General features: G+C 38.4%; 2 protein-coding genes and 1 pseudogene across 3 annotated transcripts; 2 read left to right on the forward strand and 1 right to left on the reverse strand.

The window, feature by feature from the left end:
- Positions 1–13,499: 13,499 nt before the first annotated feature.
- Positions 13,500–16,573, reverse strand: LOC149157950 (cinnamoyl-CoA reductase-like SNL6; annotated as a pseudogene).
- A 7,081-nt stretch (positions 16,574–23,654) lies between these two features.
- Positions 23,655–24,128, forward strand: LOC149157951 (uncharacterized). The gene has a single exon (XM_089433833.1). It carries the CDS (start codon positions 23,655–23,657, stop codon positions 24,126–24,128), a length of 474 nt encoding a protein of 157 aa, XP_089289959.1.
- Positions 24,129–52,758: 28,630 nt separating this feature from the next.
- Positions 52,759–117,260, forward strand: LOC149157952 (mitochondrial carrier protein MTM1-like). 2 transcript variants are annotated; one of them, XR_016261651.1, is made up of 11 exons: positions 52,759–53,487; positions 53,577–53,669; positions 81,905–82,033; positions 82,169–82,228; positions 82,814–82,984; positions 85,132–85,231; positions 88,433–88,524; positions 116,210–116,359; positions 116,515–116,573; positions 116,680–116,974; positions 117,162–117,260. XR_016261651.1 is itself a non-coding variant. In XM_089436057.1 (10 exons), exons 1-10 carry the CDS (start codon positions 53,179–53,181, stop codon positions 116,810–116,812), a joined length of 1,296 nt encoding a protein of 431 aa, XP_089292183.1. In that variant the 5' UTR covers positions 52,759–53,178; the 3' UTR covers positions 116,813–117,260. The 2 variants fall into 2 exon arrangements, 1 of the variants encoding a protein (XP_089292183.1); XM_089436057.1 differs by having other exon boundaries at positions 116,680–117,260.
- The last annotated feature ends 26,919 nt before the right edge of the window (positions 117,261–144,179 follow it).

Raw genomic sequence — 144,179 nt, forward strand, 5'->3', positions numbered from 1 at the left:
TTCCATGAACACTTCAACATTGGGGCATAACAAAACCTAGAATAAACAAACCTAGTAGTGGCAAACGGAAACCTTCATGAACTCTACATAAGGCCCAAAAAATAATGAAGTGGACATAGGGAGGAAACCTCTACAGTAGAGGATGACGAACCTCTACAATATCTATAAGAAGAACCTCATAATAAAAAGCCTATCGGCGTAATGAAAACAATCATAAAACTAACTCAATTATAACTTCTTCTTTTTTCAAGTTTATTGTGATCCTCCAAGCATGACCTGTGGCTTGAGGAGCCACGACCCTAGGGCATCTAATCTGTCAAAGTCACCTAGGGATCGCACCCAGCCTCGACCACACCAGCCCTAAGTTGACCGAATTTTTTAGCACATCCCCTCCCCTAGCACAGAGCACAACCACCACCCGATGAGACTTGATCTGGGGTCGTCTTACTAACAAGGCACATCCTCAACCGGTTGTGCTAGCGGGACTTGAGTATTTAAATTGTTATTATTATTATATTAATTATAAAAAGAGTTAATATTTTTTTTTTCTAAAGAAAAAAACAAACTTTTTATAATTATGATAAAAATTTACATATCATATGCCGAAGCATTCCTTTGACTGTATGATGGATCATCATAAATATCTGTATGAAGACTATTCTGCCTTCCTTTAGCAAAAGAGAGGTGGAGCATACTGAGCATAACAAGAGCCTCCTCTACAGAGGAAAACAGCTCCCTTCCTCAGCACCATCAAAAAGTATCAACAGTTTTCCATATATTTAGCATCCATGGTAATAAAAAACAGCAGCAAGCATCTTTCCCCCGGGTCTCCTCTATCGAGGAAAACAACCCAAGTTGAGAAAGGATGTCCAAGTCTAGATTTTCAAAAAAGAAACTCTCAGTTGTATACAAAAAGAAACTATATAAACCAGTCTGCTAAGTCTTCAGAAGCATGCATCTATACATAAGGAGGCTGGTCTGAGAGATGGATTTCTCCATTGTTTTCCTCCACTATTCTCCAACTGCCCATAGCTTGTTGTAGACCTTCTTTAGAAAGCCTGTCTGCTGAATCGTTGTGCTCCCTGTTAATGTGATGAATAGAGAAAACATTAAAAGATAATTTTAAATGCTGAATTTCTTCTAATAAAGGATACAAGATATAATTTTGACATCTGCTTTGATCATTTGCCCATTTGATAACATTTAATGAATCCCCAAAAATCTGAACTGTGAAGATGTTCCTGTGTATAAGCCAACATAGGAGCAGCTTTAGAGCAGATAATTCTGCAAAATTATTTGAGCCACTGCCTAAGCCCACGGAAGCTTTTAGAGACTGTCTTTCGTTTATATGGATGATTAATCCTGCTCCAGCTTTGTTATTTTGAGATGCTCCATCAAAATAAGCCCATGGCACTCCTTCCTTGATTTGTTCTTCTCTAACCTGTCTAGGCATCCTTTCTTCCTCTAAATCAGGTATGTTTGAGTAAATAGATGTACATTGAATGGCAATTGATTCAACAGGGGTTTCCTTGTCTAGAAAGATGGTTCTGTTTCTTGCAATCTAGATACCCCAAGAGATAATAGGAGGCAGATTCTGCAATTTCCCATTTGAATATAAGCGCCACCATTTATGCCATGCTTCAGGGATATTTCCCCCTTCCCAAGCTTTCGGTAATTGAATAAGCTTCTCAACCTCCACCCATACTTTTTTAACTATAGGGCAGCCAATAAAAAGGTGTGATATAGTTTCAAAGTCATTTTTGCACATAGGGCATCTTCCCGGCCCTGACCTAAACCTGGATTGGAGAATGTCCCATGTAGGGACTTTTCCTTTTAGAATACACCAGAAGAAAAGCTTGGCTTTAGCAGGGCACTTTAGCTTTCATAATGACTTTGCCCACCATTCCGAATCTCCCCAACCTTTCTTAGTCATGAGGAACTTGTATCCAAATTTTGGGGAGTAGGATCTAGGATCAGCGTGAGCCCACACCAGTTGATCCGGTTTGTCTTTTAACCTTACATTAGATCTGGAAAGTTCTTGAATGTAGACCTTCCAATCGTTCCACCAATGGGGATGAAGGTCCAATTCCTCTCCTGATTTCCATGCTTGTCCCCATATGGATGAATGACCAATTTTCTCTACCCGATTAAGGAAAAGAAATCCTTTTGACTCTAGATGCCTAATCAGGCTTGGGAGCAGAGCAAAATTTTCGTTACACCCCACCCAGGGATCCCTACCAATTCGAACATTTTCACCATTTCTAATCTGCCAGGACAAGCCTTGTTCAATAATCTTGAAGGCATCTATAGTCGCCCTCCAGACTACCGACACATTTCCTCCTTTCTTTTCTAGGTTCCTTATCCAATCTTCAAGAGGGGTGGGGTCAATGTATTTCTGTTTCACGACTTTCGTCAAGAGATTTTCCATATTGATGATTCTCCACCCTGATTTTGCCCCAGGGAGGTTCCGAAAGCAGTGAGGTCTTTTATACCCCACCCTCCCCATTCTTTCGGTCTTGCCATTTTCTCCCAGGCAACCCAAGGAAGCACTGAATCCTCCTTTGATCCAGCCCATAGAAATCTACTACAGATTCTTCTTATCTTTTCCAAAATACCTTTAGGAAACCAGGTCAACGCAACCCAGTAAACTGGAATTGCTAGAAGGACCGATTTAATTAAAGTTAGCCTTCCTGCTCCGGAAAGCCACCTGAAGCTCCAATGAGAGATTCTGGTTTCAATCTTCGCTACCAACCAATTCCAGTCCTGTTTCCTGTAATTATCCAGTTTCAGCCAAAACCCCAGATATTTGAAAGGATCTTCGAGCTTATAAACATCAAAAGAAAGAACTGAGGTAATTTGGCTTGTCTCCTATCTGTTAAAGCCTTCCAGAATGAACTGAGATTTCCTATGATTCACTTGCATCCCGGTAGCTTTCATAAAAAGCTCAAGAATCTTCTTAATCTCCTTTATTTCAGACTGGTTCCCATTGCTGAAGAGTAAAATATCATCGACAAAGAAAAGGTGCAAAATGAATAAGTTGATTGCAACCGCCAACCCTTTTAAAGTTCCTTCCCTTTTGGCTTTTAGAATTAGTTGACTCAGCCCTTCTGCTACCAGAAGGAAGAGCAGTGGGGACAAAGGGCATCCTTGTCTTAACCCTCTTTGTCCTTTGAAGAAGGGAGAGGCTGCTCCATTAATAAGGACCGCATAACTGACACTGGTGATACATCCCATAATCCAATTGATAAAGTCAACTTTAAATCCCAGATGTGTTAACAACATCCAGAGGTAGGTCCAGCTGATTCTGTCGTAAGCTTTTGACAAATCAATTTTCACCACTGCTCCTTTCCTTTTCATCTGTTTAACACTATGAATTGTCTCTTGAGCCACCCCAATGGCTTCATGTATTTGGCGACCATCCAGAAAACCAAATTGTTCGTTTGAAATGCATCTAGACAGAATTGGCTTTAAACGGACAACAATCACCTTAGCTATAATTTTATAAATGCTGTTGCACAGCGATATAGGTCTGAAATCTTCAAACGATACTGGATCTTCTTTCTTAGGAATAAGGGCTATAAAGGTTGAGTTGAAAGGTGCATAGACCATACCTTTTCTTCTGGATTCCTCAACCACCTCTGTTAATTCTGAGCCAATCTGATCAAAGAAATGCTGGAAGAGTTCAATAGGCCACCCATCCGGCCCAGGGCTTTTGTCTTTGGCCATAGATTTTATAATACTCTCCACTTCTTCTGTTGTGACTTCTCCCTGCAAACCCTCGGCTTCTTCCTCCTCCACATATCGGGGAAAACATTGGGCTGTTCTGATAACCTCTGCTAAAGTTGGCTCCCCTTGATCAGAGAATAATTTTTGGAAATGGTTCCTCCCCATGAGCGAGAGAGATTCAAAGGTATTGGCCTCTCTACCTTCCTCGTCCTTCAACTTCCAGATGGTATTTGTTATCTTCCTACCTTTTGCATAATTGTGAAAAAAAATTGTATTTTCATCTCTAGCCATCAGCCAGATTGCCCTACTTTTCAACCTCCATTCCTCTTCTCTGTCGAGAAGAATTTGACTTCTCTACTTTTCTAACAACAAGATCCTATCCTTCGACTCCTGAGATTCATAGCCATTCGATTCAGGATTTTCCAATTCCCCAAGCTCCAAGTTAATATTGATTAAGTCTTCATTTTGTTTCTGCTTCCTCTTCTTTGCCCACTCTATAGTGGCCTTCTTCAGTCTTTTCAAATTTTCCATGAGAAGAAAGCTCTTGTCCTCCATGGCATTCCTACACGGGTGTTGCCAAGTTTCATTAAAAAGCTTTTTGAATGATTCCTCCTGCATCCAGGATGCATTGAATTTGAAGGGTGCTGCCGGCTTAAGGGGAGGCTTGGATAACTCAAGAAGGACTGGAAAATGGTCTGAATTTCCCCCCTCACCTACCCACTGTCTGAAAACCAGAATTCTGGAAGCTAGATCTTCACATAGAAGAAAATGGTCTAATCTTTTTGCAATTCTAGCTTCACCTATTCTGCGATTCCTCCATGAAGGTTTCAGTTTTAGCAGGTTTACATCTATCAGATTATGCGTAGCAAGGGCATTCAAGAAGAAATCTGATAGAGGGTCTTCTCTGGCAGAAGGACCCCAAGTCTCGGCATTCCCAATAGAGAAATTTAGATCTCCTCCTATCACCAGATTTTGACTTCTCATCACTGATTTAGACAGGAGATTGTTCCAAAAAGAGACTCTCTCCTGACATGGCCCGTAGATATTTAAGATCATCAGAGGGAAGTCAAAATCAGGGGACATAGCTTCCATTCCCAACACATGATCCATCCCCCACATATTTAATAGTTTCAGTCTTCCTTCCCTGAAGCCTATAGCCAGGCCTCCCGAGTGGCCAATGGAATCCAAAGCTTGAAATTGCCACCCCGGGAGAGTAGAACAAAGAGATGACAGAACTTCTGAACTCAAGCCTAAAGTCTCCTGCAACATGAGTACGTCTGGGTTACAACGCTGTACCAACTCCTTCAGGGCCAGTTTTTTGGGTTTACTGGCTAAACCCCTGCAGTTCCATGAAAGAAAAATCATTTTGACACATCCATACAGGGTTTCGCCACTCTAAGCACCCCAGGAATCGACAGTTGTTTACCATCCGCCACGTCAAATTTTTCTTTCACCTGAGCCTTAGACAGGTAAGACTTTCGGCCCCTAGATTTCTTCATAGAGGTCAGGGGTATATCCATGCCTAAACCTCCGATTGGATCTCCAGAAGCCGGTCTTTTGTCAAGGGAATGCAGGTTATAATGACATGCCGGTTTGGAAGGAGAGATTTTTACTTCACAGATTTCATTTGGAGCCTCTTCACAGTTCAGGTTAATCTTGGGGATGGATGAAGTAATGCTTTCAACACGAGAGTGTTCAACAGATGAATGACTATGAGAATTTGAATTTAGGCATGCATCTTTTACTTCATAAGGAGGAGGCATAGAGGGAAAACAAGAGTCCAGACGCGTACCCATCGTTTCTTCAAGGGGGCCTGCATTTGCTTCTTTTGTGACTTCCGGGGCAGCGTTCCCGGATCCGATAGGAGTTCCTTCTTCAATTTCCGAGCGCGGGATCTTTTGCGCCTGCATCGGAGACTTCTCCTTCTCGCTCCTATCCACCTCCATGGCGTCCTCCTCTTGGCCTGCTTCATGCCTGAAGTCTATATTCTTTTCTGATGTTACCACCTCCGCTTCGGCCTTCTTTTGTTTCCTTCTGCAACGAAAACCCAATGGACAGTCCCTTGCTAGATGTCCATACACATGGCATCTATGACATCTGAATGGTAGGTGTTCGTAATCCAATGGCTGATCGAAGATGAGATCTCTATATTGAATTTTTATATTTTCTGCTAAGCCTACTCTGGGGTTAAGGTTGACCAATATCTGAGCCATGGCTTTATTCCTTGTTTCAATGAAGGACATATCCGTTTCCAAATATGTGCCAAGCATATTTCCAATGGATCTGAAAACTGAATCCACCCAAAGAAAAGGAGGCAGACCAGGAACTCGAACCCATACCGGGAATGATTCGACCTTTTCTCGCTGCGCATCAAACAGTGGAGTCCATCGCCTGAAGAGAACGGGATGGTTTCCGAAAGCCCAATTTTTTTCCATAACCCAGTCCGCCATTTCCTTCTTTTCGAATTGCATCATGAACCATCCTTTTGCCAGAACTGATACTTTGAAGGATTTATCTGGGGCCGCTTGCCATTGCTGATCTGCCCAATTTTGGATAAATTGGGCTGAATATTTTTTTCCTCTCGCTCGTCCTACCAAAGTGCATTCGGCCACCTCCATAGCTTCCTCTATTTGGACGTCCATCCCCAGCACTAGATTTGGTTTTGTCTCCTTTTTCTTGATAAGCTTCTGTTTCTTCCTTTTCTCCCCAATCTGCCTATCGCCAGAGATCTCTCCCCTACCTTGAGCGACAGCAACACCATTTACCGCTTCTGTTTGCTGCGAAAAATCCTTCTTTTCTACTGGCTGATTTCCTGAGGGGGTCTCTGAATTAGTAATTTCCACAATACCCCTGTTTCTAGCTCCTTTGTCATCTCCTTTTCCTAAGCCCACCTCTGCTAACTGTTTATCTGTTTTGCACACCGGGCCCTCCTCTCTTAGACCCGATTCCTCTCCAGTTCCTGTCGCCGCTGACTCAAGTATCACACTAGGGTTTACCAAAACCCTTGCAATAGAAGATTTGGTTACGACCGACGATCTTCCTTCTTTAACTAGCCCTAGATCAGATTTTAGCCCTCCTACCGAGCTATGCCAAGACCAGTTTTTTGGGCCATGGCCAAAAACCACATCTTCAAGACCTCCAGTATAAGAACGAGCAGGAAGGAGGGATTTGGTATTACTTACTTGTAAAGAGCTGAGTACATTCGCCTGGGGGAAACCCTCCTTCAGAGAACTCGTTTTCTGGGGTTCGAATTGGTCAAGAGCCTCCTGATTGCTCTGCACTACCAGCCCCAAACTTTCTTCCAATAATCCGAGCGAGGTCCTGTTCCTCCATGACTCTTGCAGGTCTGGACTCGGCTTCGAAAACCCATGGTGACTGCTTGACCCAAAGAACTGCTCAATATTCTGTGTTGTTAGATCCTTCCCCCACACCGATAGTATGTCTTCTGGCTCAGGGTCGAGCTCGACGGCCTCATTAGGGTTAACCATGATTAATGCAACAGCTTAAACGCTAAAACCGCCTAACGGACCGTTCCAGTCTTCAGTAACAGGGTGAAACCTCGGGTAAGACGGTGAGAGCGACAACTATGGCGACCGGAAGACAATGTCTCAAGCGTTTTTCTGATGCCGAGGTCGAAAAACCTCCAGATGCGTCCACATTCCACAACTATTCGTCCACGTACCAATACGCTCCTTTTGATCCCTGCCAGGTGTCTTCAACTGAAGCCTTGATCCACCACCTGTCCTCTGGATCCAACCGTTGACTTTCTCTGCTTTCGACCGCCAAAACCAATCCATTGCTGATGAGCCCTAGGCCCTCGGCCCTATTGGCCGCGGCCCCCGCTTCAGCACCTGCAACCATGACCTATGTACTGCGGCCATTTTCCGCTTATCAAAATCAAAATCATTTTTTTTATGATTATTTGTCCAAAAAAAAAAGAGTTAATATATAAGTTACATATATACATTTAAAAAAAAAACACTTAAAATTGATCTAGGTTAGTATTATATAAATTTCACATCTCTATATATAAAAGTGTTCTCATTTTTAATTTTATTAAAACTTTGATTTAATCTCTATGGGATATCCACTAAATACTTTTGGTAGTAGTGAGGGTAGAGCGTTTAGATATATCTCAAAAGTATTGATTTTTTATTTTAAGTTTAATTAAACAAATGTTATAAAATTAAAATTAAAATTAAATATTTTGTTGTGAAATGAGTTATGGTTTTTGGGCACGTGGTATTGATAAGCCATGGTATTGTAACAAAGTCTATTTACAAATTACTAATATCCATGGTAAAGTGCCATGAATATACATGGTTAAGAATCTTGTTATATTGTAAGTTTATTATCAGTATTAAGTTTTTATGTGCTTATTAATTAAATTTAAATATGGTTACAAAATCATTATTAGTCCACTCTAGCAATCTATTTCCATTAACCATTATTTGTTTAGCACTAACCAATAAAACTTATAATGTTTAACTTTGAAAAATAAATAAATTTTTCAATATTTTTAAAAACTATTTTTCAAACCTTGGATTGGACCATAACTTGAAGGTCCTATTGTAGCCTTTGCGTGATATAATGTCAAGTGGATAACTACACATATTTTATGTCGTAATTTATGGATATGGTTCCAATATGCATGCATGAACTTTAGATATTTGTGTAGCCATAGTTACTTCCCACCATAATTTAAGCAAGCCGTTGCATAAAAAATGAATAGTAACAAGTGTTGCCATAGTCCCCACTTAAGTGGATGTTATGTTTTTAGAAAAATTGCAAATTGATATATGAAGTAGAAAAGTTAATTTCCTACTAAGGGATAAGGACTTGCATAAATTTTTGGTGGGTAGTAACCACTACTAAGTTTGCACATTTACACTTTTACTCCTACATGTTAAAGCATTGAAGAAAAAATAATTAATTGTAGGCAGTAACTCTGATAGGTATATTTATTTCCATCTTGTTCGTGTTCATTATTTATGCAAATACTTGCTTAAATTATGGGGAAACAACTGATGGTAAATATATTATTTACTTGAGTATTAGCTATTTTCAAGGATCTTAATTTTAGGTGGTTTTCCTGGGAAGCTTAACAATGAAAAATCATTGCAAAAATATTTAAAAATCATGGTAGCAAACCAATGATACCAATTAGGGATGACCGTGAGGGCCTAGATATGAGAAGGTAATGACGGTGAGGGCCTAGATATGAGAAGGTAATGACCATGAGGGCTTGGAGATGAGAAGGTAAATATAAATATGAGAAATTATAATCTAGTTAACCTAGTCTTATGAAGAGCAAGCTATGATCATTCTGATGAATAGCGCCAATCATCTCCATGTTGCAATTCGACAAAAGACCAGAACCACTGTCTGCCCTACTATTTCACATGGTTGGATAAGAAGGCTGTGATACAAAAGTTAATGCCCTGTGGGCACTAAAATAGGAAAAAAAATATTTAGGGTAAAATTTTTCCCTTGCTCTATTGTAGCTTTTTCAAAATGTCCATACAAAAATGAATAGTAGTCGTGGTTTTTACTAATTTATGTTTTATTTTGATTCAAGAATATTTTTGTAGATCATGCTTTTTTAACTGGATGGTTATTGTCCTTAAATCCAATTGCCTTGTTTATTTCAGGAATATATATCTCCCAAGGATGTTTAGATTGACTTCATGGTTGTGCAGCTTGAGCTTTCATGCAAAACATACTGCTTTCATGTTCTAGTATTATTCGCTTTGCCAGTTCTCTATTTTAAAAGAAAAAGTTGTTCCAACTAGGGATTTCAATTTGGTCTTGTATTATTCTGTAAAAAGCATATTACATTAGTTTTGAACCAATGTTGAGACAGGTGAAGTGTAATAGTGGTGTATATGGAAAAAAACTCAGTAGCCATACTCATTTGTATTCAACTCTGCACCGCGTAAATAGAAAGACTCAAATTTTAATATGCACCATGTAAACATAAAGATTGAAACCCATTGTAATCATATTGTAACAATATTTACTCTTATGAAAGCTCAAGTATCCATCACATCAAACAATTTGGAATGTAATACTTTGAGATGGAGAAAATTCTTATAAATAGCCATGGCATCAAACCATTTGGAACCTAATATTTAATAGTTGTGTTCAATGTTTGTAAAATTGTTAATAAATTTATTTTAAAAACTATCAAAGATGTCACAAATGTAACAGATGAAAAAGTGTGGGTACCAATTCACCGGGACAACATTGTTCTTTCCATAGACATTGCAACCGAAGAAAATGAAAATTATTTGTCTTCTAATAAAAGTTATCTTCATATTGTCCATAGGAGCATGTTATGATATATGCATACAAGGCAATATCAAACCCTAAATTCTTCTATCTTCTACCTTCTATCAGGTTAACTAAAGCATCTATTTCAACAACCTAAGCAATTATCAAAATTCTTTTATAAAGCATGATAAAATTACAAGATCTATAATTGTTGCAATATTCTAGATCTCTTGAAGTCACAAACACCATAAGACTGCAATTCACAAAGTACCCAGATGCTTATAGAAAGCAAAATTGTGATAAAATTTTGCTTACTGTTGAAAATATCAAACATATTACAGAACCAAAACAACCCTAAACCATAAATGAAGGAATAGAAAATATGAAACTTGTTGCGATACAAAGAAATATTGACAAATTAAAACAACACAAGAAACGCTATAAAACATTCTATACATATATTTCATGATGAATGAAAGAACCCAAGATGTTTATAAGAAATTTTCAGAAGAAAACTCAAAAACCCATAATGGCATACTCATATCAATACTTGCTATTGAAGAAGAATTTGATGTTAGTTTGGAATAGAAGGACCAAAGCAAAAGCAAAATCTACAACCAATAGGTTAGGACAACCATTTAGATTCTAAAATTGTAAGGCAGGGGTTGTTGGACATAACTGCCTCAAAGAGCCATGTAGTATTTGAATTTATTTGTTTGGGAAAAAAAAATTGTTTGTTAGGTTGTTTTAAATATATGGACAAAATATTGTTATTTTTATATCCTTAAAAATATTGTGCTTTGAATCTCCTCTAGGGTAACTACAACAAGAAATTCATCAATCCTGCAATCAACATATGTTAAACCTTGGAGAAGTTTCCTAGCACTCGTTTTCTCCCCTTGGTCTTTAAAAGATTGTCCATGGTAATCATGGAATTACTGGCCCAGCATGCAAGCTGGGGAGTTTCAGATCCACCTCAATGATACATTTAGCATTACGAGCTAAACCAAATACATTGTTGATTATACTAGAATAAATTGTTTATTCTGAACAGTTTGGAGAGCCCTCGAAAGTTAGTGTCTTTGATGAGATTAGAATGACAAGAAAAGGAGTGACCTTGATATTACATCTTGGCAATAGTCTTGTCTTGCTAACATGCTGTTTGGTGGACTTAGAAGTCTCCCTATTTGGATGAGTGAGGAATGAAATGTAACTTTCAAAGAAATTGCCATTTCAGCAATAACCAGATTCAATGATTGGTTGCATTGTTGAATATAATTGGCAAATCTTGAAATATCATCAATGATGTTTATCGTCCTGCTAATATTGTTGTCCATGTCTGACTCCCAAGTATCGTCCTGCTAATATTGTTGTCCATGTCTGACTCCCAAGTTCTCCAAGTCATCTTTTTTTTCTTTATTGCTTTGTTCCTGTTATCCTTTGACTTGCCGGGGTAGCTAGAGAATCAATTCACTTGTGTTTTGTATCAGAACCAACAGTTCCATAAATGAGATCTATGGAATTTCCATGGACATTTGCCAGAGATGTTTTTAACATACTTAGCTGACCCTTGTGATGTCAGGTGTTTGGGAGAGAGAGATTATACCAAACTGTGATGCACTCTATGTTCGTCCTCTCACACATGATGATGTTGCTTTTTGGATGTGGGTTGTGATATATGGTAATCATTGGTATATTCTATACTGGCTCATAACACTTTAAATTCTTGTCTTTTACCATGTTGTACCATGGTTTGTTCATAATTTACCTCTAGATAATGTATCACCTTATGAATCAAGTTGAACTACTAGAAACCAAGGTAGGTGTTTTACATCATTTTCCCTACTCATTTTGCACACCCCATCACTTCATCAACATTTTCATGCATTATCATCACTTCTCCTTCCATGCTTGAGTTATCATATGTATTGTAGCAAGGTTCAAAATAAAAAGGAAAATTATTAGGTATAAGAATGTCTAAATAAAAATCAAAGAGCTAAAAAAAATGCTCGAGGTAGAAGCAACTAAAGTCACATCATGCACATGAGACATGCTGCCTTGCTATAAAACCCAGGTTCTCCCAGCCCCATTCTCAGATTAAAAAGAAGGAAAGAAAGAACTAAGCATATAAAAAGAGAAAAAGAAAAATAATCTCTAGCTCTTGAAACATCATTTCCCTTGTACCACATTCACCATCATCACTTGCACCCTATTTAGAATCCTAAGAAATACATCTTGTCTTAAGGGTTTTCACATGTAATTAAGGTTAACGATGTCCACACGATGGTCAAGTTAGGAAAGAGTTAAAGATTAAATTAGTCATCGAGTATTAAGAGATTTCACTTGATTGTAATGATTCGAATTTATGAAGGGAACGATACATATTTATAACCAAAACACAGAGATATAGTGAAATTAAACTTCTATTAATAAATGGAAAATGTTGAAATTGTATCAATGGTATCTCTATCTTTGAATGGAAATTGATGCAAGTAAAAGGAAGTAAGAGTTATGGCCCTGTTGTGGCCAGCAACAACCCCCCTTTTTATTTAGTTTTAGAAATAAAGCTAAATAAATGGGGACCCTTCTAAAAAATAAAAACTAGTGCTTATCTTTCCCTTAGTTTATTTTCAAGATATATGTGAAAAAATTAATCAATCCTATAAAAAAATTAACAAAGTAATATTTTCTTATATAGTTGAGATGTGAAATGTGAATTAGTTACTTTATGTAAATTTAATATTCTTGAAATTTAAAAGTTCAAATTTATGGAGAAATATTTGAAAGTAAAAACTACTTACAGAAAGCAAGTAGACTCAATTAGTTTTTAAAAAAGTGAATTTATTTATATATTTAAAAATATATTTTTAATAATAATAAATTATTTAAAATATTGACAAATATAAAATAAAAATTAATAACTTTAAAATTATAAAAAAAAAGTGAGAATGTTTGTAGAGTTTGTTTTAATCCCAACAAAAATTATTCATAAGATATATAAATAGTTTGTTTTTTATTTAATTAAGAAGCTTTTCTTTCATGTTATAAAATATATTAATGAACCAAAACCCAAATATATTAGAAAAAGAAATGGAAATTTACCTTCCATTAGCTCCAAAAACCGAATCCATTCCATACTTTAAATAATAAAAAATTAAAAATAAAAGTTCGATCTTCCAAGGCAGAGCAGTATTCTATTTTTTATCTTGTAATTGAAGAATTTACCATCCCAATATATAAAGATGCTATCAATTTATAAGAAAATATAGAGACAGACAAAAAAAACAGCCCTTCTGTAACAAAATTGCCACATATAAGCGAACATTACACACTCCATAAAACAGAAAAAGTGTAACTTCCCATTCCATTCATAACACAGCTGATGCTTAAAAAGTGTAACTTCCCATAATGGTAAAACAAACAGGAGGAACTTTCATAATGATAAAACAATTCCAGAGTGTGAGGTATCCACTTTTTATTCACACACAAAACAGCCCATCAACAAAGCTTGCTTTCACTTTTCCTTGCAAGGAATCATGAATTTGATTTTACTTCAGAAATTAACCAAAAAAAAAATGCATATGGTAGAGAGCCTTAGTCACATCCTTAAACTTCAATGCTGGTCGTTATGGAAATCGACTTAGGGCTATTGCCAACTATCAAATGAAGGCTGGTGCTCGTAGTGAAGGAAATCGACTTATTGCCAACTATCCAACAAACCTTGAAGTGAAAATTACATTACATTATGTACAAAAATGGATATAGTTTGAACATGTAAACTCCCCAAGTTTTCTTGTGCCCCTCATTGATGGCTGCTGTTAAGCTATAACATGGGGAAAAGCTCCCCCCTTCCCTTACAGTTCGCTGCTTAGGGTTGCACGGTTTCCATATCCAACCATTAATCCAGTCAGCTTCTTATTACTCAGACGCTCTTGGCAAACCGTCGAGTCTTCAAATCTGTTACCAAATTATGAAAAAAATCAAATAAATAATGAATTCATGACTATCTTTGGACAGTATCTATGTATGATTAATTTCATTGTGACATAATAGCTAAGATAAAATATCATTAGGTAAGCAACCCAATTTAAATCTTGAAGATACAGAATCTTCAGTGATTTTAATATCTGAAGAATAATTAATTGCTCTGTACCTATCAGGGAACGGTATCAGGTGTTGCAAACTCTGTGCTAAATTGACAGCATCTTCTGCATTACTGACTATTTGATTGAAACATATATATCTCCCATAGGCAGATGGATCTTCATAAGCACATATATGTGCATCCACTAGAAACCTTATGTCTACACTAGCTAAAGTGCCCTTCTCGTACATTTGTGCAGCCCCTGCAATCACAAAGACTAGCCACTGTAAATAAACTAGCTAATATTTTGCACTTCCATAGATTAGATCCTCTCCAAGGGATTACTATACCATATTTGTACGTTCTAGAGCAGAGTCTATTTGATATGCAGATCTCTCACCCTCACCTTTAAGATATGCAATGGTAGATCCTGAGCTTTTGTATGTGATACCAGGTCCCACAATCAGAGATGAGTTGATTGTCACCATATTCAACCCCCTGTCCATGGCCATCGCCCATGCAGCCTTCTCTGATAGTGTCTTGGCTAATGCGTACCACAACTGTGAACAGGAAATATTGTGTAATTAGAACATAATACCACAGATCACTGCAAGGTTCGGAATATTGTTATTAAACTGTACAGCTTTGAACTCCACAATCTTTGAGAAACACCCAAATTTTATACATATACCCCTTCAAAAAAATGATGAATACCGCACCACAATGTATTTAGGTTCTCTCTGTAAAAATATATATACTTAGCACAAAGCCATTTTAGCCCTGATTCAGTATGCACCAAAGATTTAGACAAAGGTTACATATCTAGACTTTCTCATTATTTGATGAATTTATAACCTGGGCAACTTCAAAGACAAAAATGAATTGGATATGGATTGTTGCATATAGAGAAGATATATGCACTCTGTTGTCTATGATGTGGTATCACTTCAGCAATCTTAAGAGGCAAAAGATCAATTGGATATGGATTATTGCAGGGTTATCTGCAATATGTAGCATGTATTATCATTTGAGCAATTTTAAAAAGCCAAAAGCTAATTGGATATGGATTCATGGACTGAAAGAAGCAAGATGAATATGTAGCATGTATTATCATTTGAGCAATTTCAAAAAGCCAAAATCTAATTGGATATGGATTCATGGACTGAGAGAACGCTGAAGCAAGATGCATTGTATAGCTCAGTAAAATGATGGTGGACAAACTAAAATATGAAAGAGTCAATTGGATTTATTTCTTTAGATTGGAAGGAGAAATTATGCTTTTCCCCACCCAGATACAATTGTTACAAATGTCATGTTTAGCTCATATTAAATATACTACTGTCATGGATTCCATCGCCTTGGAAAACTACTATTGTAGCTGGCCTTGAAAAACTGTAGATGCAAACGTTGAAGTTATTTATTAGATTAACTAATCTGATCAAAGCAGCTTTAGATGCAAACTTCTGAGTTACTTACTAGATTAAGCAACTAATCAGACCAACGCTATCGAACATACCATTCAGTTAGATATCATTAACAAGTTAAAAGGAAAAAGTGATAAATCAGTCCACTTTACTTAGATTGTATACTAAACTTAACATTTTGTCATTTAAAAATTATATATACAGACCTTCAATTTCCTGCAAAGATTTGCATCACTCCAATGCCTCTCATCAAGGGCATTAACCTTGTAGTCTCCATCTTCTCTCCAAATTGTTGCAGCCACAGAAGAAGTGAACACAACTTTCTCAATGGTCTAGGTCTGAGCACATGCTTCCAGTGCATTGTGGGCTGCTTGTACTTCAAGTTCTGCCATCACTTCCTGTATTACACAAGTCCACATCTATCAATATTCAACCCTTCCAATACATATACCAAAATGCCCACATCTTTAATTCAAAGGTTCACTAACTTACATCATAACCTGCAGCACTCTGAGGGTGTTCAAAGCTATAGAACAGACCAGAACAGCCCTTGAGCGCATCAGTAATGCTGTGATAATCCAAGACGTCTGCATAGAAGATCTACAATCGATCCCCATGCAATTTTCTGAGAGACTCAACTTCGCCTGCCACCATTTAAAATCATCAATGAAGAATGCCAACATACTATAAGTTCAATCAAAAAGAAATGTGAAAACCTTCATCTCAATTTCAAGGTGACTGGGAATTCAAAATAGGGATGGGATGGCGCAATTTTCCTATATTTATTCTTAGGGGTTTGAAAAAAAAGGTAATGCATCAAACTTGGGTTAAAATCTTAAATTCATAGATTCATCTTAACGTGAAATTTATCAAGAAACTACAAAATCTTGTTCTCTTTTCAATAAATAAACATACCAGCGTCTCTCTGCACAGTGGCATGCACTGAATAGCCTCGTTGCAGAAGGCCCTGAACAATCCACAAGCCTACATAACTGGACGCATCCATGACACAGACGACCTTGCCATTGCCCTCAGAGGGGTTCAGACCAGAGGTAAACACCAGCATGGCTGCTCTCTCCACAAATCGTTTTTCCGAATGCAAGCGTTCACTGGATTCATGGGATTGGCTTCTGTGTGAAGTTGAATGGCAGGGAGTAGTCTACCCAGGCAGAGGAATTGGTGAGGGAGCAGCCTGCGGGTTATTTCCGAATTCAAATTCCATGGTGAATTAACTTCCCGGCGGCAAGACACGATGGAAATCGGAATGTCTGTCAGGAACCTGTCAGTCGTCGACATTAATGCGGAGGGTGGTGGAGGGCGGAGGAATTGCCGGCGGCCGGAGCCAGAGGTTTTTCGGGCGGCGACGGAAACCGGGCAATTCCTCCGCCTGGGTAGAGTACTCCCATCTAATTTGTTGAACTTCAACCTTGGGAACTAAGACGGATGCTGACTCTTTTTGCTGTGTCGTTTGTTTCTTCTTTCTAAATGATGATGTGCCCAACCACATACTAGCACTTACAGTAATATATTCATCTAAATTTGTCATACGTTTGCTTAATATTTTGTGCACTGTATGGGTTGCGATAGCTTTTTAATTTTTGTACTCCTTAGACATTCTTGCAAGGGGAATGTGATGGCCTTTTTATTTTTGTACTCTTAGACACTCTTGGTAGTGCCAAATGGTACTTTGAAATATTGTTGTTATAAAATAATAGCTACATTGCACAAGCATCTAGAATGCCGGAACATTGGGAAGGTGGATATGATTGTTTATAACATCAAAGTTTCTTCACATTGCACAAGTATCTAGAATACAAGTATCTAGAATGCAGGACATTGGGAATGTGGATATGAGGGTTTAGAACAGTGAAGTTCCTTCCAAATTTACAAGAAACGTCAGGTTGGGAGTGGCAATACTATAAATTAAATAATTATGAAAAAATATTCTAAATCACAATACATCTTATAGTGAGTAGTGCATTGATATATATCATATTTCAATTTATAAAATGTTTGAAGGTATTACTTACCAATGTTCAGATTACATTCATACTCTGTTTGAAGGTATTACTTACCAATGTTCAGATTACATTCATACGTTGTTTGAAGGTATTACTTACCAATGTTCAGATACATTCATGATAGATGAATATAATCCACGTATATTTGGTTAAATTCAAAACTGACTGAAATATAATGCCAATATTGGAATGTTATGCTTCTTATAAATGTGTATATTCTACTATTTATGTCAATCAAAATGTGGGCTATTTCTGAACTATTTTGTCTCCTAGGAATGCTTCAGATTTTAGTATTTAAATTTTATTTCAATCAAATGCCTCCTATCTGTTGGAAATGCAATATGGTATATACTATAGTATATCAGACTTTACTATGTTAGTATACTCAACTATTCAACAAGTTACAAGTAACAAAACTCAGCTACTGTTTTCTATAACTAAAGCCTGGAAAGTAAACTTCACATGTTAGTATACCCAACTATTCAACAGTTAACAAGTAACAAAACTCAGCTACTATTTTCTATATCTAAAGCCTGGAAAGTAAACTTCACACGTCATGTCATAAGCTATAATATTTTGGCTTTAGCAGACCATATAGGGAATTAGTAAAACCACAACAGAATTTAAGAAACCATGCAGTGTAACTTACAACACTACAGTGAATCACATAACAAACTTTAGTGGACAAGCATACCTGGGAAATGCTAGTTTCAGAAAGTAACAAATATGTTGAGATGACCAAATGGTGGCAAAATGCCTCACACAGTTTCTCATGATGTACTACCAAAATGCTCTTCAATGCATCTCTCTTATCTATGACTCTTCAATGTGCCTCATCCCTCAATCAATTGTGACTACTAAATACACCTTGGTCCTCCTCACACTAGATTCACAATGTTGCTTTACTTACACAATGACTCATAATACAACATGATGTGAAATGCCAAATAATACCTAACAAATGTGTATTCTCCATGATGAAGTAGCTAATTTATAGATAAAAACTAACACTTTAAAATTGTTTTATAGTTTTTTGGAAGCATCATGAAATTGACATTGAAACAGTGAGAAAACATCATCAAGAATGCAAAAATTTAGGGCCCACGAACTTGAAAGCTTGTAGGTGATTCTGTCAGATTGAGAAAGCTTGTATTGGAAACATGATTTAAAATGTTACCAAATTCCATTCTTGGGTCTCGAAGCTCGCAAGTTCCGTATTCTTCATGATGGAGTAGCAATAATCTCTGTTCTTCACGATGGAGTAGCTATTTTATAGATAGAAATTAAAACTTATAAAATTGTTTTGTAAATTTTTTTGGAAGCATCATGAAATTGACATTGAAACAATGAGAAAACATTATCAAGAATGCAAAAATTTAGGGGCCATGAACTTGAAAGCTTGTGGGTGATTCCCGTCAGTTTGTATTGGAAACTCCATTTAAAAATGTTACCAAATTCCATTCCTGGGTCTTGAAGCTCCCAAGTTCTGTGCTGTAGTTTTTAAGGACATCTAATATCCTTATGGCTTATATTACTATTCCATGAAGAAGGAATCTTCCATAATAATCCTCTATGCGTGTACGCATTTGTTTGAAACTTTGATGTTCAATCATGTTTCCCTTGTAAAATGTTACCAAATACCAAATTCCATTCCTGGGTCTTGAAGCTCCCAAGTTCTGTGCTTTAGTTTTTAAGGACATTTAATATCCTCATGGCTTATATTATGATTCCCTGAAGAAGGAATCTTCCATAATAATCCTCTATGCGTGTACGCATTCATTTTGTCTGGATGGAAAATTCCGAAATTTGACTGTGGGAGTGTTTAAATTGTTTTTGGATGGCGGAAATGGATTTAGCATCCGTCATGAATGCCTGGGTACCCAAAACACTGAAGCTTGACCGTTGTAATTGACATTTTCAAAAAAATTAGCTGGATTTTTTCAAAATCATGCTGTAATTTCTATCATTTTCTGTGCAAAATTAAGGCACTCAAAATTCTAAAACGTGACAACTATAATCCACATTTTCAAAAAATTTAGCTAAATTTTTTCAAAATCATGCTGGAATTTTTATTATTATCATGATGGCTCCAACAATTTTTCATGCATTTTCAAATATGGAACGACGACCATGATGTTGTTCACAATGTCGTATCACATAACTAATCATTTCAAGTATAACTCATTATCATCCACCCTAGCTTTCAACAATGTCCATTCACATGTTGCTATTTTTCCACACACTACTATTATTTACAAAATATCCATATTCAAAATACACATAACTAATACTTTCAACTCTAACTCATTATCATCCACCCTTTCTTTCAACAATCTCCATTCACATGTCGCTATTCTTCCACAAACTATTATTATTTACAAAATATCCATTTTCAGAATACACATAACTAACTATTGCAATTGTAACTCATTATCATCCACCCTTGCTTTCAACAATGTCCATTCACATGTCCCTTTTCTTCCCCACTCTATACATGTCCCTATTCTTCCCCACTCTATGCCTTACGATGTTTCCTTTGCAACATAAGGTGCAAATGCTAGTTATACCCTTAAAAATATTGTGTAGAATAAACAAAATAGTTTATGTTCAAACAAGAAAAGCATTAATCCTTTATTGCCTACTAAAGGATACATACTTAGATAATTTTTTTGTGGGTAGTAACCATTATTAAGTTTGCACAGTTACACTTTAGCTCCTACATATTAAAGCGTTGGAGAAAACATAAATAATGGTAGGAAGTAACTCCCGATAGGTATATTTATTTCCATCTTGTTCCTATTCACTTTTTATACAAATACTTTGCTTAAATTGTAGTGGGCAATAATTCATGGTAAATAGGTTATTTACGTGAGTAAGAGCTATTTTCAAGGATTTTGATTTTAGGCGGTTTTCTTATGAAGCTTAACAATAAATAAAAAACATAGCACAAATCTTTAAAATTGATAACATAAATATTGCAACTCCATCAATAAGTTATGGCAAAAAAATCTAGGGCAGCGACCCACATGGCACAAAGGTTGCAATAAGGCCTTCAAAGTTATGGTCCAATCAAATGTTTGAAAAATAAATATTTGTTTTTCAAAGTTAAATATTATAACTTGCATTGGTGAATGTTAAACTAATAGTGGTCAACAACAAATCGGGTCCTCCCTAGGGACTAATAAGATGTAAATAAATATAGGAGTCACTTCCCACCATTATTTATTTTTTCCTCAAAATTTTGGAGTAAAACTGTAAATGTGTAGACTTACTATTGGTTACTACCCATCAAAATTTATGAAGCTCTTGTGCCTCAACAATCAATTAATTTATCCACTTCACGTTTCACTTTATTGGCTCCTAAACAAGATTATAGGATTGCAACACTTGTTTTATATAGTAAAATGGTTCTTAATATATATATATATATATATGCTTGGTAGATCCTCCTTTTTAATTCATTTATAAAGCAAATTTACACCACATAGATTGGCTAGGTGGCCTCAACTTGCCCAGTGGGAAACCAAGTCTGTTGGCCACCTATCTGCATTGTATGCCATCTAGTAACAAAAGAGTTTCAGTCTTTCTATCCAAGCTATATAAGTCTTTGTTTCATGTCCATACTCTAGATATTTACCTATACATATTTTTGCATATAAGAAAATGTAAAAGCTATCCGCATATAAACCAAAACATAACAAGGGAAATTATCTAATCATTATGTTCTGCCGAGGCTAAATCCACTGGTGCAGGGTCTTTGTCGTTCGAACCAGGCATCTATGACAGTTCCAGGATATATGAGATGTACCTCTCAGTTATTCCAAGCTTGATATCTTGCTTATGTAGTTGAAACTGCACTTTCTTAAATTCTTGTTTGTAAGTTGGCATGCCTTGGACAGTGACAGCCATGCCCAAGGAAATCTGCTCCATAGCCTTGCACAACAGGCTTTTCATCAGCCAGTATAGGTATAAGGTCTGTTTGAACTGGGTGATCTTTCCTCTAGTGTTGCCATGGTCCGGGACAGGGGTCCTCCAATCCTCCATTTTCGTGTTTGTCTCGTTGTCCTGCTTAACTTCCTCTTCCCATTCCTCTAAAATTTTATGAATACCTTCATTTGTACCCTCACGGTATGCCTCTGTCACCTCGCTAATAAGCCTTTCCACAGATTTTCTACCCCTGCGTGCCTTGGGTGTGCTCGGTTTCGTTTCCTTTCTAGGCACTTGGGCCCGTCTTCCACGACCACGACCACGACTTTTCACAGGACAAGCCATGGTGGAGATGCCCGAGTCTTGTTCATTGCAACAATTCATTAACTAAAACATATGTTATATATTTTAATGTGATATGTATATTATGATTTTCTTTTATCTAAAAAATTGTTCGTAATTTTATTAATAAAAACACATTACAATATAAAAAATTGAAGTTTATTAATTTGATTACTTTTAACTTTTTTATTATTAATTGAGCCAAGATTGAAATATTTACATTCATTTACTAACACAACGACATTTGTCCTATATTGAGTAATGTATTACTTTTAACTCCTTCTTTTTTAATTGAGTCATCATATAAATGTTAAATGTTTCCAAACATTTACACACTACAACATTGCCCTATATTGGGCCCACATTTTTCCTATATATATATATATTTCCCGGCATTTAAAAAATGTTGACATACTTACTTGCATTGTGCCTACACACCTCTCCTATATTGGGTTGTAGAGCACCTCTCGGCACAATCAATTTAATTAAAAGAGGAAAAAGACATAACTAAGTTAAAGATAAATATCAATCTTAGATTTGTGTATATTACTAAGAATATTCTAAAATATTTCATGGAAGTCAAATCCCTGCCATCCGCCTAATAATAATTGATAATTAAATTAAAATTCTAGGATTTCTATTTCAAAATAAGCATGCCTATCAGCGTAATTAAGCGTTGAGAGGGGTCAAATCTCTTAATGTGCAATTTTTTTTAGACTGCAAAACTTGAACAAAGGTTTGCACCTCGAGATATTTCATCTCTCTTAGCACTTGATAGGTCTGTATAAAACGGATCCATGCTAGAGAGAGAGAGAGAGAAAGAGGGACCATATGTCAACTCTATGCCGAGCATGGAAGGGATTACACCTCCTTCATATTGAGAAACACATTCATGAAATGTTTTAAGAACAATAAATTTTATATTTCATTTGCTTTATATAATAATACATACATAGTTTATATTGAAATAATTTATTGAACATGGCAATTGAAATATTTTATTTATGACCCACATTGTCCACATTAAACATTGAATGAAGTATAAATCTCCCTCACACCTTGAACTAGAAAGCATCTATCAATGAATAAGAAATCTCTCTCTCTCTCTCTCTCTCTCTCTCTCTCTCTCTCTCGGGATATCTTTTTATTGGAATCCACATTGAACATTTTTAATTAAAATTTTTTAAATGGCATATATTAGCTCCATATTAAAAATTAAATAAATTACACATCTCCCTCACAATGAAAAGTGAAAATATAAATTGCGCAGAGACCTGAAGCGATGGTGCAGCCCTAGCCTGCGCTTCGGCGCCTCATTTCTGGGCCCTACGCCCCCCTGCCCTGCGGCCTCGCGGCCCTGGGTCCTCTGCCTACTGCGTTTGTCCTAAGCTCTTTAGCTGAGAGCCTGCGCTCCTGTGTGGCTCACTTGATGCTGGGAGGGGCTTGAAAGCCAGGGATCGCTCCAATGGAGGTCCTGGGCTCTCCCCATGCAGACCCCCTCCCCCCCCCCCTACGCCCTCATCTGCCGAAGCCTTCTCTCGGCTCTTGGCCGATTTGCCGCAGAAGAAAAAGAGCGAAGCAGCCAAGTTCGTCAAGAGACTTGAAGATATTCCTGAAATCTCCTTGCCGCCAGAGATCCCAATCCAAGTCGCCCTGTCCTTCGCTGAGCGGGCTCTCGTTGGTCAATTCACCGGACTATGGCCTTCTCTTAAGGCCACTGAGACCTGGGTCAACAAGAACTGGGCTCCATTGATCAAGAATAGTGACACATCTTACATCTTAGGACGAGGGTTTTTCCTCTTTGAATTCACCTCTAAGGATGACAAAGATCTGATCTTCCAGAATGGACCCTATTTCATGGGTCCCCAGGGTCTTTATCTCAACAAATGGACGTCGGACTTTGACCCTGCAGTCGATGTTCCCATGGCTATCCCGGTGTGGGTCAGGCTTCCAAACCTCCCAGTGCATTGCTGGAACTGGGACTCATTGAAGTACATCGGCAACACTCTTGGGAAATTCATAGATCGGGCAAACAACAAAGACCAATATGACTGCGCCCGAATCTATGTGGAAGTAGACCTAGAGGTGGGTCTTCAGGAAGCCATCAAAATCAAAGTAGGAAGCTGGACTCATTTGCAAAAGCTAGATTATGAGCAATTGCCTTTCAAATGCCGAAAATGCCATGTCTACGGTCACTTCGCCAGAGGATGTCCATCTAATGTTGAAACAGATAAGGGTAAGGAAGAAGGATGGAACCAAGTCAAGCATGCCAAGAAAACCCAAAAGCAGGTTGGTCCAAATGGAAGAGGCCCCCAGCAGGCCCCTCCCTAGCAACCCCCTCCCAGAAAGGAGCAAGAAAATAAATTCGCCCCTCTAAGCTCGCAAATAGAGGAAACACAGGAAGAAGACATCCAAAAATCATCCCCCTTCGCACAAGGTACCCCCTCTTCTCCCAAGGGGGTAAGCCTTGCTGAGAGCTCAAAAGGGAATATTGTAGAAGTCGAGGAAGTTGAGCAAGAATCTGACGGCTCGGAGGAAGAAGGCAAAATAAGAGAATCCCAAGCCTCGATAAGGAGATCCACAAGAGGCCACAAAATAGATCAGGAAAAGAGAGAGCAGGAAACTTTCAAAGATAAGCTTCAAGGCAGCCAGCCAACTCTTGAGAAGCTATTAGCGTCAAAACCAAAGATGGTGAGAAATCAGCCCCAAGGCTCCAAGGGAGCCAACCAGAAATACAAATGATGAAGATTGTCTCCTGGAATGGTAGAGGTATGGGGAGCAGAATCAAAGAAGAAGCCATCAAAAGTTTAATAAGGACAGAAGCTCCTGACATACTCCTCATCCAGGAGACCAAACTGGAGGACTCTGTCTTCCTTCAGGTAAGTAAGAAATTCTGGAATAAATGCGAGGCTAAAGCAATCTCAGCCCGAGGGGCTTCCGGTGGGCTGGGCACTCTCTGGAACGCTAGCAAATTCTCAGTAATTTCTGAGACACTCAACACTCACTGACTGTTCTTAAAATTGCAGCACTTAGACTCAAAAGAGATTTTTAGTCTTTTCAATGTGTATGTCCCTATGAATGCTGGAGAAAAAAAGGCCTGTTGGGAATCCATAAGCCAAGCAGACCTCATTAATCTTGAGAATACCATCATTTCCGGAGATCTAAATCTCACCCTCTTGTTAGTAGAAAAGAGAGGAGGCAGCATTGTTCGTGACTCGGCAAGGGAATGGGCAGAGGATCTTATGCAAGACTGGGACCTGCTGGACATCGAGCCAATCTCTGGAAAGTACACTTAGACTAATAAAAGAGTTGGCCCTGGTCACATCGCTGCCAGGTTGGACAGATTCTTTCTTCAAAGTTCTTTTCTTCTGCTTGGATTAGAGGCTAGAGTCCACATTCTCCCATGCAACACTTCTGATCACAAACCCATCAAGCTGGAACTCGTGTCTCAGCTTGATCTCGAACCTATTCCCTTTAGATTTAGCCCACTCTGGGCTAAGGAATCTGACTTCACGCAAATAGTAAAGGACATTTGGTTGCAGCATGTCAAGGGCTCCCCCTTTTTTGTCTGGGAGGAGAAGCTCAGAAGAGTGAAAAGGGCTTTGAAGAGTTGGGCCAAATCACTGCCCAATCTAGCCAACAAAAGGAAAAAAACTCATCGCACTCTGGAAACCCATTAACTCTAGGCTGAAAAAGCTGACATAACAAAAGAGATTCTAGATAAAGAAGCATTGCTCCAGCAAAACTATCACAAGGCTTGTCTAGCTGAGGAAGAATACTGGAGGCTGAAGTCACGTAGTCTTTGGCTTAAAGCAGGGGACAGGAACACTTCCTTCTTCCCCAAACAAGCTCAGGTAAGGAAATGTACCAACTCCATTTCCGAAATCAAAGAAGGCTCTGATATTCACAAGGATAATGCAAACATCAAAAAAGCAGCCTCCCTTCACTTTAAATCCCTGTATAGCGAAGATACAAATCTGGATCAAAACTCTGATATGATGGACGTGGTCCCCCCCTTGATTACTGCTGAAATGAACCATCTCCTTGAAGCTAAAGTCACCAAGAACGAAGTCAAGGATGCCCTCTTTGCCATGGACCCAAACAAAGCCCCTGGGCCGAATGGATTCTCAGCCAGATTCCTCCAAATTTGCTGGTCGATTGTGGAAAAATATCTTTTCAAAATGGTTCTAAAGTCCCAAGTTTGTCAAAAAATTGGAGGTAGCGCGAATTCCGCTTTTCTTGCCTTCATCCCCAAAGAGAAAGGAGCCAACTCCTTCAACAAGTTTCACTCGATTTCGCTATGTAATATTGGTTACAAATTGATTACCAAAGTAATCACTAATAGATTGAAGCTCATCCTCCCCAAAATCATTCTAGAAAGCCAAGTAGGCTTCATTCAAGGCAAACATATTGTGGACAACTTCATTCTGGTCCAAGAGGCAATCCACTCAAGTCTGAGTTGAAATGAAAAAGGTATGGTTGTCAAAATTGGTTTAGCAAATGCATTTGATCGAGTTATGCATAGTTTTTTGCTAAAAGTCTTACATAAGCTTGGATTTGGTGCGAATTTTATAAATTGGATTCGGGCTTGCATTTCAGAGCCTTGGATCGCCCCGTTAGTAAATGGCAGTGCCTCCCTTCACTTTAAATCCCTGTATAGCGAAGATACAAATCTGGATCAAAACTCTGATATGATGGACGTGGTCCCCCCCCCCCCCCCCCTTGATTACTGCTAAAATGAACCATCTCCTTGAAGCTAAAGTCACCAAGAACGAAGTCAAGTATGCCCTCTTTGCCATGGACCCAGACAAAGCCCCTGGGCCAGATGGATTCTCAGCCAGATTCCTCCAAATTTGCTGGTCGATTGTGGAAAAATATCTTTTCAAAATGGTTCTAAAGTCCCAAGTTTGTCAGAAAATCGGAGGTAGCGTGAATTCCGCTTTTCTTGCCTTCATCCCCAAATAGAAAGGAGCCAACTCCTTCAACAGGTTTCGCCTGATTTCGCTACGTAATATTGGTTACAAATTGATTACCAAAGTAATCGCTAATAGATTGAAGCTCATCCTCCCCAAAATCATTCTGGAAAGCCAAGGAGGCTTCATTCAAGGCAAACAGATTGTGGACAACTTCATTCTGGTCCAAGAGGCAATCCACTCAAGTCTAAGTCGAAATTAAAAGGTATGGTTGTCAAACTTGATTTAGCAAATGCATTTGATCAAGTTATGCATAGTTTTTTGCTAAAAGTCTTACATAAGCTTGGATTTTGTGTGAATTTTAAAAATTGGATTCGGGCTTGCATTTTGGAGCCTTGGATCGCCCCGTTAGTAAATGGCAGAGCTGCTGATTTTTTCAAAGCCACGAGAGGACTCAGGCAAGGGTGCCCTCTCTCCCCACTTCTTTTTGTTCTTCAAGCCTCAGTTCTCAGTTTTTATTTAGACAAAAAAATGACAGATCAGGAAATCGCAAGGCTCTACATAGCAAGAAGCATTAAAAACATAAATCATGCCCTCTTTGCGGATGATACCTTTCTATTGGGATCTGCTTCTGTACTCATTGCCTCCAAATTTAAAGAAGCTATGGATGAGTTTTGTATGATCTCGGGAAGCAGTCTAAACAATGGCAAATGCCATATCTATTGCTGGAACACCACTCACAGCTTGCTCAATGCCATTTCCAGATCCTTTGGTTTCGCCACCTCCTCAAATTGGACTTCCTTCAACTACTTGGGTCTCCTTGTATTTCTCAAAAGAGCCTACAGCAGATATTGGCTCCCCCAATTGGAGAAATTCAAGAACAAGTTGCTTGCCTGGGGCTTTTCCTGGCTTAACATTGCTGGCAAGTCTGTTCTCATCAAATCAGTCCTTAACAACCTTCCCTTATTTCAGTTTTCTGTCCTTCTTGCTCCCACTAGTATTCTCAGAAAATGGAGGAGTTTATTCGAAATTTTTTTTGGAAGGGGGGCAAGCAGAATGAGAAAAAGATTATGCTTGTCAACTGGGAATCCATCTCCAGACCGCTTTTGGAAGGAGGCTTGAATTTTAAAAATCTTGGCTATCATAATATTGCAATGGGAGCTAAGCTAATCTGGAGAATTATTGCACCTAACCCTAGTTGTGCGCAATTATCTCTTTGGAAAAAATATTTCAAAGGCCAACGTTCCCGCTGTCTAAATCACCCTCTGACGCATCCAAATACGCCCTTTTTGAAGCTCTGTATCAAAGCATGTCCTCTCATCAATGCTCATGCCTAATGGGTTCCTAGAAATGGAAAAAGGATCAACCTTTGGACAGATAGAATAATGAATAATGAGTCGTTGGGACACTGTCGCTCTCTTCAAGCGCTGCGCAGATGGATGAATGAGGCTGGAATGTGTTCCCTGTGGGACATTTCCGTCTGGCAGGATTCACGCTGGGCTGGCTGGAATCTTCAAATGCCCCCAGAATTGTCTATGGAGCGCGAGGTCTTGCTTTCTAAGCTCCACGGATTGGCTCCATCGTTGGCTCGAAATCGAGACTCAAGAGGCTGGGGTGCACAGGCTAGTGGATACATCGTAGCTCAAGGATATGCTAAGCTGTGTGAGTGCCCTCATGTGGCCATGAACCCAGAGCCGTGGAAAGGGATATGGCAGTATCCCTCCTTGCCAAAAATCGATTTCTTCAACTGGCTGCTATGCCACTCCAAAATCTTGACAGATGATAATCTTCAAAAGCGAGGTTTCCATGGCCCTTCAAGGTGCAGCCTTTGTAAGGTAACCCAGGAAAGCATAACTCATCTAATGCTTGAATGCATCTTCACATTGTAGATTTGGACCGAGTTGCTGTGAACTTTGAGTTCCAGCTTCGCTGTGCCTTCCTCCATTCCTGATTTTTTTTTCTAAATGGCTGCAAAGGTATCCTGGTCCTCCTCCAAAAAACAAAATTATCAGAACTGCTTGGTCTACTCTCCCTAAAATAATCTGTTGGCAGGTTTGGCTTGAGCGAAATAAAAGGATCTTCAGAAACTACGAACAGGATGTCAAGCTTGTGGTAGTTAAGATTAAATGTCAGTTAAAAGAGTGTTTGAGAGATCATAAAGGCGATTTAAATCTCAGCCAGCAAGATATAAATTGGGGCTCTTCTCTTGATCTTAAGTTCCAAAAAATTGCAAAGAGTATCTCCTCCCCAGAGAATGGCAAATAAGGACTACAGCTAAAGAATTCTAGGGATGGATCACAAATCATCAGAGATACTCTCTATTTTTTGATGGGGCTGCAAAGGGAAATCCTGGAAGAGCTAGCACTGGAGGCGTCATATTGAATCTAGATGGCATAACGATCCACAGTTTCGCTTGGGGTTTGGGCACCACTTCTAGCTTTCAAGCTGAGGCTTTGGCTCTTTTCCAAGATCTCAAGATTTTGAAAGTGTTGAACATCAAGGAGGCTAATGTAACTGGGGACTCTCAAGTTATCATTAACACTATGGTGACACATTCTAAGCCAACAGACCTAAGGCTTGCAAGGCTGATCTTCAAAATAACAGATCTTGGAGAATCATTCCAAAAATTGAATTTCTACCATGTGTTGAGAGCTAAAAATAAGGAGGCGAATATTGAAGCCAACAAAGCAGCCCTTCTTACTGCTGGAGCCTTGCTCAGAGGCAGAAAGGAAACATGGGAACCAATTCCTTAATTTAGAAAGCTGTCATGTTTTACTGCATTTTGTTAAATCGGTTTGTATGTATTCACAAACTTGGGAAAATCTCTAAAATTGATCACTTAGTAGCAGCTAAAAAGAGATGTGAGTTAAGCATAAATGCCACGACCTTGCAAGGTTGTGAGGTACCCGTGGAATTAGACTCACCTTTTGTAATCCGCTTTTTGGCATTAAGGCCAAGTATCTAATATACCCACTATACGTTTCTGTTAAAAAAAAAGAAGAAAGAAAGAGTGAAAAGATAAGAAATTGTGTAATTTCAATTACTTATCTTTCTCTATATAAAGTTGATATAAAATTAATTTATTTAATGTGAACATTGAAATATTTTGTTTATGTCTCACATTAAATTATTCTTTTGTTATTATAATATATGTACACCGCATGTCGATTGAATAAATTACCTATCTTGTTCACATTAGTCTGTAATATTAATATTATTTTTAAATGTCACATGTCAACTCCCTCAAAAGTAGTGAAAGATTTACACATTTCCCTAGTACTAAAAAGTAGAAAATAATTATATAAGAAATTACAAATTTTTAGTTTCAATTACTTTCTCTTTATAAAAAATTGATATAAAATTAAAGTAATTTATTTATGATTTTATAAATTATTTTCAATGTAAATATTATTTATTATTTTTAAATATAATATTAATAGCAACAACTTCTTTATAAAAAGTTGATATAAAATTAAAGTAATTTATTTATGATTTTATAAGTTATTTTTAATGTAAATATTATTTATTATTTTTAAATATAATATTAATAACAACAACTACTTCTTATGTATTACTTTTTTATTATTACATTTTTAATTCAATTCACATTATGATTCTTTTTTATTAATCAAAGTGTCCAACCAAAAATTTGTTTCATTTTAATTAATTAATTATTTTATTATTATTATTATTTAATTTTTCCATTCTTTTGATTTTTAATTATTCTTTGTTTAATATTTATCTTTATCTTTATCCTTTACTCCTAGTTTTAATGATATTCTTTCTAATTTTGTAGGATGCACTTCACTCTCTCCTCATTTTTAGCTATATTGTTTGTTCTTAATAACAACTTCTTCCTATGTATTACTTTTTCATTATTACATTTTTAATTCAACTCACATTATGATTTTTTTTTTTATTAATCAAAGTGTCCAACCAAAAATTTGTTTCATTTTAATTAATTAATTATTTTATTATTATTATTATTATTATTTAATTTTTCCATTCTTTTGATTTTTAATTATTCTTTGTTTAATCTTTACCTTTATCCTTTACTCCTAGTTTTAATGATATTCTTTCTAATTTTGTAGGATCCACTTCACTCTCTCCTCATTTTTAGCTATATTGTTTGTTCTTTGAAATACAAAATAATTTCATTTTTATTTATTTATTTTATTTTTTTGTATTTCCTTACGAAAACATAATGTCAAGATACATCATTAACAGACCTTATAACAAATATAGCTCAATGTAGGCAACTTCAATTTTCCTTGAAGCAAACTATAAACTATTATCCGCCTACAATATAAGAAAAGTATCCACAATAAAAAAGACTCTTAAAACATATTTTTCTACTAGAAGGTAGCATAACAAAAGGCTTTTGACCAACACAATAATCGATTAAGAGTCTAAAGAAGTGATTGATGCAGGGACTTTACCTCTAGATCCTGGTGGAGTTATGGGTTTCAACTCACACTGAAAATGATTTTCAATATGAGCAATCATGGCTTCCAACCTTTCCATGCAGAGCCAGTGATTTCACTGGCCACGTTTAATGTCCTGCAAAGCAACAATAATATTGTATCTTTCTTCTTATTTATCCTTTAAGTTCCATCCCAAGAGTGTCTTCATTTGCTATTGTAAGGAGATGATATTGAGGCATTGCTTCCTTCTTCACCTGGTATGACCAAGGTTGGGAAACCATTGTGAAACCTCATCCAATAATTCAAAATCAGATAAAAATTGTCTCTCTACAGCAACTCGAGCTTCAAGATGAGAAATTTCACTATAGGTGGCAGGAGGAACAACGAAGTGAAAGGTCTTAGCAGCTTCCTGAGCTTGTTGTTGGGCACGGTTGCACCCTTCCGAGGCACGACCACTACCTCCACGACGACTTCTCATTCATTTTCTCGGCATTGCAGCTAGATGACAAGGGAGAATAAACTCGGGACAAAGATTAACTAAGATTAAATAGTAACTAAACAAGAGGGTGAGGTGTAACCAGAGACATCTGAAGAAAGAACTAAGCCAAATACAATCGTTCTCGACGAGGGAATTAAATCGCAAGGTATTACAAGGTAAATATAACTTAAACACATAGTAGATGCATTGTCGTCAAGCAAGATATAACGCCCCAACATAAACAAGATTGTGGGAAACCTGTTATCCACCATCTCACCCATTAATTCCTTCTCCCCGCCACCCCCTCCCCCCTGCCTCCCTTGGTCACCTTCTCCTCCTCCCTTGGTGTCGTCTCCCCCCTCTAAACCTTCCTTTATTTTAATTAGGGATGTTCCAACTTTAATTTATGTTAAATCTTTTATTGATTATTTCAAGGTCATCTTTACAAATTTCTTATTTAGTATCTAATTATTAATTTATATTTTTTACTAATTTTTAACAAATATTTAAATCTACCAATTCTTAATTATTCCCCCTTTTTTATGTTAGCTCTTTAATTCTTAAATCCTTTTTTCAACTCTTTCTTTAACTCCCATTCTCATTATTTTATCATTAATCCTTATAATTTCTTTCTTCTAACTATTACATAAAAATAAAATATTTTAATTCTGATTTCAAATTATTAATTCTTATTTCAATTTAAATAGTTTACTTTATTTGAAACTCGATCATGTGGCTAATTCTTACAATTATATAATTACTATTGTTGATTTTCAAGTAACCCCTTTTTATTAATTAAATTGCTTATTTGAAAATCTGAATTTCTTTTCTTATTTAATTTTTAACTATTTCATATTTTAACTCGTAATTCTTTATTCCCCTTTTTCAAACATTTTTAATATTTTAAATTTGTTATTATTAATTGGTACCTAATTCTTATTTTTCAAATTATGAATTCGGTCAAATAATAATTATAATAACTATTTCTAATTTAACTTATCATTTTTTACCATTAACCCAATGGATACCTAAACTATTTTCTCCTATAAATTAGCTCTTCAACCCAACGGATACTTAAATTCCCTTCTCCTATAAATTGGCTCTTCAACACTCTTTTACTCACTAAGGTCTTTGGTCCCTCATGATGGATGGATGAACGATCCGAAACGTTGGACGGATCACAAATTCTACATAGTTCTAATCCGGAAATCCCCAACAACAATAAGACAATATTATCTATTATGTGCCTCTAGCCAATGAGTCCCCCCTGATTCTCAAAGATGAAATTAGGAAGGAGAGGCTATATGTGTTGTGCTAAACTTTTGGAAATTATCTTATATGAAACATCACATAAAGAGATCAGCCTATCACTGGTGATGGAGGATGGATTGACTTCTTTGGGAATCAAGGCAAATGAAGGATTAGTTAATCCTTCCCCCCATTCAGTCATGCTTGAAGATGTAATCCACTAGATGAATGAGATCAAACTTAATGACATCTCAATAAGCCTCATAGAAGTTTGTTGAAAAGCCATCTGGACTTTGAGCTTTGTCTGGGCTCAAATAAAATATAGTTTTTCACATATTCTCTTATATAATGCTTCACAATAGGTCTAAATTGTCATCTTTAGACACCAATTTTGGGATATTATCTAACATATATTGGACAATCTCCAAATTTGGTACAAGTTAGGTAGAGTATAATGATTGAATTACTCAACAACCGCCTTTTGGATCCTCTTGAAGTCCTCGATCTGCACTCCATCCATGCTAACAAATTTAATATTATTCCTCCAAACCCGATGTTGTCTAGGTAAATCCTCTTTGCGGAAAGAGACAATCCATCTAGTCCAATGAGTGGGACTAACAACCTACATGACAATCTACAAAGACGCTTTCATAAATTACAATCGAAATGAGAGAAGAGGAAGATGGCTTACCTTGTTTTGATGCTATAACGCGCCCCTTTGTTGAAGATCTCGAATCGCTTGCTCCTCAGGTTTAGCTCTACAACTCACAACGTTTGGATACCTGCACAAGAGATCAAAGACACAACAAAGCATACAAGTACAACATGCATAATTGAAAGTAATCCACTTAACAGATCAAAGAGCATTAAGATAAATGATGCATTAACACAAACATTTATGGAAAGTGAACCAACAGTTGTATATATTAATTAAATAAAGGAGGAAGCATACAACAAAGCCTTTATGTCAATAAGTTGTCCTTGAGTGAATGTCCAAGTCCAAGCTCAAGCTCTCCAAGCACTCCTTCTCCAAGCCAAATGAGTAGCATGTAGGCACTATCTTAGCATAAGGGTGCAAATAACCAAAGACCAACCATTTGGGAATAGGCAGGGAAAGGGAGTTAGGATCTCTCCAAAGATAGGATAAGGCTCTCATCTCAAGGAGGTAGATCATAGGGATAAGATCAAAGGGCAATATTGAGATAATTCGACCACATCCACATTGAACAACCTCCAGCTCGTTGTTCTTGAAGCCTCTAGATCACGAAGCTTCTTGTCCTCTTTGGGAAACTTGCCTTTTAGGGATCAGTGCGAGTATCCAAGTAAAGAGCGCGTTGGCAGCGCGAGGCTAGTATATTACAACTTGTCATCAACACTAGTTGCTAATGTCACAATCGCGCTGATCTTGAAATTTTGGTTTTTAGAGCTTGCTTCTTCGGGGAAAGCTCAAGGCATGTTTTCATCTGTGTTTCAGGGAGGATCTGAACTGTATATCAGGATGGGTACATTGCATGATTGCCAATTTTTGGGCTCTCCAGGGTATGACACAGGGAAGTGTAGGAGACGTGACAAAATATTGTGTAACAAATGCCACATAAAGCGTGAAGGCAGAACGGGGAGTGATGGTTGAGATGCTCTACGAGCTTTTGCAAGGATGAGAACAAACATTGTCAGGAGACCTACAAATCAAGGATGCATATACACATACATATCTGAAATCAAAACATGAATCCACAGTATGGACACAGCCGTACAGATAGAAAGGACTATGTGAAAGGATCCACAACACGGGTGCAGCCATCCGAATGAAGAGGATCATCTGTAAATCTAAGATCCAAGGTATGGACGCAACCACCCGATATAGAAGGATCATCATCATCATAAATATAAAGTCACAAGGTATGGTCACAACCATCCGTATAGAAAAAACATGTGTACAATCATGAAAAATACATAACTCCATGCAACTTGAGTTATATCAGACGAAACTATGGTTCTTGTGCTCCATCCCAACCCGATCAAAGTACGTTCTAACATGCGACTAAATGTGTCGAAGTCGAACATGCTAGAAAACCACCCGATTACCGGTCAATGATGCGAACCGTTAACAGGCACGAGGGAAACCACCAATAATGACAATGGTCCTCAAGGTACAACAGTAAAATCCGTGAATGTGAAAATGAATTTGAAGTCGAACACTCGTGGAATCATCTGATCGAAGGCCAATGATGAAAGCCTGTCATCAGATGTGAAGAACTTGCCATTAAGGCAAGATTTAAGGTACTGAAAGGGAGTTTCTAAGTCATCTTCTTGGATAATGAGCTGAATTTGACAGGAAGTGACACATCGAAGTAGGGCCATAGGGATTCCCTCATCATCGACACGAAACAAGGAATAAAGTGGAATGAATGAGTATGATCCAAGACTATAGCAAAAGGTCAGACAATGTATAGGTAATAAATTGTAGATAGGACTTCTCTTGAACATATCGGCGACACGACTCTAGAGTGTGGCAGCATTTGACTCAACATAAAACCAAGGGTCATGATGACGAAATGGAATAGTCAGATGAGAGGTAAAATGGATCACCCAAACCTGGAAAGACAAGTGACTGAGCAAGGATATCCCAAACCTGACACAAGAAACATATGAGTGTCATGTTCAAGAGTGACATGTTGCCTATACAAAAGATGTTTCACTTTCATTTTTCCTCACTATTTCTAGCGAGTACCCGAATTATTTTTTGTCACAAGCTTGAAGGGGATATCATATGCTTGTCGTTTAAGTTCATTCTTCGAATGAATCCATCCTAGTAAGTTTTACGAGCCCTAGGAAGGAGAAACTCGGTCTCGTCATGGTGACAAGTCTTTCGCCATTTAATTTTTAATGAGTCTGACGAAAGAATAACTAGGTATCTTTTTCATATTTAGAGAGTTTGAAAAAGAAACAAAAAGTAAAATTCCATCATGTCCCTTTTCGTAATTTGTCTCTCGAATATGAAAAGGTAGAAAACAATATTCGAGATAACCTCTTGACCATGTCGACCAAGGTGTACCTTTTTCGTAAATAGTCAATATCAGCCTTAAAAATGAGTAAACATATACCGAGACGACGTCAATATATTTATTTTAACAAGTTTGAAAGACAAGTCCTCAACGATCTTTTCATATTTTGAGAGTTAGAAAAGAGCTTAAATATGACTCTAGGGGGGTTCTTTTTTCGTTTGTTTTTAACGAGTCCGAAAAAGAGATAAAACAAAAACTCATTGAATCAGTAAAAAAGTGATCACTGTAACCTCCGAAAAGAACCTGTAACCGCACAAAGACAACTACATATAACTGATATCAAGGAAACTAATAAAATATTGGCAAAAATGTGTTTAAAAACTTATAAATAGACTAAAAGTAAACACATTTTTACCATTTCACTTGGAGTAAATTGAAGAGTGCATTTTACCCTATTTTCCTTGATTCTTCAGGCAAGTAGTGTGAGAGACCCAAGGCACCATTTCACGAATCATCAACTGCAGGTAAGAGCTATTCCTTTTTCCTTGATTTTCGTTCTACTTTCAAGCCATTTCATAGGATTTTTTCTTGTAAAAAGGGAGGATTTCAAATTTTAAAATCGGGGGCGTTCAGAGCAAGTCTGCTCATCGAATTTGTGTTGATCGCCCATGAGCCCAAAAGGCTCACGCGCTACCAATGTGGAATCAATTAAAATAGACGCACTGGCTGCAGGGCGGAAAAAATAAAGAGAAATCTTCTCTCTCAATTGAAATTTTTGAGTTTTGATCCTTGAAAATGCATTTAATTAATGTAAATGGTTGTTTTGCAGAGGTTTTCGACAACATGGTCATCGAATGGAAGGAAAGGGGCCATGAGGCAGAAGATCACCAGGCTGCCCAAAATGTTGAATGTGTCAATGCTTTGAGGGGCCGCAGGTTATTGAAATTCCTCTGAATCCCAAGACTCAGAGCTCAAAATGAGTTGCTACACTATCTAATCAATCTATGGATGTTGATCGACAGATCTTCATCATTGGAGACCAAGAACTAGAGCTGGAAGTAGCTGATATGTACTTCATTGTTGGATTGTCTAGAAGGTGGGAAAGAGTCCAACTCTTTGGATCCCGTGGTGGAGGTGAGAGCACCAATGCCTTAATCAGAAGGCATTGCCCGGGTGCAGAGACAACTGTGAGCAGGAAGGTGAAGATACTGACCATCGACAATCTTCCATTGAGGAAAATTATACACACCATGGCCGGTATAGCTGGGGCGCAGGCTTTGCACGAGGTCTCAAAATCACAATTCCAATATGCAGTGGATTGCCTTACTCCAACAGTGTTCAATTGGTGTGAGGGACTGTTGGTCAACATGAAGAGGCAATTGACCAAAGGCAAGTTGGAAAACTTGAAGCAGTTCAGCTTTGGTTCAATTTTGGTCACTTTCTTTTTGGAGCATGTGCCCCTATTTTAATACCAATGGACAGAGGTGGCAGAACCTACTCCACAAGATCTGAGGCTGCTCATATGGAGTGAGATCATGCCTTGTGGAGGAGGGGGCCACTAGATGCACTTCCCTCCACTATTCTTTGGTTGGTTGCGCCGACAACTGATTGTTATGGATGACTATGCCTATGCAAGCACAAACTTAAGAGGGGATCCAGATCTAACTCTACCATCGGGTGAACAATGGAATGATGTAGGTAAAACTTGTTTTTGAAATTTGCAAGTTTTATGAGTTATTTTGTTAGAGTGTATTCGAGAGTTTACTTGTGATAGATGTGCAGATTTAGGAATAGAAAGGTCTCCTGGCATGTTGCCAATAGCATGGTGGGTAGCACATCAGATAGAAGATGCTCCATACGAAGAAGGAGCAGATCATATGGTAGAGATGGAACGAAATCTGGAAGTGATCACCCGAGGGATTCCAGAATATGCGACTATAGATGACGTGCCACTGCGATACCAGAGGCACACAGTAGGAGTGTCTGCGAGACTGCGTCGGTTGTTGGGTTGAGTGATCAAAGCGGTCTCATGCTATCACGAGCATCATGTGGGCGAATAGCCTTTTCTAGTCGTGTTTTTTGCACTATTGTAGGCTTTGAAAGCCATGTGTCCCAGAACACTTATTTTTTGAAATTTTGATGAACAAACTTTGACAGACGTGATATATATATATATATATGTGTGTGTGTGTTTCTATCTTCTACTTATGTGTTCATGTATCATGATGATGTGATCAGTTTTATAAGTTACGCAAATGTCTATCAAGAACATAATTTGCTAATGCATCTGTTAGTGTATTCAAATTCCGTGGAATGTGTTGATATGTGATATAATCAAAATTTCTTTCCAGTAATCGAACACATAGATACATACACAAAATTTATGGATTTATTACTCAATAATGACTATTCAGTTGTAACACAACAAGTTGTGAATCTAACTTAACAACTAAATTTCTAATGCCAAGAGCAACTACTTCTGATAACAGTTCAATAACTGCACTGTACTCGGCAATATTATTAGTTGTTCGTCCTAGGAAAATACCTTGTAAATCGATCAACTCGCCAATAGGGGCAAAGAGTGCCCAAGTTGTGGAAGATTAGTTCCATGTGCTACAACAAGCACCATCAGCAAAACCAACATAATGGTTTGACGACATCTAAAAACCAAGTGGAGCACAAGGTAAGCAGAAGGAACATATCTGCAAAGAAAACAATCACACCAAAAAATCAAACTTCACACCAATGAATTCACACACTAATGTACAAATGTAATTAGACAGAATTCACACGTAATACTTTTTTAGATAAAGCCTGTTGTGGGGTTGTGATAATGCATTACCTTCATAGTCAACCAACTCATAGGCATCTTTTTGCAAGACACGCTTAACAATATATGGCCCATGCCACATAGGTTCGAACTTCCCAGCTCCCAACTTATTGTTGGCTTGATCATACAACAAGACCAAGTCACCTTTAGCGAAAATGCGTGGAGAAACAGTTTGATCAAAATGAGCTTTAACTAGTTTTTTTTTTGTGCTTTGATCACCATCGTAGCAATACGATGGGTCTTGTAAAGTCTCTTGAGATAAAGTAATCGCTTCTCTTCAGGTGAGGTATTGGGGAGTAGATCGATAGCTAATTTTAACGAAGGAATTTCACACTCGATCGGGAGTGTCACCTCTAAACCATAAACCAGCTGGAATGGAGTGAAACCAATGGTTGTCTTAGCCGATGTTTGGTAAGACCAAAGAGCCGAGAATGACATGAGATGCCAATCCTTTTTATGCTTCACAGTGGTTCGTTGAAGCATAGTAATCAAGATTTTGTTAATTTCTTCAACTTGGCCATTGACCTAAGGGTAGTAAGGAGTTGAGCTATCATGGCGAAGACCCAACTGAGCAATCAACTCTGTCACCATGTACTGACGAAAATGTGATCCGTGATTAGTGACAATGGCTTGAGGGACGCCAAAACGGGCTATGACATGGTTAAATAGGAACTGAGCAACAATGAACTGTCAGCATTATATGTGGTCATTGCCTCTGCTCATTTATTAAAATAGTCAACAACGACAATGATATAGTCATGCCCCCCTGGCCGAGTGAGGGTTATATGTCATGAAATCTATTCCCCATTTAGAAAATGGGCCAACGGTAACGACTGGGTGTAAGGGTGTTGGCGGGGCGCGTTGTTTACGATTATGAATCTGACATTCATGGCACTTTTGAACGACCATAATACAATCTTTGAAGATAGAAGGCCATAAATAACCGATGCGAAGGATTTTCTTAGTAGTGGCATAGCATGACATGTGGCCACCACATGCCCTGGAGTGGCAGTCATTCAATACTCGTTTAGCCTCTTCAAGTGTTAGACATCCGCGGAGAACAGAATCAACACCGAATCAGTACAATGTATCACCAATAATCTGATAAGGTTGAGACTGATGCCGGATACGGCGTCGGTCGGATTGAGACAACTCGGATTAGAAAGTTTGGGTTTGAAGATAAACAATGATATCTCCATACCATAGGTTGAGAGTGCTGATGAGAAACAAAGTTTCATCAGGAATCTGCTTAGTAAAATCAGTGGAGGTGTTTGCGGAAGGAAGGGAGAAAACCAATTTGGCAAAAACGAGTGATTTCTTTGATTTGGTGGCAGTGAACTCCAAATCAAACTCTTACAGGATAGAAATCCATTTAGAGTATTCACCCCCAAGAAATTGACAAGTCAAAATATAAGTCATGGGGTTACAATTATAAATCATTGTGGTCTTCCGTAGAAGAATGTAATGGCGAAATCATTGAACAACATGGACTGCTGCCAAGGCAAGTTTCTTGACATGAGCATATCGAGTTTTGGTGTCAATAATATTTTGACTCAAATAATAAACCACATGTTCATTGCCATCGTCATCATCCTGGACCAGCACCATAGCAATGGTATTGTCAGCCGCGACCAAGTATAGGAAATAATCGCGGTGATAGTTAGGGGGATGCAATAAAGGAGCACTGATGAGTGTTTGCTTTAGAGTATTGAAAGATTTTTCGGCAATTTCATCCCAAACGAATGGGATCCCCTTTTTGAGCAAGCGAGTAAATCCCTTGGCAAGCTCAGCGTAATTAAGGACAAAGCGATGAAGAAAATTGGCCTTTCCTTGCAAACTCTGCAATTGGTGGAGCAACGAAGGAGGGGGTAGATTTACAATAACCTCAACTTTCAGAGGATCTATTCGGATACCTTCTTTGGACACAATAAAACCCAAGAACTGACCAGATTCTACACAGAAGACACATTTATGCGGATTGAGACAGACATTATAGCATTGACAACGCAAAATATTGCTTGAAGGTGGTCTAGATGGTCACGACGTTTAGCAGAATGAGCTGATAAGTCGTTTAGATAAGGTTGAACAATGTGTTTAATATCATGAAAGGCATATGGCATTACTCTCTGAAATGTAGCACCAGTGTTTTTAAGACCAAAAGGTAACTTATTATAAGCAAAAGTCCCCTACAGACAGATGAAAGTCGTCTTGTGTTGTTCAACGGGTAATATGTTAATCTCGTTGTAACAAGAAAAACCATCCATAAAGGAGAAGATCTCACTCCAAGCGCATTCATCAATGATTTGACCAATAATGGGAGTAGGATAGTTATCTTTAGGTCATGCGCGGTTGATGGCGCGGTAATCAACACAAACTCAGATTGTTCCTTGCTTTTTAGTAACATGTACAATATTAAAGACCTAATCTGTCAATGGGATAAGGTAAATAAAACTAGCCTTTATAAGTTTTTCAACTTCTCCCTTAATAGCAGTGGCCTTCCAGGGATGCACGGGACGGAACCATTGGTGAACGGGCTTCGCATTAGGATATGTGGGTAGTTCATGCACCACAATAACTAGATCAATATCAGGCATTTCCTTATACAATCAAGTGAAGACATCACAAAATTCTTTGAAAAAGTCAGTGTAAACCCCGATCTCATCAAGAGAATAGAAAACCCCAATGTGAATGTTCTCAACAATTCTAGGTATAAAGGAAATGTTGATTGGCATGGTTGCAGTAATATTTCCCATATTACCTTCGAACAAAACTTCATGCACCAGAACAAGTGTTTGAAGTGGGTGTGTCGGGTTATGAGAAACAAAAGCTTCAAGACACGAAGGAATCTCACTTAGACTTGGAAGAAATGAGGAACGATGATGGGCATCATTCCAAGGAGTTTCATCAAGAGACATAGCCTCAAAAATACTCTCGTTGGTGGGGAATATCTTGTTCAAGGGATCTAGAGAGTCCCGAGAACCAAGCCAATGAGATTGTGAATAGGTATCCAGGTACATACTAAGAACAACATGACTTCCTGAAGCAGCCGCTAAAGCCAAAACAATTTCATGATAAGCTTGTTCTAAGGGACTTAGCATCATAGCATCACCAATGAATCAACCTGGTCTGGAGAAGGAATGATCCATAGGTCAGTAGAGATAAAGATCATGTTGATCGAGGTGACATGCAGAGGTGGGAGAGAAAATGTTCCCATTAAAGAAGAACCTTTGAAAAGACCTGACCCCCCCCCTCTCATATGGAATATTGGTATTTCCCACATATGGGACATTGCCATTTGAGGCACTAGAAGAGAAAAAGGACAATTGATCGATGGTGATAATTCTTCCTTCATGACTAAAACAGAGCACCCAGAACAAAGAGGAAACCACACAAGACATGGCATGGGTCCAACTTCACCTAAGTAGAAGGTTGTAATTCAGATTCACATCTACAACTTCCACTTTTAACTCGACAATCTTCCCTTCCAAAGTGAGAGGAAAACTTGTGAAAATACCATAAGGACGGGAGCCTCTGCCATCAAAGGCCTCCAAAGTGTTCAGGAACTCGTTGAGAGGTGGAGAGCCAATATATTTCCAACATGAAATAGACATGATGCAGGTGGAAGCACCTTCATCAATGATAATCTGATGGATTGCCTTTCCTTTTATAATGACTTGAATAAAAAATGCAATATGATGAGGAAGACGAGGAACATGGTTTTCAAGATTGAAAGTAATCAAGCTCAAACCAGCAGGGTCAATGCCTCCAATAGCGGACAATAATTATTTCTGCTGCGTTGGACAAGTTTGGAGAACTTCCAAAGCAGACATCGCCAAAGGCACTTGAGCTAAATCTTCGATAATATTGTAATGTTGAGCAGCTCTAGTGTTCGGGTTATATGATGACTTCTGAAGCACATCTTTGGGAGGCGGTCGGATAACAAATTCATTATTAGGTATCTCAATATGGAGAGGACTAAAACTGGGTGGAGCAGAAATAGAAGGTATATATGTGGCTTCTTTTTCCATCGTTTGCTTTTGAGAGGTTTGATAATCTTTCGATCGAGTGGCTACAACGATAGGAAATGAACCCATCATCATGTAAACTTGGGAACCATATGAGGCAGAGGATTGTGGTTGGTCTATTAATTGAGTCTGCTGAGATGGGAATGGCTCTTTTAATACAGCTGGGGTCCCTTTCAATAAACGACTAACTTTTGCATGCCGAGGACAATCCTTGGTGTAATGATCTTCCTCACAAATGAGGCAATAATATTTTGGCTTTCGTTTGGAGGCATCATCAACAGATGACTTAGGAGGATCCTATTTTGGGGTATCAGATTTTACTTTCCCATTACCCTTGTTCTTACCTTTCGAGGCTTTATCCACTGCGGTAGACTGGACGGTGTTGACCTTAGAGGTTTTACTATGATTTGATGGGTTTTTCGGAGGATGAATGGAACCAATATTCGAAACAGATTTTTTCTTCGAAGAAGCTTTAGTGGAAGTTTGAGATACTGATCCATTTACACCATCAACAGATGGCACATCGAGAGACTTCAAAGATGCTGGGTCTAAAGATGGCCTTGGAGCATCAGGCAACATTTCATACAACGTGTTAGATTGGGAATAAACCAAATCCAAATATTGGGCACGGGCAATAGCCTAATCCTCAGTAACACAACCACCCATTGCTATATCTGCAGTGATTTTTTTTACGAATGACTTGGTAAACCATTCGGTCAACAACTCATCAGGGATTTCAAATTTGATGAGGTGACATTGACGTCTCCATTCATGGATGCGATCAAAGATATGGGTCGCGGTATCCTGCTTCAGAGATGTAAGCAAGTGAGTACTAGTTTCATAATGAACTGGTAATTGGAAGTGGGTGAGGAAGGCCATAGCCAAAGAGTTGAAGTCTGCATAGGTACCTTGAGGCAACTCGATGTACCACTTTGCAGCAGCACCTGTCAAGGTTCGCTGAAAGAGGTGGAGATGAACGGAATCGTCAACGTAGGAATTAGAAGAACACCATAAGTGATATGTCATCACATGGGCTTGAGGGTCCTCTTTAGCTTTTCCTTCAAATTTGGGGCAATCACTTGGAATTTTAGTGGGAACTGGAGGCAAATAAGGCGAATGAAGAATTGGATCATTTGTAAACCTCGAGACATCAGGCAATTCAAATGTCGTTAAAAATGGTAATTGCGGGTTAAAAGGCATATAAAGCCTTCGATAAGGCCCCGTCTGCAGGTTCCAACCTTGTTGGTAAGGATTTTGCCCCCAAAGTGGAGGATTTTGACCATAAAGGGATTGATTTTGCCCCCACTAAGGGGTACCTTGACCATAAGGTGGATTTTGTCCAGGGTAGGGTTGATATTGACCTGCCATAGGCTGTTGATAACCATAAGGAGGATAAACATTATGTGCGGCATATGGATTATAAGGTTGTTGCACCTACTGACCTTGGTAATAAATTTGTTGGCCCTACTGCTGCAGGGGTTGGCCTTGTGTCTGCAAGGTTTGACCTTGTTGATATACAAGTTGAGCTTGCTTCTGCAAGGGTTGATCTTGCGGATACAAGGGTTGGTTGGGTTGTTGGACAAACTGAACTTATTGTTGCAAAGGCTATTGAAACTGCTGCAAAGGTTGCCCCTGCTGCTGCAAAGGTTGCCCTTGCTGCTGTAAAGGTTGTTGAACAGTTCCTTGAGGGATTCCTTGTTGGTACTGATAAGTTCCAATTGGGATTTGACCATATGCACCGGGAATAGGATTTTGACCAGGTTGCACATGAGGACCAACTTGTGGAATGTAAGGTGGATTTTGCAGTGCTTGTGAACCATATGGAACATAACACTGTTGGAGAGGTATCTGGGTCATGTAAGGTTGTTGATACTGGATATTACCTGCCCCAGATGGATCAACAGGATTAGGAATACCACTAGGATTAGGTTGACTCACTCCAACCATGTGAGGTTGTGATCCACTCACATGGGTTCCACTAGACATGAGAGGAAAGTTGGAACACCCCCCCCCAATACTATGAATGAGGAGGTGCTACATTCTATCCACTTGATGGAGGGACTGAGGAACTTATAGACGTATAAACCAAAACTGTCGGTTGCACTAGAATGAAAGGTTGGAACGATGGTAAAGGTTGTGAGGGAATCGTTGTTTGAATTGGAACTGAAGTAATGACAGTGTGCACACGGATTTGAGAGGTCACGTTAGGAATAAACGGACCAGAAGTAGGCATAACACTTGATGACCGAATTGGATTTTGGTATAAAGAAGAAGCATTGGGAGTTCCTGAAACTAATTGAGCTAAGGTAGTGTAACCATGTGGAAGCATAGGCCCACTGTTTTAAGGAGGCGTTCGAGATAGAACTCTTCCTACATAAGGAAAGCCTTACGGAGGAAAGCCATATTCAGACTCATTAACAACATTAGGAGTGTGAGTAGCGAAGACTTCTAGAGGACCTCGAGGAGAGGTTGGAATCTCACCTTCTAAAGCCATAGGTGGAAATAATTGGCGAGGAGGAATCCAAGATGGACGAGGAGACAACTCGAAAGGAACACTCGGTTGATCGTATGGACTATAGGGATGTTGAAAAGATATCACAAATGGATCAAATAAAAGATTCAGAGGGTATAAAATAAACCTCTGTGGACTCTCATGGGTTTCTGGATTAGACTCCTGAGATGACGATGAATCTCGAGGTGGAGGACAAGAAGCAAGGGGTTGGATGCTTGGGACACTTCCAAGTTCAAAGCCTTAAGCTTCAAGTGACTGCGAAAGTTCAAGATGAACTCCTTATGAAGACCCTTCAGTATCAGACAACGAAGGGGAACTGTGAGGTGAACTCAATGGTTCGGCCATGGTGACTTTCTCTCAAGAGAAGAAGGAGAAGAGATGATTTGTTGAGGGCTGATTAAAATTAAAATTTACAAGGAATTTACTCAATGTGAGGCCAAGAAGCAATTGCATGGGTTCGACACGTTATCGTTGGTAATTAATTTTATGACACGAAACAACAAATAGATCAAAACAGGTAATGCTAGGCAAGAGGGTTTACCAAGAATCCGTGAATCGTTATATACACCTTTGCAGAAACTAAGGACTTCATGTACGATGACTGATCTCCCCAAATGTTGTGTTCGATGTATCACGTTTACAAGGCGACTGACTCGGTTACCTATGGCTAAAAGATAGCAACCTAGTGGGGTCTCCCAATATATACTCGATGATACGAGGAGCACAAGTCTGTGTTAGCATTGTCTAATGCATAACCGTTCGATGAGAGCGTCCCTATATATTTGCCATACTGAAGTGCCTCCTATATACCTGAAAATACTGGAGAACCTTCGATATACTTCCGTATTGGGACGGGATTTCACCCCCGAGATACAATGTAGGCAGTTAACAACAACTACTATGTTTAAAGACGCTGGAACACGTCTCTAGCCTAGACCTCTAAATATTTGTGTTAGCTTACAAATGCTCCTTAGGTTGATTGAGGTAAATTTTAAGTTTATATTCAATTAAGATTTAGTTTGATGGCTCAACGATGTCACCTAAATTCCTTTGATGCAACTAAATGATAAAAATGAAATCTTTTCATTCGATGAAGGCTAAAATAATGAAGGAAGAGAAACAACCAAATAATGCATCAATCAAGCAAAATGCATCAAAACACAACTCTTTATCTTTCTAATGCAAAATGCAAAAAAGAGATCTAATCTTTCAGTTTCACAAACAAATGGAATGCCAAGATGCAATCCTATGAGAAACAAAAATCACTTTTCTTTCACTAAGATGCAGTAATCTTTTGTTCTTTTCCTTTCACTTTGATTCAACAATGTGAACTAATGCAATGAGCAAAGGAAAAATCCAATCTAAAACAACTAAAACGAAAATTTCATTCGCTTATGGTTTCAAATGCAAATTGTTTCAAAAATAATTAAATGAGGAAATCTATCACTTTTCTTTTCGAAATAAAGAAATCAAAACAAGAATTCACTTTCAGTCCTACCAAAGCAAACAACTATAATATATGTTTGACAATGGAACAAAAGCGATTTTCAAAGTACTGACGTGACTCAATACTAATGAAAATAACTTCACAATCACAAATCAAAAGCAACTTGAGAACGGTGTCTTGACTGCAGTAAGACTCCTAAATGGAAGCAATCAATCTCAAAGAGGCAGACCAAGCAATGAGCGAAGGGTGACCTATAAACCCTAGAAAGCACTCAAACTTCAAAAACACTTTAGTAAAGCTAAGAGACAAATTGTAATCACAAGGATGACAATCAAGACAAACACACTGTAGTCACACTGGAAAATCACTGACAGAGGTAAAAAACACTGAAAACAAGAAGAAACCCTAATTTTCTTTTATCCTCTAGGATCAACGCGCCTGTTAAAGGAAAAAGGGCGATGAAAGGTAGATCAACGTGACTGTAATTTGAAAATCAGTGTTGTCAACGCTTCTATAAAAGCAGAAAACGCGTTGGGGGAGAAAACTAAGGAAAGAATAAAAAATCTTCAAGAACAGAGCAGACTAAACATTCTCAGGCAATAACCAGTGACTGCAAATAGCTACAGTGATGCACACAAGCCAATAAATCAACGGTTGGTCAAACTCATCAGAGAATCTGATCGAAGGAATGGATATAAAGGGTTATAGCTTCCCTGATGGAGTCACCATTTTGTTTTCTAGGTAAATCCTCTTTGCAGAAAGAGATGATCCCTCTAGCCAAATGAGTGGGACTAGCAACCTACGTGACAATCTACAAGGACACTTTCCTAAATTATAATCGAAATTAGAGAAGAGGAAGATGTCCGACCTCATTGTGATGCTATAACGTGCCCCTTTGTTGAAGATTTTGAATTGCTTGCTCCTTAGGTTCAACTCTACTACTCACAGCATTTGGATACCTACACAAGAGATCAAAGACACAATAAAGCATACAAGTACAACAAGCATAATCGAAAGTAATCCACTTAACAGATTAAGGAGCATTAAGATAAATGATGCATTAACACAAACATTTATGGAAAGCGAACCAGCAATTATATGTATTAATGAAATAAAGAAGGAAGCATACAACCAAGCCTTGATGTCAATAAGCTCTCCTTAAGTGAATGTCCAAGTCCAAGCTCAAGCTCTCCAAGCATTCCTTCTCCAAGCCAAATGAGTAGCATGTAGGCACTATCTCATCATAAGGGTGCAAATAACCAGAGACCAACCATTTGGGAATGGGAGAGGATGAATAGATAGGCAGGGAAAGGGAGTTAGGATCTCTCCAAAGATAGGAGAAGGCCCTCGTCTCAAGGAGGTAGCTTATAGGGATAAGATCAAAGGGAAATAGTGGGAGAATTCGACCACATCCACACTGAACAACCTCTAGCTCGTCGTTCTGGAAGCCTCTAAATCATGAAGCTTCTTCTCCTCTTTGGAAAAACTTGCCTTTTAGGGATCAACGCGAGTATCCAAGTAAAAAGCGCGTTGGAAACGTGAGGCTATTATAGTGCAACTTGTCATCAACACTAGTTGCTAGTGTCACAGTCACGCTGGTCTTGAAATTAGGGTTTTTAGAGATTACTTCTTCAGGGAAGGCTCAAGGCATGTTTCCACCAATGTTTTAGGGAGGATATGAACTGTATATCAGGATGGGTACACTGCATGATTGCCAAATTTCGGTCACTTCGGGGTATGACACAGGGAAGTAAAGGAGGCATGATAAAATATTATGTAACACTTGTGCCTTAGCCTTGTTATGGAAGAACTTGGTGTTATGATTTCCAACTAGCAACCATAAGCTGCGACACTTGAGGTGCCATTCTTCCTCTTCTAACATGAGCATATGATGGAAGGTCTTGAATTATGCTTGTTCGTATTGCAAAAGCTCCTTTGTGATGACTCCCTACCTTGTTTTTATCTGGGCTTCTTCCATTATTGATTTATGCATGTGTTAGTTCCCCCCCTATCTTCATTATTTGTTGTTATCCACTGCTTAATTGATAACTTAAGATTTCTATTTTTTTTTGCGCCAGATGGTAATTACAGAACCAATTTCCCACCTGCTCCATGTTGCCTTTCCCAAATTCGAAAAGCCTTCTCTTGGATCTAAAGAGGAGAGAAGCAAAAGGGAAATGACCCATAATCAGTTGTTTATGTTACTTCAAGAGAAATTGGCCGATGATATGAACTTGCCTGGGGAATAATATGAGAGGAGACATGAAAGCCTTGAGATGAAAAGGAACAAACAACTAAAAATCTTTCTAGGTGGACTGCAATATGCCCCATGCTAGATCTGCAATTATTCCATATAAATTTGTTGGCAATCAACTTGATATCCATTAGATCCAACGAAGTAATAAGATCCGCTATACTTTCTTGAAACTGATCTCGAATAGGGGAGCCTCCTTTTTTCTCCCAAGGATGGAGGGTTGTATTAAAATCCCCTACCATAATACAATCTTGACTCCATAAAGACTTTTTGAGGTTTAAGAGAGATTCCCAACAATTGATCGTTTTTGTATATTGAACAAGCATATATACATTAACAACATTACACACCTTGTTTGGTGGGAGATGAAGCAATTGAACCACTAACCAATGAGGCATAAAACATGAGTAAATCAACTTGAAAATAGAGGTAGACCCAATCAAACAGAACCCCCAATTGCCCCACGTGATCCAATCACTTTAAGCTTAGAATTCTTCCATAATGTTAACAACTTTTGGAGGGACTCTCATTCTCCCAACTTCATCTCCTAGAGCAGGAGGATGCCCAAAATTTCCTTTTTTATTAGAGATTTAACTTAAGACATCTATTCATCAGAGCCCAACCCCTTGCATTTATAGGAGAGGAATTTCATTATCTACCGTGCAATTCAAGTTGCCTCTAGAATGGAGGCCAGGGTCATTTTTCTTCACATTTGTCGTGACTAATTTAGATGAATCAATTATCATTTGGATCCCCATTTCCTTATCCTTTTCAACTTTTTCATTTCCATGTTGTTGATTTGTCTTCCTCCTTGCTTTTCTTTGCGAACAATCTATTTCCTTTTCTCTGTCAGCATTCAATTTTTCATTTACATAGTTTTCTAGTAACCTTCTACCCTAGGCATTCAGGGTCTTGAAGGAGTGGAATTCTTCATTTTTCTAAATATAAACCCTCCCCTTAAGTCCTCACAAGGGCCTCCTCTAAGGGAGGCATCCCTTATGGCATTACAAGAGAAGAGATATTAATGGGGCTTGAGGCCTTCTTCGTTATTGTTGTACTAGTTGAAATTTCCCCTTCTTTCAATAATTGATTCAAGATATCAAAGCTATTATTTGAATACGGGGATATATTATAATTACTAGTAGAGGTTCCCTCTCTAGGCGTTGACCCTTGCTTTTTTGGAGACATGGGTCCCTTCCCTTTCTACCCTGTTGTCACTTGAGGAGTAGGTTGGTTGCTCGTTCTTGCAAGGCCTCTTCTCATTCTCTATTACTTCCATTGTTATCCATCATTAAGTTGCTCTAATTTATCTTTTGCCTTCTTCTTTCTATTGCGTGCAAAATGGCCATATTCATGGAAAAACTTGCATTTAAATGGAAGTTGATCGTAATCAACTTCCTGTATGTGAGACCAATTGTGTAGGTTTAGATTTATTGTTGCTAGTAAACCCTTGTCTAGGTCCACCTCCACACAGATCCTGACATAGGCTTGCAATCCTTCTTGTGGCTAAGCTCGATTGATGTATTTTCCAAGGGCATTTCCTATACTCCTGAAAGTTTCCTCATTTCAGCAATGTAGCAGGAAGAAGGGAAGCTTGACCCATATTGGGATTGCTATCGGAACATCACATTCAGGATTAAAGTCTATATTCTAGTGGTCTAGATATAACCATTGGGCCTCCATGAAGTAAGGGCCATTCCTGAAGATGAGATCTCGATTTGCTTTGAATTGAAACATGAAGGTGTGAAACCCTCATCCACAAAAATGATGTTGAAACCTTATTTTTAATCTTATGTATCCAGTTCTTGTCGATCCATGTCCACAGGGTCTTGGAGAGGGCCATTAACCCATAAAATGACCAATAAGCCCTCGATCTGCAAGCTCAAGGGCCATCAATCTAGAATGAGAGGCATGAACAAGGGCCCTCTTAAACCTCAATTCATCTTCGACGAAGAGATGAACACATCACAAGGAATTGGGTTGAGCAGTGCACACCAGGCTACACAAGAAAATCTTTATTTTTTGTTTGTTATATTAAAAACCCCAAAAAATTGTTTCAATGAAAAATCATTTAAAACAAAGACTTGTCTCATGTTTATTAGTGCAGTTTGTATGAATCTACCTATACAACTATGTAGACAAAGGCTAGAAACCATTAAACTTACATATGGCCACTCCTATTTTATAACTAGAGAAAATAATCGATTTCCTGAGAAGATACTTCCTACAATGGAACCTCTTCCACCTTGTCCACTATGTATGCACTAGGCACATAAGGATCCAGCTAAGGTGGAGAAGATACTTTATTTTTTACCACATTTTTAAACAAGGGTTTAGATGATGAGGTAGTATACTTAACGACATCACCTCCATGCATTCAAGAAACCAAATTGAGAGTAGAATCCTTGCAAATATTATATCTAGACAAGAAAAACTGATCCCCTAACTACTTACCGTCAAATATTAGACTTTGAGATGCTTTAAGAATCCCCACTTCGGCAAGTAAGAGATAATGCTCGAGGGAACCTACGGAATTAGAAGAGTTTACCAACAAGGAGATATATTCCCCATCAAAAGACCTAACAAAACTTGGATATCCTTTGCAGAACATCATTGAATCTTCCTTTAGTCTTTAGAGATTAAACATTTGCTATAGATGTTTTGGCAAGATAATCCTTAGGGGTTGGGAATCTAGTCACCACCTAAGCCTTACGTTGTAAATTTAAGTAATGTAGAGGTCAACCACTACGACAAGTTATCGAATCATAAATTTGTTGGAAAAGGGGCACAAAGCTCTCATAAATCCTTGTTCTAATAATATATTTTCAACAACTGATCTATCATTAATATCAATTAACCCCTAATAAATTAACTCCTTCGTCTCTAATGAACCCATAATGGCCCTGCTTAAACACTCCTTACCATAGCTTGGTGCCTAGAAAACCTTAGAGGGGTAGTAACCTTCCATGAACACTTCAACACTGGGGCATAACAAAACCTAAAATAAACAAACCTAGTGGTGGCAAATGGAAACCCTCATGAACTCTACATAAGGCCCAAAAAATAATGAAGTGGACTAATCAACCAATTCAATACCCTTTGGGTTAAACCTAAATGCTTGATTATTCCACAAAATATAAAACCCAAACCACAAACACATATAGTTAATAAGGAATAAACATATTATTGAGAACATTTGAATTTGGAGTTGGACAACTAAAACAATTGCACCATTTTATTTTTTATCTAGCTAATCAATATATCTTTCTCTCAAAAACCTTTTTATAAAAATATGAAGAAAATTATTTTTATTCGATAAAATTATAGATTTTAGATATACACATGTACAATTTAAATATAATACAATTTTAAAAATATTAAATTTATTTATAAAAAGAAGAAAAAGAAAAAAAATTATTTTAACCTCCACGAAGCTAGAAATAATATAAATATATTAATAATTTAATAAAGACAAAATTTACGATATCCAAATTCAAACCATAGTGGAAAAAAAAATTTATTTACTTATACTCCTTTGAAGTGTGATAGAAAATAACACTAAACAAAGCACCTTTGAAGTGTGATAGAAAATAACACCAAACAAATCCATTATAAGAAATTTCATAGTTTGAACAACATTTAAGGTGGGAGAAAATTTCAAAATTTGACCCAATAATGGTCGAGTCATTCTTCATGGGTCCAAATTTGTTGATCTAGAAGCTCTTCATCGTCCAGAAAGGACGACCCTTTAGTCCACAACAGAAAATCAACGCATAGATTTGACATTTCACAAAAGACATTTGAATGCAAACCTCGACCACTGATCTGGATCTCACATGTCCTCCTCCTCCCACATAACGTGTGGGCGAGGGATTTCTAAACATATCAAGTTTCTTGGGGAACAAACCTGCTACGTATAACGTGTAACATACGTGGACCACGGCCAGCGTTGAAGATAATCTAAACCCTACGATCAAAGTTGTGTAGTGGCATATTCCACAGTCCAGAAGTATCTCCCACAATGTTAACTGCTGTAGTTTCTCATGCGTTCCCACTCGCCCTGAAAGCAAAGCGTTGGAAATATTAAACACAGATTGTGCGGGAGGCGGTCTGGTGTAGAAGAGGCACACGTCTTCTTGATTGCGCCCACGCTGTCGTGGAGGTTTTTGCGATGGTTTCCACGAGCAATCGCCTGCTTACCACAACAAAACTTGAATTCTGATTGTTGGAAGAAACATAAAAGCAATGGTAGGGACGGGACCGCCTTCATCTTCTTCTTCTTCGATGTTTACTGCATGGATTGCAGCCATGTCGAGGATTGATTTCACCAACAGCGCCGCCGCTGCGGCAGCGGCCGTGAATTCTACCTCTTCTTCTGATAGCATGCCGGAGGTTCGAGTCTCGGAGGGGCGCGACTCTTCTAAAGATAGCGATAATCAAGCAGTGGGCTATTCTTCGGCACAGTTAAACCTGGGATTCAGAGAAAGGGCATTTTCTGCTGCGGGTGCTGCTTTTCTGTCGGCGATTATTGTCAATCCATTGGATGTTGTCAAGGTTAGGCGCTCTGTGAAGTTAGGTTGTATGCTTTATATCTCAGGGGGATTTTATGCCGTGGTTAATGTAATGTACGTGTTGTTTTGTAGACGAGAATGCAAGCCCAGGCAGCTGGTGCTCCCTATTATCCACACGCCCATGAGAACCTCAGAACGTCCATGGCGACTCTCGGAGAAAACACGGTACGGTCATTTTTGGAACATTTTATAGTTAAAACTAGTGTCCATGCCCAGATTAGGGCCATGCCCTGATCTTTAATAAGAAACAGACATGTCGATACTAAATTACCATTCCCAAATTTATTGGAAAGGCGAAAATTTATAGGCAAGGTACCTGGAGAGGGAAAAACTCTGCCAAGACAAAATACCAAGACAAATCAGTATTTATTAAAATATATTCCAAGTGACACACCACAGACTTTGATTACAATTTTTTGGATAATGCATTATATCGGTGTAATATAGGAGAGTTGATTCTACCAGTAGACAGTTTGCAATCAGTATCAGGTGCCGTCCCTTGGACTTAGGGTTGGCAATTTTGAGCAACTTTGCTGTAGTGCCATATCTAAAATTTGCATTAGTTTTGGTCGCAGAGACCTGAAGCCAAACTAGTAAATAAAAACATATAATGGGTCAAGGATTCATCGAACTGGACCAAGACGTTCTCATTTTATTTTCTCAGTTCGCGGCAGGTCTATCCATAATTTTCTGTAGAGTAGCAATATTTGAACATGAATATGAATTTGGATACAATTTGGTACAGAAAAATACGTAAGGAAGAAAAAATCTAGTATGGCTCCTATAAAGAAGTATACTTCCCATAGATACAAAAATATGCATCTTGTTTTAAAGTTTAGAATAATTTTGTTTTTGGGCTGTTTTTCTTGGGTTTATGGGTCAACTGGTATTTAACGCACGAGGTTTATCATCAAAGACAGTCAAAAGGAGTTGACCCTATTGTATCTGTACCGTAAGTTTGCTGGATTTCAGACTACTGCCATATTTCTCTACAGCAAATGCCAAATGGCCGCATCTTTCTACTGTGGTTATCTGTCATCCTGGTTATTGTTTACAGTTTATGTTCCTTTTTCTTTATTTTTTTGTTTGCTACGTAATGTGAGTACTGAGATGGCTGGTATTCCTAACCTGTGGCTTGAGTAGCCATGATCCATGGGCACCTAAACCATCAAAATCACCCAGGATCGCACCTGGCCTGGCCACAACAGCCCTTAGCATGGCTGGATTTTTGCCCACTTAATTTCGAACTGGTGACCTTTTGACCATGGTGCCTTAACAGAACACCCTGTCACCGTCCTGTGGGTGTTCCTTTTTCTTTACCTTGAATCATAATATCATCTCCCATTGAAATAGGAAAAAATATATATTCTAATTTCTTACAATATGAAGTGGACAGCTCGATGCACGAGAACAACAATTTTCGTTACCATGTGTAAGGTTCTCTAGGTAGAGCCTCATGTTTATGCAGAAGTGGCAAAATGAAATACGAGCTATCCTTTTATCAAGCTGTATGTGGTGGTAACTCACCAGACTCCTAACAATCTTGCATATAGGAGTGGATAATCGTTTCTTGATGTGTGTGACCAAAAATGTACACTTCTAGAGTTTAAATGTTTTGTTGTAACGCTTAATACCAACGTGAATTACAGGGGCACTGGGCATGCCTGGTAATAACCTCTGGACAGGATTCCTTATTTTCTTCACTAGCACCATTGATAGCATGCAAATGAGAAGTGAAGCATTGACAATCCCCATGGTGAAAACTAATGTAATCACAGTCTTTTTCTGGTAGTAATGAACAGTAACACAGGGCACCCAATGCCAGTGTGTTTATTGGAGTTTCTAATGACACTCAGGAAATCGAATACGAAAATTCTAATAATCAACGATGCCTTTCCTATTAATTGATATTTTGGTGACTTGTTTCAGAATACAGTTCTTTTGTTCCATTTCAAAGTCACATGACTTGTCCTCACCAATGACTCGAAAATCCTGAATGGAGAGTCGGCTACTCAGCAATGGCTCAACGTATTAAAAATACATCAAATACTGAAAAGGGTTATGTGAAATTGCATAGTTACACTGGAAGTCTCCCTGCACCTCGGAGACTTATCCCCTGAGCTCCTACATCCCTAGGCACACAGGACATCCCCAGGAGTTGGGGATGCCCTTGGGGACATCAGGGAGTTCCTCATATCCCCAAGTAATCCCCTGCCAAATTGGGGATGTCCCAGGGAATTCCCTGTTGCCTCTTGATAAATTGAGGTATGTTGGCATCCCCAACCCTGACAGTCGCAAAAGGATGCTGAAGTTGGCCCTGTTTTAGTGTGGGCCCATTGTGGTCCAGCTTGGGCAATAAAAAAATCTGTGAATTTATATGAAATGGCCCCCAACTATTTTCATTTTTCCTTAATATCTGAGCTGAGACGTTGTTATTACGAGGTGAAACATTGTTGTTTGGGGCCGAGACAGTGTTGTCTGGAGTCCCTCACAGCGTTTCCATTCTTATATTTGTTGGAGCTGAAAGTGTGCAGTCAGTCTGCTGTATTGTTTTATATCTTTTGGAGGCTGCCAGAGAATGTGGTTTGGAGGCAAAAAGAGTGTAGTTTGAAGCTGCTTCAGAGGTTGTTGTGTGGTTGCATCTTGGTGGGTTGGAGATTCAAATGTTACAAATCAAGAATGATCATTTGATTTATTTTTTCTATTTCATAATTTCATTTTTAGTTTAAAAAAAATCTATGGAGATTTTTTCCTCTGAATTTTTAATAGCTTTTGGACTTACTTTTGAAATTTTGATTATTTTTAAATATTCTTTCATTGCCCCCTATATGTTGTCCCCTGGAAATTTGAGAGTACCTTCTAGGGCTGTCACCCCTGGGAAGTTTGAGAGTACCTTCTAGCAGTCCTTAATCCCTGTTCCCCCATCCCCCACATTCCCTGTTCTGGAAACTTGTGCAACTTACTAAAGTTGAAAATGAAAGTGGGTTAAAAAGAGGGTCAAGCTTGGTCAAATTGGTAAAAGATATACAAATTTGGCCAAACTTGGTCAGAGTTGGTCAAAATTTGTCAAACTCAAAGTAATTGTATGTTTGACCAATTCGTTCTCTGTAACTTCAGCTTGTTTTGGGGCTGAGTTGTGTTGACTTCCAAAATTTGTAGATTTTGAGTTAGTTATGTTGTGTGGCTCTATATGTTTTATTAACCTTCTCATCTCCTGTTTGTGCTTTTCAAGGTTAGCCAGTATTTTAAGGTGTTTATGTTGAAAAAATCAGCATTGGGATAAAATTGATGAGTGTTTGGAAAATGAAAAATTTGTAAAAATTAATAAAGATTGACAAACATTGGCAAAATTTAAAAAATACAAAAATATTAATTTCTAATTTTTTTCCTTAGCTTCTAAAACATCCACAACATCAAATAAATGCATTGCCACATAATAATGAAAATAAAACTAATATATAATATATATAATATGTCTAGTGCTATCACTCGTCAACAGTGAATAGTGAATTATGTTTAAAACCCCAAGTCCTAACTCAACATCAAATTATCAACAAAAAATATAGTAAACAATGAAATTAGATACATAAACTACTAAATAGTGATTTTCTATCCCCCCTTTATGAGAAAAGAGAATAGCTTTTTCTCTAGAGGAATAAGGCTGTGGGGTTGGCATTGGACTCTGACGTCCTATGTCCTCTATTGGTGAACATGCTAGGTGGTGTCACCTACACCTCTTGTTGCTTATCCTCCACCCCTTCCTCTACATGTCTCTCCCTTGCGGCTGCTACCTCCTCAAATGCCTCCTCTAACCAATCAGGTGCCAATTTAATGACATGCTTCTCAACCTCAATGCCTCATGCAACAATGGTGTCAATCCCATCCAAGGAGATGGTCTTAGGGTCTACGGGGTAGCGCCCCCCCCTTGAATCCACTCCTGAAGTGCGCTCCCACAATTTTTTTTTTTTCGCTCCTTGGCTTTCTTCATAAAAAAAATCACAAAGATGTTCGAAACGCAATTTTTTTCAAAGAAACTAGAGTTTTTGAGTGGGGCAACCTAATATTCAAGCCTATGGCCCTAGTATTGATATATTCTCCTTTATCTTTCATTTTCATCTCTTGCACTTAAATTTTTAACATTACCATGAAATGACTTAAGGATGTTTGAGAGTGGTTCCGACCTCATTGGATTTCATATGGATAAAGTAGAATTTTAGATCTCACTCAAAGTCCAACAAGGTTATTAGTTTTTTAGGATTTCATGATTGGGGGAATTGCAATGTTTCCATTGGATTTTGTCATGTACTATGGTATGGAACTCATATTTAATTAAGAGCACCAAGCCCTCTATGTACCTTGATGTTAGTGACATTGGTTGTTGAACTCCTCTATCATGACCCTACTAAAAATGTACCCATCACTCAAACAAAATCTTGACTTGACATGCTACATTTTTTCTATCTTATATTAATGCTTAGAGGGTGATATTAATGACAAAGATCCCAAGATAGGCAATGATTTTGATGATATGTAGGTATTTGTTGTAGCATGATTTTTTTGGATGCTAGAGGCCATCCAGAGCCTATTTGTTGATGTATTTTCGTTTCAGAGATGGATTGCACTCGATGCTATTTTGGTTGTGTGCACCCTTACATACAATATAAAGAGAACTTGTAATTTGTGGACCCGTGGTTGATGAAGATTATAACTACTAGATGAATGATGTTATATGGTTTAATCCATGTTTTTATGTTTTTATCACTAATTCATCATTCTACATGCTTTTGTTGACATATATGCATCAAAATATATATTATATAAAATTCGCTCCAAAAATTGCTCTCGACTTGGGAGCTTTTGAAAATGTCTTTCCTCGCTCCTGACTCGGGAGGTTTTGAAAATGTCTCTCCTCGCTCCCACTTCCCTCTTTCGCTTTTTGAAAATGTCTTTCCTTGCTCCCGACTCGGGAGCTTTTGAAAATGTCTCTCCTCGCTCCCACTTCCCTCTTTCGCTCCTCCTCCCAAGTAACCATGAATGGTCCCCATGTTAGGTATATTTTGAATTTTCTTGACCCACAATCAGAGATTGTAGTATATGTAGACCATATCATTAAAGTATTGGAATTCCAACCTGTATGAGGGTCATAAATATAATAATGAATTCAAAAATTTAATTTGAAAATTTTTAATCTGTTGCGCTTCTTGGTGTGTATTTTTTCAAATACACTCCAACCTATATGGCAGTCATAAATTATAAATTAATAATTATAAAATAATGAATATAATTTATAATGAATTCATAAATTTAATTTGAAATTTTTTAACCTATTGCACTTCTTGGCGTGTATTTTTTCAAGTGCAATCCGATTGTGCTCGCATTTGGAGGTGCTACATGTTCAACTGAGCACTCGAATGGCAAGGTTTTGGAGATTAGATATTGTGCCACCATGGCTTGCCCACCATGCACACACAACAAGTAAGAGAAAAATAAGAAAATTCATTGAAATTCGAAAGTTGAAGCAAAGTATGAAGATAATGAAATTTGAAACAAACTAAAGCTTACCTGGCATTTTGGTCTTCCTATCGTGGATACAAAGCTAAATGTGCCACCTACTATCCTATATATCTCCATTTCTTTAGAAATATTTGCACGTTATGCCAAAGATGGCACTATTTTATGAACATAATTGAAGTATCCATCCATCACCTCAGAATCATCTTTGAAATTAGAGTAAGAACATGTGGGGTTGAGGTAGATCCTTGCAGCATGAATGAGACGCTGGAGTGCATGGTTCCATCACTCATCAATCACTCTTCATATCAACTATTGTTTCTCTAATCCCTCATCCCCCTTAGCCTTATAATATATACGAATTGCTTCTTTGGTCCTATCCATGGCCTTATCCAAGTAGTCCATTGTGGGCTTGTCTCCATCAACCAACTGAAGAACTTTTACCAAAGGTTTGTTAATGGCACACACCGTCCTCCATTGCTGCTCAAAAACTCTCCTAATATGAAACTTGCTTGAATATGACCTCTTTCTCCAGTTTGCGGCTAAAAGATAAAGCACACCACTCTTTTGAGAGAAATAGTCTCCTCACATCCCACATAGAATTTAGGAGAGATTAAAGAGATATGAAGCTAGTGATAAATTGTGTAATGGCATGACATGCCAACTCCTTGTTATGGGTGAATCTTCTCATCAAGCTAAACACAGATCATGATTATATATAAATTTTGTTATGCTCTTGTATAATTCAACATAATCCCTGACATAAGGAATTTTCTTGATATCCTCTAAGATCAAATTGATACAGTGTGCAACACAAGGTATTCAAAGCAAGTTAGGATACCTCTCCATAAGGAACCTGCTAGTAGCAACATAATTTGTATCATTGTCAGTTATGACTTGGACAACATTTCGTGGACCTACCTCTTGAATGAACACATCCAACAACTCACATAATATGTTAAATTTCCATGGAATTTTGCAACTACATAGTGAATAACTGGGAAATAAGGCAACCAATACTGAAACCTACTTTACCTTCACCAAGATACAAAGTTCTTTAATTGATAAGTAGTGGAATAAACACAGAGATAAAGACGCAGTCACACAATTTACACAATAATTTTTCTTGGGAAACCCAATTGGGAAAACCCCTTTCTTTGTTGTAGTATTTTGTTGATAGAGTTGGAGCAATCTTATCTCTTACAAGTCAATTTATCACACTAATAACAATCTAGTCCTCACGCTGTATTTGCTGGACTCACCTTGCAAACACACTTGATCCAACTCCTACTTCCTTGCGGCTTGCGTGGCGCTATTTCCTTGTGCTGATCTCCACTCCCTTGCCTGAATTCTTTACACACAAGCCTCCATTGCCTAGCCCGAATTCCTTTTACACAGGCCTCCTATTCTCTACCGTAGAGGGCCTTCTATTCTTTAGGATGTGGCCCCTAACTCCTAGCGCAATCTGCACAAGAAAGCCTCTTGAAAACTGTGTGTTGGCTAGTGTTTTAAAAATTGGCCTAACCGAACCAAGCTGGACCCTTGCCTGAGTCGGTTCAATACAGAAACCAGTTCAAAGGCCGGTCTGTTACTGAACCGGTCGAGCCGGTCACCGACTCGATCAGTTCGGTAACAGATTGACCGGCTCGACCAAGTCCAACTTAAACCAGCTGAGCCAGTCAAACCCGATCAGTGGCTAAATTTGGAGGGAAAGCAGACTCCAAACTTGGTTATTTTTTGGTTTTAGGTTTTTTTCTTGTCCATCTAACCTCTCCCAAGCCTATAAAAGCTACCCAACCTGCTCATTGCGCCTGCTAGTGCTACTACTTCTACAGTGGCAGTTGGAGATCGTGATGAGGAGGAGGAGCCATGGGTTTCCCTGTCTGTCTGATTCTGATTCAGAGTCTGAGCCAGATGATGTTGGCTTCTCTAGCAGTAACCAATAGTGACTAGTGACTAGTGATGTTTTACTTTTGTTGTAGAGGCCATTTAGAGCCTCCTTGGTTATGTGTTTTTGTTCTGATCTCTATATCATGTATGTATTGGACAGTGCACTGAGTGCCATTTTGATATAATAGATATATTCAAGAGCCTACTGTGATCATATGTTAGCTTCTCTCTATATTCTAATGCTTTGTGTTTGGAAACATGAATGAAAATATTTAAAATTATGTTTTTCATCAAAAATAAATATTTAATGTATTTTTTACAATGACGAGTCATTGAAATCAAACTGGCCGAGTCGATATCGAGTCGGAGTCAACCCTCGGTCGGTTTTGAACCCGAGTCGAAGTCGACCCTCATTCGGTTTCGAACCCGAGTCAGAGTTTTAAAACATTGGTGTTTGTTTCCTCCAAAGTACGCACTCACACAAAACTGTGCTCTCTCTCACAATCTAGTGAGCTGTGTCTTGTCATAGTCCTTCGTGAGCAAAACAATTTGTGAAACTTTGTGCTTGTTTCCTCCTTTTATCAATTCGATCCATGCTAAATCTGGGAAATACAATTTTAGAACAACAGTTGTGATTGACTTGTTAACTGAGTTTAACTGACTCTCTAACTTGTCCTTGCCTCAATTAGAAACTGAAGCCCCCAACTTGTCCTCCTCTAAACTCAGACTGCCACTCTATCTTGTAGTTTATTGAGGAAGGCTCCACGTGATTGAAGCTCCATCACTATGCATGAATTCTCCATCTCCATGAACTCGTCCATGGTCAAAGGAAAGACAAACTTAGTGTTTTTGGCTAAGGCATGAGCCAGAGAAGACCTTCCCTCGCTACACTTATCATAATCATATATCTTTTACATATGCAAATGTATCAACAAATTTTATAAACATTGCCCCCTTGGGACAATTAACCAAGAAGTTAATAAGGGTTCTACCCTTTTGATGAATCTAACCATTCGATATCATAGTGGATCCATTGTGTTCCCATAATATCCTAAACTCCTCCAATCTAGTAGTGCAATTGTCCTTTTGTGTCTTGAAGAATAGGCCCTCTCAACTCATTAGAGAAAGGGGCATTGTTCCCTTGGCCAACAATAGCAATAACATCAACCATAGGATGGAGAAATGATTGTTCGTGGCAATGTTGAAAGGAATGCCACTCCATAGAAAATACCTATCCACTAGCTTGCCAACTTTGCCAACTTCTCCTTGTGTTGACTTGATAGAGTATTGTCCACTAGGAGGTCACATGAGAGGTACACTGGATATATGGCTCTTATGAGTGGATGTGTTGAGACAAAGCCATCTTTCTTTGAGGAAGCAGTGCAACAACTGGTTTGGGTTGATGCCATGGTGGAGGAGTATGACTTCATAGTTTGTAACAGTGTTTGGGATGTGGTCCTGTGACTGAAGGACAAGTCAGTGGTGAGCTCCTGATGGCTTTACAAAGTAAAGCAAGCTGCAGATGGTAGTGTGGAGAAGTATAAGGCTAGGTTTGTGGCCTGTGGATTTTCACAGGTAGAGGGGATTGACTATGATGAGACCTTTGCTCCTGTTGCAAGGTACTCATCAATTAAATCTATATTGGCACTATCAGCACAGATGGGTTGGAAGATACATTAGATGGATGTAAAGACAACCTTCCTTAATGGCATGATTGAGGAAGAGGTGTACATAGAGCAACTTGAAGGTTTTGAGACCTTTGACCGTGAGTCGCATGTGTGTCGACTCAAGAGGGCATTATATGGGTTGAAGCAAGCACCCCGTGCTTGGTACACCAGGATCAATAACTACGTCACCGAGTTGAGCTTCACCAAGAGTGAAGTGGATGTGAACCTGTACCACATAGTGGTGGAAGGTAAATTGTTGATCATAGTTTTGTGTGTTGACGATTTGATTCTGACAGGTGATGATCAACTGATCAAGTCTTACGAGGAGGACCTTGCAAGAGAGTTTGAGATGAAGGACATGGGGCTCATGCATTTCTTTCTAGGCATGGAAGTATGGCATGGTGATGGGGAATTGTTTGTGTCTCAAGGCAAGTATGCCAACGAGATACTTAGGAGGTTCCGCATGGAGAGCAGGAAACCCATGGAGACTCCTTTAGCAGGTAACTGGAGGAAGGAGGATGCTACTTCAGGGGAAGTAGTGGAAGCTACTGTTTACAGGCAACTTGTGGGTTCACTCATGTTTTTGGTGAACACACGACCGGATATGTGCTATGCAGTTAACCAACTTAGTCAAGTGATGGTTAGGCCTACCAAGCTGTATTGGAAGGCGACAAAGCATGTGTTGATATACCTCAAGGGAACTACGTAGTATGGATTGTGGTACAGACAGACAGAAGGAGTGAAGCTTCAAGGCTTCACTGATGCAGATTGGGTAGGGAGTCCATCCGACAGGAAAAGCACATCAGGAGTGATCTTCAATATTGGGTCAGCAATAGTTTTTTAGTATAACAGGGAACAAAGATCGATTGCACTCAGTTCGACAGAGGCAGAGTACATGGCTGCAAGTCAAGCAGCAAGTGAGGCCATCTGGATGAGGAAGATTCTGGTTGGTTTGTTTGGTCAGCAGATGGATCCAACTGTGCTTTACTGCGATAATCAAAGTTGTATCAAACTCTTTGAAAATCCAGTTTTTCATGATTGGTCCAAGCATATTGATATCCAATATCATCATCTTCGAGATAATGTATTGAGGCGGATTATGTTGTTGGAGTACGTTCCCACGAAGGAGCAAGATGCTGACATTTTGACAAAGGCATTGTCAAGATGTAAATTCGAGTTTCACATAGACATGATCAGGGTAGCTGATAATCCCTTTCTTGTTAAGAGGGAGTGTTGAGAAATGGTAACAAGAAATTCCAGTGTAATTTGTCTTTGAATTAAACTGTGAATTAAAATCGAATTCTATTCTCATAGCAACTTGTAAATAGTTAATTAAGTTTAATTGACTTAATTAGCTTAGGAATTTCGAGTTGGAAGTCTTTCTGTAGTCATGTATATGTTCTCCCTAAATTTTAGGGGTCCAGGATGAGTTTATTTGAGTTGTAATTAGATAACTCAGTCAAACTGAGTTATAGGCAGTTAAACTAGTTTTAACTGTTGGAGGAACTTGTAGAGGTCTAGCAGTGAGTTGGTGCACTGGTGCATCCTCAGTGCTACTCCACCTAACGGAAGATTCCCTCATGAAAAATTCATGCATGTCAATTCAGAGAAAGACCCAATTGAGACTAGAGTGTAGGGACAATGTACTATTAGTTGTAGAATGATCTGAGTTGTACAGATCATGCATGCAATCAGAGGAGGACCTAGTTTTGGATTGCACAATTATGGAAGAAGGAATTCTCAATTAAATATGGGCTATTCCTCACAGGAATTGCACAAGGAAATAGGGGCTCAGCAGGCAGCAAAAATTGGCTAAGTGTTGGTCAGTGTGGGCTTGTGAGGCAGAGAGTTGATCATACTTGTGCGGAATTGTTCTTGTGAGAACAAGCTTTGTATTATCACTCAGATTTATGATTAATGCAATAGATAGTCAGGGTTTTGAGCAGTGGCTTTCCCCAGAGAAACAATTGTGTTATGTGTCTTTGATTATCTTCCTCTTGTCGATTATTGTTTTCATCGATTCTTGGTTTCCGCTGTTTAAAGAGTAGAGTAGATTCTTGTCTTGTGTTTTAGTACATTACATGAGCTGTGAATCTACAGGAAAATCTACAACAAAGCACCACTGAACTTCGGCCACAACAATCAATGCCAAAGCTTTTGTTACTAGTACATGCAGGTGGCATCCAATATTGATTTCCAATATATGAGACAATTTTTTTTAAACAATGAATCAATAGTGCTTACTGTCTCCTAGATTGGTCATTGGCTTGTACTCTTTATGTTCATTATGGCTCATAAATGAGTTATTTGAGTTGACTGGTGGATACTATTGACCACCTTTGAGTTCATTGGTGCCTACTATTGACCATGATGTTGATGTGAGTTTCCCCATTTCTCTGCAGTTAGCATTCTAATGCAATCAATAATTGGTTGTGTGATTTCGTTATGTCCTCTTCTAATTAAATTCCCCAAGGGAGGACGAAGTAACCTATCCAACGCCATAGGCTAGAGTCTTTTGTAAAGGGGGAACCCATTATTCAATGTCATTGGGGTACCATTGGGTAAATTGGGGTAATTGGAGGAAAACTTGTGGCAAAAACCAAATTTGAGGCAAAATGGAGGGAAACTTGTTAGCCCCTAAAATTAAAATTATGAGGGAAAACCCCAAGGGAATCTATAAAATGGAGAGAGGAGAATCATTTTTCTCATCATGGATTGTGTATTTTTCTGATTTTTGAGCTGATGCTCTTGGAGGGATTTAAGACCCCTATTTTTGGATTGGGTTCGGTGGTGGAAGATTCCATCCTAGTCAATCCCTTCTCTATACTCTATTTAGCGAAATTTTGGAGGCAACACTCATCTATCTTGTGGCAATTCTGAGGCAGCAAGTTGGAGCAACAAGAGTTATGAGGTATGGTTTGAACAACAAAGTATCTCTGAGACAATGAAGGTGTTTCTAGGGCACCCATTGGTAGCAAAATACCCCTGGTTCTCTCTCCCTGAGGCTGCAGCCCATTTGGACATGGTCTTCTGTGGCAACGTCTTCACCTGAAGCTACAGACGACATTTCCTGTGGTTGCATAGGGTTCTGGAGGGCTTATTCTCTATGACAGCAAGGGTATCTGGTACTGTTTGGGCAATGAAGTTAGTCTTTGAGCCAACGACCCCATCCTCAAGTACTTGTGGCAGTGGAAGAATTTTGAAGCCCATTTGTGATAGGGGTTCACCTCTATAACACTGCCTGAGGTAACGCCCTATTCTGTGGCAGCGTTGGAGGTCCTCTTTGTGGTAGCAGATCCTTTCTTGGGGTCACTTTGTGAGATCAAATTCTGGCTGAGGTGGTTCTTTAGGACAACAGCACCAGCCTGAAGGTCACGACTGGGAAAGCAATTATTTTTGAGGTTTGTATAAGGGTTGCGGTTCACAATGACAACAAAACCCTCTTGATGTCCTGTCTGTTTTTCGTAAGGAACCTGAGGCAGTGCATTGGGACTGAGGCTTGATCTGGGCAATGGATCATCTCTGTGTAGTTGTGTGGCATCAAAGAGACAGTAGGAGGCAGAAATTATTAAGGCTGGTTGCAAGGTCAGATTTAGGATATTAGGACAGTAGGTTTTGCTGATGCAATAACAATTGTTGTGTATTTAAACTGTAGTATGAAATTGGGAGGATTGTGGATCTAAACTCATTATGTATTGCGGAATCGGCTTCATGTGCATGAGCTATTGAATACTGGTTACACTATCTTATTGTATTCATTATTTTCTCTGGTTGCAAAAATGGAAAGAATATTGTGATATTAGCTAAAATACAAATCTTGTCTTGTGCTCTTTTCAAATGCTAAGGGTAAATTTCCCCCCAAGTGAGATTACAATGTTATTAGAGCTGTTCATCTTGCCAGCCTGTGAGCATATGAACCTTGGATGTTTCTGGAAGACAGGGAGAACAGTATAGTCAGGAAGATGAGGGGTGACCACAACTCAGTCATGGAAGACAAGGAAGAACAAGAACCCTTTTGGCATCTTGAATGAGCTATCAAGGGGGCAACAACAGATAGTTCAAGGGCAGTGACAAATAGCTCGACTGTTAGCACAGGGGTAGCAGCAGATAGCCCAAGGATAATAGCAAATGGCCTAGTTTTTGGCCCAAGTCATGGGAAATCTAAACATTACAGGTAACAATGTTGCTAGTGGATCTAATGGTGGTAACATGAGTTTTGCAAAGGGGAGCAACAACCATAATCCTGGCTCCTTCAACAACTTTGCACAAGAAAACACAGGGGAAACCAGTAGAAGTAACCACAGGCCTCTACTACCCCAATTTCTAGATAGTCAGTGGGCAACAACCCAAGGAGCAACAAAACAAAATGGAGATTTTACAAAATATTTTTGGGAGTATGCATCACTAAGGGAAGATGTTCAAGCAACCATGACTTTTCATGAGTTCAGTAGCATTAAGTATAGAAATAGGCCCAAGGCAAAACAGAATCATGATCTAATGCACAATGTTGGGAAATTGTCCATTCCCTCTTTCGATGGGTCATCCAAGTGCTCGACAAGGGCTTGGGTACAAAAGCTAGACACCTTCCAATTTGACCCCATGCTAGAAGCAGATGCTATCAAATTTGCACTTAACATTTGGAAGGAGAAGTGCATGAATGGTGGGTACCACGGGTTGGTCACCCTGGAACATTCCAACATCGCTTCTTACGAGGTCTTCACACAAAGATTGATAGACCAGTTTGATAGGAAGGATTCAAAAATACACTTTAGAGAGCTAGCACAACAAGCAAACTGGAAAACTAGAGGTTTGCATCTCAGAATTTTAGCGGGTAACGATCATGGTGACAAACATCTCTGAGCAAAGATTGATCATGCTCTTCACGGAAGGTTTATACAAACCCTTGCATGGTTGGGTCAAGGTCTTCAAGCCCACTACCTTACAAGATGCCATCACTAGGATACAAGACATGGGAGAGGCAGTACCTAAAGCAAAATTCCCATCCAAATCATTCATCTCTTAGAGGAGCAAAGATAAGAAGCCCTTTTAGAGAGAATGGACCGGAAAGGATAGGTTGGATGATGAAACTCGAAGCTAGTTAAGAAGGAAGAAACTTTGCTTCACTTGCAAGGAACCGTGAGAACCTGGTCACAGATGCTTGGGCAAAGGGAAAGTCCACTATATTGAAGTAGTTGCAGACAATGATAATAAAAAAGATACAACACCAACGCCAAGCAATGAGCCTAGCAATTTCGAAGAAGAGTAGTCCTTTGAGGAGGCTAAAGTAGATGAGAATCCTAGTACAAGAATCAAGGGTGGTACTATTGCCACTCTTTCAGGAGTTCACAAATATTGCACCTTCAGGATCAAGGGGGTCATAAAGGGGTAATGAATCATAACTTTTTGGTCGATGGTGGAGTTACACACATTTCATTGATACAAGTTTAGTGGCAAGAAAAGGTCTTTCCACATAAGAGTTTGAAGGCTTCAACATGATGGTGGTTGATGGGTACAACATGGCTTGCATGCAGGTGATCGTAAGTTTGAGCGCAACATTAGGTAACTACATCTTCACCGATGACTTTTATGTAGCACTCACATATACCAATGTTGTATTGGGGGTTCAATGGGCATACTTGTTGGGGAAGTTCTCAATGAACTATTGGGCGATGGATTTAGGGGATTGAATGGAAACAAGGTAGTATTGAGGGGTATGTCTAATGGTGGTCCTCAAATTGTTCAAACTAAGAGAATAGAGGCTATATTTAGGCATGGGGATGTGGCTTACATAACAAAATGTATGATTACAAACAAGAAGTTGTTAGATAACAACCAACAATATCAAGTCAATATTCAACTATTGTTGAATAAGCATGGCGAGGTGTTTGGTGAGATTCCCCTAGGTACCTCCTAACAGGGGCGTTGAGCACACCATAGAGCTAGAGGAAGGGGCCAAACTTATAATCACCACACCTTACAGGTACTCGAAGAAATTCAAGGACGAGATAAAAAGGTCATAAAAGAATTACTAGTTATGGGCCACATCAGTCCTAGCTCAAGTCCATTTGCTTTGTTGGTAGTTTTGGTGCAGAAGAAGGATGGCACATAAAGGATGTGCATTGACTGTTGGGCATTGAACAAAAAGAACATCAAAAACAACTTCCCCATTCCTAGGATCTATGGACTACTGGATGAATTGCATGGAGCGGTATAGTTCTCAAAAATTGATTTGCAGTCAAGATATCATCAGATCTGAGTCAGGGAGGAGTATGTACATAAGACGACTTTCAGGTGCCACTATGGGCATTTTGAATTCTTGGTCATGCCATTTGGGCTAACCAATGCACCGACCACTTTCCAATCTTGTAATAACCACATCCTCAACAAACGGTTGAGGAAATTCTTATTGGTGTTCTTTGACGACCTCCTCATATACAACAAAACATGGAGGGAGCACTTGGAACACTTGGAGCGGTTGAGGAAATTGTTGCTGGTGTTCTTTGACGACCTCCTCATATACAACAAAACATGGAAGGAGCACTTGGACACTTGGATGAGATTTTTGGGCATTATTAAGGAGCATTCACTTTTGTCAGGCCAGGAGTAACTCCAGTTTGGCATAAAACTCAGAAAAACTGATTCGTGTATATTCCATAGGTAACCCATTGTTATATACAATAGGGAGTGATTGTTCAGTTCATCTCCCGATGACTGTTCACCTTCCCAATTTATTTATTTACATAAAATTCCCAATCATGAAGATTAGGTGTCAACATTCCCCCCCTTAATCTGAAGGGATGTTGGTGAGTCCAAGCATCATTCTGAATCGTTCAAGCTCCCTTCCAAGTGCTTTGGTGAAGATGTCTACAATTTGCTCATTTGTGGAACAATGACGGAGATGGATTGTTTTGGCCTCAACATGATGTCGAATCAAAATGATATTTAGTATTGATATGCTTTGTTCGATCATGGAACTTTGGGTTCTTGGCCAACTTTATTGCAGAGGTGTTATCAATCATGAGTGGAGTTGATTGTACTTGTTTTACCTGCAAATCTTCAAGAATTTTTCTGAGCCACACAATTTCTTTCGTTGCTTCAGCTGCTGCCACGTATTTTGCTTCTGTTGTGGAATCTGCTGGAACTGATTGTTTGCGTGATCTCCAGGAGACAGCGCCTGATCCAAGACTCATAGCATATCCTGAAGTAGATACCCCAGTTTCTTTGTCTCCATCGAAGTCCGAATCATAGTATCCGATCAAGCTGAAGTCGTCCACCTGTGTATACTTGATTCCAAGGTCTTGAGTTCCCTTCAAGTACCTTAGAACTCTTTTTGCAGCAGACCAGTGTCTCTCACAAGGCTTTTGCATGAACCTGGAGAGGATTCCAACAATAAATGAAATGTCTGGTCTAGTAGTAGTGAGGTAGATGAGACTTCCTACAAGCTGTCTATACTTTGTTGCATCCTCAAATTCCTTTCCTTCAATAGATGTGAGCTTTAAGTTTTGTTCCATTGGAGTAGAAAGAGGATTGCACTCTGTCATGCCAAATCTGTTTAACAAATCTCCAATGTATTTCTTTTGAGAAAGAAATATGGATTTTGGATGTTGGGTTACTTCAATGCCAAGATAGTAATGAACATAGCCCAAATCAGTCATTTCAAAACTTTTCCCTAATTCCTTCTTTATGGATGCAATGTAGCTTTCATTGTTCCCTGTCATTAAAAGATCATCTACATATACCACAAGATACACAACTGTTTTGCCAACTTTATTAACAAATAAAGTTGCATCATGAAGATCAAAATGATTGAAGTTGAGTTTTAGAAGATGCTCAATTAGTTTTTCATACCAAGCTCGCGGTGCTTGTTTGAGGCCATACAAGGACTTCACAAGTTTGCATACTTTTTGTTCATGTCCTTTCATAGCAAATCCTTCAGCTGGGACATAAAAACATTCTCTTTTAGATCTCCATTCAAGAATGCAGTTTTTACATCCATTTGATGGACTTTCCAACTGTTCTGAGCTGCTAGTGCAAAGAGTGTCCAGATGGTGGCCCATTTTGCTGTGGGGGCAAAAGTTTCCTCATAATCGACCCCTTCCTTCTGTGCAAAACCTTTTGCCACAAGCCTAGCTTTGTGCTTGTCAAGTGAGCCATCAGCTTTGTATTTGTTCTTGTAGACCCACTTGCAGCCAATTGGTTTGGTTCCAAATGGAGGATCAACCAGCTTCCAAGTGCCATTCTTTATGAGGGCATCATGCTCCTTTTTCATCGCTTCTTTCCATTCATCATGAGAAGCAGCTTCTTTGAAGGAAGTTGGTTCAAAATCTGTAGACAAGTTCAATTCACAATCATAAGTAACATCCATATCAACAGGTGAATTAGAGTCATCTACATCACCTCCATTTTGTCGGTTTGAATTTCTGGTTCCTGTTTTTCCAATTTCATCAGGATGAACACTTTCAAGTGTCTTTGTTAACCATTTTGGGGGACCTTTCTGAGATGATCCAGGCTGCTCTGTTGATTGAGTTGGGACTGAATCAAGATTGAGTCTCCCAATTCTATCAATTACATCACTTAAAGCATCATCCGTTGTTGGATTTTCATTCCGGGGAGATTGTTCTTCAGAAGAAGATTCCACATGTTGATCTAGTATAGGAATCCCCCCTTCAAGATGTGGAATCTGATTATCAAATTCTTGAAATGATTTCGCTCTTGAAATGATTTCGTTTTTGCGAATCTATCCAAGCGATCAAGTTGCCGCTCAACAACATTGTCAGATTTGGATGATTCAAGAAAAATGACATCTCTAGATACAACAAACTTTTTATTTACTTCATCATAGAGGCGGTATGCTTTAGAGGTGTTTGAATACCCCAGGAAGATACACTTACGACTTCTAGCACCAAGTTTGTTTCTATGTACCTTTGGTATCAAAGCATAACAGGTGGAACCAAAGATCCTGAGATGTTTTACCGAAGGAACATGTCCATACCACAATTCATAAGGAGTCTTGTTTCTTATAGCATTTGATGGACATCTTTTCTTTATATATGCAACAAATAGAACAGCATCAACCCAAAACATTATCTTTACATTTTTGAAGAAAAGCATGGATCGTACCATATTCAAGATTGTTCTATTCATTCTTTCTGCTACACCATTCTGTTGGGGATTATAAGGTACAGTTGTTTGATGTTTGATCCCATGTTGGCGAAGATAGTTTTCAAATTCATTTGATGTATATTCTTTTCCATTATCAGTGCGAATAGACCCAATATGAGATTGTGCATCATTTTCAATCCATTTATGAAAATTCTTGAATGTTTGAAAAGCATCAGATTTGTTCTTCAATAAATAAACCCAACACATTCTGGTGTAATCATCAATAAATGTCATGATATATTTATTTCCATTTGCAGAAGGAACAGGCATTGGACCACATAAATCTGAATGAATGAGTTCAAGCTTCCTATGTGCTCTTGAATGTGAATCATGAAAAGACTGTTTGCTATGCTTTCCTAGAATGCAAGCATCACATTGCTTATGTTTCCTAGGAATTGTAGGCAAACCAGCAACACCATTTTTCTTCAATAAGCGGAGACTGTCATAGTTTAAATGTCCAAATCTAGCATGCCATAATAAACTTGATGGAAGTGTACCTTCTTCATGATGAGAAATACATGAGAAATGTTGTGCATGAGCAGAGGTTCCTTGCAGTTTGAGAAGCCTTTCTTCTTCTATTCCCCTCATGACAAGTGAGTGGTCAGATGCTTTTCTTACCTCAAGCTTGCCATCAAACATATGAATGGAGTGACCTTGCTGGCGGATGTGGACCAAGGACAACAAGTTTCTCTTGAGCTGTGGGAGATATATAACATGATCCAAAAGAAAGTCTGGAAGACCAGGCAGTTTAAGCCTGATTTTGCCAAACCCTGATGGCTTGATTTTTGACTGATCTGCAAAGTATACTGCTCCATCAACATTGTCAGTGAAATCTTCAAAAAAATCTTTTCTATGAGTCATATGACAGGTTGCTCCTGAATCAAGCAACCAATCATTTTTCGAAGAAGCAAGTGAAGCATTAAACAAATCTTCATTTACTCCAATGTTACATTGTGCCTCAATATAGTGAGCGGATTTAGGTGCTTTACCTTTGTCTGTATCATCAGTTTTACCTTTCTGCTGGTTTCTTTTTTGCTCAATTTTGTCCCATGGTAGCTTGCATGTAGAAGCATCATGTGATCCATTTCGTTTGCAGCGAATAATGCAGATCTGCCTTTTCTCCTTGAGTATGTCTGCCCCCCTGCCTCTGAAATATCTTCCTCTTTCTCTTGAAGGCATACTGTAACAAAAAACTTCTGCTGATAGAAAAAATACTTCTGCTGATAAATAACTTCTGCTGATAAAAAAACTTCCTTACGTTACAGCCTTATGCACTATATTTTCTTCAAATCCCTCTAATGTTTGATAGAAGCATCAGCATTTCATTGTACATATCACTTCAATATATCACTTTAATGCTTTTTTTACCATTCAAATGATAAAAAACTGTGCAATACTACTATGTTTTGAATGATATAGAAAACGCGCAATACCACAAACGCTTTAAATGATATAAACTGCGCAATACTTTGAATTCAACAAACGTTTTGAATGATATACACTGCGCAATACTTTGAACTCAACTGCGCAACACTATGAACTCAACTGCGCAACACTATACCACAAATGCTTTGATATATAAAACGTTTTGAATGATATATAAACTGCTTATATAAACTGCGCAACACCATTAGCAAAACCGCCATCATAAATATACATTGGAATTAAAATTACGCTCTTGTCATTTATCGGCATTCTCAAGCTTAAGGGACACATTAGACCTCCTCGCAGAAGACAAATGCGAAGCCTTTTCATGCGGAGTCTCTGCCTCGTCGAGGGCTAAAGTCTGCTTGGCAAGTATGCAGCCCATTTGTACACGAAAAGGAGCTCCAATCACGTAGACGAAACCTTAAATCCCGCTGCCATTTCCAACCAATGCTTAAGTTTCTTTGAAAACTCAATCATTTCCTACTACTGCACAATTGATCAAAAACTGTAACTTAAAGTCCACTGTAAAGCTTAAATTACATGCTATATTCGAGCATTTCCTATTGTGTCCAGATCATGTTACACATGTAATTAAAGTTCAAGCAACAACCAGCTACCGTCTCACAAGCCAACGCTCAACATAACAAGCAACGAGCCGAAGGGAGGAGTCCACAAATGGAAATGAAAATGCGGCTCAAAAAAATGTTGCAATCTTTGGATTCTAGCAACAGCCGTATAGGCGAAACTTCTAAAGAATCAAAGTACTTGACAAAAAAAACTTTCCAACTGGTAAGAGGATGAAAACCCTGAATCAGGCAGCGTTCAACGATTGATGAAAACCCTGGACCAGGCAGCGTTCAACAGGCCAGCTGCGCATGGAATCTCTCAGAACGGTGAGAGCATTAGGTGAGAGAACGTTAACAACCATGAGCGTTGGGTCCAACACATCTCTGGGTAGCGACAGAGGCAGAGCAGTGCAGTGCATCATCATTTCTGGGCAGCGACAGAGGCAGAGCAGTGCAGTGCAACATCATTTCAGGACAGAGGCAGTGGCAGAGATGAAGGGAGTTACGACTATTCTTAGGACTGGCTCTGATACCATGTCAGGCCAGGAGTAACTCCAGTTTGGCATAAAACTCAGAAAAACTGATTCGTGTATATTCCATAGGTAACCCATTGTTATATACAATAGGGAGTGATTGTTCAGTTCATCTCCCGATGACTGTTCACCTTCCCAATTTATTTATTTACATAAAATTCCCAATCATGAAGATTAGGTGTCAACAACTTTATGCCAAGGCAGTGTTGCAGGAGCCGTCCCACTCGCCCCCATGGATTAGAACCTGAAACTGTCTCGTGCGGAATCGTGGGCAACTTTTACTTAAATTTTCAACATTACCATGAAATGGCTTAGGATGTTTGAGAGTGGTTCCAACCTCATCAAACTTCATATGGAGAAAATAGAATTTCATATCCCATTCGAAATTCAATAGTTTTAACAATTTTCAGGATTTCTGGATCAATGGGATTGTGGCATTTCATTAGATTATATCATTTATAAGGGTATGTGATTTATATTTAATCAAGAGCACGAAGCCCTATATGTACCCCAGTGTTGGTGGTGTTGATTGTTGAACTCCTTTGTCATGGCCTTAGCAAAATATACCCTTCACTCAAGTCAAATTCATTGATCAGGCATGTTAAGTTTTTTCTACCATATTTTAAGGCTTGGATTAGGCAGTTTGATCAAAATTGGGCATTGATCACTAATATCCCTAGAGAATCGAGGTAGAGGCAACGACTAGACAAGAGGAGAAGAATCTAGATTCTAGATGGTTGATGCTCGAATAAGTAATCATTAATGGACTATGAATGCCATTGTTATCTTGATTTGTGTACAATATGCATGCTTTGATATATGCTGCAATTGATTTGGTATTAAGGATTTTTTTTGAATATAAATGCAATGCTTTCAAGGATTTTTGGAAAATGATGCTTTCGATGCTTTCTTCCAAAAAGGCACCTCATTTGTCCCTGCTTTGTGCAACATTGTGCCAAGGCATCAAAGTGCAATTTAGGATGACAAAGATCCTTTATTTGGGACATATAACCAATGCGCAAGGGGTACATGTGCATCAAGAGAAGATACATGCTATACTGGATTGGCCCACACCTAGGAACCTTACATAGTTACAAGGATTCTTTGGGATTTGTAGTTTATTACAGGCGATTCGCCAAAGGATTCTCTCAGTTAGGTGCACCATTGACATATTTGACAAAGAAAGGGTTGTTTAGGTGGATAGAAGAGTTCGATAGAGCATTTAACAAGCTCAAGGAGGTAATGAGATCATGGCCAGAATTGGCACTTCCTGACTTCAGCCAATGCTTTGTATTGACTGTGATGCTTTGAATGAAGGGATAGGAGAGGTGGTGATGCAAAATAAACACCAAATTGATTTCGAGAGTTGGAAACTCAGGCATCCAGAGTGACGTTATTCCATCTACGACAAGGAGATGCTTGCCATTATGCATGCCTTGACATAATTCAGGCAATACTTGGTAGGGGGTAGATTTGTGGCCAAAATAGATCACAACAACTTATGACTATTCCTAGAACAAAAGGACCTAAATTAAAGACAACAAAAGTGGGTAAGTAAGATCCAAGCGTATGATTTTAACATTGAGTACGTGAAAGGAAAAAAGAACGTCGTAGCCGATGCACTTTCTAGGAAGCCAACAACATGTTCACTCGTGGAGATCACAGAGGATTGGAAGGCCCACCTCTTGGTGGAATATTCCAAAAATAAGTTTGCTTGTGAATTGATGGATGGCCTCATCCAGGATGACAAGTACAAAATAGTAGATGACGTCATTTTCTATAAAGATAGGATATATTTGGTCCTTGAATCCACACTTAAGGAGAAGATTTTGGAGGCTGCAAATGACAGGCCATTAGTAGGACACCAAGGGCTCTTCAAGACTTACAAACAGGTCAGTGAAATATTTTCTTGGAAGGGCCTCAAGGATGATGTGTTGAGGCACATAAGGGAGTGCATACTTGTTAGCAAAACAAGCTCGAGTATACTCATCTTGTAGGATTGCGACAACCCTTGTTGATTCCGGAATAGAAGTGGGAGAGCATCTCGATGGATTTCATCATAGGTCTACCCAAGTCATGATGCAAGGACTGCAACTACGTAGTGGTTGACAATTTGATTATAGATGATTAAAAGGCCACATAGTTAGCATAATTGTTCTTCAAGGAGGTATTCAAACTCCATGGGCTGTCTAAAAATATAGTTAGTGATCGAGATGGCAAATTTATGAGTGCATTTTGGCAGGATATTTTCAGATTGGTGGGAACATAATTGACCCCTAGTACTAGCCATCATCCTCAAACAGATGGCCAGACAGAGATTGTGAATAAGTGGATTGAGGGTATCTGCGTTATGACTTTTCATTGGTGTAGTTGAGTAATTTTGTTTACTTATCATGAACACTTCTGGGCATGGATTGGTGGGGGGATTTGGCGGAAAGAGTAGGCTAGGTCTGTACTCTTGTCTCCTGTGCCTAATTTGGTGTTTAGCCTTGTATCCTAGTCCCTTGGGATCTCCTTTACTCGTTATTAGCTTTAGCGCTGGCACTACATGGGAAATCCCGATTTTGGTTGCGTGGTCCTGCTTCCCGACAACATATACATCACCCCCTCCACTCATTTTAACCCCATTTATCATTTTTCCTATTCAGGTCTACATTTGTCCATTGAGTCCACAACCCATACCTTGGGTCAGGCCTGGAACGATGTCCCGAAGCTTGATGTAGCTAAAAAGAAAAGAAAAAGCATAATTTGGCCACTTACAACAGAAAATGTACAACAAAATGCAAAAGATGGTGGGGATATACAAATTTAGCACGTGGAAAAAAGCCAAACATGAGCTCTACCCCTTATTTATGGCCATCACCCTGGTTCCTATGGGCCTTAGATGAGCACCCTCCATATTAAGGAACCCATGACTATCTGAATTCTTGGTGGGCAATGAACTGCCCCACCTTAAAGGGGGTATCTACTGCTGTATCCTACACATCATGCTCTCATTCCTCGGAGCCTCGAGCAGTTATGAAGAAAAATCAATCAAAGACAAAAGGCATTTGAAGAAGGGTGGAAAAACAAAGGATGGGGTAACTCACGTACCACGATGGCTCCCTCCTACACTCAGATACCCAAGTGTGGGCTTCCCCTATTATAGCTACCATTGTACCATGGCATGTAGCTTGGAGATTTCCCTTGATCCCCACTCCATTCCATCATTATACCACATGCCACCTACCACTTGATGGATGTACCATGGACATGTCACCCCCTTTAAACGTTGAAACCAACTAATAGGGTCCATGGTTAACCCCTTATTGAGCTTGGAGACACCTGTACATGCCAAAGCCCACTATGGAAGGGCATGCCATTATGAAGTGCCCATTTGATTCCATGATTTGTAAGCTCTTTTACTTGATTACTCTAATGATTTATTGTATTGAAGGGCAAGGGGACACATTGGATCTTATGCACGATTGTAGGTGGGTCTCCATTTTGGGCTTGGTCTCCCTATATGGGGTCCCCTCCAAGGGCAACAACGACACTTGTAGGGGGAGCGTAGAGAGCCATGGGCTTCCATCATAGTAGAGAGCACTTCATGGATCCCCAACACCATTTAGTGATTATTCGTGTTCCATCTTTTTAGACGAGGGTGATGCACCTGGATCACCATGCCCAACCGACTTAACACTTGTACCACACTTGAAAGAAGTTCCAGGGTCTAGATGAGGATGTGTCTCACCAAGACAGACAAAGGGAGGGCTTATGTCATCATCCTAGCCCTTACAAATGGTTTACGGGCATTATTGATCCACTTGGAGACCCATGAGGATGTCATTGTGCCCCCACATCCACTTGGGGACACCACATGTGACTTGTTTGGATATCAAGGGGCCAACCTGTTATTCACTATGTTTGGAGCCTATTCTCTCACCTTGGCACACTTTGGACTCCACTAGGCCTCTTCAAGGGCCCAACGACTCATTGTATTTACTATTTTTCCCTTTTGAGTGGCTTATCTTTGTATTATGGAGCTATCTTGGTGGGCTTGTCACCAAGTCATGTCATTATTGTACATTATTTTATTATTTGGGGCTTAATTAGGCCTAATTAGGCAAATCAAACTCATTAGGAAGGATATAAATTGATGAGAGCTCATTTGAGTTTCATCATCACTTGGATTTGGATCATTTGTTTCTTCTGGAAATTTTGCTGGGCCTTTTGATGGATGAATTGGAGATCTAAATGCATTTTGATGTTTGGAAGAGCTTAATGTCTTGTCTTGGAGCTTTGATTTCTTTGCATTTTGATGATTGGAATAATTTTGCTATACTTGTGAGTACCTTTTGCATGTTTATTTGTAATTTTGTCTCATAAATTGTCTATGGAATATTTTTGTTCATGAAGCTAGTGTAGCTGCTCTTTATGCGAAGTTGCTGGGCTTGTCTTTGTGAGGGATTTTCATATGATCATTTGAAGTATGGTGAATTATTGTCCTAGAGGCACATGAATGTTCATGAATTGCCTTGAGAAGTCATCGTTTGCAATATAAAGAAGTATAAATTTTCCTTTGTAACCTAGTCGGTGCTTAGGCCATACAAAGTTGTTGGGGAACTCCTTGGTTGGAATTAAGCATATCTAAACGTTGATTTCATTTGACTCCAATTGGGATTTTGACTCCAATCTCCCAATTGGCCAGGCACCGGTCTAGTCTGAGGTGATCACCAAACAAATATCTTTTACACCTTTTCCTCTATTATAGGCCTAACCCTAGCAGGTCACCTAGGGCATCAAACAAAATCCTTTGTAGCCATTCAAAACCCTTGAAATTTGGTCCACAATTGTGCGGGGGTTTTCTCAAGGGGTCCTCCAAATTTGAGCTCAATCCGACAGTGGAATCCCAAGATATTACAAGCCCTAGCTCAGGGATCAATCCTCTCCCTAGGTTGCCTTGGGTTAGTATCCTCATTTGGATCATTGCATTTGAATTTCAAAAGAAAATTATTCCTTTGATCCTATTCTCCTCCCAAACTTGGTCAAACCCCTCTATTGTTGATCAACTCGACACCCTTGACCTAGTCTGGGCCTGCTTGGGTTCTTTGTGGTCCCGCAACTTTGTGACTCATATTCCACAAGGATTACATAGAATCCATTTCTCCTTTAGGATTCCTAGGTCTAGGGTACCTCTTGTTAAGGGATATTCTCCAGCCCTAGGTCTAGGTATCCTCATAGCCCTTGTTAGAGAGCTAATCACCTTGCCTCCAAAGCAAGCAAGCCAATTGTTTGAGCCTCTCTTGTGAATAGGCTTTAGGAATGACACATATCTTATCATTGATCCATCTATTCTTGTGATTCTTCTCATACTGGGACTCCTCCCATCAGTGAAAGTTCATAAAGAGCAGGGAGCCTTAGCTGAGGTGACAGTGGGCTATTGCTCCATTGTTGCCCCTTGACCTAGTAGTTGCTCTATAGGATCCCCTCCTTGGACCCCTGCTAGTTTGAGTGGTAACAAGCAGCTCTGGGGCAATGCCCTAATCTGTGGTACACTCTGTGACACCATTGGAGGCTCTGTTGGTGGCAGTGGATCCTTTCTGTGGGTCACTTTGTGACAGCAAATTATGGCTGAGGTGGTTGTTTAGGACAGCAGCACCAGCCTGAAGGTCATGACTGGGAAACACTGTTATTTCTGAGGTTCGGATAAGGGTTGCGGTTCTATTTGGATGAATCACAGTGACAGCAAAACCATCATGAAGTCTGGTCTGAGCAACAGAGGGTTGTTTGATAGCGAAGTGCTGTTTGGGCAGCAGCAGCTCACTCTGACCATTTTTTGTATGGAACCTAACACAGCGCATTGGGGCTGAGGCTTAATCTGGGCATCGGATCATCTCTGTGTAGGTCTGTGGCATCAAAGTGACAGCAGGAGGCAAAAAATATTAGGCTGGTTGCAAGGTCAGATTTAGGGTACTAGGACAGTAGGGTTTTGTTGATGCAATAGCAATTGCTGTGTATTTAAACTGTAGTGTGAAATTGGGAGGACTGTGGAGCTAAACTCATTATGTACTGCTGAATTGGCTTCATGTGAATGAGCTATTGAATACTGGTTACACTATCTTATTCCATTCAATATTGTCTTTGGTTGCAAAAATGTAAAGAATATTATGATACTAGTTTCGAATACAAATCTTGTCTTGTGCTCTTTTCAAACCCTGAGGGTAAATTTTCCTCTAAGGGGTATTAAATATTTGAGTTGAGTGGGGACATTCAACTAATAATCTGCAGCTGGTGTGACTCCATTGCTAACTAATATATCAACTCAGTCCTCTGCATTTGTTTGTATGTAGAATGTGATATTTGACATGATAATTGGTTAATTAGGGTAATTAAGGAGGGAATTAGAGTTTTGTATTAACATTTCTCCAGTCACTGAGAGAACCATCATATCATCTGCAATTGTCGATTTTCTTCTTTCTCACCTGATCTCATTTATCTATCTTTTGGACGTTTCATTTGATGTTAGCATCTCAGTCACCATGTTCAGTTTGGAGTTTGCTTGTGATAAGCAAAGATTCCTAAAGAAATTAATTATTGTCAAAAAGTTGAAAAGAATGGTCATAATGCTACGCAAGCATGCACAATGAAGTCTATCTTCATAGTATCATACCCACATTCATTAGTAAGAGAGGAAAACAGCATAGCATCATGGAACGGGATTCTATGATTCTACTGCCAAGTTTCCTCAACTGAAAAACAAAACATATCCTACTACAGTTGAAAACATTCCCTATGACTTGCTCCAAGGCTTGTTCAATCAAAAGTTTCCCTGCATAATCTGCTCTGGAGTCTCATCTGTGTCATGAGTCCAACATGACCAGTTTTGAGCTTCAACTTGATTTGCACGTGGGAGTAGAGACTTACAGCAGCTGCCACAGTGACAAATGAAATCATTGGCTTTCTGTCTGAGATGACTTTCGTGTTTAGTGTTAAAGCTAAATATTATTTTTGCCACTATGAAAAGTGAAAAAAAATGGCAAGTGTGAGATGACTCTCATGTTTAGTGTTAAAGCTATATTTTATTTGAAGTATTCATTGTTTAAACTGTGGTTAGATTGTGATGGCTGCGTTTCTGAATTAGCTCAACAGAAAAAATGTGCAAATTGACTTAGGAACATGTATGGCTCCACAGTTTAGTGACCATGGCAGAAAAATTGCAAAGGTCTTTTCAGTCTTTTGTTGATTTGTTCTATCTCGAAAGCTCTTGCACTGCCTGCTCTGAACTACATCACCAAGATGACCAGCTTCAGCTGTAACAGTGAAAAAAATTGAAAACAATACTTGCTGATGTCTTTACCATCTCTAATGTTAGGGAATTTTATTTTCATTAACCCAAGTTTAAATCTTAAATCTCTTGACTCATGTAGTTTGGTGGATTGATCAAAGCTTTATTAGTCTTATTATTCTATGAAATTCGTTATTATATTCTTTGTTCATGTTTTAACCTGTGAACTTAGCTTGCAATTTACAATGTGCATATGTTGTAATTATTTCACTAGTCTTTGTTTTAGTTCTTACACCTTACTTTATGTTGTACTATGATAGAATATATCAGGGTTCAATTTTTCAAGATTCATTCCTTTACCAAATTGTTTCTGCAGGTGTTTGCTGAAGTGAAGTGTCCTCCAGTCTGTCCTCGGGGAGGTGCATTTGGGATGACTCCACTTTGTCCTCCTAGTTGTTTTCAGTATAAAGGAACTCTAGATGTTTTTTACAAAATCATTCGACAGGTGTGTTTTTTTCGTTTGTCACCAATTTTGAAATGTTTCTTTTGTTCTCACAGACTGATGTTCCGCCAGCCGTGTCACTTCAGAAGGCATATGCTTCTACAAAGAATTCTAATTGTGTTGCATTGACATTTGTAGGAAGGCTTCTCTCGCCTATGGAGAGGTACCAATGCAGGTTTAGCATTGGCCATACCTACTGTAAGTGCCCTTCCAGCAAACATATTTTAGTAGTCTCTCAAATATTGACTGGTTTTTGTTTTCATTTTTATGGAAAAACAAACCTTTGGTACTGTAGATTATGGTGGAATTTTCAGGACTTGCTGTGTGAAGGATGTGGTCTTTGGAAGATGTTTTGATAAAATTGAATTTGTGAGTTATTATTCTTAGCTAGAGGTGGAGCCTAGATGGGTGTATGGTATCCTTGTGTATTTTGGATGACCAGGTATTGTTGTGCTAGTAATTGTTTCTAGACAGTAAAAATATTCGGTTTTCAGATTCAGGAGAATATTAAATGTAGAAGCAGATTTATTTGAAAGAAGTTTTACATGTGGGCTGGCCTGCACATGGCTTCCATATTTCTGGTTATATGTAATTCTGCTCTACAGTACAATAGTGATATCTGGCTATTCTGTTTGATTTATGTTACATTCCATTGTTATTTATGGCCATTTCTTATGTGATTGATAGAGTTGCTTGAACGGAGTTTGATTTGATGCTCTATTCAGATACAGTTGTGCTTGTTATTTGTGTTTTTTGAAATAATTACATTTTTTTGTCAATCAGGTAGGAATATATTTACCTTGCTATGACATTTTTCGAGATTGGCTTGAGAGCTTTACAAGTAAGAATGCACCCCAATTCACTCCATATGCTCCATTAGTAGCAGGATCAATAGCACGGTCATTGGCCTGTATTACTTGCTCTCCTATTGAATTAGCAAGAACACGGATGCAGGTACGTTTGATGCCCTTCCTTTTAAATTAATTCTGCGTATATTTTATGAAGGGATAGATTAGAGGTGGGCATGGAAACAAAGTGTTTTTAAAACATTTCAAACAGAATGAAATTCTCTTAGTTTGCTTTTAGACAATATGTTAAGTTTTAGGTATGTTTTATGCTTAGAGCTGTTTATTTTAATTTTCACAGTTAGCTCAATATCTTTTCCAGATTAGCAGTCACATCAGCATTAAAGTAAACTGCAGATAGAACATAAACATAAATTGCAGAAGACAAGCCAAGACAATAGGACACACGATGTGGCGCTAGCCAGGAACAAACCCCAATGTGGGGAGACCCTTCGTCAATTCTTCTTATATGATCTTCAATAGTTCAGCACAGAGAGAGAGAGAGAGAGATAGTACATTTACAACAGAAGTCAACACTTTGACTTATCTAGATAAGAGCATAGATCATCTCTAAGAAGATGATACATGAGATCAGTTGAAGACATGCTGCTTCAACTGATTCTCCAAGGTGACTCCTTCACCTATCATCGTGCTTCATCTCGTCATCATGCTGCACCTCACCGTGCTGCACTATGCTGCACCCATCATCACAATGCTCCATCTCATCATGCTTCATCAATCATGACAGTACCCATCACTGTACTGCATCATGTACCATCATGTGCCATTGCTGCACCTTATTTTGCCACCATGTGCTTGCTGCATCTTGCTTACCATACTGCTGTCCCAATTGCTATTGCAGCACTATGTCTTGCTGCTGTCCCAATTGATATTGCAGCACTATGTGTCTTGCTGCTGTCCTTCATACTGCTGTTCTTCACCTTTTAGTTGCTGTGACCATGATGACTTGTTAGGGCACCAAACACTGCTGTAACAGTCCTTCAATAGTCAACAAAACAACCCTAAAATCTGCGGTCCTCCTTGTGTAGGTGTTCTCCACTTCGTTGAAGGTGTAGGGCACAAGATAACCCTCAAATCTGCCTATGCTACCCTTGGCTGTGGTGGTATGGCCTGTGGCCTACCACAGAGCAATCCTGTAGGTTTACAGCAGCCTTCACAAGGGTTTATTCTACACAAAATAGTCCTTAAACAGCTGCAGTTTAACCTCCAGTCCTGTGGTCTTCTCTGCTTATCAACCAGCCCTTCACCGCATTAGAAACAACCCTTAAACATGCCCTAGAACAGTCTGTTGTATCTCAGCAACTCGGCCTCCCCTTTAGGAATGCCCACACTGTCCTTAAGCTGTCTGTCCTTGCTGCGGTTAGGGCATTTTTCTGTGCTGTTCATGACTGCGTTTTAGGCTTCCTCTGGACAGCGTATAGCTAGGGCATCATTATCATCTTCATGTCTGCGTTTTAGACTTCCTCTGGACAGCGTATAGCTAGGGCATCATTATCATTTTCATGCCTGCGTTTTAGACCTTTCTCTGGACAGCGTATGGCTAGGGCATCATTATAACAGCGGCTAGGGCATCCTTCTTGACCTGTGATTAGGGCTTCATCCTCTTAGATTTCTCTTGCCACTAAAATCTAAAACAAGTGGAGAGAAATCAAGAGTGAAGTGTGTGTCTAAATGACTATCAAGTCATCTTCTTTTATACTAAAACGTTGAGCACATGAGGGGTTTATTTGGTTGCTGGCCGACCTTGACGAATTGTCTTATAACACAAATAAATTCATAATTCCATAAATACTTATCGGAAACGGATGATCTTTAGATCAATCCTACACCTCTCGATGAGAGGGATTCAAGAAAAATATCGCTGCCATATATAAGATGATCCACATGGAGTTTGGCCCTAGTTGCCAATTTTAACACAATATGATTGGGCTGCAATTGGTATCTAAAAATACCAAATGATTGATTGTGTACATGTGATACATTCTTGTAAGTTACAATATACAGCAATATGCACCTTATATGTTTTATGAGACGCTAGTGAGCATTTGCATGAAAAAATATGTTTCTAATGTTTAAATGGAAATTACTTTTAGTCATCTTGTACACATGATCTATTATTTACATCTTAATCTTTATATTGATATTTATAATGGATTATAGTTTTATATGGAGGAAGGGTTCTTAACTTCGTTTTGGTTGTTATATTAATTTTACTTCTGATTTAATCTCAAATAGGCACAAAAAGGGATTCCAATGGGAGTAAAGCCTCCGGGAATTTTGAAGACACTTTTTGGTGTCCTGTCAGTTGTGAAGAATGAACCCATGCAAAATAATTGTAAGATATTAATCTCTGAACCTCCAGATCTTCATGCAAAGTCTAGTTGATATAATATGCATAATAGTGGGTGACATAGTGGCTTAAATGTTCTCCACCACCAAGGTAATCTGTCAAGAAGCTTTTTGTTATACTGCTTTTCGCTCCTAGTTGCCTTAGTAATGGTAATTTTTTACATCTTTAATTGTCTGTTTGTAAGTGCCATAGTGTGATGATGGTTTCAGGATTTGAGAGGCAAGGAGTTATGTTCATAACTCTATGGGTGCTGAAAATTTGTGTTTCTGAGTAAAAGTTTCATGTTTTGTTGTATTGTTTCTCTTTGCGAATCTGTTGATTCTATTCTTGAAGCTGAAGCATATGGCTGATTAAACTTTTGGAAGCAAAACATAATTTTTCTGTTGGTTAAACGTTTCATCTCGATCCTTGTTATTTAAATTTTTACCTCAAATTTGGATAAGGAGAAATATGTTTTTGAGTTTATGCCCACTCACATGCAAATCGTAAAGGTCAGCCTCACCTCCATGTATGTAGGCTGATAAAGCCCAACTGTCATGTCTCTTGACCCTTACCCATTTGTATATATAGAGGTGTCCTCCCACCTCATTTGACACATTCAAATGCTTCATTACATAGCAAATTCATGTCTGTGGTAGCCGAGCTCTTGGAGGAGGATGAAGGGCTGTTTGTTTTGGGTTTTTTCTTCTGCGACAGGGCTGAGATTCTTCTGATGGTCAGTCACAGGTCTTAAGGGAAATTCTGGGCAAGTGTGTATGGGCCAATTTGTCATTGCAGGACCAAATTCAAGAACAGAAGATGAGGCTGAGTTTATGCATAGTATCTGGGATGGTTTGTGGTAAATAATAAGGAAGAAATTTTCCCCTTTGTATCACCGCACTTCAGAGGCCGCAGGTCTTCTCTTGCATAGATCAGGAAGCCAAGAAGCTTATCATGGGTCCAGGCCAACCTAAGGGCCAGTGAAGGGCAGCTCCTTGTATGCCAGGGTAAGCTGCAGTTGAAAGGAGGTGCTTTGGATTAGTTGAGTGTGACAGCAGTATACTGTAAGCAGCCCTAACCAGACCATGAGTGACTTCTGTTGACAAAGTGCTGGAGTTGCAGCTTTTGAGCCACTTTCTTGTCTAAGGTTGGATCTTCAAATTAGCGAGTCATTTTGACTTTGATCTATTTTTCTCTCTCTCTGCTGAACATTTAATATTGATAATAAGAAGAATTGGTCAAGGGTTTTCCCCATCTTGGGGTTTTTCTTTGGCTTGAGCCATATTATTGTGTCCTCTTGTCTTGGCTTGTCTTCGTCATTTATTGTATATGTTCTTTCTTCAGTTACTGTCAATATGATAATGATTCATGTGATTGCTAATGGATTAATAAATGGGCTAATATGGAATATTGAAGTAACTGTCCTAAGCAAAGAACATGTTTACCTAAAATTAACACAACTCTTCTGGAAGAAACATTTGGGGTCAGAGTCTTTGGATCATCCAAATGAATGGTTCGATACATCCACTTTAGACAGCAGAATTTAACATCAATGAAAGAAATTGGGATAGCGATTATTGTTCTGTGCGATGTTATTTGGTTAAAATCATAAACCTTAAGATGTTATCAGATTTTATAATTTCAGATTCGCATAAAGATAAATACAAGATATTGTGGAGAGAATAATAAATACCATATGGTATTAATAGTGTTGCAGCAATACACCGCAAGGCTAGCCTTCAGGCTACCCAATAACATCAAACACACACAACTTTTGCTCGCATATCTCTCTATACTTTACATGATATATATAGTACCCTAAGATGGTTCACAGGGTCTAACCACCTAACTAACTTTGATACTATTTTTTTGATAGATTCTTTTGGTCAACATGTGCAAGCGACACCTTTCAACATGTGTATTACAGTGAAGCATAGTCTCACAACTCACAAAACATATCCTTCAGCTAAGACGCTGTCACTTGGGAGTATGTAATCTTACAATTTCACCCTGGACTTACACCTGGTCCCTACTGTATTGGTAATTGGTGATATGTTCATCACATTGGTTGCTCTGCATGAGTGAGGGGGTGAGCATGCCCATCTCAAACTTATCATGGCCAAAATAGATGGTCAGTGCCACTTGATGTGCATTACCTTTGAGCCATGCAGCTGTAATACATGTGGTCTTGGCTCACTAATATATGGCACCAGTCCAAATAGTATATCCATCCTCGTCTTGAATTTGTGAAGTAAAGTGGAGATTGTCTGAGGATGGAATATTAGCACCTAGAGGTGAAAATAAAAGTGTGGAACTTGAGGGGACAAGAGTAGCACCAGTAGGTGAAAATATAACACTTAGCAGCACTTAATATGTGTCAGGACTCAGTACATAAGTCAACTATCAAAATTGTGAATACAGATCACCAACAAAGGCAGAGTCAGAACAAGCTCATTATTGCTAGCCACAAGGCCAATTCTATGGCTTATGAATATGCATATACTTGTAATTAATAAAAGACGATGGTAATCATTTCATGTATATTGTACCTGATTTTTGAAAACATGCTCTTACAATTCCTTTGCGGAACAGTTAAGGGCTTTTGTATCACAAATAGTGTACAGATGCTTGCTGGTTTCAAGCGTGATATTAAATGAGAAAGCTGCTATGTTAGAGAGGATTTAATACTTAAAAGGGAAAATTCAGATATTAATTTTGCTGCAATTATGGGATATTCTTGATGATCTTCTTCCATGGCATGTGCTAAAATTGCTGAGGAAGGGGTGGTTTTTTGTTGCTTTATGTACTGGTCCATAACCCCACTTGAGTAAGGTCAACCCAGTGTACCGTAGAGTAGAACAGGTGTTAATTACCCCTATATAGGGAGGAAGCCTGCATTTTTAATGTAATCTTAGTCTAATCGAATTGGATGAAAAGGTTACATTTATTAATTAGTTTTTTGTTCCTACATTAATGTTTACTATATTTTTGTTATGTTTGTTATCTTGGGAAATAACATTTTCTGCCTACATAATTTTCTAGTACAATATCTTGAAACAAGTGGCCAACTTGCTAGTCAGTCCATGGTGTCATCTGGCATATAGCCTTCACCTCGGTTATTTCTCGAACAGTGCATAATCTAGCAAATATAAATTTGGCTCTAAACTACGCTTCTGGATTTTAAATTATGGATTCAACTGCGTACAGTTAAAGGATTGTTTGTGCTATGGACTGGAGTTGGAGCCCAGCTAGCTCGCGATGTACCTTTCTCAGCAATTTGCTGGTCAACACTTGAGCCAGTAAGAAATCTTCTTATTTCTTCCCTCTTGTCTTTTGTTATGAAATTAAAAGCCTATCAGATGATTTACTATTATAAACGTTGGAATGCAGTGTTTTTTTTTTCAGGGATGTTTATCATATTATCACTACTGGCTGATACATTTTTAATGATAGACCTGTCAGCTAGTTGTATTAGATAAAGTATTGATTCTATTCCTTGGAAGTGAATGTTCTTTGATGATAATATTCTAATTATAAACCTATTTTGGTGTTATCCTTAAATTTTAGGTAGGCAGCTGAATTGAAGCATACTTATTTATATTTAAAATGTGTGCTTTATATTTATAATAATTCTTGACGCTCCCTTGATATTGAGTTTCCATTGTGTGTTTGATTTTGGTAGGTTTTGTTTTGGATGTCTTCTTCATTAGTTTTTTGGATTTTCTACCACTTTTGGAAAGGGTACTGATTCTTGAGAGTGATCTTGTTCAGAGCTCTGTAGTCAATGCACATTCTGAGTCACATTCTTCTTTGGTACTAAAATAACAAAGGAATCACATGGCGATGTACTTGGTCTTATGATTGTTGCAACTGCCACTTTTCCTCACCTAACTGAGCTCTAATGTGGATTTCTTGTATGGCCCTATCTATGTCTGGTAGAAGAGAATCTTACAATAACTGTATTTTGTGCTCTGCTTCCCTCTTTGGTGGCATAACTTTTGGCCCTTGGAACACTTCTCCTTATGCCTTTTAAAGTTGTTCGAGCTAATGAATCTGTTGTTTCATACACCCTTCCAAGGATTTATTCAAAGTTCACACCGGTTATCTTGTTGTCATTTTGGTTCTATCTCAAGAAGAGAACTATATACTTCTTGCTTGAATTGGTCAATCTCTTAGCTTGGTGAACACTTGCTAGAGAGATCTTAAACTTCCCTTATGTGCATTGATGATTAAAGATTCACCATCCTTGACTAGGCAGTATTTGTTTTACCTTCTCATGAAGATTGTGATCCTCATAGACATGTAGGAACTGTGAAACATTGCATTTTAGACTTTAGGGGGGACTATGTCGACTTTTATAAAATTTGAATTTTGCACTAATAGCAAATCTAAACTTATGTTACTTGGTAACTTTAAATTCAACATCATTATTCAACCATCCTAAAGTATGAGGGTGATCATGCATCTCTAACACAAGCTTACTTATGAGGGCCCTTGCAATGAGGTTGGCAAGCAAATTAGAATCAAATAGAGCATATGCTTTCTTCTTCTTCCTTCGAATATGGAACAATTTTGTCATTATTTCCTCTATTTGTGATGGAGGATACTTAGCTTCAACTCCTTCTACCTTGTTTTGCTAGCAAATATTTATTTATTATTATTATTTTTTTTCATACACGTCTAAGCTAATTTCTATCTCCTTTCTAGTATCAACACCTACATTTTTTCTTTTTGGATTGCTCCTAGTTCTCTGGATTCAACATTGGATGCAACTTCCAACATATTTCTTTGGTTTGACCATCAATGTCGCAATGGTTACAATGGATGTTAGGGTCCTTGTAGACATGTTTATTGGTGGTGGTTTTCATATTTTCCCTTTTTCCAACTTCTTTTTGTCCTTATTAGAAGCTCCTTTAACTGCTTGGATGCCCCTTATTTTCATATTCAATGTATTGGACTTGCACATAGGTCTCTTATGTGTTCGTGGCTTTGAATAAATTTCCTCCTTATTTGATTGTGAAGGCCACCTAGGTACTTTCTAAACTCGTTTGTGGTTCTTGGGAGTGGTCCCCAACTAAATAGCTTGCCTCTTAAATAATATAGTGTACTGTGGTACATTGTATCCCAACCTTTGCTAATAGTAGTGCTATCAAAATCACTAGTCCTCTTCATCCTCAATAGGTTAGCACTAGGATTTGAGGGGGTTTTTGAATACCTCCCTCTTGGTTATTGGATCTCAACATTTCTTTTCCTCCAAATCTATGCATGACCTTCTAACCATAGTATTCAAAACCATATAGTTCAAACTTTAAACCAGTCAAACTGTCTGGTTAATTTGCATAGGGCACTGAACTGGTTGAAAAACCGGGTTATTTGAGCGGACCCTCCGGTTTTTTGGTATGACCGAGCATAAATCAATCGATTTATGACAAAACCAACTGATTTATTGCCAGGACGGCCCCAAACCCCATAGAATGCGATTTGTGAGTTTTGAGGGAAACTTGGGCTGTTTCCCTCCAAAAACAAGCCCTCCAAGAAAAACATGCCTCCCCTCTCATTTGTCTCATACATCTCAACCTTAGCAACGTTGGCAATCAATGGTAATGTTAATTTCTTAATGTAAAAATGACATTTCCTTTATCTTTCATTTTCATCCTTTTACTTAAATTTTTAACATTACCATGAAATGACTCGGGATGTTTGAGAGTGGTTTCGAGTCTTGACTTCATTGGATTTCATACGGAGAAACTAGAATTTTAGATTTCACTCAAAATTCAACAGATTTAATGTTTTTCAGGATTTCATGGTTTGGGGGTTTGCAATGTTTCCATTTGATTCTGTCATGCGTGAGGGTATGATATAGGCATTTGATCAAGAGCATGAAACCCTTTAAGTACCTTGATGTTGGTTGGTGGTATTGATTGTTGAACTCCTCTACCATGGCCTTAACAGAAATGTACCATTCACTCAATAGAAAATAATTGGTTAGGCATGCTAAGATTTTTCTACCACATTATAAGGTTGAGGAGATGATCCGTTCACTCAAACCAAAATCATTGGTTAGGCATGTTAAACTTTGTCAATTTCTATCATATTATAAGGTTAAGCAATCCAAGTTTGAAGACTTTGAGCTAGATGGTGTTTATGTATCTCTTGTTGATGATCCCATTTCTTGTAGTGTTGAATCAAAGATGAGTTTCATGAGTGATCATGTTGTGAAAATTTCTAAATCTAACACATCAGAAACCCCTATTGCAATTACTGGTTTACAATCTCCTACTTATTCTTTACATTAACAAGTTATTTAATTGCATAAACATCGAAGTAAACACTATTGTAGCCTTCACAGATATACTAATCATGCACTGAAATAAACAGAAACAATAACACAAGGAACACCGTTATTTTTGGACAATTGTCCCTGAAAAACCCAATTCGGGAAAACTGGTGCAGCATATAGAGGGTTTGTATTATTAAGTAGATTCGTGAATGCAACTAGGGTGCCAGAAATGGCTCACCCAATAGAGAATATCTTCGATAGTAGTACCTCTATCCCGAGACAGATATTTCTACAAATCAGCAACCGAATGATCAAACCCCACATCGACTCCGGCTGTTCCTTATGCTGGATAGCGAACGCTGCTCCAAGCACTGCTCTGGAATTGCATCACTCCTCCCGGAGCTGTGTCACCCTATCTCTGCTCAGAATCTGCTGATCTGCTCCCAGTCTGCCCCACAGTGCGTCCTCTGCGTCAGCCCTTCTAGGGCTTGCACTATCTCTTCTGGCACTGCGCTACCTATCTGCTATGTATTCTTCAGCCTCAGATGAAAATCCCTTGCTGAACCGCCCCTCACTGCAACTCTGATCACTAACTTGATTTCCTCAGCAAACCTCGCCCCAGAAAAACGAATTCTTTGATCACTTGGTGTGTCTCCAACTAACCCAAAAGCCTCCTCTTATACTTTTCCTGTTGAGTCTTCAACGACTGAGATTAAGTCCCTAATCAACGGCTAAGATTAGAACTGGCTTGATCCTCATCACTTAGAATTTTCTCACCTATATTTTATTAATACACATTAATATTTTTATTTTCCTAAGTTTAGACTTAGGAACTCATTAAAAATATTAATTATTTTAAATAACTCCTCATCTGGGTCGAATTTCTCCAAACGATTTTTGGGTCTTGGAGATCCCATGTGCCTTAGCCTCTCCATCAATTTTCAAGGCTAGACCACATCCGATGGTACCCAAAATTAACACATTTTGATTAGTGATTTGTAGTTTTGATGTCTAGCTTTGCTGCTACTACTACCGCTACTACTGAGGTTGCAGAGGAGTCTTAGGATTCCTCAAACTTTGAGCCAAATTATTTATGTAGCTCATGTTGATTACCCCATGTCTAGTAGTGGTGATGAGGAGTGATCATGTTGATCGCGAATATGTAGACTTGTAGGAGGTCAGTGGCCCCATAGCTTGTAGCATTGTTTATGGACTCTAGATTATGTATTTTGTTGCTGATATGTATTGCACTCAATTTCATTTTGATATATTCACCTTTACATGGTATATAGATGAGCAAACTTTGCATCTTTTGTCTCTATTGGTTTGGAATCATGGTTTTAAATCATAAAAATAATTTTTTTTCATTAAAAAATAATTATTTCATGTATTGTTTTAAAGATCGGTTCATTGAGATCTGACCAGTCCCGATTTGATAGGTGGACCAGTGTGGTCACCGGTTCTAGTTTTGAATACTATGCTTCTAATTTCAATATGGCAAAAGCTATTTTCCACTATTATAGATTACACACATTGAAAAATATTGTCACCGTTTCCAGTTTTGAATACTATGCTTCAAATTTCAATATGGCTAAAGCTATTTTCCACTATTATAGATTACACACATTGAAAAAGATTTTCTATTGCTGCAATGGATGTTTCAACTTAGCATCTACCTCACACTTGAAGGGATCGATCTTTATGTTCATTTCTACTTTAAATAGGTGTTGAGAATATTGGTTCTTGGTGTACAATTTTTTGATCCTTAAGGCCATACTCTTGGAAATGTTGGCTACCTCAAGTTTCCAACTTCAATCAATTTGTACTTCCTTGCGCTCATTCACCATATTTGAGGTTCCATAAGGTGCAACTCTTCCTTAGATTGAATTTCTAAGTCAAGTAAGCATACCATATCGATTCTTTAACTCTTGTAACATAAAAATAGATCTACAATAGCAAAGACACATTCGGAAAACTTTGCACATAATATTTACCTTGGGGGAACCCCATGTGGTAAAACACAAGAAGAATGAAGGATTGTGCATTTCTTCTTAATAAATGAAGAGTACAAGACAAAGTACATAGATCATAAATCTAATTGTAGAGCTATGAGATACCATGGTTTGCTACAATTCTCTACAAAAATGCTCTTTTCCTTTGCTATGTTATGTCTATACTTCTCCTGACAATTGCTTTGCCATGGAACATGAATCACTAGAATAGGAGTGGAACCCCTTTCCTTCGTTTCAAGTTTCAACCAAGGTTTTAACTCCCTTGGCTGTTCGGGTTTTGGATTCCCTAATGCTTCTATAAGTTTGTAGTGAATTTCCATATGTTATTAACTCCATAGGTGAATCGTGGTGCATTAACTTGGTTACCAATTGCACCTAAAGTGAATAATTGGACTGTTACCTTCTCAAGGGATAACTTTTGCATATGGACTTCGTTTAAGGAAATTGAACTACCATTGGTAAGTTATTGACCCACATAATGTAGTGAGGACAATTGTACTGAAGGTTAGATACCCCAAAATGTTGAAATGTATAACTAGCTTTGGTCTTCATAATGTCTAATGTAATCATGATTTGATGTATTTGATGAAAAGAGAAAAATTAATTTTATTATTATTATTTTGTAGCATGAGTTTCCTGCTCAAAATTATTTTATTTGTAGGTCAAACACCCATTGAGTGCTTCTAGGTTTTGTCATAAAGTCTAGAAGTCAATTGAGTCATTGTCATGTATGGAAGACCCTTTTTGGGCTTATTGTATAAAGTCATAAATTTTATGTAAGTCAAAAGTGTCATAAAAGACCCTCCAAGATCTTGTAAACATGCAGTCAACAAGTCAACCTTCAAGGAGGGACAAGTCGACCTTATAATGATAACTTGGCCCCAAGGGAAGAGTATATATACAAGGAAGTCGACCACATTTGAGATCATTAATCAAGCTCACAAAGAGTTTGATCAAGGAAAAAGAAAGAGACCTAGAAGGAGCAAAGAAGAGAAGAATTCAAGGATAAGAAAAGTCGAAGTTGAAAAGATTGTTTTTGGGCCTATATCTCTCACACGTGTGAACTATAGCTAGGGTTTCTGAAGTAATAAATTGCAGACCTCAAAAGGAGCCAAAATCTAGCATAAAAGATCATACATGCAAGTCGAATTCATAAGGAGTGAAGTCCAACCAAAACGAAGGAGAAAAGTATCCTAATTCAGCCCTAAACAATTCACACGTGTGAAATCTAGTTGTTGTAGGAAAGGCTGAAAGTTGCAAACATGTAAGACTAGCCGAATTCTGAAGTGAAGCCGAAATTTGGAAGTGTTGAAGCAAGTTTTGATTAGCGTTGACTTTGTTGAAGAAGAGCTAATCAAAGAAGAGGTGTGTCTTGTTCTTGGAGGGGTCTTTGTCAAGGGTCATATGTCTTGGAATTTGTCATTTGAACATTCTATAAGAAGAGAAGAATTCTTGTGGGTTTTCCTCTCAAAAGGAGAGGTTTTGGTCCAGGCTTGCAGCCTACATTTTGTGTCTTCTTGTCTCATTGTTTGGTAGATGTTTGTTGATTAAAAGAATACTATAATAATCAAGTAAAGAAGAGCAAGTACATCAAGCTAAGTAAAATATCACAAGCAGTTATGAAAGTAAGAGAAGTCACATATTCTAGTTGTGCCCAAAATTTTTCAACAAAAACTCCTGTTCTTTGAACTTGAACCACAAGATTATTACTTCTTAGGATTCACCCTAGGGAAATACATTGAAATTAGGATGAGTTTTACTTAATCCACATGACTCTTTTTCTTGTCTTGGGATACCTTCAGTGTCTTCTTGAGTTTGATGAACAACTTGTTCTTCCATTTCCTTGAGCAACTTTGGCCCAAGTATAGTCCCACTATTGGATTGTCATGGCTCATTAGAGTATTGCTTCAACTGTCATACAAGGCCTAAAATTGTCTTTTTGGATGATGCTTGACACCCATTATTATATGCAAACTCCATTAGGAGCAAAGAATTGTCCCACTCGGATGGCCTCTACATGACATACATCCACAACATATGCAAACTCCATTAGGAGCAAAGAATTGTCCCACTTGGATCGCCTCTACATGACATACATCCACAACATATGTTCAGAAACTTGGTTAGCCCTTTTGGTTTGCTCAATTATAGATGATAGGCCGCAATGAAATTTAATTGGTTGTCCTATGTGTTGAGTAATTTCTTCAAGAAGATTGATGTGAATTTCATGTCTCTCTTGAAGCCTCACCGCTTATTTCATAAATATCTTAACAAGATTCATTGCATTTTGTGTAGAATGCATTGGAGTGAAATGTGTTTCTTTTGTTAGCTTATCCACTATTACCATAATTGATTAAGAATGGGTCCAAATACATGCAAATGGTTGTGAGACTTAGTCCCTGTGAGTGTAATTCGACAATTAATGAAGGTTAGATAAAAACATAAAAGGGACATTGCAAATTTTAAAGACTGAAGAAAACAAAAGAGGTGAAAAAAAGAATTAAATGAAAAACAAAAAAAGAAAATATGAGAAAAAATAAAAGAGAGCAATGGGAAATGAAATGGCTAGGAATGCGTGGCCTTCCCATTACCCATTATCTCTCGTATATACTTTCGTAATAGTCTAATTGTTGAGAAAGCAATATGCTAGGAGATTAGGGTTGATTTCTCTTACTTGATAGTTGCTTGTGAATATTTGTTGGCTTCTTATTTTTTTATTATGTTCTCTTTATAAAAAAATTACCAAAATATAAACCTTGAAGACCATAAAAGACATTGAACACAAAGATGTAGGTTCCAAGCCAAGGCAAAAACCCCACAAGGGGGGAAGCCCAATCAATTTCTTTTCTTGTGGAATCTGGTCAAAGTGAGAAATCCAAGAACCAAAAACCAAGACCAAGACTTCCCACAAGACACAAGTTAGCCCTCCTGCGATCCTTCTTCAACCGAGTCAAATCCATCAAAGTCAATGCTAGCAATGCCCTTCAAATTTGATAAAACTCTGAATTTTTGGCCCTTGTACTACTCTGAAATTTTGCAGGCGTGGCAAAATTTAGGGCATAAATCACAAGATTCTCTCTCCTTTTACCTTCACTCTTCTTCCTTACTTTCACTGGTTTTTCTTCTCTCTTTTTTGCATAGAAATCTAAGCTGTGAATTGGTGCCACAATGAGGTCGAACTACTCTCTCTATATACACATCTGGGAGGTCAAATTGTGCCTTTTTGGGCCGACTTGTCTAGGCAGGGTTGACTGGGTCTTGTGGGTGACAAATTGACTCTTTTGACTCGTAAAATTGTTTTTCTTCTTTCTTACAAAGTCCAAATGGGACTTGACTTATGACAATTTTTCTTTTGACTCAATAAACCCTAGAAGCATGAAGAACATGTTTGACTAATGCTTTTTTTTTCTTTTTTCTTTTTGCTTTTACATGAAATACATATTGATACAAGTAGGATGATAATTATGAAGATCAAACCTAGTTACATTTTTCAACCCTCCCTCTTAACGAGGGAGGTATTCATAATCACTCAACAGGAACCAATAGGTTATTATCTAATGAATCTTTTCTTTATAATACTCTATTCGAGAGTTATCGATATTTATCAAATCTTTTCCTATCTAACAGAATGTTATTGGATTACAACATATTGGATGTCCTATCATTGACCCTCTCTTTCCTCCTTGTACCTCTCAATTTGAAATATTCTCCTACAAAGAGTTTGGATTGATAAGCATCATCAAGCATCATCATAATCAGTGTTGTCAATTACAAAATAGCAAGGCCTTGACTGACATTCTCTAACTCTCCACTAGATTAGAGCACAACGCTGGGAGGCATATATTTTGGACACCACCACCGCCTCTCAAGGCACATACCCTATCAGAATGTTCACCAAGATTAGAACTGGCTTGATCCTTGTCACTTAGAACTTTCTCACCCATATTTTATTAATACCCATTAATATTTTTATTTTCTTAAGTTTAGACTTAGGAACTCATTACAAATATTAATTATTTTAATAACTCCTCATCTGGGTGGAATTTCTCCAAATGATTTCTGGGTCTTGGAGATCTCATGTGCCTTAGCCTCTCCATTAATTTTCAAGGCTAGAGCACATCCGATGCTACCCAAAATCAAACCATGTTGATTAGCAATTTGTAGTTTTGATGTCTAGCTTTGCTACTACTACTACCTCTACTACTGAGGTCGCAGAGGAGTCCTCAAACTCTGAGCCAAATTATTTATGTAGCTCATGTTGATGATCCCATGTCTAGTAGTGGTGATGAGTTTGATCATGATGAGGAGTGATCATGTTGATCACTAATATGTAGACTTGTAGTAGGTTAGTGGCCCCATAGCTTGTAGCATTGTTTTTGGACTCTAGAGGCCATTTAGAGCCTTATTGATTATGTATTTTGTTGCTGATATGTATTGCACTCGATTTCATTTTGATATATTCACCTTTACATGGCATATAGATGAACAAACTTTGCATATTTTGTCTCTATTGGTTTGGAATCACGGTTTTAAATCATAAAAATAATTTTTTTCATTAAAAAATAATTATTTCATGTATTGTTTTAAAGACCGTTTCATTGAGATCTAACTAGTCCCGGTTTGAAACCTGGTTTAATAGGTGGACCAGTCTGGTTAAATCATAAAAATATTTTTTTTTTCATTAAAAAATAATTATTTCATGTATTGTTTTAAAGACCGTTTCATTGAGATCTAACTAGTCTCGGTTTGAAACCTGGTTTGATAGGTGGACCAGTCTGGTCACCGGTTCCAGTTTTGAATACTATGCTTCTAATTTCAATATGGGAAAAGCTATTTTCCGCTATTATAGATTACACATTGAAATAGATTTTCTATTGCTGCAATGGATGTTTCAACTTATTTGCATCTACCTCACACTTGTAGGGATTGATCTTTATGTTCATTTCTACTTTAAATAGGCATTGAGAATATTGGTTGTTGGTGTACCCTTTTTTGATCCTTAAGGCCACACTCTTGGAAATGTTGGCTACCCCAAGGTTCCAACTTCAATCAATTTGCCCTTCCTTGTGCTCATCCGCCATATTTGAGGTTCTATAAGGTGCAACTCTTCCTTAGATTGAATTTCTAAGTCAAGTAAGCATGCCATATCGATTCTTTAACTCTTGTAACATAAAAATAGATCTACAATAGCAAAGACACATTTGGAAAACTATGCACATAATATTTACCTTGGGGAACCCCATGTGGTAAAACACAATAAGAATGAAGGATTGTGCATTTCTTCTTAATAAATGAAGAGTACCAAGACAAAGTACATAGATCATAAATATAATTGTAGAGCTAAGAGATACCATGGTTTGCTACAATTCTCTACAAAATGCTCTTTTCCTTTGCTATGTTATGTCTATACTACTCTTGACAATTGCTTTGCTATGGAACAGGAATCACTAGAATAGGAGTGGAACCCCTTTCCTTTGTTTCAACCAAGGTTTTAACTCCCTTGGCTGTTCGGGTTTTGGATTCCTTGATGCTTTTATAAGTTTATAGTGAATTTACATATGTTATTAACTCCATAGGTGAATCGTGGTGCATTAACTTGGTTACCACTTGGACCTAAAGTGAATAATTGGACCGTTACCTTGTCAAGGGATAACTTTTGCATATGGACTTCTTTTAAGGGAATTGAACTACCATTGGTAAGTTATTGACCCACATAATGTAGTTCCACTTGGACCTAAAGTGAATAATTGGACCGTTACCTTGTCAAGGGATAACTTTTGCATATGGACTTCTTTTAAGGAAATTGAACTACCATTGGTAACTCCATAGGTGAATCGTGGTGCATTAACTTGGTTACCACTTGGACCTAAAGTGAATAATTGGACCGTTACCTTGTCAAGGGATAACTTTTGCATATGGACTTCTTTTAAGGGAATTGAACTACCATTGGTAAGTTATTGACCCACATAATGTAGTTCCACTTGGACCTAAAGTGAATAATTGGACCGTTACCTTGTCAAGGGATAACTTTTGCATATGGACTTCTTTTAAGGAAATTGAACTACCATTGGTAAGTTATTGACCCACATAATGTAGTGAGGACAATTGTACTGAAGCTTAGATACCCCAAAATTGTTGAAATGTATAACTAGCTTTGGTCTTCATAATGTCTAATGTAATCATGATTTGATGAAAAAGGAAAAATAAAATTTATTATTATTATTTTGTAGCATGAGTTTCATGCTCAAAATTATTTTATTTGTAGGTCAAACACCCATTGAGTGCTTCTAGGTTTTGTCAGAAAGTCTAGAAGTCAATTGAGTCATATGGAAGGCCCTTTTTGGGCTTATTGTATAAAGTCATGAATTTTATGTAAGTCAAAAGTGTCATAAAAGACCCTCCAAGACCTTGTAAACATGTAGTCAACAAGTCGACCTTCAAGGAGGGACAAGTTGGCCTCATAATGATAATTTGGCCCCAAGGGAAGAGTATATATACAAGGAAGTTGACCACATTTGAGATCATTAATCAAGCTCACAAGAAGTTTGATCAAGGAAAAGAAAGAGACCTAGAAGGAGCAAAGAAGAGAAGAATTCAAGGATAAGAAAAGTTGAAGTTGAAAAGATTGTTTTTGGGCCTATATCTTTCACATGTGTGAAATCTAGTTGCTGCAGGAAAGGCCGAAAGTTGCAAATCTGTATGAGTAGCCGAATTTTGAAGTGAAGCCGAAATTTGGAAGTGTTGAAGCAAGTTTTGACTAGTGTTGACTTTGTTGAAGAAGAGCTAATCAAAGAAGAGGTGCAACTTGGTCTGGGAGGGGTCTTTGTCAAGGGTCATATGTCTTGGAATTTGTCACTTAAACATTCTATAAGAAGAGAAGAATTCTTGTGGGTTTTCTTCTCAAAAGGAGAGGTTTTGGCCCTGGCTTGCAACCTACATTTTGTGTCCTCTTGTCTCATTGTTCTTCATTGTTTGGTAAATGTTTGATGATTAAAAGAATACTATAATAATCAAGTAAAGAAGAGCTTTAAGTACATCAAGCTAAGTAAAATAACATCACAAACTCTTATCAAAGTAAGAGAAATTACCTATTGCAGTTGTGCCCAAAATTTTTCAACAAAAACTCTTGTTCTTTGAACTTGAACCAAAAGATTATTACTTCTTAGGATTCACCCTAGGGAAATACATTGAAATTAGGATGAGTTTTACTTAATCCACGTGACTCTTTTTCTTGTCTTGGGATACCTTCAGAGTCTTCTTGAGTAGCTAGGGTTCAATAAAATTCTCTTTTATTCAAATATTTTTTTTATCTAATTCCGCACCAAAAACATTCTTGCACTTTCAATAATTCAACCAATCACTAGATACAGGAATAATCATTCAATATTCCATTAGTAAATATACGACCTAGATCTCGTTGTTCACGTAATCCAGTCCTACTTTGACTATCATTTATAAAGGCGTTCGTCCCACAGATCAATACAGAATACAACCTTAATTAATTTTAATTGTCGCTATGCCTAGAACACCTATTAAGTACCAAACTTAAGCAACAATTAATCACTCTATTCAACTTTTGTTCGGAATAATAACCTACAAGTTTGCTATTTGGTCAGACGACTCTATTTTGACTATCCCACTACATTCAATTCATGACAGAAATGAAATGGACCCTGCATCACTGTTCTGGGTGAGCCGCAACAGTTATCGTCGTAGGGCACCTCGATAAAATATTCCAATCCCGAGTCAATCATTTGACCACTTCCTCCATCAACTTCTAGTTTCTTGTGTAGGTAGTCTTTAGAGTGCTCACCAACCCGAGTTTCTACTGCGTGAATTCTAGACTTCAAACTGCTGGTTTCGAGTTGAGCCCAAATTTTTCCACTTGCTTCAGGTTAGAAGTCAGATATTGATTTTTCTCCAGAAATTCTGGCTTCAGAACGAGGGTTCGACTTTGCATTAGTTCTTAAGGGGCTCGATTACTTCAAATTTTCCCATCGTTGACCAATGCCCAAACAATATAAGAATCAGTCAAAATTCCTTGTTTTCTGGCCTTTTGGATGTGGAGACTATTCCAAATCAAGAATAGTAGAGTTCGTTGTTCTTCCAAAGAATATTCTTGTGCCAGATCAATAAACAAAGATTTCGCTGTCTTCCAAAGGGTATTCCTGTGTCCAAACAAAGATCAATTTCAACAAGTGACTCGCTGCTTCCAGATAATATCCTTATGCGAAAACAGAGAGTAGGAAAGATAGAATGGTGTCAACTAGGGTGGGATCTTTCCCCACCGAAATTGACAGGGAGAAAGGGGTCTTAAAATCCTCAGAGCTAAGCTCAAAATAAAATGCAATGATCCACACTTGATGATCCAAATGAATTCAATCCTCCTTTATTTATGGACTTCCTTGAGGGGTTTCATCTTCTTAATTGGTTGAGTGTATCTTACTCAAACCCCAACTGACCCAAAACTTGCCCAACAATGGGTATTTTGAGTTCTTATCCCCTTTATAAAGGACTATAGCCTACGGGGACGGATAGGCTACTAAGTCCATTTATCCTCACTTCGTGGAGGACATTCTAGTCCCCCATGCCCAAAATTTGCTTGCCCTAAAGCAATTGCAAATTCGGGTGCTACAAAATTTGTTCTCCTTCCCACGTTGCATCCTCCTCCGCTAAATTCTTCCATATGATGAGGTATTCCAAAATTACTCTTCCTCTTAACTTCTTTTCTCGCACTGCCGTGATCGTCTTTGGAATCAATTCCAGCTGTCCCTCTTCAACTAAGAGTGGAAACTCGATGAAGGTGTTGACTTGTTGACCCACAACCTTCTTGAGGCATGATACATGGAATACATTGTGGGTTTTGCTGTCACTAGATAAATCCAATTCATATGCCACTTCGCCAACCCTACGCAGAACTTTGTAGGTCCCATAAATCATTGGCTTCGGTTTTTTCTACGCCACTCTTTTTGAATGTGGATTGTTTGTAGGGTTGCAATCGCAAGAAAATGAGATCTCCTACCTCGAAATTGCATTCTGTTCGATGTTGGTCTGTGTACAATTTCTGTCAATTTTGAGCAACCTGTATATTTTCCTTGAGTACCCTGAGAATGTCCTGACTTGCCTGTATCCAGTCTTTGGCAAGGGGTGCCTTGCTGTCACCAAAAACTCGATGAAGGATGGTGCATCATATCCATATAGAGCTTTGGAGGATGTCATCCCAATGGATAAGTGGTAGGTGGTGTTGTAACAATGTTTTGCAAGGTACAACCACTTAATCCATGCCTTTTGCTGATTTGTCACATTGTTGTGCAGATACCCTTCAATCCACTTATTCACAGTCTCTGTCTGACCGTTGGTTTGAGGGTGATAACTAGTGCTAGGGGTTAATTCGATTCCCACTAACCTGAAAAGCTCCTACCAAAATGAGCCCATAATTCTACTATTGCGATCGCTGACTATGTTCTTTGGTAGTCCATGTAGCTCAAAGATCTCTTTGAAGAACAATTCTTCCACTTGTTTGGTCGAGTAATCAGCTGAGATGGCAAAGAAGTGTGCGAATTTAGTCAACCTATCTACCACTACATATATGCAGTCCTTGCCTTGGGCTTTGGGTAATCTTGGGTTGAAGTCCATCGAGATGCTTTCCCATTTCTGTTGTGGAATTGGTAGCGGTTGGAGGAGTCTTGCAAGACGTGTATGGTCAACCTTATTTTGTTGACATGTTATACTTTCCCTAACATGTTTCATCACATCATCCTCGAGTCTTTTCCACAAGAACCGTTCTCGAATCTGGCAATATGTCTTGAAGAATCCTTGATGCCCAGTTGAAGGAATATCATGTGTAACCTTCAAGATTTTTTCCTTGAGTGTAGATTCAAGAACCAGATATATCCTATCTTTATAATAAATGACTTCATCAATTATTTTGTACTTGTCATCTTGGATGATTTTATTGATTAGGGCGCCAACAAACCGGTTCTTGGCATATTCTGTTGAGAGGTGTGCCTTCCAATCTTCTGCAGTTTCCATGGGAGCACATACAACTGGTTTCTTGAAGAGTGCATTGGCCACAACATTCTTCTTTCCTTTCACGTATTCAATGTCAAAGTTGTAAGCTTGGATTTTGCTTACCCATTTCCGTTGCTGTTCGTTTAGGTCCCTTTGACTGAAGAAATGGTGTAGATTGTTGTGGTATGTTCTGACTAAGAACCTATTGCCCACTAGATACTGTCTAAATTTCGCTAATGCATGCATGATAACTAGCATCTTCTTGTCATATATGGAGTAGAGTCTTTTTGAATCTTCTAGTTTTCGGCTTTCAAATGCGATGTGATGGCAATGTTGCACAAAGCGCGATCGGGATTTAATCGGCGCCGGGAAAAAAGCAGAAAAAATCGTTAAAAGCGGAAAAAAAGCGGAAAAAAGCGGGAAAAAAGCGTTTGGCACAAAAATATTCATTTTTTTTCATTTTTTTTCAATTTTTTTAATATCTAAACCATCTACAACATAAAATAAATACATTGACACATAAATATGATAAAAAAACTAATATATAAGATGTTTAATATCATTTCTAGCGCTAAAATCACACATAACATTGAATCATGTCCTGAATAGTAAGTCCTGAGTCCCAACTCAGCCTCAAAATATCAACAAAAAATATGATAATGTATCTCATTATGTCATAATGTCATATACAATAAAATGAAAGTCTAATCCTATTGATTTCCTCCAGCTTCTCTCCCTCACCTCTTCTCCTCCTCCTCCGCGCGCAAACAACAAAATGACATAAAAAAAATCGATTTTCGCCTATTAAAAGCCCGCTGCCCCGTGCCTCTGCGATTTTTTCTATAAAAATCGCGATTTTTTCCGAAAAAATCGCTATAAAAAAAAGTCCGCGATTTTTTGGTATAAAAATCGCGATTTGATCGGGCAGAGGAAAAAATCGCGATTTTCCGATAAAATCGCGATTTTATCGCGATTTTAACAACACTGTGTGATGGCCCTTTTGCATAAGGACAACCCCTATTCCTTCTCCTGACGCATCACATTCCAATATGAATGGTTGACCAAAGTCAGGAAGAGCCAGTACTAGACATGAGCTCATTATTTCTTTGAGCTTGTTGAACGCCTTATTAGATTTCCCTGTCCACTTGAATGCTCCTTTTTTGGTTAAGTTTGTCAGAGGTGCACTAAACTGGGAGAACCCTTTAATGAAACATTGGTAATAGCTGCATATCCTGAGGAACCCTCATAATTTGGTTAGGGTTTTGGGTGTAGGCCAATCCACTATTGCCTGGATCTTCTCTTGATGGACTTGTACCCCCTTTGCGCTAATCATATGTCCCAAATAAAGGATTTCTGTCAATCCGAACTCACACTTTGATGCCTTGGCATAAAGGGATTGTTCCTGCATGATGCTCAAGATTTGATCCAAATGCCCCAAGTGATATCCCATGTCTTGTGTAGATGAGAAGATCGTCAAAGAATACCAACAAAAACTTCCTTAGTTGCTTGTTGAATATATTGTTCATGCATGATTGGAAAGTGGTGGGGGCATTGGTTAGACCAAACAACATGACCAAAATTTCAAAGTATCTGTAGTGACATCTGGACGATGTTTTTCACACATCTTCCTCTTGGACTTGTATTTGATGACATCCAAATTGTAAATCGATCTTCAAAACGCACACTGCCCCATGGAGTTCATCCAACAATTCATTGATCTTCAAAAAGTACAATGCCCCGTGGAGTTCATCCAACAATTCATCGATCCTGGGAATGGGATACCCATTTTTGACATCAAATGAGGGTAAAGGAAGTTTACTCACCTTGCAAGTTAATTCTCTGTTAAGTTGCCCCCGGGGTCTATTCTTGTATCTGAAGTTGTTATACTCGTTTATAACTGCTTGAGTATTTTCTTCCAATTTTGCATAATCCTGAACATAATTGTTAAGGAGTTGATTTGGCTCAATTGCTTCTTAGGTTGTTGGCACATGATTATCTGTGAATTGTGGTAGAAGTGGCCGACTACTCTTTTTGTTGTTTGCTTGGTTGTTGGGTAGACCAGGATTATGGTTTCCACTTCCCTCCATGGTAGTTCTATTGGTGGCAGCGACACTTTACTATCTTGTGAGGTGAGCCATCAACATTGTGATTTGTTGCTGCTGCCCTTGAATCATTTATTGCCTTTGATGATGCGATTGTTGATGCATCTGCTGTTGTCCTTGTATCAATTCTTGAAGTAGAATACCAGTGTCATGTTCTCCCTGACCTGTTTTGTCTCCCATGGTGGAACGATGGTTATTCCTTTTTAGCTGCAGGAAGCATACAAAACTCATGTACTCACAACTTGCAGGATGCTACGCTTTCTGATACGACTATAATGGAATGGGGTAATTTTTGCCCTAGATTTTTCCCTTCGGTAGCTAGGGTTCAATAAAATTCTCTTTTATTCAAATATTTTTTATTATTATCTAATTTCGCACCAAAAACATTCTTTAATAAAACATTCTTGCACTTTCAATAATGCAACGAATTACAAGATACAAGAATGGTCATTCAATATTCCATTAGTAAATATACGACCCATATTTCGTTGTTCACGTAATCTAGTCCCACTTTGACTATCATTCATAAAGGTGTTCGCCCCACAGATCAATACAAAATATGACCTTAATTAATTTTAACTGTCGCTACACCTAGAACACTATAAGTCCCAAACTTAAGCAATGATTAATAACACGATTCATTTATGTCTGGAATAATAACCTACGAGTTCACTATTTGGTCAGATGGCTCGATTCTAACTATCCCAGTATGTTCAATTTGTGACGAAAATGAAATGAACTGCGCATCACTGTTATGGGTGAGCCACAACACCTAATGTTGTAGGATACCTTAGCAAAATACTCCAATCCTGAGTCAACTGTCTGACTGCTTCATTTGTCAACATCTAGTGCCTTGCACAGGCAGTGTTTAGAGCGCTCACCAACCTAAGTTTTTGCTGCATGAATTCCAGACTTCAAACCGTGGGTTTCGAATTGAGCCCAATGTTTTCCACTTGCTTCAGGTTAGAAGTCGAATCATGATTTTTCTCCAGAAATCAGATCAATCTTGGCTTCGGAACTAGGGTTCGACTCTGCATTAGTAGTTAAGGGGCTCGATTACTTCAATTTTTTCCTTCGTTGAACAATGGCCAAACAATGTAAGAATCAATCAAAATTCCTTGATGTCTGGCCTCTTGGATGCAGGGATTGGTCCAAATCAAGAATAATAGAGTTCGCTGTTCTTCCAAAGAATATTCCTTGGTCGAATCAATAAACAAAGATTTCATTGTCTTCCAAAGGGTATTCCTGTGCCCAAACAAAGATCAATTTCAACAAGTGACTTGCTGCCTCCAGATAATATCCTTATGCCAAAACAAAGAGTAGAAAAGATAGAATGGTGTCAACTAGGGTAGGATCTTTCACCACCGAAATTGACAGGGAGAAAGGGGTTCTTAAACCCTCAGATCTAAGCTCAAAACAGAATGCAATGATCCACACTTGATGATCCTCATGAATTCAATCCTCTTTTATTGATAGACTTCCTTGAGGGGCTTCATCTTCTTAATTGGTTGAGTGTATCTTACTCAAAAGTCCAACTGACCTAAAACTTGCCCAACAATGGGTATTTTGGGTTCTTGTCCCCTTTAATAAGGGACTGTTAGGCTAGGAGGTAACTCCATAATGCGAATTGTGTTTTTGCATTAAGATTTCTCATGGATATATACATGGAGGGAGAGACTCTTGGGCTTCACCTCCCAGTGTCTCTTCATATTCTTCTTCTCATTATTTACTATTTACACTATTTACATATATTCACCCAATCCCAATGATTAGGTGTCAACATTCCCCCGCTTAATCTGAAGGGATGTTGGTGAGTCCAAGCATCATTCTGATTATTTCGAACTTTTCTTCCAAGCGCTTTGGTGAAGATGTCTACAATTTGCTCATTTGTGGAACAATGGCATAGATGGATTATCTTGGCCTCAACATGATGTCGATTCAAATGGTATTTTGTATTGATGTGCTTCGTTCGATCATGGGACTTTGGGTTCTTGGCCAACTTTATTGCAAAAAGTGTTGTCAATCATGAGTGGAGTTGAATGCATTTGTTTCACCTACAAATCTTCCAGAATTTTCTTGAGCCACACAATTTCCTTTGTTGCTTCAGCTGTTGCCACATATTCTGCCTCTATTGTGGATTCTGCTGGAACTGATTGTTTGCGTGATCTCCAGGAGACAGCTTCTAATCCAAGTCTCATAGCATAACCTGAAGTAGATACCCCAGTTTCTTTGTCTCCATCGAAGTCTGAATCAAAGTATCCAATCAAGCTGAAGTCGCCCACCTGTGTATACTTGAATCCAAAGTCTTGAGTTCCCTTCAAGTACTTTAGAACTCTTTTTGCAGCAGACCAATGTCCCTCACAAGGCTTTTGCATAAACCTAGAGAGGATTCCAACAACAAATGAAATGTCCGGTCTGGTAGTAGTTTGGTGGTTGAGATTTCCTACAAGTTGTCTATACTTTGTTGCATCCTCAAATTATTTTCCTTCAGTGGATGTGAGCTTCAAGTTCCGTTCCATTGGAGTAGTCAAAGAATTGCACTCAGCCATGCCAAACCTGTTCAACAGATCTCTAATGTACTTCTTCTGAGAGAGGAATATAAACTTCGGATGTTGAGTTACTTCAATACCAAGATAGTAGTGAACATAGCCCAAGTCATTCATTTCAAAACCTTTACTCAATTCCTTCTTTATGGATGCAATGTGGCTCTCATTGTTCACTGTCATTAAAAGATCATCTACATACACTACAAGATATACAACTTTTTTGACAAACAAAGTTGCATCATCAAGATCATAATGTTTGAAGTTGAGTTTTAGAAGATGCTCAGTTAACTTTTCATACCAGGCTCGCGGTGCTTGCTTGAGGCCATACAAGGATTTCACAAGCTTGCATACCTTGTGTTCTTGGTCCTTCACAACAAATCCTTCTGGTTGGGACATAAAAACATTCTCTTTCAGATCTCCATTCAAGAAAGCAGTTTTTACATCCATTTGATGGACTTTCCAACCGTTTTGAGCTGCCAAGGCAAAGAGTGTCCAGATGGTAGCCCATTTTGCTGTGGGGGCAAAAGTCTCCTCATAATCGACCCCTTCTTTTTGTGCAAAACCCTTTTTTACAAGCTTGGCTTTGTGCTTGTCAAGTGAGCCATTAACTTTATACTTGTTCTTGTAGACCCACTTGCAGCCAATTGGTTTGGTTCTCAATGGAGGATCAACCAGCTTCCAAGGCCATTCTTTATCAAGGAATCATTTTCCTTCTGCATCACTTCTTTCCATTCATCATGAGAAGCGACTTCTTTGAAGGAAGTTGGTTCAAAATCTGTAGACAAATTCGGTTCACAATCATAAGAAACATCCATATCAACAGGTGAATCTGAATTATCTACATCACCTCCATTTTGCCCTGTTGTACTTCGTGTTCCTGTCTTTCCAACCTCATCAGGATGAACACTTTCAAGTGTCTTTGTCAGCCATTTTGGAGGACCTTTCTGTGATGGCCCAAGCTGCTCAGTTGATGGGGTTGGGGTTGAGTCAAGATTTAGTTTCCCAATTTTGTCAATCACATCACTGAAAGTATCATCAGTGGCTGGAGCTTCATGTGGGAGAGAGAGTGCTTCAGAAAAAGATTCTATAGATTGATCCAGTATAGGAATCCCCCCTTCAAGATGTGGAATCTGATTATCAAATTCTTGAAACTATTTTGCATGTCTGAATCTATCAAAGCGATCAAGCTGCCACTCAACAACATTGTCAGCTTTGGAAGATTCAGGAAAGATTACATCTCTAGATACAACAAACTTCTTATTAACTTCATCATAGAGACGGTATGCTTTGGAGGTATTTGAATACTCCAAGAAGATACACTTACGACTCCTTGCACCAAGTTTGTTTCTTTGTTCCTTTGGTATCAAGGCATAACAGGTGGAACCAGAGATCCTGAGATGCTTTACTGAAGGAATGTGGCCATACCACATTTCATAAGGAGTCTTGTTTCTAATAGCATCAGATGGAAATCTATTTTTTACATACACAACACAGAGAACTGCATCAACCCAAAAAATCAATTTTACATTCTTGAAAAACATCATGGAATGTACCATATTTGCGATTGTCCTGTTCATTCTTTCAGCGACTCCGTTTTGTTGGGGATTATAAGGCACAGTTGTTTGATGTTTGATCCCATGCTGGTGAAGATAATTTTCAAATTCATTTGAAGTGTATTCTTTTCCATTATCAGTACGAATAGAGCCAATATGAGATTGTGCATCATTTTCAATCCATGCATGAAAGTTCTTGAATGTTTGAAAAGCATCAGATTTGTTCTTCAATAAATAAACCCAACACATTCTGGTGTAGTCATCAATAAATGTCATCATATATTTATTTCTATTTGCAGAAGGAACAGGCATTGGGCCACATAAGTCTGAATGAATGAGTTCAAGTTTTCTATGTGCTTTGGAATGTGAATCATGAAAAGATTGATTGCTATGCTTTCCTAGAATACAAGCATCGCATTGCTTAAGTTTCTTAGGAATTGTAGGCAAACCAGTAACACCATTTTTCTTCAACATACAAAGGCTGTCATAATTCAAGTGTCCAAATCTAGCATGCCATAAAAGACTTGATGGAAATGTACCTTCATCATAATGAGAACTGTATGAGAAGTTTTGTGCACGAGTAGAGGTACCTTGCAGCTTTAGAAGTCTTTCTTCTTCTATCCCCGTCATGACAAGTGAGTGATCTGATGCTTTTCTAACCTCAACCTTGCCATCAAACATATGAATGGAGTGTTCTTGCTGGCGGATGTGGACCAATGACAACAAGTTTCTCCTCAGCTCTGGGAGATATAAAACAACTTGAGTTTTGATTTGTCTGCAAAGCATACTGCTCCATCAACATTATCAGTAAATTCTTCAAAAAAATCTCTTCTAAAAATCATGTGGCAAGTTGCCCCTGAATCAAGCAACCAATCATTTTTCCAAGAAGCAAGTGAAGCATTAAACAAGTCTTCAATTACTCCAATATTACAATATGCCACAACATAGTGAGCAGATTCATGTGCTTTACCTTTCTCTTTGTCATGGGTTTTACCTTTGGCTTCATTTTTTTCCTGCTCAATTCTGTCCCAAGGCAATTTACATGTCGATGCATCATGTCCATCTCTATTGCAACATATGCAATGAAGATCATACTTTTGAATTTTCTCCTTGGAAATGTCTGCCCCCCTCGCCTCTAAAATTTCTTCTTCATCCTCCTCTTCGACCACCTCTTCCTCTAGAAGAATCTCGAGCATGATTCTTCTCTCTATGTGCAAGACACAACTTCTTCAGAAGATTGAGGAGCTGTCTTCTTCCCAAAAGCCTTCTCTCTCTGCAAACTTTTTCTCAGGGGAGTCAAAGGTAATTTCCTTGAGGTTTCCCCTTGCTTGCAACGACTTGAGATAATTTAATAGGTGGGATTTAGTGCCTTGACATAAGCTATAAGAAGAATGTCTATTTGAACACCAATGGTTTTGATTCTTTTGAATCTTGATATCATGCATAATAGATCTTACTTTTGATGCTAAAGCAAGAGGATCATCATTTTTCAATTCAAGACTGAACAATTTAATCATCAATTGGACAACTTCAAGTTCAGAGTGTGAGTCATAGAGTTCCTTCAACTTCTGTAAGGCTTCAAAAGCATTTGAAAATGGTGAAATATGGCGACTCACCTCTTCATTTATAGATGCTGCAATCAAGGCATAGGCCTTGTTGTTCTTGTTTTCCCAAATGGCGATCTCCTTATCTGAGGTGGGATTTGCAGGTTCATTATCTCCTTCTCCTACACAAAATCCTTTCCACAACTCATTGAAAATGAGAGTGTGTTTTATCTTCCTTGACCACTCAGGATAGTTCTCTTTGCCAGTGAGAACTACTCCCACTATGGAGATGAGTGAATGCATCATATAATCTAATCTGCCCTCAAAATAATTTCAATAGCTGCAATAAAAAACTTGATATATTTGTAATAAAACTGACCGGCTATGTCTTCATTAATTAAAGATGTAAGCTCTTAAATATACCCTCAACATATATCTTTGGATATTTAATTTGATACCACATAATACATGGTCATTACAAAAAGGAATGCCATTATTTATGTGTCATTGCATTACATAATATGCCACGTCCTTTCCTTTTTTAAAAACCATTACACCCCATGTTCATTATATACCACAACCTTAAAAACCAACACACTTATCATTACATCACTTATGAATTACGCCATTTTTTTTAATTGCACATTATACCACTCTATGTAATATGACTCCATGTAATATGGGCATAAAAAATTTCAAGCGAATGTGCCCTGGCCTTTTTAACCAGGGAGCGCACCATTCAAATACATGTGCTCACCAAACAATCAACACTGTATTTTTCTTTAAATTACGGCAGCATGGAAAATCACACAGCAAAATGGAATCACGCTCTGCACGGAAATTGTTCAAAGCACAGCGGCACATACCACCATTCAATATCACAGTGAGCGCTTCTCCAAATGCATGATGGGCGCACAATCAACACAGCTTGATTTCAACCAGTGTTTCAATGCAGAATATAGCAGAGGGAGAGAGAATAAAGGAAGGGTGTCGAGGGTGCTGTGGGAGCACAGTCGGGTTGGGAGCGGTGTGAGGTATGGTGCAGCGTTGGGAGGGGGGTCAAAGTGGTATGCAGTGAGACTGGTGATGGGTATACCACAGTGGGCAGGCAACATTCGAAGTTATGGTATGTGGGAGCGTAATATAATAAAACCAAACAACGCAGCACTGTGTAACCTGTATGGAGGAGTGGCTGCGCAGTGGGGAGGGGTGTGAGGAGCCGAACGCAAGACTGTGGACTGGAGCGATTAGAGCGGAGCATACAACGTTTGCAGCAGAGTATAGGATACCAATGGTGGTATGACAATGGCCCAAACACATGTGAGACCGGTGCAGGCCGACTGGAATAAATATGCAGGTGAGAGGCGTTATGGCAGACTGCAGAAAGGGGGAAGACTGCAGAAATGGCAGAAGGGAGTTACAAGGGTAGGAATGCTAAAAATGGAGCTGGCTCTGATACCATGTCAGGCTAGGAGGAGGTAACTCCACAATGTGAATTGTGTCTTTGCATTAAGATTGCTCATGGATATATACATGGAGGGAGAGACTCTTGGGTTTCACCTCCCGGTGTCTCTTCATATTCCTATTCTCCTTATTTACTATTTACACTATTTACATATATTCACCCAATTCCAATGATTAGGTGTCAACAGGGACTATAGCCTACGGGGACGAATAGGCTACTAAGTCCATTTGTCCTCATTTCGTGGAGGACATTACAGCACCAGTCCAAGTTTGCCCCCGAAACCCTAACTTATCTTTTGCCAAGAGCTTGGTCAAAATATTAGCTACCTGTTGATTAGTTCTTTTTTAACAAGCTGAAGTTCTTGATACTTTTGATGTGCTTTATCTGTTCCTTTTTGCAATTCCTTCTTCACTTGAAAGCTAAAGTAATACTCACCTTCTCCAAAAGCTTCAAACACTCTCTTCTTTATATTAGTCTCAGATACACCGATGGTAAGTAGAAGCATTTTTTCTGTTAAGTGCATCTGCAACTATTCTTTTTCCCTTTGATGTGCTTTCTTGCATACAGGTGTGGTTGGGCAAACAAATATACCAATGAGGTAATGTTCTGCATTATTAGTGCATGTAACAACACAAGTTATATATCGAGTTTGGATAGTTCATTTCGTGCTACTCAAGTTTACTCAATAGCAAAGCACATGCCATTCCTTGGTAAGGATTCCCCTAATACCCTCTTTATGTCTAAGTTACTGGAAACACCCCTCCCAACTGCCAGAAATGCTATTCAGTGTTTCTGAAATGAAAACAGGTACGAAATGGCACTGAAACGTTTCCAATCCGTTTCGGTTTTTCTGAAAACGCTGGATCCGATTTTTGAAACGTTTCTGGCATTTTAAAAGGTTTTGATCCGTTTCCTGAAATCCAGATACAGATCCGAGAAAATTGTGGTCCAGACTCCATATCCAGAGTTCCGGAAACGGATCCACGCTAAAAAGCCTTGCCTTAAATGTAGATGTAATTGCTTAAGAGTCTGTAATGCAAACACCGGAATTCATGGATTTGCTGGTAACTGAATTTAGTCTAATCCACAGTAATGTTAACTAAGCCTAAGTTGGGAATTTTTTTACAGTAAATTGGAAACGCAACCTCTATTTCTGGAAATTTAAATCTATGCAAACATATTTTCTAGTTATAAAATGATAACGCTATAGAAATGCATTTATAGTAGAATTGAAAATTTAGAACTGCATTCTTTTACCGAGAGGTGCATTTGGCAGGGGATATCGATCAACCATTTGTGTGTGTGTGCCTGCACCATGTAATGCTAATAGTAATAAGATAAAAAGTAGCTAACATAAATATTAATCAACCACATCAAGTGGATGTGAAAACATTGAGACTGGCATCTCATGCGGTTTGATACCCCATGGTGCATAATAGATTCGGGGTTAAGATGGATCTATGTTGCTGTAAACTGAATTATGGTACATGCTTTTCATTGCTCTCTGAGGTCATGGTATTGGTCCCATTTATCATCAGTTATGGGAATTTGTGCAAAATCCAAGAGTCAACTTGCAGCTGGGCAAAAGTTTTAATACACACTTTCATACAGGATTGACAGAAAGAAGAGATAATTCCATTCCAGCACAAATTGAAGTCCATCATTCCAAATAAAGATTTGTTTGTGTATATACTATACAGGTGTCTGAAACTATAACACACGTGGTTAGTTTATAAACCTTGAAGGTTCATAATCTTCAAGCTGATGATAGACAGTTTGCAATTACTTAATACAATGCACAAACTCTCAAAGCAAAATTACCCAAATATCCTAAACAATTACTCCAGTCTTCCTGAGAAAGGTGGCTTCGGTCTAGGAAGATTAAGCATCCAAGAATTAAACAAATTCCTGCCCAAGGACGGCACTACAAATGCCTGCTGCAATTGATTCTATACCGCAAATTTGGGTAACTCAATGGATTTTTTGGACCAGCTCCAGAAGAGGAGGATAAATGGTGGTGGAATGATGTATGGAAATTAAAAGCACCACTCAAAACAAGGGCGTTCCTATGTCTAATACTGTCTAACAAAATTTTTACTTGGAATGATCTCCAGAAGCGGTCCTGGAAGGGCCCAAACATATGCCTAATGTACATAAAAAAACTGGTGAAACATTTTAACAACTTCAAGATTCTCTTTTTTCTAGAACAGTTAGGGATGCTGTTGGTGCTATCACAATGGAAAAGGAATTTGTTGGAAATAGTTCATTTTGTAATTTGTACTATGTAGTGTGCGTTTAGCATTATTAATTTTGGTGATGATGTTGATGATGGAAATTGGAAACAGAAACTTGATGATATGTTGAATGTTATAATAACCACTAATGATGAGGACAATGTATATGCTGAATTGATGATGATGATTTGTTATGTTGAAGTCATGATGGTGATATATCTATTTTTAGATATAGAATCTAGATTCTAAAATATGAATGGTAATATGAAATTTTTGTTTTGTCATATATATATGTATATGTAGTGTGCATTTAGCATTATTAATTTTGGTGATGATGTTGATGATTGAAATTGGAAACAGAAACTTGGTGATCTGTTGAATGTTATAATAATCACCAATGATGGAGACAATGCTTATGCTGAATTGATGATGATGATTATGTGTTTTTAGATATAGAATTTAGATTCTAAAAGATGAATGGTAATATGAAATTTTTATTTTGACATATATATATATATGCCGTTTCTTGCCATATCTTATCTCCATTTCAAACCTCGTATCATATCCGTTCCCGTATCCGTTTCAGTGCAACTTAGCTTTATGTGCATTTGTGTACATGGCAAGATCTATGTTCAGATCTGCCATCATGAACACTAGTGAGCTAGTAAGAAGCTTCACAAAATCTCTGAGCTTTTCTCACATTTTGGTGTCCACTCGATTTTCTTACCATTCTTTTACAGTTACATGATAGGATACACAATCCTGGATATTTTTTCAGTGGATCTCTTATAGTACCTGATAAGAATGATCTTACATCGTCTGCATTCTTCAGAGTAGGACATCCCATAATGGCTTCAATCAGAACATCTTCCAAGATCACTAGTACATATCTGCCGACATATTTACTAAACACGCTGCCCATCGGTCACTTAAACATGGCTGGTGCATTTTATTTTTGTGGTTCAGCAGTTGGGACTACCCACTTAACAGTACACCCAATCAATGGCTGGTGCATTTGTTACCCGAATGGCACCAGTACAAATACATAATGCCCATAACCTGCCCTAAACATTGGCTTGAAGATGCCTTCATCCTGATTCCAGCTTGGTAATATTAAGACAATTATGACTTGATAGACCTTCATGTCATATTCTACTTCAACTATATAAGCTAGATTATGATACGGTTGCAAGTTAATATATGTGCTAGACAAGTAATGGGTATGTTATGTTTACAGGTTAGACGGCACTTACTTACACTTGTTGGGGATGAAGCTAATGGAGCGAGCATTCTAGGAGCCAACTTTTCAGCCGGTTTTATAGCTGGGAGTATTGCAGCTGCTGCCACCTGTCCTTTGGATGTTGCAAAAACACGGAGACAGATAGAGGTGGTGTTTGAATTTGTGTTATTTTAACGTAGTGAGCTTAATTTACATCAAATTTCTCGATACTTATGCAGATATTTGTGTATGCTCTTTATTGAAATTAGTCTGATAATCTTCTGTTGTTGAAATTAATCTGCTGGCAATTCTTTGATTTTCAGAAAGATCCGATGAAAGCAATGAAAACCAGTACAATGGAAACTTTGATGAAGGTTTGGAGGTAAGTGTTTTCTCCTTTCATGGTTCTTGCTTGCTTCATGTATAAGATGCATGCAACGTGGCTATACGGCCCTTTTCAGCCATCCTGAAAAACCACTATTTTCCAGGGATGGTGGAGTACGAGGGCTATTTATGGGTGTAGGGCCACGTGTGGGGCGTGCAGGACCCTCTGTTGGTATTGTTGTTTCATTTTACGAAGTTGTAAAGCACTTGGTACACCAAAGACAGGTGGCTTCATGATCATCAAATCAACAAATACATTCATAGAGCTGTGGATATTTTGAATTGAGATGGTTTATGATGCTATGCTGGCAAAGCTGACAAGTCTCATCTCAAGATTAGCGAATGCGTCATTCCAGATCAGGCTAATGGGGGGATTCTTGTTGACACAAAGTTTAACAGGTTATTTCGATCTTTCTATTTGTATAGAAACGTCTCCAGTCGAATACCAGTTTTACTGTTTTGACAGAGCTCGGGAATTTTTTCTGCAAATTAAAAGTCACATAGTTGTGCTATTAACAGTTGAGGTTGATGAAATACGTAATTCCCTTTTGCTCATCATAGGTTGCTTCCTTCCTACATTGTGCAGGCTAATTTAAGTGGCTTTGCCTTCTTGGGAAGGGAAGGGAGGAGCTCTCCTTTGTAGTTATTTCACGAGCAATGAAATACAGTGATAGTCTTCCCATTTTGTGCAGTTCTTTTAACTGATTTCTTTGCCAATGGTTATATTTTCCAGTCTTGAGGAAATTGAAAAATAACACAGTTTATTATGTCACTTAATTTTGAAAACTTTTTATATATTTTTTTGATAAATTTATTTCAATTTTAATTTTGGTGATAGTATTTTGTTGTAATTCGTGCATGGTGTTAAATAAATATATGTAAATATTAGTATAGTGGGGCGGTATAGGCTCTATCAAGTCGGTGGTTCAAATCTCGTGAGAGGGGTTGAGGGTGGGAGCCACCTGTGGGGATAAAGACTGTCTCATGGGGAGTCCAGTGACAGCATTCCAGAGGTCGACATATTGGTTTTCCATCCAACATTGAGGCTGGAGCTACCCAGCTTAGGTGGAAAAGAAAAAAAATAAGGAAATAGAATAGTAAAGAGATTTTGTTAGTCGTATTTTTGGACTCTAAAAAAATGCCATCAGATTGTTGGTCTAGACTCCAAATCTGTAGTGCCTTTGGATATGAGCATAATTGAATCATTTCCGAAAACAGTTTATGTGCACTGCAATTCACAACAAACAGGATTGATGATCTAAACGAGGTTGATTAGACATAATTTGGTTGGCCAAGAGGATTTATTTTATTTTAAGATGATGAGCTTGGACGAAAGAGTTACTGTACATACACGTTCAACATGAAAATGGAGAATCTTAAATATTGTATCATATTAATGTTGCAACAATAACTCAATAGGCCTTATCTTGAGATAGCTTGGCCACATAATAGTCGACCTACCACACTCTACGCACATCATTTTGATCACATATTTATAATATTTTAAGACGTTAGGGTTGTTCTATCACGCAACTTTATCTTAATCATTTAATGTTATCTTGGTCACACGTTGCTAAGTTATGAACATTTCAACTGCCAGCATTGATAATGGTTACACATTTTACACATTAACACATGGTTATGTATTAACATAATAGGAAACCATGGCTTACTTTATGGAATTAATTTCATGATACTTGGGTTCCCATTTACGTTCATGATTCTTAGCGAAATGTTTCAACTAGTAACAATAGGTATGGAAAATTAGATTACTGACAAAACAAGAAACTAACTAAAAGTAAGCTAATAAAAAAAGTAACTGTGGCTGCCAAAGTAAATTGTTTTTGCTGATGGGTTCTTTGTTTCTTCTGAAGGGTTACAAATGAACCATTTAGATAATGTATCATAGCCTTAACAAGCCTGCTACTAAACAAAATTCTAGTAGCAAAATTCACAGAGAATAGCAAAGCGTCAATCAAACTATAAGAAAAATTGGAGACTCGGCTTCTATTGACACAAGGTCCACAGGGTTGTGGTTGCTCGATCCAAAGCCTGAGCCACGCTCTCCCCTATGCACATTAATCTGTTCATCTCCATCTTTAACACCATGCCAATCCTTGTCAAGCAGGACGCAACACAGGAGCACCCAGGAGCATCCAACCCTCTACTACCTCCAGGGCTTTAGAATCAAACAAACAATTATGCTCCCTACCAAATCGAAGTCTACTCACTCATTTGATATCTGATGTTCTATTGGATTTGTTCTTTGTATATGCAAGCTGAAGACTCAGCCTGTTGCCAAGCTCGAGAGCCCCTAGCGAGCCGATACTGTCGCCCCTTCTTTTGCACTGAGCTTTTTGTTGCACCATATCTGCAAAAAATGAAATAGGAAGTGACACCAGAGGACTAGAGAAAGCAACACAGCAGGGAGATGAAGGCTGAAAGGTGGAATACAGTCGACGGGAAAGAAATAAATAATCATAGGCAGAGCACCACAAAAAAGGGAAAGAAATACATAATGATAGCCAGAGCGCCACATAAAAGCCCGGCAATGAGAATTCCAAACGGAATAGAATGCATTGAGACAATGCATTAAGGGATTGCACTGAATGACCAACACTTGCCTCTAATAATGGAGAAGAATGCCCTCGTATTTAGTGAGTCAAACGTTATTATATCAGAGAACTCGAATGGAGTGAGGCTCGGTCTAGTGCATGTGCAAATCTCAGCAGGGATACAACCCAACTACATAGCCTGTATAACACAATGAATGAATGAAGCCTGCATAACACAACGAATGAATGAGCATGTGCAAATCTCAGCAGGGATACAACCCAACTCCATAGCCTGCATAACACAATGAATGAATGAATGAAATGGTTTTAATGACGTCCACGAGACCTCGTGGTGGTGTAACAGTGTAAGGACCATCCACTATCGTGTAACGGTGTAAAGACCATCCACTATCGCTTAAACCATATTAAGATTATTCAGATTTTTTAGGCTGATTCTGCTGTTATGGATTTTCAGTAAGAAATTTGCTGTTTTGTGAAGTGGCTTACTAAAATTGTTCACTTTTAGGCTGCTAATTAAAATTGAATTGATGACGGATAACTTCACACAATGAATACCTACCAAACTGTTTAATCACTTACCATATTCAGATTTTTCAGATTTTTTCAGGCTCATTCTGCTGTTATGACTCTTGGGTAAAAAATTTACTGTTTTGTGAAATGGCTTACTAAGATCGTTCACCTTTATGCTGATAACAAAAATATGACGGATAACTTCATAGGCTTCACACAATGAATACCCACCAAACCGTTTAATACCATGTCATCCATCATAATGCGGGAGGGAGGCACGTCAGTGCCAATGGTTGAAAATGGTAGTAGCGTCGTCACCCTCATCACAACTCGTACCTTCAGTCACCCTATACGCGGAAAAATATGTCTTATGATTATCATTTATGCTATGATCTATTATTTTTGTATTGAAATTGATTGTTATCTAAGTTTTAGAACCTTTCGAGTTATATAGGTTTTATCTTTTATCTATTTTGAATATATATTAATTAAAAAGCAGACTTGTGAAAATATTTTGAATATATATTAATTAAAAAGCATAGTATTTACGAAAATATAAACAGGTTTATGAGAATGTATTTATTAATTAAAAATAGGATGGTCGTATTATTTATAATGATAGTTAAGTTTGGATTTTTTTAATGATAATTAATCATGGATTTAATTCTATTAATTATGAAGAGAAAATATTAAATATATAAAAATATTAAGAAATGAAAGCGTGTATACGTAAATTTTTTTTTTAAGTAAAATTTACCTGTGTAAACATAAATTGAAAAAAATATATTTATCTAGTTCAAAATTGAAAATTTACCTGTGTAAACATAAATGGAAAAATATATATTTATCCTATTCAAAATTGAAAGTTTCATATTTTTTTATTATTATCAATTTTCAAATTTTTGATTTTATTATTTTATTATTTTGATATTAAATGAAATAATGGTTTAAAATATTTAATTATATTTTATAAAATTTAAGAAATAAAAGAAAATTAAGTTACGATCTTATGTGAATTTAATTATTCGTGGGTATAATATCAAGATGTTTGGGTAATAATATAATATGTTTGTATTATTTTAATATATTGATTAATGTTTTGTTATATGGGAGAAGATATTGAATAAGAAAATTAAGAAAGTGAAGTTGAAATTGATGTTTGAGGAATTAATTAATAAAAAGGAAAAATGATAAATTTATATTAATCAGCTTTACATCAGATATGAAATCTTATTTGGTAATTAAAGAACATTGGCAGCAGCATCACCAAAAGCATAAAGGGGAGAGGGGGAACATTGGAGGACAAAATCTCACAGCCTTTGAGTCAAGATGAAGATCAAAACACAATTTTTCATAATCAAGCTAATGTAAGGTATGTAGTTGAGATTGAGCTAGACAATTAAAGCATAAGGCTGAGAAACATGTATATTCACATAGGTAAAACACCTTTTAATACCATCACTCAAGAAAATCAAAGATTAACACACTAGTGTATGCGTGGTTAAAACTCTCAAAAAGGATAATAGTCTGTGGCCATAATGAACATAGACCATTTGACTCTATATTAAGGCAAAATGCATAAATGGGAAAGGGGGAACATTAGAGGACAAAATCTCATAGCCTTGAGTCAAAATGAAGATCAAAACACAATGTTTCATGATCAAGCTAATGTAAGGTATGTAGTTGAGATTGAGCTAGACAATTAAAGCACAAGGCTGAGAAACATGTATATTCACATAGGTAAAACACCTTTTAATACCATCACTCAAGAAAATCAAAGATTAACACACTAGTGTATGCGTGGTTAAAACTCTCAAAATAATAGTCTGTGGCCATAATGAACATAGACCATTTGATATTAAGGCAAAAGAAAATAATTTACATGATCATATCTTAGTAATTATTCGTCAAGAAATGATTGACCATGCTTTTTCAATAGAGACTACATATCAATTGAATATTAAGACATGAATCAAGTATTGTTAATATCAAGGAAGGTGACTAGTCACGTAACTTTATATTGGAATCATAATCATAACCATCATATTACTTAGTTAAAAAAACATACTTTCAAATTACACTTGACGACACAGTAGATTAAGTTAAACTTAACTAACTCCTAAGTTCAAATATTTTGATCCAAGTATAAATATTTTGATTTTTCTTTTAGAGGAACTTGAGAGAAGATTAAAGGATTTACAAGAGCGACACAATAGAAATGAGACATTAGAGTTTATCACCCTTTTATGGCAACTTTTGAAAGCTTAAGTTGAAGCTTTGAAAACTTGGCTTCTCTAAGGGTCTTTAAAAAATGTCTTCAATTTGGAAATAGAGTGCTTTAAGAACATGATCAATGAAATGACCAACAAAGGAGTTCCCTTTCCCATACTATATGAAATATTAGGAAAAGGAGTTAAATAAAAAATGATATTAGTTGACGGTCGAAGTGGCATCTACTTTGGGAGTAGCACAAGTTCGACCCCACATTAAGGGGGAGATGGGACTAGCTTGCAATTTTCCATGTGAAAGTGATGAAGAAGGTCACATGCATGTTTACATTGGGATAGTGAAATTCATTCCTTGGTTTGTAAGACTTGGAGGCGAATAAAATAATATAGATGTTGTAACAACCTTCGGGGTAAATGTGCATATAAAAAAAAACATAATAGGAACAGAAATAAAATAAACATACCAACCATCAAAATCCATATATACTTTAGTACATTTGCACATGAAAATCAAGGGAATGTTTTTTTTTCATTAATAAATGCAATGAACCAATTGGAGATGGGACTACCACGTTTCACCCGGCCATAGATTGGCTGAGCCAAGTCTCTCTTCAGCGAATCACCCCCGTGCCATATTCCAAGCATGAATGTGGGATCTCATAGAACACATCAATCAAAACTCATTCAGGGCTTCCAGAGGCCACCCACCTCAACCCATCAAATAGTGATTCCACCTCACGGTTGGACATCACCAAAAACCATCATCAGATTGGTCTCCATCCAAGCCTTCCAGGGCTTCCAGAGCGTTTGTCCAACCAAGGCTTCCAAAACTAGTAACTCAACCCATAGCTTATACAGGGCTTCCAGAGCGTTTGTCCAACCAAGGCTTCCAGGACTAGTAATTCAACCCACCAAGGGCTTCCAGAGTGTTTGTCCAACCAGGGCTTCTAGGACTAGTAACTCAACCCAAGCTGTTACAGGGCTTCCAGAGCGTTTGTTCAACCAGGGCTTCCAGAGCTAGTAACTCAACCCAAACTCTGGAAACATGAGAACCAACAAAAAAAAACAATGAAAGTAAACCCACAATCACCATGACTATCTAGGAAATGGCAAGGCTAGGAAATCCACTATCGATCTAGGCAATCCTCCATGCCAATGATAGATCACAACCAAGAAACCACATGCATGTGCCATGCATGTCAAAACTAGTGAATAAATCATACATGCAACTCGGTACCTGCAAGAAAATCTAATGTAGCTGATGCTGATGCTGCCTTGCGCTTTCCTGCTCTTCCTTTGCCTTCCTGCTCCAAGAATCCAAATATGCCACACCCTCCAAGAGTGCTCCAAAAAAACTCTAAGTAACCAAGAGTATGAGAGGGAGAGAGAGAATAATGAGAGAGCTCCAAAACTGAACTGACCAAGAGTATGAGAGGGAGAGAGAGAATAATGAGAGAACTCCAAAACTGAACTGACCAAGTTTTTACCAACTGATCCTCATAAGCCTCTTTATGAATGAGGCCTATATTTTCTTCATTTTCCATTATTTTCCTTCATTTTCATCCTCACATGCAACCTGTGACCTTTCACCTTCTTTTTCTCTTAATTTACATTATTTTAATAAATAAATGTGCCAAAATGCCTTTTAATGCCTTAGTCATTACCTTTGCCAATTTCGTTAGCCATAAACAATCAAATGAACACTCCCTAGGATGTCTTGCCCAACATTCAGCGTGGAATACGTGTCCCAATCATCCGTGGTTATTGTTTTTAACATTTATTACATGGAATTTTCACTAGGGCTGTTACAGAACCCTCCCCCTTGGGGGAACAATGTCCTTGGTGTTCAATCACACATATACCTCAGCAGCCTATTGAAAGAAGGCATACTGCTCATGGAGCTTTATAACCCAGCTCGATGCAATATTTACAATGAAAGCTCTGCTCAAGACATAGCATCATAATGACATGACAACATACCGCATAGTGGAGCTTTATAACACAGCTCATTATGGTATTTACAATGATCATTCTGCTTAAGAAAACTCATATGACATCATAACATCATGATAACATAACCACATGATAGCATAATAGCATTACACCCATACCGCATAGTGGAGCTTTATAACATAGCTCGTTACGGTATTTACATCCATACACGAGTGTACATATAACAACATCATCAAAATATATATACCAAAACATATATCAATCATACACTAATCATCATATAGCATATATCAAAACATCATAAGGCATATATCAAAACATCATATAGCATGTATCAACCAACATAAAGCACATATCAAATCATCATAAAGCATATATCAATCACCATAAAGCACATATTAAACCAACATAAATAAAATACTAAACCATCATAAAGCAACTACCAAACCACCATAAGTAACCACCAAACCACCATATCAAGCTAGTAATTCTTGTAGTTGATTTCAACTACCCAACCAGGCATGTTCATGATTCTTGTACCACGCACATAGCTTCCATCAGTTTTAAAATAAATTAAAATAAATTCACATCATACCTCATTGATAGCTCGTCAATACGGTACATTTGCGATCATGTTCGCTTCCTGTCACAACAAGTCAAACTAGTGTATTTGACCAAGTCAACATGTATAAAAATATCACATCAGGTTAGCTCAAACATAACCATCAAAATCATAAATGACATGTAACCATCATAAATCAAAATCATAGATCACATGTAATCATCATGGGCCAGAATCATAAATCACATGCATACTAAAACCAAAATACAATACCAATACTTATCCTTCATCAATCCTTACTTCTACCTTGGTTCTTTCTGTAACACATTGGATTGTTTGCCACACTCGACAAACATCCAGCGCTTTCTCCTCAACCATGTGCACATACGCATAGTGTGCATCACACACATACGACCACATACGACATGCCACACCATGCAATACATTCATCTACACCTGACATACAACACATACACCTACACCCAGTGTATACAATACAATGCATCCATCTATACTCGGTGTGAAACACCACCAAATGCATGTACCTACGCAGAGTACTACACAACGAGTACACACACTGCAATACCATGACTACATGATGCATATACATAATACCGCATGACCATAACACAACATCGACAACATGCACACAATACCACATGTACATTAGTACCATATGCACAACATGTACAGAATACCACCTATATACACTGCACCACCTGCACGACATGTTCACATCATCACATGTACATGGCGCCACCTGTACAACGTGTACACAACACCACATTTACACTACACCATTGTACAACGAGTACACAATATCACATGTACACAGTACCACACGCACTATGTGTACACGACACCATATGTACATAGCATCACATGCACGACATGTACACAACACTGCATGCTCATAGCACCCTATGTACAACATGTACACGACACCACATGCACACAACACCATATGTACATAGCACCATATGTACAATATGCACGCAACACCATATGTACATAGCGCTGCATATCCAACATGCACATAACACCATATGCAAACACGCCACATATACATCATGAAGACAATACAATATGTATACAACACCCCATATGCAATATTCACACAACCCTCTTTGTGCTATCCCGTACATAACATTACATAAATAACATGTATTCATGCTATGTATACACAACACCACAAGTGCACACATCATAGATGCAACATGTACAACACATACAACGTATGATCAACAATAGTACCACACATGCAAAACCACACTATCCTTACCAAGAAACCTTGCTTCCGGTATCTCATCCATGCTTATCCTAGCATGTCACAGACCACACTACTTTCACTTTGCTGATGTATCATTTTCATAACATAAACATAGGCATAATAAGAGTATACAATACCAAATCATATCCACGTGATACTGACCTCATATATTTTTCGTGACTACTCTTCCCAATTGATTCCTCGTAAGACCAGGAACCTCTTCATGTCATTCTCCTGCATAAACAATCATTCCTCCACAAGAATGATCCCTGACAACCCTGTCAGACAATAACATAGATACATGGATACATACGTATATAAATGTTAGCATAAAACAATAATGATCTTGTCAAGCAACGACATACATACATATGTACATATATACATATATAAACATCAACATAATCATGATCATAACAAAATTGCCAGATAACATAAGGTCAAGGTTAAGAGAACTTCTTTTATTCATGCACGCATGCATGATATTGAGAACAACAATTCCCAACATAGCCAAGGCATCTGACGCCTCAGATCCATTTACTCTACCTTTTCTACTTACCTTTCTCATGTTTGTATTGCCATGGTCCATTTACCACAATGAATCCAACTAGTCCAAACGACTGTCATAGTCTTCCCTTCTGCTGCATTCACTCATACACAGAGTTGCATTTGGGTCTTATATCATCGAGTACCACATAGCTCTCCCCGAGCTCCATCAACTTTCCTCTTTTCCAACCAATTCACAAGACTCAAAACATAAAAGGCAAGACAAGAAATAAACAAGAAGAAGACCATAAAAACCAATAGCAACATGACTCTGCAAACAAAGTGGTATGGCCATACACTAGACATAAACAAAGCCATAAATCAAGCTCAAAAATTCATAAAATACCAAAAGAACAAAACTAACAACAAATATCATGACTCAACCCTTTCAGTTTATGCCTGCTACCCACCTGAATACCTAGAACTTACTTCCTCTATACCACTTTCATTAATCACTTAGGGCTATAAAGCTATTGACTTTTTGACTTTTTGAAAGGGGGCGATAGGAAAGAAGGGGAGGTTCCTATTACTAATTCAATTTAGCCAATTGAACGCAGGCGGAAAGCCAATTAAGAGGTATCGGCAATTACTTACTAAAGAATTGCAACCCCACTGCTAAAGCTAAAGAATAAGAGCGGGCTATAGTCTGTCGCTCTGGACTTCCCTTTTCTTTCCCTATCTTTTACCTATGAACGATAAGGGCTCCGCTCCTCATATTAGTAAGTTCTGGTCGCCTTACCAATTAGTTGCTGGACTTACTTATATGTTCCCTATTCACCATATTTCAAAGCGATAGGAAGGGGAGGGAGGCACCCAAACATAAACCCACACATGAAAAGGTCAGGCCTTCCAGGTAAACATACGTCAAAAAAAAAGAGCATCCCCTGAAGGTGCGAAGCCGCTTGTCCCTCCGGGGGCAAGGAGAGGTATCATCTTTTGATGAAGGATGGGCACCTCTGAACTAAGGTTGTTTATTAGTAGAGTCTCCCCGAATATCTGTATTTGCTTTCCCCTCCCGGTAATGCAAGGAAGGGTGCTTTCGCCTATTCTATTTATAGAGCACCCCTGTGTATAGCACCCCCCTTGAATCTGACGGATCAAATCATTTCTGGGAAAGTCTATAGTTCGTTCATCTCCTTCCTGCCTTAAAGAAGATTAAGATAACCACGTATGTCTGCGGAAGGTCTTGACTCGTGGATTGGTGTAATCCGCTGACCTTTGCGATTTGCTATTCTTTATAAAGAGACACGCAAGATAGGGTTCGGAGACGATGGATTCCTCATTGGGTTTATGAAACGTGATGGGATGTGCCTTTAAAAGAGAATAGATAATAGATAGGGAGAATAATAGCTACGAGAAAGTATATGCATCATTGATCTCCTTATGCCAAGGGGTTTCTCGCTCATTCATCTTCTGGGTGGAAACCTGCCTATTAGGAGCTTGTGATTGTATCTTTTTTATAAAGATAACCGCAATATGGGGTTCCTAGAGGATGGATTGTTGATCTGTCTAAAAAACGGTATAAATAGGGCTGCCTGCGTATTGGTACAGCTATAATAAGCCTACCTCAAATCTTGTTTCATGAGGCTAATCTCGCGCTCTTCCCCGTGATCTCTGAGGCAGGCATCAAGATCTCGATCAGTCACAGGCAGGTTGATCTAAGCAGTACGATTATACGAGATTCTGGTACAATTCATCAGGCACAACCGGACACCTATGCTTCTCGATCTCGATCTGCTGCTACAATGGCTGGGTAAACTATTGAGTCAACTGGACCTTCGACTGGAGTATACGGATTTGGAACTGAGCGAAGGGGGGCTGGAATAGGAAAGGATACTGAGCGAGATGATGGTGGGGAAGCTGCTGGATCAACTGAAAAAGCTGCTGCTGGTAGCTCCGGATCATCAATCGGTTCAAGGTAAGCAATTGACTCTGTCTTTTGTTGTTCTGCACCCCTTGTTTCGACTTTGGAAACGGTTTCCACCCCTGCCTTTGTCTTTGCCTATAGACTCTGCAGGCTATCAAACTTTCTAACTGAAAGGAATGTTGCAGGCTCTCGGACTCTGGCTATCAAATTGTAAGGAACGCTGGTCGAGGTGCTCTTTCTGAATCTTGATCAACCTAAAGGCGGGACGACATTTGACCTTTGCTTTGTGCAGCCTACTTTGGACCGATACGGGATCGGTGAGCTTGCATTGCCTATGCTACCGCTTGAATGATTTGGCACACGATGGACAGTTGTGGTTGTGCGTCTCGTGTTAGGAATGATGCTGACGGGATCCCCCAAAATAGGATTTCTATCTTTACCTAAACGATTGGGCCTACCCCCTTGCTTATTGACTTTTCCGCGTGCGAAAGACCAAAAAGGCTCTTCGCGTCTGTGATTTCGTTCATTTACGGTGGAAAACCTTACCCCTAGATGAGATTTTCCCCTAGACGAAAACTAGTGCCTATTACGGATAATCACGTCGAGGTGTATCATGCAATTTATCTCCATGATCAGAAGGTGGAATTAAGTAAAAAATCATCCATTCTTTCACACCTTTTGAACTTAATGGGCAGGTCGAGAGTTCGACAGGCTCACCCTCTCCTTGGCAGTGGAGCCCCTCTTCTTAACAGTCGAGCGTGCTTACGCACCCTGTCAGTCCTCACCCATCGGTCCTCACCCATATGATGGATGAGCTTCCAAATCGATGGCGGCCTTAGTAGTCGAGCCCCTCCGGTCCTCACCCATATGAATGAGTGAGTGACTCCGTCCCTGGGGTGGTGAGCGCCTGCCATTTGAAGGTAGGTGGAGAAACTGATCTCTCTGCAAGCAAGGAGTGCAGTGCCACGAGCGAGGAACAAAGCGCTAGGATCGAAAAAGACGCATCCCTGACCCCTACTGGGCATATAGCTTGGGCGTGTCAAGTAGCCGTAAAACGCACGCAAATGACCTTTTAGACGATTTCTTATGGGGATGCGCAAGCAGGCTCGACCATAAGGATGCGTAAGCATGCTCGACTGTTAAGGATGCGTAAGCAGGCCCTTTTTTTGACTTATTTGAGAGGGGCCACCCAATAAGTAAATTGAACCTTTAGGTGCTCGACTGTTAAGGAGAGGAGAGGGATAGGTGCCATTAGGCCGCTCGACCATAAGGGCCCTTACTTCTTAGGGGTCACTCACTATTCATATGGTGAGGGATTTCTCGCTCGACCATAAGGTCCGGAGGCGCTCGACCATAGGACCTTTAGGTGCTCGACCATAAGGTCCGTCAGGGGCTCGACTGTTAAGGATGCGTAAGCAGGCTCGACTGTTAAGGCCGCCATCACCTTTAGGTGCTCGACTGTTAAGGACCTTTAGTTGCTCGACTGTTAAGGAGAGGATGCGTAAGCAGGCCCTCACCATATGAATAGTGAGTGACTTCCGTCCCTTTTTTTGAATTATTTGAGAGGGGCCACCCAATAAGTAAATTGAACCTTTAGGTGCTCGACCATAAGGACCTTTAGGTGCTCGACTGTTAAGGACCCTTTAGGGGGCTCGACTGATAAGGAGAGGAGAGGGAGAGGAGAGGAGAGGGAGAGGGAGAGGATGCGTAAGCAGGCTCGTCTATTAAGGATGCGTAAGCAGGCTCGACTGTTAAGGAGAGGACCCTTTAGGGGGCTCGACTGATAAGGACCTTTAGGTGCTCGACCATAAGGGAGAGGAGAGGAGAGGAACTTTAGTTTCTCGACCATAAGGTCTGGAGGCGCTCGACCATAAGGTCCGTCAGGGTCTCGACTATTAAGGATGTGTAAGTAGGCTCGACTGTTAAGGCCGCCATCACCTTTAGGTGCTCGACCATAAGGACCTTTAGGTGCTCGACTGTTAAGGAGAGGGAGAGGAGAGGATGCGTAAGCAGGCCCTCACCATATGAATAGTGAGTGACTTCCGTCCCTTTTTTTTACTTATTTGAGAGGGGCCACCCAATAAGTAAATTGAACCTTTAGGTACTCGACCATAAGGACCTTTAGGTGCTCGACTGTTAAGGACCCTTTAGGGGGCTCGACTGATAAGGAGAGGAGAGGGAGAGGAGAGGAGAGGGAGAGGGAGAGGAAAGCTCCACCTGAGCCTTCTTCAATATTTCATGGCAACCTCTCTTGCCATGAAACTCCCTGCATCATGCTCACACATGTCAACCATATGTTCCAAATATCAAAACAATCATATTTATTAATTTGAAATCAACTGTTACCAAGATTAACAATCATGTTATAATCCATAGTCAACTCATAGTCATCAATCATAATACTACAATTATCACCTACTATACTCAAGTACATATCAACTGTCTCAACACATATATTTAGTACAATCATCTTAAAACAAGATCATTTGAACACATACACATATTATGCAATTCATCAAACATTCATATCATGTTAAATAAATCAACTAGATGACATAATCAACAGTCAAGCACCAAATATATGACATAAAAACTTGATACCTTAATGTATCTCAAGGGAGGTGATCTTGTCTGCACAATCAATTTAGTTAGCATGATATAACTTTACAACGCATCAATTCAAGCACTTATAGGATCATGATATCCATAAGAATATCTAACTAACATGTTCACATCGTAACTCATACACATGAAAAGTCAATTAGATTAGTATGACACCATCTCACAAATATGTCGGTTCATACCTGAATATCGCAACCATAACCATATGCATAGGTCAAACCAGGTTAACACAATACATATAACATCAAGATCTTCAAGGCAATGAACATAACCATCACGCATATGACCAATCCAAATTATAACATCAATATCTCAATGAAATGACCCTAATCATCAAGTTAATAACATATAACAACAATAAGCTATATATCATACTCATCAACAACATACAACATAATCATCAGGTTATCTAATATAAAACAACAATAGCAATGCATACAACTACATGTTACTATCATTCTTGACTATCTGACACGTGCATATAACCACACTAATCATCTAACATATATCATGAATGTAACCATAACATCAAATACATGTTCATAAACCTAATGTATATAACCCTAAGGCATATAAAAAGCTTTAACTTACATACCTGCATGTCGAACATACAATACATGTATGACGATATGCTCTTACCCCAAAGTCCAATGCTGCAACCTCATTATGATAATCTGCATCTCCTTGCTCTATCTCAACTAGCTCATTAGCATCATAACAACCAATAGCATCATGATGACCTAAATTGCATATAATGATTTCACAAGGCATGTTTGACCTACTATTCAAACTATAACCAAGACCGTACATGCATAACAATTGTATATAGACATATAACAAATGAGTGCCAAACCATATACATCATTCTAGATAGAGTCTAGTCATCAATGCATGACCATATCAGCTACACAAACCATGACCTCGTGCATGACAACAACCATTACTCCATTGTACACATTGCCACATGCAACCAACAATATGCATAAGCAATGCCAAATGAACTACACCTACACATAAACGCGTGTAGTCGAACATAAGCGATCAATCCTTGTAATCAACTTACAAGATTGATACATGTAATCAAAATATTAAAAAACGTAACCTAACATACAAGGATGTAAGTAGGTATCATGAAATCAACATGTAAGCGACATATAATTCTTACACAGTCAGTCACATGTTCTAAAAAACAAGACATTGTGTACATTAATTTGAAATCAACTTTCACCAATACTAACAACCTATAGGCATACCCCCTTACTATCCATGGTCCACTCTAAGGTAGAAGGAGGATGCTACTATAATGGCCTGATATCCAATGTCTAATTATGGAAATGGGATCTCCAAAGATCTACTAAATTTAACCACACTTGAAAAGAAATTGATTTTTATTTCTCATTCATTTGTATGAGACTAAGTCAAAAACATTGCACTTATTCCACTTGTAACATCATAACTAAAAACATGCCACTTTTCCATTTCCTTACATGCAACTTTTCAAATTCCTTGCATGTAACCTTTCAAATTCCCTACATGCAACTCTTCAAATTATTTGCATGCAAATAGGCATAGATCAGCTACATCCATATTATCATACTACAATACTATTCCATCCAAGAAAAAATAACATTTTCTTCAAACAATTAGCATACTTTTACATTTTCCACAAATAACTACTATACTATTACATTTGCATGTAAGAATTTATTTAAACAATTTACATGTAAACTAATATAGAAAACTATTTGCATACAAGTAAGAATATATCAACTACATAAATACTATTACACATCAATACTATCCCCAACCACAAACAACATACTCATTGGGGCATTTTATCAAACAATTTATATGCGATTAATCATTGAACCATTTAACCATTTCACCAAACACTTTGCATGCAAACTAATATAGCGAATGATTCAATGCATATATCCTAAACTGTAGTAGTACAAGTTATGGAAACTGAACCATATGATAAATGGAATTATCTCTCACTATGTTTCAAGTTTCAGCTTTTGAGATTTCATAGATGAAAAGATATAACAAGAATACCAGGACAATCCTATTTGGTGCACAATTCTAGGAGTGTCCAAAAAGCTCGACTTCCACTAGTCATATCTCCTAAATTATAGCGAATAAATGTCTAAATTTTTTATCACAATATCAATGGGATTTCCCCTCATTGTGGAAAACATTTCAGCTCTTGAGAGTGCCCAAAATAAAAGTTATAACAAAAATGTCAGCGTGACCTGATTTTAGGAGCATTCAGAAGGCTCGACTCCCTTTGCTCATATCTCCTAAAATATTGCGACCTAATATCTGAAATTTCTACCACATAATCATTGGTATTTCCCCTCAATGTGGATGATTTTTCATCTTCTGAAAGCCTACAAAAGAAACATTATTGCAGAAATGCCAACGTGACCTGTTTAAAGGTGCATTCAAGAAGGTCATTTTCCTTATATCATAATTCCTAAAGTATTGTGAACCAATATCTGAATTTTTTACCACATTATCAGTGGGATTTACCTTCGGTATGGACACATTTTCGACTTCTAATATTCCACAGAAGAAAAGTTATAATAGATATGATAGAAAGGTCTAAAATTTAACCTTTGTTCTTTATTTTACCTATGCTAGAGCCCATCCAATCCAAGTGTTTGAACCATGCTCTGATACCACTCTGTAACAACCTCTGGGGTAAATGTGCATATAAAAAAAACATAATAGGAACAAAAATAAAATAAACATATCAGCAATCAAAATACATATATACATCAGTACATTTGCACATGAAAATCAAGGGAATGATTTTTTTTTCATTAATAAATGAAATGAACCAACTGGAGATGGGACTACCACATTCCACCCGACCATAGATTGGCTGAGCCAAGTCCCTCTTCAGCTAATCACCCTGGTGCCATATTCCAAGCATGAATGTGGGATCTCATAGAACACATCAATCAAAACTCATCCAGGGCTTCCAGAGGCCACTCTCCTCAACCCATCAAACAGTGATTCCACCTCACGGTCGGACATCACCAAAAACCATCATCAGATTGGTCTCCATCCAAGCCTTCCAAGGCTTCCAGAGCATTTGTCCAACCAAGGCTTCCAGAACTAGTAACTCAACCCACAACTTATACAGGGCTTCCAGAGCGTTTGTCCAACCAAGGCTTCCAGGACTAGTAACTCAACCCACCAAGGGCTTCTAGAGCGTTTGTCCAACCAGGGCTTCCAGGACTAGTAACTCAACCCAAGCTGTTATAGGGCTTCCAGAGCATTTGTTCAACCAGTGCTTTCAAGACTAGTAACTCAACCCAAGCTATGGAAACATGAGAACCAACAAAGAAAAACAATGAAAGTAAACCCACAATCACCATGGCTATCTAGGAAATGGAAACGCTAGGCAATCCACTGTCGATCTAGGCAATCCTCCATGCCAATGATAGATCACAACCAAGAAACCACATGCATGTGCCATGCATGTCAAAACTAGTGAATGCATCATACATGCAACTCGGTACTTGCAAGAAAATTTGATGTAGCTGCTGATGCTGATGCCTTCTTGCGCTTTCCTACTCTTCCTTTGCCTTCCTGCTCCAAGAATCCAAGAATGCCACACCCTCCAAGAGTGCTCCAAGAAAACTCTAAGTAACCAAGAGTATGAGAGAGAGAGAGAGAGAATAATGAGAGAGCTCCAAAACTGAACTGACCAAGTCTTTACCAACTAATCCTCATAAGCCTTTTTATGAATGAGGCCTCTATTTTATTCATTTTCCATTATTTTCCTTCATTTTCCTCCTCACATGCAACCTGTGACCTTTCACCTTCTTTTTCTCCTAATTTACATTATTTTAATAAATAAATGTGCCAAAATTCCTTTTAATGCCTTAGCCATTGCCTTTGCCAATTTCCTTAGCCATAAACAATCAAATGAACACCCCCTAGGATGTCTTGCCCAACATTCAGCTTGGAATACGTGTCCCAGTCATCCGTGGTTATTGTTTTTAACATTTATTACATGGAATTTTCACCAGGGCTGTTATAAATGTGCTAAGCCTGCGATTCCAAATTTCTTTTCAAGGCTAGATTTATATAAGTTTGGGGTCACTACTAGGAAGTATAATGTCACCAACATAGAGACCATAGATTATGAAATGGTTACCCACTTTCTTGGTATATAAATTGGGGTAAGAATAGCATCTAGATAAGTCAACGTCAAAAACAATTTTATCCATTTTATCATACCAACCCCAAGGGGATTGCTTAAAGCCATATAGAGAGATTATTTAAGGGACAAACAAGACTGAAGTAATTTTGATAGAGTTAGGGGGTTGTTCCATGTAAATTTCTTTTCACAAATATCCATATAAGAGGGATTTAGCTTCCATATGATGGAACTCCCATTTATATAATGTGGCAAGGGTTAAAACAAAGCGAAAGGAATTCAGTTTGTCTATAGGATCAAAGGTGTCAATATAGTTAATTCTTTACTTGAGAAAATCCGTTGGCAATTGGTTGGGGTTTTTGTTTTTCAATGCTTCTATCCCTTGCATAATAGATTTATACACCCATTTACATCTAACAAGTATGCTTCCTTTTAGAAGAGAGATGAGATTCAAGTATTATTTCTCATTTGTGAATGTTTTTCTTCAATCATTCAGGAAACCCAATTTGCATGGATAGCTTTGGCAAATGTTTTTGATCACGCGCCTTCGAAATTTGAGATAAAATAAGAGGATTGTTGGAACTATGAACATGTACGATTTTGATTTGAAGGACCACCAACAAGATCACCAATGGCTTGTCATGTGGTATGGACCCATCTAGGAAGTTGTGGTGCTGGTGCTTGTTTATATTTAGTGGATTTAAGTGAAGGAGATTAAGTGGAGGTGGATTTCCATCCTCACTCTTATCATTTGAAGAAGTAACTCGATTAGGGGCATTAGCAAAAGCTTGGGAATAGAAGATGGCACGTATGTGGAAGGTGGCTCATATTTCGAAGATGGCATAAACATCAAATTAGCCACATAAGACGAGAAACACTTATTAAACTTGAGATCTATCCTAATAATACTTTTTGTTCATTGATATTGAATAGTTCTAACCTTTTACATCTTTGAGTATTCAACAAAAATGCACTTCTCACTCTTAGGTTGTAATACTTCCAATTTCTCACCAAGAATGTGAGCCCATGTTTCACCATCAAACATATGGTTTAATTTAACTCCATGCTTCTAGTATTATATTTTAAGAATTTGAGGGTATGGGATATCTATGTAATTTCCACAATTAACGATTTTTGCCTAAAACTGAGGACATAATCTCTTACATTGGATTATATGATTTTCCATTTCTTTTAGTGCGTAATTTTTTTTTTAGGGACATTGTTTTGTTGTAGTATTCATGGAATAATGTAATACATCTAAATTCCTTGTTTGGTGCCATAAGTTGTAAATTTATTGTTAACATTTTTGTTGCCATTATTTATTCTTAACTTTTGAAGTTGATGTCTAGATTGTTTTTCTACAAGGGACTTGTAAGCAAAAAATATGTCAAAAACTTCATGGTTAAGTTTTAAGAAAAAAATCCAAGTGCATTTGGAGAAATCATCAATGGTTAAGAAGTACTTGAACACAAATAAAGAAGTAGAAGTGGATCGCAAAAATCACTAACAAGTTGTAAGGGCATCGAGGTACGCCAAGAGGTACATTTGTCAAAATTATTTTGAGAACACAACCATAACAAACACCATCTTTGCAACATATGAGAGGAAGACAACCCAACATATTCTATTTACATAGCTATTGCTATGAGTCATATTTTAAATGACCAAATTGCTCATGCCAAAGTTGTTCATGTTGTCACTATGAGCAATAAACACTGATGGAAGAGAGAATGACCCAAAGTTGTCAAATCTGTATAACTTGATAAATGTAGTCATTGACTCAACAAGAACTATGACCTAGAAATGAAGGCTTTAGCTCAAAAATCTATTCAAAAACACCAAAATCAAACCACGTTTCAAAAAGTATTGCTACCACCTTTTTTGGAGGGTGGTTAAAATGCCTCCATATCAAAAAATGATGCTACTAGTATTACCCCTTATTTTTGGGGTTTTAAATTACAACTAAGTTGAAATCATGGAATATTCAACTAATATCATTCCAAACAAAATCCTTAAAATTGACGCTCGAAATGAAAATTGATGCTAAAACTAACACCTCTTTTTCTTCAGGGTTAATATTACAACTTGTTTGAAACCATGGCTTTGACAATCAGTATTGTTGCGAATCAAAATCATGAAATCGATTTTTGAATCCAAATGTAGTGTTATGAATTAATGCATTTGTTTCCTTTTTTTGTTATGAAGAAGCACACTTAAAATTGTAAAGTTTTTGAGACTATGACCTAAAAAATCAACACTACTGCAAAGAAATCATAGAAAAATAAAATAATAATAACAATAAACATGAATATAAAAGGATAAGCCCCATTTTTATTATTATTATTATTATTATTTTACTCTATTTATTAAACAAACTTTAAATTAGTGTTAACTTTGAAAACTAAACTTAATATGGAAACATAATAATTGAAAAAAATGACTTTGGCAAATATATAGGTATGAATTTTAATTATCATATTTAAAAGATAAATTAACTTAGAGTTAATTGGATGTAAGCTTATGTGATCAAAAATTTAAATAGACATGTGCAATAATTGAAATAAATAAATAAATCAAAGAAATTAAAATCAAGAGAACCTCACCTAGCTATATGGTTGGGAGACTAGAGAAAGAGGATCTCGCTTTATGTTGTGTCTTCTCAACTGGCACCGCTAATGGCCTTGTGCTCGAGACTCACTATCGAAGAGGCCCAAACTATGGCGACAAGGAGCCCGATTTCTTCTCCGGCATGGACTGATGGTTATTTTGGGCTTTCATTTTTGGGAAGGGTCGTTACATTGTAGTAGTCTGTGCATGGGATTTGTGAGCTAGAGGAGACTGTGTCTCGTGAAAAGCTCTCTTGACAGAGATCGAGGCGAGCTGGTAGTCTTGGTTCATAGATTGAGAAAAAAATCTCTCTTGACAGAGATCGAGGCGAGATGGTAGTCTTGGTTCATAGACTGAGAAATGGATTCATGTTTTGCTTGCATGGCAGGGGTCCGACGTTGTCAGGATGCTTGTGTAAGGAGCATTCATCTGGGTTGAAAGCATATATATGTTTCCCTTGTACTCTAGAATATTTTGTGTGCTTAACCTCAATGGCCTCAAGGTCTACGACATTGCCGCCTGCGTTTCCTTGTGTTTTTCCCTTACAAGGAGCACTCTCATGCTTTTTCTCTCACACCAATTGTCACTGCTAGATAAACCAAAAATGAGAAGGGTCAGTAGGAACCCTTCCAAATTTTTCTTAAAAACATAAACGAAAAATCCACTCTTTTCTAGATTGGGGGCATTGATGTGGTGGTTTCTTTGACGTAGATGATCGAATTCTGGTTGGGAATCCTTTCTAAATCTTAGTGTCTATACTTTGAAGGAAAGGTGCTCTAGGGCCCTGATCCAAATTGGATCCATGAAGAATATCAGAGAACCATGGCTGTATCAGGTCGGGACAGACATAAAAGAATTAAGAGCAGCGATCAAAAGCACCTCTGAACTGTGGTAGTTAGTAGCCAGCGTGGAGTGACGAGGACCTCGGTCAAAGCGCGCTGACTGAGGCCCATGGAGACTGCGCAAGAGGCGAAATTAGCCCCTGGGAAGCCCGGATCGGGAAACGGAGGGAGTTTTTGATGTGCGATTGCGCTACGCTGGGCAAAACCCTTCGAAAAGGAGAGGCCCTGAGCACTCAGTCGCATGGAGAGCTGGGAAAACCATGGGGAAAAGGCTAAAGGTCAAGGCGGGACTCGCGCTCCGAAAACCGATGGTATTTATCGGGGGCACCCTTAAGCAGTAAGCGGAATTGGCGAAAACAGAGCGATTCCACTCAACGCCTAACGTGTGGCAAGCGGAGGAGAGAGAAAACTGTCACTCATCGCGCGCTAACGGTCGAGCAAGTCAACCGTGAAAAATGTGCGAATGGCGTTGGATTTGGAGGCCCTAGATCTAACGGCTGAGATCGCGCCCGATGGGAAAGCCAAAATCGACCGGGGATTAAGTCGCAATCTATAGGAATTTGACGTTTGATTTGACCGCCAAGGTGGCAGAAGACTCATTCCACGACATAACGAAAAAACCGAACCGACGAAGCGAGTTGGCACAGCTGCAGGAGGACAAGTGGCCACTCCCTGTGAGTCTGATGATGACGCCGGAACAGGGGACTCCAAGCGAAGCTGTAGTAGACGAACTGGCAGAAGTGGAAGGGGAATCGAACAACCATGAGGATGAATGGCCTTAAAGCCATGCACAGACAAAGCAGAAGACACCCAAACACTGAACACCGAGAGGAAGACGAGAAGGAAAAGGAAGAAGACAGAGAAAACAAAGAAAAGACAGTGAAGCAAAAGCAGAATGGAAGACGTAGGGCCGAGCTGACCAAAGGCAGCATCGAGCACCAGAGAGCTTGAGAGATTCAAGCCATCCCTGAGAGGATCTGTCAAGACTGAGCACCACACTGGGCTCCTTCCATTAAAGACCATAAAGGTCACAGAGCTGGTAAGGAAAAGAGTCTGTGTACTCTAGTGGCTTGGGGTATCCAAGAACCACCCTACCAAGCAATTTCTGTTTCAGGAGACTCATACTGAGCTCCTTCATTGTAATTCTCTACTTTAAGACACAATAAAAGAAGGCCACCACTGAGAGCTGGAGTGGAGATTTAGCCCTGGAGGATAGGGTGAAATCCTTATTAAATTCTTATGTTCTTATATTTGCTTACTGTATTGCTATGTTGTTTTCCATTTCCAGTGTCTGTGTATTTGCAATCTGATCAATCCATTGCCCAAATAACATGGACACACACCAGTACATGAGTCTGTAATACCTTCATTCAATAAATTTTTAACTAAAATCACTCATAGGGTGATTATCAGATCAAGTGGTGTCAGAGCTTTAGGCTGTTAAGGTTAGACAAGCTTGTGTTGGTTTAGCTGTTGAATGCTCACTAGATCAAAGCTCAAATTAGGAGAAGGAGAGTTGGTCGAACTTAATCCTGAAATTGGGAGACTCTATCCTCGAAAGACAATGTCATAGGAAGGTTCTGTAGGGCCAGACCCTCAATTCCTAGAAATTTTCCTAGCCATAAAGTCCATGGTGGAAGAAATGTATAGGGACTTTAGAAAACACAAGGCTGAAGATTCATCAGGTTCTAAGCAAGATAAAGAAGAAGATGAGTCTCACTTCCATGACCACTCCAAAGGAAAAGGGAAAGAGGAAAGATTTCTCACACCTCCTAATAGCCCTGTGCATAACAAGAAAGCATCTTTGATTAAGCTAGATGTTAAATTTGATTTTCCTATATATGATGGAGAGTTAAATGATAAAAAGTTGGACAATTGGATTAGACAAATTGATGTTTATTGCAGGGTATAGAACATAGACTCAGACAAGAGCAAGATTTAGCTGGTAAGCTTACGCTTAGGAGGCACTACCTTGGTTTGGTGGGAAGGCAGGACCCAAGCTGACCTGAAGAGACATGGTAAGACCATCTCTGTCTGGAGTGAATTTGTTTCTGCAATCAAAAAGCAGTTATATCCATTGGCCTACATGCAACAAGCCATGATGACCTGGAAAACTCTTCGGTAGTTGAAAGGGAAAAGTGTGCAAGGGTACACTCAAGAATTTAGAAAGAGAACATTGATTCTAGGAATCTCATTAGACTCACCAGAAACTCTTTTGAAGTACATTGGTGGTCTACACAACTACATGAGGCATACCATCCTCATGTTTAATCCCACTAGTATAGATGAGATATCTGTACAAGCTACTCATCTAGAAGCTAGAGGAAAGAATGGAAATCCAGAAGTTGGGGGACCATCCCAAGCCACTGCAAGAAAGAGCAAGGAGAAAAGAAAGCAGAAGTTGAAAGAAAGGAAGGATAACACTGCACAGAAAAGCAAAGCTTCATGCACTCACTATAAAAAGGATGGGCATGACGATGAGCATTGTTGGATTATGCATCCAGAGCTGCGACCTAAGAAGTTCGAGGGCAAGAAGAAGAAGACTGCTGTAGCTATTCAGAAAGATTTGGGGTTAGACTCAGGAGATGAAACAACTATTGCAGCCACAGGTATAAAAGGTAAGAATTATAAAGCATCTACTAGTAATACTGCTCAATCTGTTATTGAGGAAGAAAATGAGAGAAAAAGACATGAGCTTTTCCATATTCGAGTTGTTTCCAAATATCAAAAGATTGATACTTTGTTTGATAGTGGCTCACAAGTAAATTTAATTTCTGAAGCAATTGTGAAGAAATTGGGATTAGCAACTACACCTCACAAGAAACCATACCCATTAGGATGGTTGAATGATAAAGCACAACTACAAGTGACTAGACAGTGCAAACTCAAGTTTTCTTTTGGGTCAGCATTTGTAGATGAGGTTGAGTTAGACATAATTCCTTTGGATATATGTGGAATTGTTTTAGGAAGTCCTTGTATGATAGAAAGGCTATTTTCTATAGAGTAGAGAACAAGTATCTACTTGTTAAAGATGGAATCGAATACTTTGTAAGAGCTCATAAGATCAAGAATAATTATACTCTCATAAACTTAGGGCAGATGAAAAGAATGATAAATTCATGCAAACAATTCTTACTGATGGTTGTAAAGGAAAAGAAACCCGATAAAACCAATGTATTTGAGGGCTGTAATGCTAAACATCAAGCTGATTTAGAAAAGGTTGTTTCTGAGTATGATGTCTTGTTTCAAGAACCTAAAGGTCTGCCACCCCAAAAAGAAATAGTACATGATATTATTTTGCAGCAAGGTGCTCCATTACCTAACATTGGAATGTACAGGTTGTCTACTTTATAGAATGCTGAAATCAAGAAGCAGGTGCAGGAGTTGCTCGAGAAGGGGTTCATCAAGCCTAGCACATCACCATGTGGGTCACCAATAGTTTTGGTGAGAAAGAAAGATGGTTCGTGGAGAATGTGCATTGACTATCGAGCACTGAATAAGATAACAATCAAGAATCGTTATCCCCTTCCTCGCATAGATGATCTTTTGGATCAATTGAAGGAAGCTGTTTATTTCACCAAGCTAGAATTGCACAGTGGATACCATCAGGTCAGAGTTGCAGAGCAAGATACATGGAAGACTGCTTTCAAAACAAAGCAGGGATTGTATGAGTGGCTGGTTATGCCTTTTGGCTTAATTAATGATCCTGCTACTTTCATGAGATTAATGAATGATGTACTTAGACCTTTTCTTGATGATTTTGTTATTGTGTATCTAGATGACATTTTGATTTTTAGCAAGACATGGGAAGAACACTTAAAGCATGTTAAGCAGACACTCAATGTTTTGAAAAGAGAAAAAATTCATGTTAAATTCTCAAAATGTGAATTTGGCAAAACATCTCTAAATTATTTAGGTCATATAGTAGGGGGTGGTGAATTGAAAACATATCCCTCTAAAGTGGCAATTTTGTAAACTGGCCTAAACCCAAGTCTGATACAGAAGTAAGAAGCTTCTTAGGAGCAGCTCAGTATTGGAGGAAGTTCATTTCTAACTTCTCCTCAATTGCAGCTCCCTTACATGCTTTAACAGGATTGAACAAGGTGTTTCAGTGGGGAGGCAAACATCAGAAAGCCTTCGACACCTTGAAAGAAAAGATTAGTACAACACTTGTACTAGCACTGCCTGATCTGCAAAGACCATTTGAGATCCAAACAGATGCCACTGACTATGCCATGGGAGCAGTGTTGACACAACATGGTAAACCCATATGTTATCATTCTTAGACTTTTAATCCTGTAGTAGTTAACTATCCTACATATGATAAAGAATTGTATGCATTAGTTCAGAGTGTGAAAAGGTGGAAACATTACTTAATGGGCAAAGAGACAGTGATACATACTGATCATCAACCACTTCAATATCTACACTCTCAAACTAAGTTGCAGCAATCAAGACATTACAAATGGATGGTTGAGCATTCCCCTTGCCCTCAGAAGCGCAAGCCCTACGGACCTTGATTGAGCAGAGAATCTTTCCTTCATATCATTTCATTCTTCCATCACACACCACACATTGTCACTACCGCAACCGCATCTCTTTACTAGCAGATCATCTACTATTATATAAGTGAATATGAAATACATGTGGTAATTTCATGTTCCGGTGATGCAGAGTGAGGGGTTTTCTACAACAGTTTCATTTAGTCATCAGATATAAAAAGGGTATACATAACAAGGTTGCAGACATGTTATCTAGACCCATTATAAATGCATCTACTATACTTAAGCATAATTCTGTGCTACATGAAAGCTACATTGAACAATATGCTCAAGATATAGACTTTAAAGATGTATATGCAACTTTGAGTCAAGGCAAAAGAGTAGAAGAATTGGATTATCATGTAAAGGACTAACACTTGTACCATTGTGGGAAACTCTGCATTCCACAAACTGAGAGAGTAAAGATAATTAGGGAAGCACACACTTCTCTAATATCAGGTCACTTTGGGGTAAGTAAAACAGTTGCACAGCTGCAAAGATTTTGTTATTGGCCAAAAATGAATGAGACAGTTTCTAGATATGTAAGAGGGTGTGCTATGTGTGCTAAAAGCAAGCCCAACAACATAAAACTAGGCTTTTACACTCCATTACCAGTACCTTCTCACCCTTGGGAAAGTATTTCCATGGATTTTGTCGGAGGACTGCCTAAATCTAGGAAAGGTCATGATTATCTATATGTTGTTGTGGATAGGTTCAGCAAAATGTGTATTTTGATACCTTGTAATAAACAGATTACAGCTGAACAAACTGCAAAACTGTTCTTTGAACATGCATGGGTTCATTTTGGATTGCCCACTTCTATTGTATCTGATCGAGACACCCGATTTGTGGGGAAGTTTTGGTCAAGTCTATGGGAACTGATGGACACCAAACTGAAGAAAAGCACAACCTTTCATCCACAAATTGATGGCCAGATAGAAGTACTTAACAGGACAGTGATCCAGTTACTCAGAGGGTATTGCAGCAAACATTCTAAGCTTTGGGATGAACATTTATGTTATGTGCATCATGCTTACAACAAAGAAAAACATTCCTATACATAGAGATCTCCTTTTGAGACCTGTTTTGGTTTCACCCCAAGGTCTCCTTTGGATTTTGTCTTTGGTAAAGATACCACAGTTGATGGACACAGTGATGTGGACAAGGAAACTAGGTTCATTGAACAAATCTAGGAGATCCACCAGGCAGTACATGAACAGCTGGAAAAGAGCCAGGCCAAATACAAGGCTAGGCATGACAAGCATTGGATGGAGCATAGTTTCCAAGTTGGTGATCAGGTCTGACT

The sequence above is a fragment of the Pinus tabuliformis genome, chromosome 5_2 (genome assembly GCF_031772625.1).
Source record: "Pinus tabuliformis cultivar Carrire ecotype Pingquan chromosome 5_2, CPIR1, whole genome shotgun sequence".
In the NCBI taxonomy this organism is placed as follows: domain Eukaryota; kingdom Viridiplantae; phylum Streptophyta; class Pinopsida; order Pinales; family Pinaceae; genus Pinus; species Pinus tabuliformis.

What these genes read in the sequence shown, in the direction of transcription:
- LOC149157951 (XM_089433833.1), top strand. Translation starts at nt 23,655, where the DNA reads ATGGGTCCCCAGGGTCTTTATCTCAACAAATGGACGTCGGACTTTGAC.
- LOC149157952 (XM_089436057.1), top strand. Translation starts at nt 53,179, where the DNA reads ATGGTAGGGACGGGACCGCCTTCATCTTCTTCTTCTTCGATGTTTACT. An exon ending in ATCCATTGGATGTTGTCAAG is followed by an intron (nt 53,488 to 53,576) that starts GTTAGGCGCTCT and finishes GTTGTTTTGTAG; the next exon opens with ACGAGAATGCAAGCCCAGGC. An exon ending in TTTACAAAATCATTCGACAG is followed by an intron (nt 82,034 to 82,168) that starts GTGTGTTTTTTT and finishes TGACATTTGTAG; the next exon opens with GAAGGCTTCTCTCGCCTATG.